This window comes from Dermacentor variabilis, chromosome 6, assembly GCF_050947875.1.
Source record: "Dermacentor variabilis isolate Ectoservices chromosome 6, ASM5094787v1, whole genome shotgun sequence".
Classification (NCBI taxonomy): Eukaryota; Metazoa; Arthropoda; class Arachnida; order Ixodida; family Ixodidae; genus Dermacentor; species Dermacentor variabilis.
This window is the reverse complement of record NC_134573.1, coordinates 162,692,189-162,836,367: the sequence shown is the minus strand read 5'-3', so window position 1 is coordinate 162,836,367 and position 144,179 is coordinate 162,692,189.

Here is a 144,179-nt window from a genome sequence, read left to right as displayed (position 1 = left end):
CCATTTCATTTCAACCCAATCTTGAAAGTCTTAAAAGAACACCCTCTTTGTCTGTCCCTCTCTGGCTTGAGAATCGGGCGTCTTGACGGCAGAATTTACATGGCCCATTGTCCCTTCTGTTCCGAGCTGACGCTTTTGGCCTGCGATGTAAAAAAACGATCACGGTGCATTGTGGTTACGGCGTTCCAAGGACTGCGCCAGATCAAGCTTCTTTTGCATATTGAGGCACGTAGAAGAACATATTAAATCAGTGCTAAGGAAAAAAAAATTGTAGAATTTTACGTGCCAAAACCATGGTGAGATCGTGAGGCTCACCGTGCTGGGGTGCTAGGGATTAATTTTGACCATCTGAGGTTTAACGAGCACCCAAATGAAAGTACAGACGCGTTTTCGCATTTCATTTCCATGGACATGGAGCCGCCGTAGTCGGGATTTGAACCAGCAAGCTCGTATCACAGCAGCGCGGCGCCTTAGCCGCTGACCTAGTAGCGCGGGTGATATTTGATCAGTTTAGACTGACTGAATATGGTTCCGAAACTTTACATTTCTTTGGAGAGAAGGCTCGAATGTTATCCCACAAATTTGAACTTAATTGTGGTCACATGTTTTCTGCGTTGTTCTGTTATTTATTTTTGTCTTTCTTGCGAGCACCTCGTGTCCGAAGTATGTTTTAAGTAAATAAACAATAAAATACAGTGGATGATGATGTTGAATATGATGACGATGATGAAGGGGAGTATAATTATGGTGGCCGCTACGCACGGATACCTCCAAAGACATGCCAACAAGAACACGCGAAATTCTGCAAGCGTGCTTCTAATCACAACTTTACGGAACTGACCAAGACGGCGGATGTCGGACTTGCGCCGCAAATAAGGTGTTGACCTGCGTACGGGTGACATAATTTCAGCCGCCTTGTGTCCCCACATCGTCCAATCTTTCAAAAAGAGCGTCTCACCTTTAACTGTTTCACTAACAGGAACGCAGCCAGCTTGGTAAGGACAGGTTAGGCGTGTGGGAAAGCTTGCTTAGGTAATTTTGCACACAATCTATTGCTCCGCCAGAGTGCCACTTATCGAGTGCGATAGGATCGGAAGACATGGCGAATGTATGGCGAAAGTATGGCGAATGAATTCACAGCATGTCTCATACACCTGGTAGCATGAGACATGCTGTAACACAAAGCCATCCGAAAACTCAGGGGAAGAGCAACGGCGACGACTTAATTTAACTGGGATGCAACAGGCTGCGTGCCATCCAATTTCTTATCATCGTGCTGTGTCTCCAACAGGCCTCATCATACTTCCTGCTTCCTATCTTCAATTGCGCGCCCAAAGCGCCTCCTGCTCGTAATCAGTGTGACGTTACGCATTTGTTATCATCTCCGCGTATACAGGGTGTCCCGGCTGTCATGCGCCAAGTTTAAAGGACGGATTATTCTACGCAAATAACAAAAGTGCATGGTGTTCAGAGTTTTGTTGAGAAACTGCCAGTAATTTTAGTCCCTGACACCTAATTCGTTAACTAACCCTGTGATGCCCAAACACCGTTGATTAACCGCTTCGCGAAAGGCTCGCTACACATAGATTCCAAGATGTGCGCCGGATCGGCATAATTTTTCAGAGCGCAGCTACTGGGCGCCCGTTTCGGCGTTGAGTGCCAGCGTGCCTCGGCGCGTAACCGAGCGAACGAGCACAGCGAAAGAGGAAAGAGTGAATGCGGAGCGCGGCTGGGGATGAAAGGCGGTGATAGAGAAGAATGCGCAAAGAGGAAAGTATGGCGAATGAATTCAAAGAAAAACGTAGTGCCGCGCAAGACGGGCTCTGCGGCGACGACCGCTACGAGATGGCGCCAGAGTAGCGCGCCGTCGTCTGTTAGTGGGCCCCTCACCAGGTCTGGCCATATTGAGCTGACAAGGGCAGAGCATACGATGTGAGCTAACGATCGTGTTTGCAAAGAATTACATCACTACGAGCCGGCGGAAAGGTCTGAAATTTCAATCCTTGCGCCGTTTTCCCTCTCCCTCGCGGCGACCGCGCTCCAAGCCGGAAGGTGACGTAGTCGTCTTCCTGCGCCTACGTAGCCGTGCGCAGTGTGACGTCACTCGTGGTGACGCGTGACTTCGAGAATTATTCAAGGCAACATCTGTTATTTGTATGATCTGTAGCTTGAATTGACGAATTGAAGTTTAGAGAAATAATAAAATACACAAACGGAATTTTTGCGTGTTTTTTTTTTTGTTTACTTCGCGCCGACGAATAAGAGATATAGTTCCGCTTCGTCTGCTTGTTCCCACGGTCATGCAGTCACATGCGCAGGTACCGAAACTATGCCATTTTCTACTGTGTTCCAGCGTGTGATCATGCTCTGCGATTCGCTTGTTCTGCCTCAGTACTCGTGTAGCACTGGATTATACCGCTAGTCACGTGTCCTTGTGCACAGCGCGCAAAATCGTGCGCTGCGCAAAATGAGATATCATAACAGCTCGCGCGCAACGCCGTCAGCGGAAGTGCGCAGCGCCGCAAAAATAAATAAATAAATAAATAACAGAAAAGTGAGGCGAAAAAAAGTGAAGGCGGGGCCCGTGGCGTATGCGTCACGCTATCCTCGAGGTCCGCTAAGGGAGAACGCAGGGAAGCAATATCGCTTGCGGAGGCTAGGCGGGGCGAGTGGAGAGTGTGTCTCGTTATGCAGTGGCGCTCACTTTTTGAAACCACGGGTTCGCAGCACTGAAATATTTCTACCTCGGCTATTATTGAGCCGATTTGAAAACTTTTTGCGGCAGAACGCTCTCTAGAGGACACGTAACATCTTCCAGCGTATAACCAAAATTTGCTGTGAGGCCTGGTGAGGGGCCCTTTAAGCGGTGACATAGGGCGAGCGGGCGAGCGCGTTCAACCGATACCATATATGAAAACAAAGCGCTGCATGAGCGGAGGTCTTTCTGCGGCGGCTGCTGTGAATCGCATCCACGCATCACCAAAGCGCTGCATGAGCGGAGGTCTATCTGCGGCGGCTGCTGTGAATCCCATCCACGCATCACCGAAGCGCTGCCTGTAGCGATAATCCCTATTGGCGAGGTAGTCGCGCCGCTCTTCGTTCCGTTTGCAATGTGCCGCACGAGACGATTGTCTGCCAGCCAATATATCGCGAAATCAAAGCACGTCTATAGCTGCGCTCGAATTTCCCACTAGGGAGCATCGTAAGCGTCGGTGAATTTTTTGTGTGCATGTTTCGAATTTTCCTCATACACCTATAGTTAAAGCTTCCACAAGCCTTTAGATAATTCGGCCTCAAAACGCAGTGCCCTTAGTTGGGCGACGGCCGGCTCGATGAGTAGAATTTAATTCTTAATATAATATCGCACCCACGACCATTGGAGACGCTGCTCTTGTACGCCTAGAATGTCTCCCCGTCGAAGAGGGTAAAGTCGATAAGGAAAGAAGGCGCAAAGAAAATGTATTTAACCTCTGCAAGCGTCTAGACGCAATCATGAACTAGTTTGGCAATCCCGTAAGGTAAAGAACAAAAACGAAAAAGAGAAGAAAGAAAGAAACCGTTGAAAATTAAAAAAAGCTATTCGCGTTCCTTATTCTTCTAAATTGATTGGTCACCTTATTCTGGAGGAAGTCTTTTTTTCACGTAGAATTAAACGTTCCGAAGCGCAGAATCAGAGCCCATTCAACGGGGCACTAAGCTGCTTCGAAGCTTTAGAAGAAAGATCAGTTTCGCTTAAATGGGCACTTTAATTGGCTTTTACGACGACATCGGGCTTCATTTTCTTTTTCTTAGCTTAAACGATAGAGGACATAAAAGACAAGTACATCAAAGATAGCATGCAGCTATCTTTTTTTTTAGCTTTGTCCCGGCTGTATGAGCAGTCGGCCGTTGTTTAACCATTTTATTTTGCATTTGTATTTTGAATCTTCCAGCCTACCCTTTAATGAATTTTTTTCTTTTTGTATTCTTTTGAAAGTACTGAATGACTGAAACTTTATTATTTTTTTGTTGGTGGAGAATATAGGAAACAAAAAATGACTTAAAGGTGACTGCACATACGAGGTTTAGTTTGTCAAAGAACTTAAAAGTGGTAATTAAAGTGTCAGATAAGATGTCTGTATTTGTGAAATATTTCAGAAAGAGGGAAAAGATAGGGAATACAGAGGTTAAACAGTAGCAAATTTGCAGTTTGCTACCCTGTATATGAATGGAGGAAAAGAGATTTAGAAGAAAGGGTGGAGGACAGAGAAATGAAAAAAGAAACATATAATACGAACTATAAGCGCTCATAGACCCTGGTCGATAGCGAAAAAATAAAAAATAAAGAATAAAGGAGACACTGAATAACGCTTTCACGGTCTTCTGATAAGATTGTTAGCCATGTTGAAGAACTTATCTCTTCCCACTGAGGCCAGTCATCCAATTTCTTTTAACACAGCGATGAGTGGAAATGTTAAAGATAGTTTATCAGCTAGCGATGCTCCTCTAAGACCTGAGAGACACACGAACAAATTTCGTCTTTCTGAAATTCCATTCACACCTGTATCTTGAGTATTGCGCTTTGTGGCCTAAAAAGAAAAGTGAGTCAGATGCCCAGAAATGGCCGTTATGGCATCAGCAGTGAACTGTTTACAGATCTTATCATTGATCCCGTATGCGGGAAATCAGGGGACGAGCTTGGAGTTAAGTGCCATTTAGTATCAGCACTCCCACATGTAAGGCAACTAACAATGCATGCAAAATATAAACGGTTACGTTTTCCTGATAATGTGGACTTTGATTCGTGCGTTATCGTCGAAAATATTCGCGGAAAAAAAAAGTTCACTGCGCCGCTCCCCCTCTTCTCCTCTCCCACCAAGCATCTGTTGACCGGACGTTTCGCCACTAAGCAAGTCCTCTTGCAAGCAGTAACCTTCCGGCGCCGTTATCTGTTACGGACTTCAGAAACATTGCGCCATACGAATAAAGTACCGTACGTCGCCAGTGCCCGACGAAGTCATCGTCCCCTTCGGGCTTCTTTTTCTTTCTTGGTCTGGACTAACTCTTAACAGTAATAAAACATCTATCTGCAGTTCGCCTTTTCTAGAAACATATAACAAGTCTTTCCACAAACTGAAGAGGGCATGCGGGACCGGTGTAGAGAACTTCTGTCTTCGCGCGAAAATCATTACGATGCTGTAAGGGTAAGGATGGGCCGCTCTTGTCCCGTTGATGATTAGTTTCGAATTGCCTTCTTGATCTTGGATACGCATCGATCCGAACCAGTAAAGCTCGAGAAAAAATTGTTGCTTCATCTCAGGATCCTTGAATCCTAGTGCAATTTTCCTATGCACTTTTTTTTTTTTTCGGATAGTGAACGGAGGAGATGTGAGGGGAGCCGTTCGTGCGAGCCAGCGACGAAGGGTGACGAAGGCTTCATTTCTTCAGTACGTTACAATGCGCAGCTGGAGCCACCAGTTAAGCGCCAGGCTCCCTTCTGAATTCGTACAGTTGAGAAACCTTATATAAATCATGGTCTTTTCATGTACTAACAAAGATGACACGTATTTAACTCTTCATAATCGAGAAGGTCCCCATCAGTCATGGTAGCAATAAACGTAAGAACAACATGAACGCTATCAGAAAGGTTATTGAATCCTTAACGAGTACGGGCCTTGGCTATCGGCTTCGTTTACGCCCTCTTCTCATTCCTCGTTCTCTCGTTATCGTCATGCTGTGGATTCTAATTGCTGTGTTTGGGAGACGATAGCTGCAGTGTCGAAAAAAAACAGATCGGTGTCTACTTGCGAGATACAATTCAAGCACCTATTGTAATTTTAGGTTACACATCTAGCAAATTTCTCAAGACTTGCTGCTGGACAAGTGAGTGCGTGGTGTAGAGCAAAATTAAAAAGGTGCGAGAAAAGTACTGACAATACTGAAAAACACAAGCACCGATGGTGTTCAGTCTCTTCAGTACCTTCTCTCTCTCTCTCTCTCTCTCTCTGTGTGCGTATGCATGCGTGCTCTTAATTTTGCTAGCAACTTTTCTTTTTCCCCATTAGACTTGACGTTCCTGGCACCAATTAATTCGCTACGCAAATATATATGCGTATCGCGTAAACTATAGCAGAATAGTTATCGGAACTAATTCTTTCTACTTATATAAAAATTGGAGAATTTCAAGTTCCCTCTTCGAAGACTTACATTCGCCGGCTGTTTTGACAAGAACGTTTTATAGATTTGTGTAGTTGTCGCTGAATGGGGGGCCGTTTCAGACCTAATCGTTCGGATACAACTCAAACACATTTTGAATAAGAAGGTATATCGTTTACCTTCTGCTTTCTGTCTTCTCTTTATCACTACGCAGGCCCTTGCAAACTTAATCCCGCATGGGACAAAACATCCTGTTCTTTTTCGATATCCTGTGGCGGCTTCTTTCCACATAATACTTTTCTTGATCCCTCCTGTTCTTATCTACTGAAAGCCAAATGGTTATTTTTTTCCTCGGTGCTCTCCAACGAGAACAACAAATACACTCTTCCGATTTCTTGAACTTGTCTGGGGTGGATCCCTAAATACACTTATTTTTGTTTGCAGACTCCCATTAATTTGCTAATCTTTACTTCTTTTGTCTTGGGCTTCCAGTGTTCTTGAAAGAACTGCGACAAATGTGTCTCTAATCTCGTGTCCTTGCGTGCCGTGGTATCGCGGGCTGCACGTAGGAGATGGCTGCCTCCTGGAGAGCCAAGCGGCATGGATGGAAGGAAAGGAGAAGGGTGGTATTTACGACACCCACGCCCGCACGGGAAGGGCTGTCACTGGTTTCCTGGCTTATCGGGCAAGGATGTGCACGGCTCCTAAGTCAGGATGCAGGATTAACTTGTCAACTTCTTTCATCTGTTTGGCCAAATGCTGGCGGCCGTAAGAATCCTATCTTTCTCCATATCTCCCGTGTTGACAGCTCTGGTTCACTCACGGACAAAAAATTTTCCGGCTTCCTTAGCCCTTCTGGGCACTGACAGACTTATTCAATCAATCGATCGATTGATCGATTTATTGCTTTATTTATTGATTTATTTAATTATTGCTTTCTTTCTTGATTTTTTGGTTTATTTATTTATTTATTTATTTATTTATTTATTTATTCATTCATTATTACCGATTTTTACTTACTTATTTACAGATCTTTACTTACATACTTATTTACTGATTGATTGATTGATTGATTGATTGATTGATTGATTGATTGATTGATTGATTGATTGATTGATTGATTGATTGATTGATTGATTGATTGAAGCTTTGCGAAGTAGTACTTGGTCTATGACGACACCATAACAGGTCATTCCGGAATAAATAGGACTGCCTAGAATCCTCTAACGCGAAAATCGGAAGTTCACGAGCATTCTTGCATTCTACTGCGATAGGAATGCCTACCGCAAGGGCCTAAAAAAGGGAACTCGCTCTTGCTGGGCTTCATCAAAAGAAAAGAAGAAGAAAGGACAGACCGGTTTGTTTTCTGCGCCATTCTTATCATTTGAAAAAAAAAAAAGCACACCAGAGTTTTTTCGCAATCGTAAGAACGAAAGTATCGTTTGCCTCACTCAGTCCAAGCCTGCCAATTCGCTCGCTTTCCTGGCGTCTGTTAGAAATCTGTCAATACACGACGGCGACACGTGTTCGCCTCGTCAGCACATTGACGGCCGTCTGAACACCATTAAGGAATCGCTGAGGAGGCGTGGCCGACCCCGCGCTGCGCGGCCCCTACACGCACTCCCGCCTCAGGAGTCAATCGATTCTCTGTAGGCCAGAAAGGCCCCGCGCCTTCGGCCGAAGGAGCTCCGCAGAATAGCAACGCTGGCCCCGCTAACAGAGTTCGCCGTCCCGACAATGCCAACGTCTGTCTGGGTATATTTTTTTTCCCGTGAAAGTTGGCCGTTGATTGCTGGTACGTGGCGAGAAGCAGTGGCCCGTTGGCGTGTGGCGAGAATAATAATTTCAGGGCGGCCAAAAGCTCGGCCGGAATTTTTTGGCTATCCTCTGGCTACTATGGGACCATGTGGCCACAGTGGCTTGGCATATGATGCGTAATCAGGAGGGCAAATTAGCTTAAGTCTTTATCTTGTTATAGAACGAGGGAGATCATTAACGAAATGCAAGGCGTTCTGCCGGCGTGTATGTGGCTATGCTATTCTGCATAAGGAAAGAGATAGGGGAGGCTCTAGGAGGAGCGGAGTGGGAAAAAGAAAAAAGAAGGTAAGTGCAATAAAATGTGTGACTGGGGAAAATCAGTTCTGCAGAAATCCGCATGGTGGAGCAAGGTTCAGGAAAGAGAATGTTTTCATCGACCTGACGAAGCTGCACAAAACTACTGCATAAAGCAGCTATTTCACACATTGTATGATTATCGAATATGCCGGTAAGACAAAGGGCATGGCGCTGATGCAGATATGCTGGAGGTTTTTAATGAAATAGATGTCTTGAAGTAATGAGAAAACAATACTTCTAGCTGCAGGTTATATTGAAGGAGAAGGTATACCAGGTGGTATACCTTCAACTTATTGGTTTAGCATTGCTAATACGTAGCCGTGAAATTACGCGCTGTCAGGCGAGAAAGTGCGATTTCACGATAGCACTACTGAAGCGAGCGTTTCTTCATGATCATCATCTTCATGACCACCGGCTACACACACACACACACACACACACACATTTATATAACGAGGGTTGTGGACCAAGCTTCCCAAGAAATGTATTCTTTTCTCCCTCTCACGTTTGCTTTTCCTTTAGTAGGGTCAGAGTTGCTCTTCAGGGTAGGTCTAACGTTGGCAGCTTGCTCTGGTAAGGATCAGAGCGCTGTAGGTTATTATGTAGGCCTGTTTTTCATCGTCCTCGATTATCCGCTTTCCCTGAGAACTTACAGGTGCCCCTCGTCAGTACCTCAGAAAACCATCGCTGACGCCGAGACACAGACGCCCTTTATGAGAAGCCATTTGGGGCTGTCTGACAGGATCGTTGCCCTAATATTTATATTCTGCCGCAGGTAAGTATTGATAATATATACGATAACCTCATCGCTGATATACTCATGAGCAAAACAGAGCTTGAGATGCGTGCCGGTTTTGAACGTCTGAGTAACATATCTCTAAGTGGATTATTGCGTGCTTTTTTTTTAATTATGGGGTTTTACGTGCCAAAACCACTTTCTGATTATGAGGCACGCCGTAGTGGAGGACTCCGGTAATTTCGACCATCTGGGGTTCTTTAACGTGCACCTAAATCTAAGTACACGGGTGTTTTCGCATTTCGCCCCCATCGGAATGCAGCCGCCATTATTAAATGTAGCGAAAACGTACTCCGCTACGCGTTTAACTGCGACTTCTGTAATTTACATGCTCATAATTACCGATATACACCGCAGTATAACTTTCTACGGCACGTTTCTAAGGCAACACCGCATTCACTACAAGCGCTTTTGTCCCGATTGAAGCATCGAACTCATGGCCGAGTGGTATAGCGTCTCCGTCTCACAATCCGGAGACCCTGGTTCGATTCCCACCCCGCCCATCTTGCAAGTTGTTTTTATTTATGAATTGCCTTCCGCCACTTTTCGTTCACGGCCAACGCCGCCGACAACGACTTTTCTGCGACACGCGCTCCTTAACGCTGTTGCGTTAAAATGCGTCGCTCTACAATTTATCCGTGATGCATCTGGGCTAACTCTCGCATGCACCACAATAATTTGTGCGCTTGTGTACATAAATGGCGCAGACCTTCACCGGCAGTGGATTAGCTCTGGATGCGAGCTAAAATAATAAATCGAACAAGCAAACTATACTTTCAAACCGAGATATATGACACTATCAGATAAGAGAACAGCTCTGCTAGGCGGCTTCCGATGTCGGCTCACTACTACACAGGACCGGTAAGCGGTTGGCGCTGAAACCAGACACGCAATGTGCCACTCCTTTTCATTCGCAGATGAGTGCACTCGCTTGGTGCTGTGAACCGAAAGGCTTTTTCCAGCAGCCAGAGCTAGGCAGGCAACGCGGTCCGGGACTTTGCGAAAATGGTGAACTCGCTGGCGCGCGTAGGAGACAGCGAGAAATGAGTTGGCCTAGAAAATTAGCCTTACAGACAGAGCAACGTCGCGCTGCCAGTGCCGCGGTCTCGTATGGCCTGCGTTACGCGTTCTGCTGCAATTACCAGCTCGCATTTCCTGGAATCGCAACAGGAGCCGTCGTTGCCGGGTTCTGCTGGGAACCAGAAAGGCGGAACGCGGCTGCGCGCGCATGCGTAGAGCACGCGCTTCGCACAGTCCTGGCTACGCATAAGCGTTCGCGCCGTGCGTTCCCGAACAAAATTAATTAGAAAATAGGGGGGGTGGCTCAAATCATCCCTGTACTCTAAAAGTGGTTCCTGCACGGCGCTAAATGCCCCGGCAAACGACGAGTTGAATCGCCGTTACATTAATTGCCGGCTCAATTTTCTACCACGTAATGACCTCGTTAGGAACGGTCTATTTCTAATCATTGCAATCTGCACCGGCTCTACTTATGCAACAGTGCCGTCATTTTTCTTTCAATGGCGCTTCCGCAGCTGTGCAATGGCAGTTTTTGTAAAACCAGAAAGAAAAGAAGAGCTATCAGGAAACTGCGGTAAAACGAAGAATGAGTGGCGAGCATTTCTCTAGGCAGGTGCAGGGTTTTTTGAAGGGTTGATATCTCTGCAATCATTCCTGTCACATATATGAACGCCAGGTAATTCGTGATGTTGTAGTAAACAACTGGTTGGGTTACGGTCGAGGATTGAATGGCGATATGGTTGACATTATATATATATATATATATATATATATATATATATATATATATATATATATATATATATATAAATTTATTTGTTGCTATATGTAAAAGCTGCCGCCTGTGCGTGGTGAAATTATCTCACACTATACCTACAAATAGTTCAAGTCAGTATACTTCCGGCGGTATACTTCACTGCCGAAAAACGTTCTATGGCAAAGCAGCCGGAAAGCACACATTATTGGAAAAAACACATCATACCGTCGAACAGCACTGCCTTCATCTCTGTGTACATCGCCTTGAACTCATTACTGCTGTACATTAGCACTCGTCCATTTACGCCTCTATTGAACGCACCTGAATAGTAAGTAGTTCGTTACACACTTCTCGTACAAATGTTGCGCGTTATTTTGTAGCTACACCATTTGCAAATGGTTCAATCATTTCGATTTTAAGTGGGCAAGTAAACGAGACGGGAACCACGACATGTGTATTAATAAACTCGTAAACTAAATTTGCTTTCACATTTGTACTTCGCGGCATGTGACAGGTCATGCTTTTATAGATCGGATTTAACGTCACTATGTCATACAAAGGCGACATGAGAGACGCCGCGGCTGAAGACGCCGATATAGTTTCGGTCAACTGAGGTTTTTTTTTTTTTTAACGCGGTGCCCAAAACACAATGGACGAGGGTGTTTGCAGCCCTCCTTCGTAGTAACAACCGGGAATCAAAACTGCGACATCGTGCTCAGCAGCAGAACGCCATAACAAGTGAGGCACCATGGATTATGACCGTCCATACATCCTGGCAGCGCATAGTTTTCGACGGAGCCAGAGGTAAAAAGGCATAAACGAGTGGTTTCACGTCCAGAGTGGCCAATAAGAGACCTCGCAAGTCGCCGCGATTTCTGCTCGTCATCAGGCCGCGCTGGCTCCCGCTTCGCTGGAGGAGATACGGCCGGGTATTTGCTGACTTAGCACCCAACATCCTTGTGGATGCGCGCGCATCAGGGGAGGGGGGCTATTCTGTAAGAGTCCACCTAGTGGACTGTCCATTTCGGCTACTACTGATTGGATGCAGCTATACCAGAGAGGAGGAGATGAGTGGCCCTAGCCAATCAGAAGCGGCAGAAATGAGCAGTCCACTAGGTGGACTCTTATAGAATACCCCCCCCCCCCCCAACATTTCGAATCGTGCAAAGCAGCCTTGCTTTATTCTTCCCTTTCGCTAAGGCAACATTATCATAAGCTCAGAGAGATAGAAATTATAATAAATGGCATTCTGCTTGACCATTTGAGCAATGACCCTCGTCTCTGCGGTGATTATCATGTAAAGTATTGGAAAATTAGGGAAGTGGTGGTGTTTTGCAGGTGCAAAGCGTGCTGTGTAGGATTCGCATAAAGGTGGAGTCTCCATAATGTGGTTTACTTAAGAGACCGCTCCCAATTTGTCAACTTTCCTGCAAAGACGGTTGTGAAAGCCAGGTGCTCGGCTAGACAGCCTCTGTTGCATTGATTGTATGGTTCACTTTGTCTGCTGAAAAATTCAGTTTTGCAGGTTTTGCCGTCTTGGGCTGTGACAGCAATTATTTTCTTTGTAATTTTACAAGGAAGACAGCCCTACACGCCTTCGTCATTTGAAGTAGTTTGCCCATTTAGCGATATTATTCGAAGCATAAAGAAAGCGAGAAACCTATTAAAACACATGTTGGGCTAATCTTACCCATGGAATGCAAAGCAAACCTGTATTAGTTCCGTTATGTCATATTTTCTGATTCCGGCTTTACGAAGAATTGTTTCTGCTTAAAAAGCGAAATCGGGTATGAACGCTGCAAACTGACCAAGCAGTTACTTTGCTTGCATTAACAGTGTGTTCGCACTTCTGTGTGGAGCGCTCGAGTGCTGCGCTGCAGAGGAAAGATTATAATACAGAAGCTGATATAGTTTCAAGGTACTGAGCTGAACACTCCATAGCCCCCGCCTTGGTGTCGCTCTCACTGCTCGCAAGCATTGTCTCTCAAACCAGCAAGCAACGCACAGATATCGATTTCTGTGCCTCAAAGAGCACCGATTCACTGCTCTAGACACAGAAATGTGAGCGACTGTACATGTCAAAAATAGATCGCAACACCCTGGCAAACAGCACCTCCACAGACATAAACTCCTATAGTCAACATTTTCAATGCAGGTCTAAGGGTCACAGTTCTTAGCGGAGCCTCGGTACATAATAATCGTGATGCATTGATGACAGCTTAATATGCCCCGTTATAGAAACCATGTACCGGCGCCAGGCTGCGGCAGCATCCCGTCAACATAACGCCCTAGCCGGACCAGCATAGCCTAAGCCAGATAGCCACGAGAATAATCCCAAATTTCCATGAATGGGCCATATCACAGCTAGTGGCATATTACTGACGCAGCACCCCCGAGGATTATGTCTAACGTCAGCGTGGTAAAAATGAAATATTGTTGTGGTTATTGGAGGGGTCGCGTAAAATCCCTTCGACGTTTGGAATAAGGGGATACGATGAGTCAGGCAGGAATGAATGTCTGTTGATAGTTGTGAGGAATATTTACCGGAAATTTGGGGCTGATTGGTGCGCCAAAGATTCACTGGTAATCTCTTGGAACGCTTCAGTAAATTGATCCAGCGCTCGTATACTTAGAAGTCGGGTAAGCTCAGCACGCGTCGTGGAAGCTCTAATACTGGTGTTCTTAATAGAGGGGTCATGTTTACACCTGTGATACCTTGCCTTGCCTTGATTATGTCTGTAAGAAGCTGCCACAATTCCAGGACAATCTTGTTGCACTGGATTGATTGCTTGTGCAGGGTACTAACATAACCAGGTTTCTTTTCCTTCCACGCTTATCAGCCCATCCGGTCTCACCGGGTGGGCTGATACCATTGCCACCATCCACTCAACCCACATGATTCTGCGCTAAACCTAACAGTCGTCAATTCATACCGCAGATGTAAATACAATATATTAACGTTTCAAGACACAGTGGTGTGCTGATTCAAAGCAAGGGCTCTGTGAGGCATCTCATTAAGTATACGTCGCATGCGCAACTGGAGCTGCGTACGTCACCCTTCTGTCAGCTGAGAATGTATGCGTAGTGCAAATGAAGCGCTGTTCAGAAACTTCTTTTATATGGAACCGCCTCATCGCATTTTGGAACGGACTGCAGCTGATGTTGGTTGCGTTCCTGTCTTTATTAATACAGTTAAAGTAGACCGCTTTACCCAAGAAGCAGCTGAAGTGTGCAGTACAAGAATTCGGGACAACGCGTACGTCAGTCTACGGTAGCTTCATGTTAAAGTATTTGCATATTTTTATAATCTGTGGCAAGCTTTCTCCGAAGCACGCCGTCTACCCTGCGCATGTGTGAATCCTGCCTCTTGTCTCTGTTTTGCTCCTTTCACTTTTGCTTTGTAGGTGGAAATAACTGCGCTATAGAGTGTACTTTTCAGTGTTGTGTGTTTATTTCATTTGCGCTGTTTTATACCCTTTAGTGCGCAGTTTGGTCTCATTAAAGTTGGACGCATTAAAATATTACAATGTTGCCTTTTTTCAATGCGACGTTACAATTGCGGTTATAATTCAATTGCTATAGTGACCGAACATTTTTTTTGTGCCTAACTCAGTGACATAGGTCGAACTGAATAAGGCAATAAAATTTGTCAATGTCAGAGTGATCTATTCAACGGACGCGCGTGCTAGCGAACGGAAGTTCGCCAGCACAAGCTAGTGCTAGTTCACGCGCTAGAGCACGTCATTGTTAATTTTGTAGCGGATCGGGGGCCGCATTCACAAAGCCACCTATTCATCAGTGTTCTTTGCCGCTGGCTTACCGCCTTTGCTAATAGTGGCCAGCACCAGGACTGGTTCGAATATTTTCTTAGGAATAATGCTAGTGGAAAAGCCATTTTTGTGAATACGGGCCCAGTGTACGCCTTTAAGTAGCTAACTGTCTTGTGTTACAACGCTCTCATTGCAAGCAAGTAGAGAAGTTCAAGGCGGCCGTATATACCTCTAGGTAATGCCAATGACCAGAACATAAATTAAAGAGAAGACGAAGGAGACTAGGGGAAGATCAATATAGGAGAGACTAATCACTTGCGCACTCATGATGCGTGTAAGAGAAAAAAAAAAGGAACAGGGGTGCTATGCAGGATGCGCCGAGTTTGGCGAAACTCGGGATCTTCACGAGCTCTGGCGACACCCCAAGATGAAAGCACAAATGGTACCGAGACACAGTTTATCTTTCGACAAGCCTCCAGTTTCATTGGTTTATCTAGATTCACTCTGGGTGGCTATCATTCCTTGGGCGTTGCCTTCTGGGCAGTCGACAAACTGGGGCTCACGTGATCATACCGTCGGTGCATGGTCGCGCCTTCTTTCACTTGTTTGTCGTTCCACCGAGTGCATTACACGCACAAGCGAGTTATAAAACAAATGCATTTATTACAATATTATAGTTAGTTTGACGTGGTTTAAAAGCATTTTAAAGCTTACAAGATGTATACTGAATGTGTATTCGACTAATTTGTAATTTAGTACGCTTCGCATTATACCACGAGGGAACGCTGTTGTGGCGTCATCACATACATTCATCGGGCGAGCATGGCGGCTAAACATCGAAGAGGCCCAGTGTAAACAAACTCGTACAACGAGCTTGCAGTGCGCGACGTAGTGATCAGGCTCGACAATGACCACTATTTCTTGGATAGTTCTGTTCTTCCGTGAGCAATCTTTCCGTGCACCCCGAAAGACTGCGAATAGCTTAGGCGATTTTACAGATCGCAACGCGTACCTACTGTTCACGGCACAATCCTGAACAAACAACTTATCCGGTGCTGCTTCTGTGAGTGCGCTGAGTTCCTCCACTCTGCGTGACTGCGAGCGTCACGAATATTGCATAGTGTGTGCAAAAGGAAGGCAGCCGATATAGCTACGATGCGACAAGGAGGTGGTCCCGACGATGCATCTCGCAACCAACACAGTGACGGAGGCATCGACAAACTGCGGATAAGTATATTTCTACTGTTTCATATTTAGCATAATAATAGTGCACGGATTAAGTCACTTTCGTAGTAACGAACTAAATGTCCAGCAGTTTAAAAAAGGCATTGAGAGCATAAGAGTGTTTGTGCTTTTACATGTACGTGGGCCCGCGAAAATATGGAAAAGATAAAGGTAACCTTCACTAACTTAGTGATATAACAGAAATTCATCAGTGACATTCAGCCCGCAGAATCTATGGAAGAGTATTATATCCAGGTAAAATATCAATAGCAGGTACTGATATAAAGCAGGAAACTTATACAAAAATTTCATGGGTTGAACAGCACATGGGAGGCATTCCCGCATCGTGATCGCCACGTTACCGATATCCTTGAAAAATGTTTAGAATCGTTGCATTCTACCGGTTATGCAATATGGGACATAAACCTGGAGGTTAACAAAGAAACTTGAGAAGTCGAGGACTGTGCAGAAAGCGAAGTAACAAAAATTGTTGGAGATAGCATTAAGGCAGGAAGACAGTGGCGTAGTAAACCATGGCAACTGATATGCTAGTTGAGATTAAGAAAAAAAAATGGAATCGGTGGGCATGCCATGCACGTCTTCAATCACTTGTTGCCAACTTATAACAGGTGATTACATAAGCGTGACAGAATGGATGTCAAGGAGAGACACCTGCAGCCGAGGATGGTAGAAAATTACGTAACGGGACAAAAATATGATGTTTGTATGCATAGGATGCAATCAGCTCGCATACGACGGGATTGTAGGGAGCGCCATTGATTTTGCAGCGAAAAAAAATAGGTTTTGTGGTGCTGACAGTAGAGACTCGTGAAGGTTCGAGGACACCTCAGCTGTTGGCACACTAATAAACATTACAATTGGCTCTGAAAAAAACAACCCGTTATGAAAAATAAAGCAATGTTGTCCCGACAAATTGTTTTATTATGCATACACTAAAGGCCTCCACAGTTAAGGGCAGTTAGTACCCATAGTGCAATGAGCATTTTTATTTGTAAATAATAATTTATATGCGGTTGATTCATTCCAACAATCCACTTTTTTTGCAGCAAAACATTCTGTTGCTGGAGGCACTCAACCGCCTGGTGGCAGTAGGCGAGCGCCAGGCACGTGCTCTGCTGTCCAGAGGGCTGCTCTGCAACAGTAGGATCAGTGCACTCACTGCTTTCCAGTCGAGCCCCCAGAACACACCTTATAAAGGAGCTTTCAGTTTATTATTTTGTTTATTATTCAAGAACATGAATAAAATTATTGCAGTAAACATTGTGCTGTGCATATTGGGACACTTGTAACATGCACTTGATGTCTCTTCAAAATGGGCAAACACGTAAAAACCTGGACCGTGTAAATGAAAAAGGCACTAATGCAGCATATATGTCATTGTGCTGTTTGTTCTTTCTATGTGCAAGAATACAGTGGGTGTTGATTAGCCACAAGATGAACGGTGTGTGTATTTCGCAATGAAACGACAGGAAACGGCATGACCTTAATAATGCTATCACCTATAGACTGTGCACATGCATGCAACACTCCCAGATTTAAACATGCCATTACATGCATGTTCGATACCACATATTCTTTAACAATGTCATATATTTGCATGTACTAATTTTCACACAGCTTAAGCCCATGCATAGCTCACTTGTGATGTATCCATTTCATAGGCCAAATAATTGTACACTTTGTCCTTTTGTGTTGTATGAAAAGCGGCATCCTCTAGTCGGATACAAATTCACAAGAGAGGAGAGGCCCCACCCAGATAACCAAAGCGCAGCAGCCGATTGCCTCCACGTCTAAAGAAATAGTCCCTCTCCAATGAGCGGGTATTAGTGCGTCCAGTGGCACAACGTCAGTGTAGTGTGTGTGCCCATTGGTGCAGGCTTGTGTTCACCTGCCGTTGAAGTGCAGATTCTGCGGCCTCCTAAAGTTGTATCCGACTATAGAATCACGTAATGCCTTGCACTGGTTGCACAGACTTTAGAAACTTGATAGCACACAATGATCAGGAACAGAAATCTATAAAGGCACCCAAGTAAAGCTGGCTGGCCACACTTCCATTATGAGGGGCTGTAAACAGTTCTCGCCAAATATTCCCATGACATCCTTGAAAAAGAGGTGGTGTTTGGCACTTTAGAATCAAAAAACAGATTACAGTGAATGTTGTGTACCTCATTAAAACAAACTGAGCTTGGTTATCTGCACAGCATGTAATGAAAGCATGTGCTTCACATAGGAAACAAAGTGCTCTGTCCAGTACAATTGTCGAGTTCGCTGTAGCACCTATTATGTCATAGTGTCAACATACAAATTTTCAAAGGCCATTCATTTCACCATTATTTTTGTATGTTGGTTCTATCAATTACATGAGCAGGTGGATTTGAAAGCAAAGCTTTGTTTGCAAACCTTCAGACTTCCATAATTGTGTGGCAAGGCACTGGCATGGTGTCGAATAGCTCACACTTCCTCGGTCCTGCACCAAAGAGGCCCAATGCTCTATTTGAAGTTGGATCGCGCAACAATTTGACGGCACACAAAGAAGAGGAACACACACAGCAGAGCGTTCTGCTGTGTGTATTTCTCTTCTTTGTGTCCCGTCGAATTGTGGTACAATTCAGCTTCAAGCTTCTATACCGATACAATGAGTCTTCAACCTCACCAATGATCTAGTTATTAAGCCACAATGGCGCACATCTTTGATATCTGCCAACACGAATTAAGTCTCCAACAAATCACCACAAGCATAAAATTTTTCTGCACAGGTGTATGCACGTGCCATATTCTGTACCACTAAACTCGCAAGAATCAAAGGGGCAAGCATTAACCAGCCTTACTGCTGCCGTTACCATCATCATCATGACACCAATAGAAAGACAGTGCTGCGTTTCGGTAAAGGGAGTGCCGGAGGGAAAGGCGTGATAGCGAGGCTTGAGGCTTACAATAAAAATAGCATTTACAAGACATGTTCAATGCCAAAATATGCTGCATATCGCTCATCCTACTTTGGCATTGCGGCAAGCTTTTACACGTTTGAGCATGTCACAGTTTGTGTAATCATTGCTATAAAGCTGTACAAAAGGTCTATTCGCTCTGCAATCTTTATTTTTATCATGGTGGGTTAAAGACCCACTTTTCATTGGCATCTGCACCACATTTCGCCCGATATGTAATTTTGCCTTTGTGGTTCACGACATCTTCACGCACACTGAGTTCTGCAGAGCATTGGATCTGCATTGTTCTACTGCTGAAGAATTAGAGCCCCATTATGAGACGAAAATATATAGGATTTGTCCATACAGAATAACGCTGACCCCCCCCCCCCAAAAAAAAAAGAAAATACACTGAACCACTGGCACATGCACCAACAGTGAACACAGCAAACACTGTGAAGTATTTTTTTCATGCAAGCCAGCACACCAAGATTCTCAATGCATTTTCATTTTGCCGTAAATGCATAGGCACAACAGGCTTGGCGCGACATCCACATCTCGCACTGCAACGAATTGTGCAATGCCTTGCTGTTTCATAGTGCGGCCGATACATGACGCATGACCAAAATTCAGAATTATGCATACTAAGTAATTTGTGCTACGTACTAAGTAATCTCATAAAAAACCCCAAGTTCTGTGTGAGATTAGCATTCACAGGGTACTTCACACAATTTGTGATATCCATTTATCTATTTATACTTCATTAACCTCCTTCCCCAAAAAGTGTGCCATATGGAAGGCACCCTGATAGACAAGTAGAACAATCGGTAAAGTGTCAGCAACCAGCGAAAAAGTCAGTATCATAGGCTGCCGCATGTGTGACGTCGGTAACAAAATTTAAATCGGCTACACAGAAGTGACAAATTTGGCAATATGGTGCGTCTAGACATTGCTTCAATGCTAATCACAGTAACGCTGACATTGAAGGCACCTTAATTCCTACGTACGTTCCGTCGACATACCCGACTACGTTCGTAATGTTTCCGCGAAGTAAGAAGCGTTCTTTTATAAATGCCCGCTCAGCCGCAGTCTTCGGGAAAGCCAGCCACCGCTTCAGCACTGCCGCATCAATAAGCGCATCAGACATCGCTGACACAGAGGCTCACAGTAGTTTGATGACGTCCAATGTAACGCTCGGCGCCGACGCTTCCCTGAAAACTCCCAGTCCCGTAAAATCGGAGGGCGCAGAGGACTTGCTCTTCAACGGTGAGCGAATGAAGCCCGCCACGCTGTCTCCACAGACGAGGGTCTTCGCCTAGCTCGTCACACAGCCAGCACACTGATGTCTTCGACAGGCCAAAATGACGCTGAAACTGCACGGCGGTCATGCACGCGAACGGGTCCAGACGGTCATACTGACGCTTGCTGCCGCTGGCTGCAATAACACAGGCTGCTGCCGCCGCCGCCATGTTCCCGAGTTGAACTCGGAGGGGGTTTCGCGATGTACGAGTTTAGCACGAGTTCGCCTGTCAATCAAAGCCAGAGGTCACGCCCCGCGCGAGGCACGTAACTCTTGTGCGCGCACCCACCACGGTTGGGCCACGCCCAACTTATCTTTCGGCAACAGCGACGCGGTGCCGAGCTGAGAGGCATCAACAATATTCACCACCGACATAAAACACGCACAACACACTGTCATCGGTGATGTACTGCGCACTACTATCAAACACAAAGCGTTGACTGTCGCTGGCTCATGCATATATCTTCTCGGGCTGAGAGGGCCCCACAGCACGGTTTCATTGCCTGCATTGTGGCGACGTAGCGCACAGTAACCAATTATCGGCACGTCACTGTAGCTGCTTGCAAGGCGTCGATGTGCCGAGGGTGACGACGATGCTGAGGAGTGCGAATCGCAGCAGACGTTTGAGATGGCTGCTCTGTCATCGGTGATGTATCGGAGCCACAACGTCGTAAACACGATCAGCGTCCGAGAATCGCTCGCTCTTCTAGACCCAGTGCAATGGCATTTCTTCATCACAAGCACTGCGCACTCAACAGTTCCAACACCTTCCTCAGTTCGAAGTCTCATTTCATAACCGCACACAAGAGCCCTCACCTGCCAAAATGCGATTGCTGCGGTGTCGTTACGATATCCTTCTGCGATCGCTGCTGGCTCCAGCATAAGTAATCCGCAAGCACCTTGGTGCGCACAAAACACTCAACTACTGCGTACGTACATGCGCTCAGAGGCACTTTCACTGGGCAAGCGATGACAAGCGATGAATTGTGTCGATGGGAAGCATGCACTTCTTCGCAATGCATCGCCGAGGCTTCGCGCACAAAGATAAACTGGTACATTTTCACTAAACTGCGTCACTACGGGCACTACGGACCGCCATTTTGCATTGACAGCCGTTGCTCCCGCATTTATGACTAGTATATCGTTTTTAGTTGCTAAAGTGGAGGCCTTAAGGCGCCTGCGATGAACAGCCGTACAACGGCGCTGCGTTTCTATTCCCCTAATAGAGAAAGAGCGGTGATCACTGACATTATTGAGAATAGCACTGTAGCGCCCCTAGGCGACTTCTCACCGTATGAACTGCCTCGTGCGTGCGACCCGCTTCAATGTATCCGCTTCTAAGCTTTCGCCTCACTGTCGCCACTCGCGGCAAGAAGTACAAAATTTAATAATTTGCTCGACCTCCGTTTGTCATCACAAATTTCTAGCATTCAAAACGAAAAACAGACACTTAAAGAAATAAAAATGTTCGTTAATTTATTTGTTGTATTTTAACGTATTCGTTTGAGCGAAAGCGTAGGTGCAAGAATGCGCCGCATGTACCCTGTTCGCATTCGATCGAGGATAGAAAGATATCGCCGAAAGAGGAGCCACGCCCTTGAGGCGCCCGGGAAAGGCGTGGCAAGCGGCTCACGGCAAGTGTGCAGACAGACAGCGGCACAGTCACAGTATTGCTAAGTTGCGATAATCCGTTGATAACAATACGCGGCGCTGGCGCGCTTCGTTGTGCAGCCTTCTGCGCTTGAAACGTGGAAGCAGCGTGCCGCGCAGGGTGCGCTCATGTTGTCATACGCGGCTTTTTGTCTACATAATTTCTTGCCTGTAGCTTTTGCGCGTTCCGCGCTATCTCCGTTCACTGACTGCCGTCGAGCAAACTCGGGTAAAACTCGGGTGAACGAGAAACTCGGCGCATCCTGCATAGCACCCCAGGCCTCTATAAGGGAAGCTCGCTCACACCAGCAAAAAAAGCAGTCCAGCAAGCATGCAACCGAGCAAATGAGAACGTTCGGGTACGCTCATGTATGCACGAAGCCGCTGAGCGGCGCCTTAATTAGCAAAGATAGTGAGGCCTTTGTTTAACCGTCACGGAAGACGAGCTTCCCAGCGCCCTCACGTATAGTGAACGCCAAGCAAAGGCCTACAGGCCAAGATATGTGGCTCGGGGCGGTGGCTGTTCTCGTGGCGCGTTCGTATTCGGTATAGGGGCGGGCCGGCCATGGCCGGGGGGGAGGGGGGGAAGGGGGCGTGGTGTGCCATTTCAATAATCGCGTTACGGCGCGCAGCGCTTCAGATGCACGCCTTGTCCCGGACCCCACAATGGGAAAGCCACCCGAAGCCGGGCATAACGAAAGGAACGCCTGCAATGTTCAGCGCGCAGCGCCCAACTAATTGAGGCCCGCGGGCTGCGAACTTCGTTCGCGAGAAGGCGGTGCAAGAAACAGCAGCTGGGATTTCGGGGCCCCGTCGCCTCATCTATGAAAGCCAGGGCGCGTCGATCCTGGCAACCTTTTCTTTTTTCAGCTTCGGGCTGTCATTGTGATCTATTACTAATGCTAAGGTTCGTTACATTATCCCGTGCTGTTTTAAGAAGCTGCGCCCGATATTTAAGAATGAAACGTCGACAAGTTTGAAGTATAATGCTACACCGTTGACAAGTACACCGTTGACAAAAAAATAAAGATGAAGTCACAGAAAAGAAAGACGAGAAATCCCATCAGCTGCTGTCTAGAAATGCGCGAGCTAACGCTGCTGCCAAGGACTCTGTGAAGTTGCGAATTTTTGCTGCTATTTGAAAACTAAATCTCAGCCGGCAAGAAGGGCTCCGACGCGTGGCTTATTACGTGATTAGTAACAGAAAATCCACAGACTCACCATTCTAAAGAAGTGCTGCTCCGAAGGGAGCGAAGGCAAGATGAATTTTCCCGCATCAATGGAACGCGAAGACTTCATTCCCAATGACCAAGGCACCACGCATTGGACAAATGGCATTGCGGCTTTCTAACCTTCTTAAGCTGTTGTCGACGTCCGCTGCTTGGACTACGACGGAAATGAAATGATACACTGAACAGAACAGACACGTGCCAGTTTCAAGGTATTTTTGAAATTGATAAGCCTACCAGGGCCACGGTACCGTTGCAACACAATTAATTCGCACCATATCGCATAGTCATGCGCAGCAAGCGGAGTTTTACTACCCTGCTGAATGTGAAAACTACTGCCTCGAGATTTACACTGGCTATAGGGCAACATGAGCTCGTAACGTTTCCAAAAAGATATTAGCTCCGCTCACTGGGCTACGTAGGCTGGGGCTGCACTCAGTATGGCAACAAGGAGGGCATTGTGCCTACAGCTGCATGAGTAACTTTCGTGTAGCTCGAGGAAATGTACGAAAAAAATGTTTTTGCAGGAAAACACCCGACGAATTAGTGGAACGCATGCGCATATTGAGTATAGGCGTGCACTCCACGGGCAAGCAGGATTCTTTCTTCTGTCCCATGAATGATATCGCCTATATATATTTTCTTGCGCATTGACTGTTATTAAGAAATAGAATAGGTGACATTTAAAAAGCCCCGAATTTCACCAGACGAATTCACGCAACAGCAATGCGTCTTTTTGCATCTGTCTTCAAAGGCTTTCCTTTCGCGCAAGAAGTGCATATCGCAGAATTTCAGCCAAAAGTAATCACACACACAAGACCGAACTGAACAGTCGCTCTTTGTAGAAGCGAGAATTGTAATCACTATGCGACTTGCCTAGGCACATGACAACGGCTTCAGTTTGCATGAGTACAAAGGATTTCTCGAGGCGAACGTCCTTTAGAACAGCAGTCAGAATTCTGAATGCGCGTCAGGCTCTGGCTTTCAAAAGCGCGCTTTCTTTCTCATTTAAATTCACTGCTGCCGACGCGTTACACCTCAAGACTGCGACCTATATACTGGTGCTTTTCTTCAAAATCTCGCGCGTTAGTTGAGTTTGCGGTCTTGTTATTCTCTAGGCACTGCGCTCGATTCCAACATATTCTCTAACCGGCATTTTAAAATCTGAAAAACCATTCAGAAGTTTCGTTCACGCATTTTGTTCTTGCCGCTTCGCATTGGATTTGGTCTTGGTACTGCGGTCTCGGCAAGTTGTAAAAGGTGCTTTGATGTTGCCGAAATACGTTTTTTTTTTTTTTTTGCTGCACCATTCTCAAGCTATACATTTGTTAAGAGCAATTCGCCCGCTTTGTTCGCTTCATGAGTTCATGATTTTGATAACGTCAGTTTGCGTTTGTGTGTCGTGCATATGCGTGCTACGCTGTCTTCACTTCATACGTAGATGGTTCTGCTGTCCTCACTCAGCCGCCAACTTCGTCTTCGTAACGTCTGAGAGCATTTCACCGAAAATGATGGCTGGGTAAGATACTAACTTCCAGTTTTGCGTCGTCTTAATACCTTGCCGCTGTTTCCTAGTTTCGAAACCTTTCGAAGTAAGTCTTAGAGACACAAGTCTCGCCTTTCTGTAGAAAGAATACGAAAAGGGGGCTAACTTAAAGGCAGTGAAGGGGATGCATTAAAATAAGGAAATATTACTGCGGTGTACATAACAAGATATCATAAAGTTACTTGGCGTTGGGTTTTTCTTCCACCTCTTGCCCTCGAACATCCAAATCAAATCACGGGGTTGGACGTCCCAAAGCCGCAGTGGGGCTGCTCTTTAATTTCAAACGTTTAACTATCGGCAACATTACTGGCAGCTTAAAATAAAGATGACAAATTTGCACTCTTTGGAATTTACATCAAATCACCTCAGCATAACTTGTGTGTACAGCATATGCACTAATGGTTGCCGGTCAAAAACAGAGAAGTTGTTTATGAGTTATAAGACATCATCACGTTAGGTCGTCATGCATACAAACAGATCGTAGTTTTTTGTCTTTTCTTTATTCAGTTTGTGGGCGCCACGCACACAGCGCAAGCCAAAACGACGTCATCTCAAACTTGAGCTCTGCGGCCACTTCACAATCAGCATTTGAGCAGTCATACCTTCTTCAGCCACGAATTATGATGAACTGACGATAAGTGTGCTAAAGTTGCGGAATGTTGTTCCACGCCACTGCAGTCTAGATTGGAAGACAGTCAAACGTGGTAGAATTACAAGTTATCCGTCTTCTCGCGAGTCTTTGCAATTACAGAGTAATCAAATATCGTCTTATTCGCCAGTCAGACAAGCTGCACATATTCTACATAGAGACTTAATCAGGCGCTCAATCCACCCGAAGTTAACTGCTGTCTAGAGGCACACCGGCAAAGGAAGCACGAATAAATTAAATCAGGTTCTGGACTTTTACTTGCCGAAAGCCACGATCTGAATATGAGGCAGGCCGTAGGGGGGGGGGGGGGGGGGCGTACTCCGGATTAATTTTGGGCTGCTGGGGTTCTTTAACGCGCACCCACATATAAGTAAACCAGCGCTTTTTTCTTTGCATTTCGTCTTCGTAGAGATGTAGCCACCACTGCAGGGCGCAATTCAGTGGCGCAACGCCAAAGCCACTGGGTCACCGCAGCGGCTGTACGTCGAGCATTTCACCAAACATAGCAGTGCCTTCAGCAAGAAGGGATCATGCGTATATAGGAAATACTCAGCGCCATGAACTGAAATGGAGTCACGTTGAACGTGCAGGGTATTGAAATTTATCGGAAACCGAATTTCCGTGGTTTTAATGCGATTATCATTGTTAGGATACTTAACGCACATTCCTGTATCTGTGCCGGTATATAAACGTCTCCTTTCGTGCCATCTTGGATCACTGGGCGTGGGTCACTGGCAATATATATATTTGTGTGTGTGTGTGTGTGTGTGTGTGTGTATGTGTGTGTGTGTGTGTGTGTGTGTGTGTGTGTGTGTGTGTGTGCGTGCGCGCGTGTGCGTGTGTGTGTGCGTGCGTGTGTGTGCGCGTGTGTGTGCGTGTGTGTGCGCGTGTGTGTGCGCGTGTGTGTGTGCGTGTGTGTGCGCGTGTGTGTGCGCGTGCGTGTGCGTGCGCGTGTGTGTGTGCGTGTGTGTGCGCGTGTGTGTGCGCGTGTGCGTGTGCGTGCGCGTGCGCGTGTGCGTGTGCGTGTGCGTGCGCGTGCGTGCGCGTGCGTGCGCGTGCGTGCGCGTGCGTGTGCGTGTGTGCGTGTGTACGTGTGTGCGTGTGTGCGTGTGTGTGTGTGTGTGTGTACGAGAAGAAAGGGGGTTAACCGAGGGGCCCGATTTTTATTAGTCATATCATAAGAAGCCAACGAACACTGACACTAAGGACAACATAGGGGAAATTATTTGTGCTTAATAAATGAAATAATGAAACGATAAATTAATGGAAATTAAAGTGGATGAAAAAACAACTTGCTGCAAGTGGGAACCAAACCCACAACCTTCGCATTTCGCGTGCGATGCTCTACCAATTGAGCTACCGCGGCGCTGTTTCCCCATCCACTTTCTTGCGTATTTATGTGTCCTAGTAGAACCCTGGGAGCGTTAGCCAGCGCCACCACTCACAGACCTTGGCGGCGGACGTGGAACGTCCTTTATCCCGCACGCGTCACGATAACGTGATATTTTTTTGGGTGAAGGCAACTGGTCAATAAACCCACATATGCTACTTGAGGGCATCAATGTAGCCGGATTCGAGACCCTCGATATGTGCAGCTTGTCTGACTATTCAATTGGTAGAGCATCGCACGCGAAATGCGAAGGTTGTGGGTTCGGTTCCCACCTGCGGCAAGTTGTTTTTTCATCCACTTTAATTTCCATTAATTTATCGTTTCATTATTTCATTTGTTAAGCACAAGTAATTTCCCCTATGTTGTCCTTGGTGTCAGTGTTTGTTGGCTTCTTATGATATGACTATATATATATATATATATATATATATATATATACATAAATATACGAGGATCTCGTGTCGCAGGCGTTACATTGTGCAGGATGAAAAGCGGAAGCTCGCGAGAGGGGCGAAGTAGCAGTAGACGCCTCACACTCGGCGCGATTCGGTAATGACAATACCGTGTGTCACTACATTGCTGCAATGCTAATCGCACTAACGTCGACAGTCATCCTGACATGGTTCATACCGGATTTTTTTCCCTTACTACCCCTGTACAGAACTGGCAAAACAAGTCGCGTGCGCAAATTTTTACACCATGGGTGGACGGAATATGCGCCTCCTGCCTGCATTTCATTTCGGCGTACGAATTTTTGTTCACCTTTGCTTCAAGACCTCGCCGGTTTTTATGCAGTGAAGAAAACGTTGTTTCGTATGCTTGAACAGATCTAAGCTCGCAACGCCTGTGCCGCTTTCCTATCTTTTCGTTCTGATTCCATGTTTATTCACGCTAATTTCACATTTGTCAACGAATCACTTTTCAATGTTCCGGCGCAACGACGTTGGTTTTGCCGTCGCAGAAGAGCGTCTCGTTTATAAACTAGATCACAAGAATACAGCAGGCCCTTAGCGGCATTAGTTGACCGACAAAAAAGTGATAGCGCCTGAAGGAATTGAAATTTTCGTTTTTCGCTTCCTTTTCGATCCATGCGTCCCACTTGCGGTTTCACATCTTAAAATGTCGAAATCCTGTTTTCCTTTTCATGTCCGCCGGGTGCACTGACCGGAGTTATTGGAAGCACGCAGAATCAGCAGGCAACGCTAAGGGCACGAATTATCTGAAACCAAAATAGAGCAATTGTCAAATGCCATGAAAAACGCCTCACCCTTGTTCATAGGACCTCTTTCGAAAGTGCTAAAGATGCATTCTGGACTGTATTTTCAATGCTTTTATTTATGTATACTTAGGAGGCCTCGAGGGTAAATGCTAAGTCCGTTCAAGACCGCGATTTGTGAGAGATGTGCAAAGAGAAACGAGATCTTAACCGAGCAAAGCGCCCAGCAGTGCTTGTTTTGACGTTGTTCTCTGAGAACATGGCTCGTACCCACCATGTGCATTGGCCATACCTGAAGTAAGGAAAAGTGACCCAACAAAAGACAAAGAGGGTTACAAAGCAAACAATAAAAAGAAAACATTAGGCAACCCAACTCTTCGAAAAAATTTTGAAGGGCTTAGTCATAAAAAGTGGAAAAAAAATAAAGTACACCGCGGTTGGCACTCTAACTACATGATCGTCCGGACTCTTCAACGAACTAGTACATAGCAGTAATAATAAACCCCTGACTTGTGCCTAATTCACAGGCACCAAACGACGATATGTTTGAAGTTTATAGTGTTAAGCCCGGATTACCAGTCGGAAGCACATAGACACATTTCGGGGACGGAAGAGAAGTGGCGGCAGGATAAAAAGAAATGGTCTATGTTTCGGGTTGGTTACAAAAAGAGCAAAGCTTGGTTATAGATAAACCAGATCTATAAAGGTAAAAGTTTAGGCGGTGAACTCTACAACGGAAATTTGATAATGTCAGCTCGCATTATAGTGAAAGGTATTTGCCCGGGTTCTACGAGAACTTTAGGTGTCCAAAATCATCAAGGCAAATTAGGGATGATTCCTTACAATTAAGGAAGAAAAGTTGTCAGAATCTGACTACTCTCATAAAAGAAAAGTTAGGAAAAATAGTTAAAACTAAACGAGTTAGTGACGACGATGCGAGCGAGTCAGGGGACTAGTTTAGAAAGATTTCACTACGTCCGAGGGCCAAGACGAAGTGAACTTCAGACACACTATCCGGCACAAGTGTCGCAAATATGCTCAGCAAGTGCGACCTCTTATTAGAAGTTAAATACGTACACACGGAAGGCGCATCAGTATAACAATCGTTACCTCAAGTTTCGTAGGACCTAATTTTCTCATGGCCAGAATAATTGCCAAAGATTCTGCTTTAGTAGAATGGATAATGATCTCTTTCTTTGTACGATCAAAGAAGAAGTCACGGTAGATAACGCGGTCTGTGATAAATGCTTAGAGCAGACTGCTTTGTGCTTTTCTATCTTTATATCTTTATATGAAACAATGTGTTTCCGCTGCACCAATATCACTGCTAAGGTTGTCATGTGGCCACAAATAAATGTATGAGTTACTGTTTACCCTCGAGAAATGCCGCTGCTTCTGTAAAAGGTGTTCGTACAGAGAAACTGCCATCTTTGACGTGCGGAATGAGGCCGGGTAAGCTGGCCTGCATATCTTTGTTGGTCTATAACCTACGTTTACTCGGGAATGGATTGTTCTGAGGAAGATTTATGTCGTGGGCTCATATCTAAATACATGAGAATGGAGAAATAGTTTTTCTCAGCCGCCACCGCATCAAGTTTGATGAGTTTTGTTATATTAAGAAAGTTAAAAGTTAGTAGCTGTTAGGCCATGAATATTTTTATAATTAAAGCTTTGAAAATTGCAAGAATAGAGACTACTGATCTATCAAGTTGACCACTGCATAACGCAGCAATTAAAAAGGCTTTCACAATTCCATAAGCTGCACTAAATAATTTCAAGAGGACAACACAGATTTTTTTATGCACCACTCTGAAATGCAATACTAATTTCTGAGTAGAACTTTTACAAAGCCGTCGTAAATATTTTAACAAGTTAGCATATGTTATAAATTCACAAATCAAAGTTGTCATCTTTCAAATCTCAGTTTACAGAAATGCGATATCTCCTTTTGGTTATGAGCTACGGATTCTTAAACTTCGTGCTTCAGATTTCTTTAAATTTAAAGCTTTTCCGGAATTACTGTAAAGAAGGTTCCAGGCCATAAATAAAAGTTCTGCTTACTTTACAGTCACTGGAATTTACCTTTATTTCCCAAACAGAGCAAACTTTATTCCCATCGCTCCAGCGGTTGTCTCGTAAATGGATCTCTGCGTTTTCCGTGTACTTAAATAGAAAAAAAAAATCAGTGTTCTCCGCGAGCTAAAGCTTCCTCCTAGACAAACCTCGTGGTGATCCGTGCGCAGTACCAAACACTCTTCTCACTAGTGTTCTCAACTTACCGGCGTCGACACTTCTCATTCCAACCAAGGCTTCTCCAAAATGCTCCACTCACTCCAGGTATACTAGGCTGTCCCGCTCTCGCGATGTACGCTTCGGTTCTGTTTACTGCGGCCTTTATCCCTACTTTCTTTTTCTCTCCTGTGTTTCGATCCACCCGCGCAATACATCCAAGATAAGGAGAAAAAATAAAGGTGGGTGCGGGCGGACGCTCGAAGGCAAAAGGCTGCTTGCCTTTTTATCCTGCCGCTCTGTCTGAGAGAACGTCCAAGCCGCACTACTCCCTGCTCTATCCCCACCCCAGTCCCCGCTCCCCCACCCCTGTCTCTGTGCCCATATCACGACCGGCGTGGACCGCACGCGTCTCCCGGGGCATTTCCAATATCTGCGCTGGCGCGGGCGGTCCGGGTGATCCGCCCGCTATAGGCGTCCGCCCCGCTGATGGGTCTAGAGCAAGGCGCCTGTGCCCGGTAGGAAAAGAAAGAAGCAAAGTGAATAAGGAAAGCTGGGAAGGGGAGAGAGTACGGGGCTTTCGCAGAGGTGCGGGTTTCCCTCTTGTTTCGGAACAAAGGAATATAGAGGCGATAGGTTTCGACCCTTGGTGCCAACCGAGCCTTTGACGCGTCGTTTACCCGCGGTCAGAATTCCACTGGGCCTTCGCTGATCCGGAAGAGACAAGCGTCCTCTTTGATTGTGGATGTCATTCGGCGGTCCGCTCGAGCTGGCCATGCGTGACGCTCGCCACACAGCGCTCGTCAGCGCTCGTACTACCAGGGTCCTTCAATACTTTTCATCATGAAAAGTATTGAAGGACCTTGGTATTACTCTATACTACACGAAGAGGCGCAGTATGCCTTCCAAACCGCTTCCCCCTTCTAGTCTGTAGTATACTTGCCTACTCTTCACGTTTCATGCAGGCTGCGACTTTCCCTGCTTACTAGACCTGCTTTTGAAATATGAGGAACTATATTGCTCTATAGCCCATTGAAGTCTAGTTTTATCTAATACATTTTCGACACGTGTCCGCACTTTTGCATCTAAGTGTGCCTTGGCAGAGAGAGAGAGAGAGAGAAATGATGCATAGAAAGGCAGGGAGGTTAACCAGAGGTAGTTCCGCTTGGCTACCCTGCACGGGGGGAAGGGTTGAAGGGGACAAAAAGACAAAGGCAGTGGAAGGAGGAAACAGAGAGATGGAAAGAGACACGAGCACAAACAACCTTCGTACACTATGGAGCGGTAGGGGACGGTGTTCTTAAAGTCTACCGTGAAGCCCCGTAGACCGCAGAAACCTTAGCAACGCTAGTATAGCCAGATGTTCAGGGGATGTTCTTTGGGAGCACTGACCAAAAGCTTTTGCTTCTGATAGTGAAAGATTGTCCAATTGGTCCAGCTCTTTGCACATCACTTCTCTCTGGGCACTATATCTCCAGCAGACACAAATGATGTGTGCGAGCGTCTCGTCGCTGCTGCTTGTGTCGCACGTGGGGCTGTTGGCCATTCCAATAAGGAAAGCATATGAGTTTGTAAATGCAACGCCTAGCCATAGACGCTACAGCATGGTCTGTTCACGTCGTGTTAACGCGGGTGGTAGATACATCCGTAAACGACACTTGGTGATAACGTTCGAATCCCACAGGGGCAACGTACATTCATGGGACATCAATCGCAGCCCAGTCGCTGCGTCTGTTCGCGAAAGCGGAACCAAGACCGAATAAAAGAAAGTGGCACTGTGAAGCTGAAAGGTGGCTTCCTTGCAGTGCAGACACAAGAATTGTTTTAGAACGTTGTACTAGCACACGCCGGAGAGAGAGAGAGAGAGAGAGAGAGAGAGAGAAAGGAAGGAAGAAATTCATGGAGGTTAAACAGTCTGCGCCTCGTTTTATTATACGAAAATTTCATTAGTTATGCGTGATCCAAATTATTGCGCATCACCATCACGCCACTCGTATCGACGAACTGCGCAAAGAAGCAAACAAACAAAGAGCTTAATGACAGCTTCGTGGTGTGCTAGCCTCACTAGGCAGCGTGCTTCGAATTTTATTATTGCACAAAAATGAGGTTACAAATGTCTGCTCTCGTGAGCATTATTCGTGGGCATCATTCCATTTTAGTAGAGACAAAAGCGATACGCCACGACGGTAAGGCCGCTATCTTTTACTTCCCCGAGCGGCAGTGAATTTCGTTTCGCCGTGCCTGCTGCTCAGATGTCTTTTTTATCGTATGGTTTTATCTCTGAAGGGGGAAGGCATTCGAAGACATTAAGCAGACCTTTTCCTGCTTTGAATCCCGCCACCAGACGTCTCTATACTCTCGCGCGAAGTCATTCTGCGGCACTATAGCCCTAACTTTGAGGTTGCGCGTGTTTTGTTTTTACTCCACCGCATCTGCTTTTTGATAAATGGGTGGTAATATTTCGGAACCGGATGTCTTATTGGAGGCTTGGGAGTACCTCATTTCTGATCTCCCGTATTGATATTCTATATCTCCATGTATTCTTTGGACATGATTGTTGCACCCTGATTTTTATTTTAGCCTTCCTTTTATTCCTTGCTTGAGACGTGGGAAACAGAAAGAAAAGCTCGCAATGGGCTTGAAGAGTGCAGCTATTCATCTTAGATTGCAAAAAGGAACTAAAAAAATAAACATGTGCAGAAACCATAGAGTATGGTTGTCAATGTAGGCGAACACTCGAACGCATCTAGAACAACATTCATTTTAGTAAATGAATGATGGGCTTCAAGGCTTATATTTCTCGCATGCTTCTAAGCCAGAGAGCCAGGGATCGCATCCCGGCCTCGGCGGCCGCATTTCGCTTGGGAGGGGGGGGGGGGGGGTGCAAAATACAAGAACGCCCGTGTCCCCGGCAGTGGGGTGACGTTACAGTCAAAATCAATCCGGACTCCCCTACTATACCGTGTGCCTCATACTCAAATCGTGGTTTTGGCAGTTAGAACCCCGGAATTCAATTCAAATCGCGCTGTGCGGATATTTAGGCAGCGTTTTGTTGTTTCAATGCGTAATTCCGTAAATGAAAACAGCTAGTAACTAACACTTCTGTTAGTACAGGTGGCTATACATACAAGCCCGTTCGTATGCAGCGGCGCGAACGGTAGCGTGGAGGGTGACCTGTGAATAACCTTGAGACGCCCCAATGCTCTGGCGCTAACAGCGCGTGCATCTCCAAATGCTACAATAAGTGTTATCCAATGTCCGACGTCTGCATGACGTATTTCCGGCTCTGGAAATCGATTTCGCCGCATCCAACGAGCAGCAGCTTGTTAAGATCCGCATTTTGAATCCAGAGGGCGTCACCCTATGGCACGCGGATTTGTACAATCATCTTGTACGTGTTCGAAAAGCCGATGTACGGTTTCGCCTCAGGCGATTGGCCCAGATTGGCCTAAACCGCGATATCGGTGCGGCCTGGACAATCGCGTGAGGCGAAACCGAACGTTGGCTTTGCCCGCGCTGACCTCGATCACATTATCTGGCAAAACTCCAAAGCCTCACCCGCCAACACCTACCACACTAACACTACACGCATCATAACTACGGCCGAGCAGTGGGAGACTTTGCTGCTCAACTTGGACCTAGAGGAGCAGCTCTGGGCCGTCCGGCTGGCCGAAGACGCCGCCAGAAAGCAAGGACTGGCCACCTTCTTAGGAAGGGGGGGACAGGGGATTAGTCTCCCAATCCCTGCCACCCTGGACCCCATCAAGGACGCAATAAGGGTTCATCTCTCTCGAATGCGTGCGAGATGTATATAAGAGATATATATATAAGGCAACGTTTGGTGTCCAAAGCGCCCCTCAACTTGGTCGAGCGAGACCACGTGCCCTTTCGCAACACCTTTGTATTGGCGTGGAAAGTCCAACCAACACCGACCGCCAGCCACCGTCTACGAAAATGGGCAAAATAGCCAAAGATGGCTATTTGCCTTAAATATATCCTGATATGTGATACTATACGGGAACGTGGTTACTTCATACTCTACTCATGTAACATTTATTTTCTGTGATATTTAGTAAAAATTTATCTGTAAGCCGTCTTCACGGTTAAATACATTTGAATAATCATTTGCCAGTAGCATACAATGTTCTATGCAACTCGTAAGTTAGGATATATCACTTCTACGTCACTTTTCTCATCTCTTACATTAGCGAACCATATGTATAAATCCGTAGAACACAGCTTCTAAATCTACTTCCGTTCGAGACTATAAACATTGTGTGCTGTGTGTGGGCGTTAATTGGCACTTAGTTCATCTGCTTTGCGGTGAAAACATGTCTCTGCTAAACCAGTAAACATTTTGCAAGAAGTAAATGTCTGAACAGTGTAACAAACTAACCGTAAGATCATCTTTCACGCGCATGAGTAAAAAAAAAGCGACCTGCATTTTCAACGAAGTCAGCATCATATAGTGAATTGTACGCACGGTAGTGTATTGTTATGTCAGCCTGAATGAAACGGCGACGCACCGAGTTGTTGTTGTTGTTGTTGTTGTTGTTGTTGTTGTTGTTGTTGTTGTTGTTGTTGTTGTTGTTGTTGTTGTTGTTGTTGTTGTTGTTGTTGTTCACGGAAACATACAAGCACACAAAGGAAACAGGGAGGGAGCAAGCTGACAACTGCCACCGAGAGGGGAACAACGCCTGCCTACTCTTTCGGGAGGAGGGAATCAAAAGAGGAGAAGAGAAGAAGAAGACAGGAAACAAAGAAATAGGAAAGAAAATAGGAAATAAACAAATGACAGAGACACGGGCAAAAGAAAGTAGGAACACGGAAAAAAATGTCTATAAATAGGGGGCCAAATCAGTTTTCTGCAGGAAACATAGCAAGGATCTATGGGCCTGGTCGCGTTCAGCCGCATCCCTTCTCGGAAACAGGCAATCGTAAAGGGTCGTACACTTTAGAGTCCAATCAGTCCATATCCCTTAATTAGCAGTGCACGTGAGGCGCACGGGACAAGGCGCCGAACTAACAACTTAAAATTCGACGTACTGACAAGAAAAATAAACGTAGAAACCATCACTGTATTAAAATTTCATTCGATAGTTGAGCGCCTTGACCCGGCGTGGTTCTTTTTGTGTAGGTCTCCATCTCCTTTGCGCTGCCGTCGTAATAAACTTATGCCACCTCGCCCAAGTTTACACGTTACTGCACAGGATGTCTCTCGCGCATGGTGCTCCTGCCTATCCTTTCGCTGGGCACTCACATCAGTAAGGATATAGCGGCGGTTTCTGAGTCGGTCCAAATGAACGCAGAAAATATCGTTCAACTCGCGCAGACGCCGGCAAAAGCGAGGAAAAGAAATGACTCACTAACGGGCTCGCCATATGTCGCACACTGGCCTCTCCCTTATCCATTTTCATGTCACGTTAAGTATCACGTCCATTTGCCTCACTTATGAGTTGCGCGGCGTTGGCACATGCTTCTTTGCGAACGGGGTACACTTTCCTTATGTATGCTTTCGGGCGTCCAGAAGATTAACAGCTGCTGCATGCGACCGCTGCTTCCGTTAACGCTGAGTCAGGTAGTCTGGGTTCGCCTATCAGGATTGCAACGTTTTTCTGTGATGTGTTCATGCGTAGTTTTTTGTTTCTTTTAGCGTGTACGTTCGTGCGTGCTTGCATGATTGATAAAAGTGTAATCCTAGTTATAACGTTTTAAACTTTAGAACGTCGGCAAGCGTGATTATTTCATATAAATGCCGAGTTGCAGCCCAGACAAGCTCTGCATAGATTACAGAGAGCCACGAATTTTTGCTGCTTTAATACAAGTGTTTCAGCTGTGACTGCTTTCTACGAGCGTCGGCTCAGATCATTAAAAATAGAGAGCATCGATATAGAAAGCTGAATGAGACAAAACACGGGCTTAATTATGCATTTTCAATTCGCACAGGTGTGGCTTTATTAGGGTACAAACTTTGTATTCCCACCTGCATGCTCATAACATTTGTTGCACTTATATTTTTCTCGCCACGGATTACTTGGACGACAATTTGGCACTATATTCGTCGCGGGCGGTTACTACAATGCATTTAAGCTTTGCGGTATAACTGCCTCATTAATTTTTTTTTCTTCCGCTCTTTGATTTCGTCTCGTTTATTTGATGATAGTGGGAATGTTGGCAACCGTCGACGTTGGCTTTTCCGCAACATTTGAACGGCTAACGAGTATACAAAAATGAAATGGAGAGATGAGGAAAAAAAAACGCATATGCACACACATGCACGCAATGACGGGCACTTACGCCAGCGTGCTTGACTCGATGAGCAATGTAGTGAGCGGGACAAAATATTTGGTAGCATGTGTGCGTAAGTGTTGAGGCGGAGAAAACAAGCAATTGAGGAAAACTCCTGCGCTCGGGATCCAAGTAGTCGGCAGCAGCTAAGGCCCTAGCTTCCAAACGTAAAGGTGGATTTAAGGAGAACGGAAGGAATGCCGCAGAGAGTAAAAACAAAATTACCATGCAGCAATGCAGGACGCACAATATTCGAACTGTAGTACGTCCGGGTCACTCATGTGCACCATTATCACTAGCCAAATTACCTGAGCGTCAGAAACATCTTCCAGGGCACTCTAATTACACCTGGATGGCTCCATATACACACCATCTTCCGAGGTTTCCGCGTGCTCTGTGTCGCAAGTGTACTCTCACATTTCTTGATGTTGTTGGTCTCCCTGATTTTACGACGTACCCGTTACATTGTCATCGATCTTACTTAGAAAATATCGCCTGTTCTTAACGCAAGGGTTTTACTTAAACGTAAACATCGTATAGGCTATACCTATACGAAGCTGTATATCTGTAGCCTTTACCTTCAGTCTTCAGATCCGTACTTACTGGAGTATTAGGTGACAAACTAAGTTAATCTCATTTCAGCTGCAGCGCGTAAGTTGTGCGGCTTTTCGCGCATCCTCCATATACACACATACACGTATATGACAAAACAAACAGTATTGATGACTGCTAGACGTGTGTATGGAGCTGTTCATTCACAAAAACACGGTTCCTCCCTTGAAAGAACAGCCATGTCGAATTTTCACTGAGCTCCATCTTTGCCGTTGAAGCCCTTTCCGGTGGTACCACTTTGTCAACTGGCCGCTCGATAAAAACATGCTTAAAGGCACTGTGGGTTTCGAGCCTCGCTGAATTCAACTTTTTGTCTCAATTGCGCACATCAACCTGGTGGTTTAATTGCTTCACCTTGTTTCAGACGCAAATCAGATATTGTTGCTTCCCGTAAGCCAACCACTTGCATTTGCAGAAACTTCGGATGATCACCTTCTATGCCACTTGCGTGACGGACCACTCTCATAGAAAAAGATCTCGAGATCTTGCCCTAAGCACTCTTGCATGAACAAAGCTACAGAAGCCGCATAGGTGGTGTCCAAATCTGTGCTCCAGCGACAGCTATTTCTGGGTAACGGAAGCTTATTTCGAAGGCCATTTTTTTACCTACTACATAAGTCGGAAGCAATTGCGGAGCCTTTAGCGCACGTTATAGACGCCATGTTTTGACATCCGGGCCCCTATTCGCGCTTCTCGAATGTGACTGGACTGCAGACCACCTGTGGCTGTCAGCAAACGTTCCTCTGCTAGTGTGTACACACTCTCTCACTACTATTTGTATTGTCTTTTCTTTTAGGCAAATAGCATTCTTTGGTTTTCTTCGCCAGTTTTCGTAGTTGGTGGTCAGACGCCTATGCAAAGGGCGCGTGCCCTCGGGCAACCAAGTATATATAGGATTAATAATGATTTAGTGCGAACGTAAGTCTCACAAACTTGTGTGTTCGAGCTATGACACTTGCAAAGGTAAAACAAGTATTTCATAAAATTTTATTAAACATCCAGGGCCGTTGCGGAGTTTGTTCCGAGTGTATAAGAGGCGTCCTGCACCACTACAGATGCACTGATTAACGGCTTCTTTTTGTACGGAATTACGCAATAAAACGACAAACGCTACCTAAATGTAACCTCGGCAACAAATATACGCCTTAAAGCGTATCATTACTTTAGTGAAGAGAATAGTTTTCTAAAGTGTTCGGCTATTCCATTACATTGATGGTCATCGACGATGGTTTCCACACAATTGTTTCCCTTATCTATATTTTCCAGCTTTCTTTTTTGATCTCCAAGTGTAGGGATAGCCGCGGCTTTGGTTGACCTCCCTGTCTTGCCTTGTGCTACATCTTCCTTTCTCTGGTCTTGGACATATGCGTATGTGATTATTCACTGCAGCGAAGTTCGAACCAAGCACTGCTGGCATCTCAGGTTGCGCTAGCTAGCAAGCTTCGCCAAAGACTATTTCGCAAGTAGAACTCGACCGCCCGTCTGGGCTGATGCAACTTCACCTCTATATCTCATGATCCAGCTTGAACTATGCGCTATGACGGAGCATCAAGCAATACGTTTCAACTCCATCAAGCCGCGAATGTAGCCGCATACATCTTAAGGTTTCCCATGCGCCATCTTCACGAATATTGACCCCGCATTTCGGCTTCGCTTGCCGATGGGCTTTTTTCTCAACACGAAAACGAAAAAAAAGAAGTGCGCGGACGAACGAGAAATTTATGCGCTCTTCAACAAGAACAATCTGTTCTCAGGGGCCTTCGACGCAGCATCTTTGCGTAAACAGAACGGCGGGTAATTTCCCTCGAGGTCTAAAAAGATTTCGAAGACAAATGGTTGGAACAGCACCATGCGTTGCAGGGCTGCGCTCTCGAAAACGAGTTTGCGTAGTGGAGGCCAGAGTGACTGGCACACCAAGGAAATACACATTTCAAAAGTTTAATTCTTAACTATACGTCTACGTCAAGCGTTTCAAAATTTCACGCAGTAACTTCGGGCATCTTAAGACATGCTTGTTTGCGAATTACGCCACACTCCTTAGCTACATGTTTCAGATGAAAAGTTTAAGGGGCCCTGTATTTCACTCTGTAGGGCTGTTAAACCTTTAGATTGCCGTCGTCGGTGAGTATAACTAATAAACACGAGCGAGCGGCGACCCATGTGGCAAAATTGCACTGTCATTGCTCGTATAAGCTTGAACCGAGTGCTGGTTGCTAACAGATTTAAGTGGCACCGAAACAGAGCAGGGAGCTTTGCATGGAAAGATTTGCTTGTCTATCTTTCTGTTTCAAACTGGACGCGTCACACTCGTTACAAGCTACTCGTGAAAAGAAAAAGATATTTGCAAGCGACACATGTTTATCTGCCTACTCCAATATGATTGGAATGCACCGGCGGGGTTCGAAAGCTTCTGTAATGCCGTATTTCAGCACCACACATTCACATTTTGATCCTACGGTAGTCGATCTCTCGTACCAGCGTATCTTACAGCCAACGCTGCAATAGATTGGGGTTCTGTTCTTGTGCTGTTGGAGAAGGAAATTTGACGAGAATGTTGTCACCGGTTTGACCACAGGTAAATGCCACCCCTGGCACGCTTTTGACTGGAGTCCTACTCTTCTACTCTGCGAATATTTGACGTCCATCTTCTTCACAAAAAGTATGGAGAACTGCAGTGCCAACATAACAGCCACAAAACCACGTCAGTTATCCGGAGAGAAAGAGATAACTCTTTAATGGATGGATGGATGGAGTAACTTTATAGAAAGGTCCTGCGAGCTACGGGGCGCAAGGTCCCATAGAGCGGGCTACTCCCACGTTGGGACCGGGAGTTGTAACTCCCTGGCCGCATCGTGGGCTCGCTGGACGGCCCAGAGCTGCTCCGCCAGGTTCGTGCTGCGTAATGCGTCTTGTAGCCTGGCGGAGTCTTGATCCTTGTTTGCGTGGGTCCGACCACACGGCCAGAGCAAGTGATGTACGTCTAGTGTTCTATGGCAATTTTCGCAATATGATGTTTTGTAAATGTCAGGCATGTAGTGGTGTAGTCTCTTTAATGATTCCTAGAGAAATCTCGCTAGCGGCATGCCTAGCATGCTACTAGAGATGTAAATGATTAGATAGGGTCCGTGTATTTAAGTATGCATAATTCGACACTGTCAACGCTTCACATTTCATTTTGTGCACTTAAAAAGAATCAACTTTATTTTGACTGAGGCAGAAAATATGAGCAAGCAAATTGACTTTGTACGCATGTTCGCATTCGTGCAGCCTCCCACCCGGAGCCTAGTAACGACAGAAGCTTGACAACAGAAGATTTCGTTTGTGCAGAAGCAAATATAGATTAGAAGCAGCACGAAACATTTTGTTTATGGTTTGGCTAGTGTTAGACGTGGTCGTCACAAATTTCACACGCAGATGGACAATATGCGTATAAACTGCCCAATCAGAGCACGGAGGCTCCGCAATCTAACGTGCTCTAAACAGCTGTTGAGGAGCATTTAGCTCTCAGTTCATGACGCCTACAGGCATTCATTGGATTCCAGGGCTTTTTATTTTTTGGCTATTCTTGTCAGTTACGATATCCCTCGGCCGTATCTCGCTTTATGTAAAGGGACTCACCCTCCAGGATGAAGGCAAACGAGAGCAACCCGGGAAGAAGCAAAAGCATGAAGAGGAAAAAAAACAAAAAAGAAGGGGGGGGGGGGACGAGAGTCAGTAAATGTAAAACATGCAGCGTGGTAAACAACACAGCTAATCTCGCGCGCTGCGCTCACACTACTATATTCAGAGTCATAACTTCTCTAGCGAGTCATCATTCGCGTTGGCTAACATGAGCTTGAATATAGACCTTAGTTGCGACAGTCGTGCACAGTACGTCTTTTGCGAGTGCATTACAGGCAGGGTCTAATGAAAAAAAAAAAGGCGGAACAGCAACACCGAATAAGTAACGAAAAGTAGACAGTAATCAGAGTACAAGCTAGAAATGTAAAAGTGCTTATCAAAACATGTTTACCTTTACAGCAGAGACAAAAGTAAGTATGGTCAGGCACTATGCCAGTACGCACGCACGCACGCACGCACGCACACACACACGCACACACACACACACACACACACACACACACACACACACACACACACACACACACACACACACACACACACACACACACACACACATGCACGAATGCACACCGGGAGACATACGCGCGCATGCACCGAAAGCAGTTACGCCGCAGCATTCGAGATAGAGCGGAAATGTGGTAGCAGCCGCGGCCATGACTGATAACGGCGCGTCGTTTCTTGACGACGGCCGTTAGCGTGAGGTCGTAAACAGGTGCGGCTAACTTTTTCCGCCGAAAGAAAACAGCGATGGAGGCAGCCACCGATGTGCCAGTTTGCGCGTCGTGTTGGAAAGAAAGGGCGGGAAATCGCCTCAGGTAACACTGTTGCCACGGCGACAACGTGATAACTTCTGGCCCCTCTTTATTGTATCGCAGAGACTGTAGATGCGGGCGCATAGAAGAAAGCGAAACAGAACTACGGCCAGACTTTTTTGTTATTATTTCAATCTCTAGTAAGCGCTATACTCGCGTTGACTTGTCGATATCAACGAAATAGCGACTGAGAGCTGCTTTCGACTGAAAAATATATCGCACATTTTTTACCAAAGCCTGTCATGCTTCCGCATAATGTGAGGCTTCCTGCGTTTTCTTTTCTCCTTTTTTTAAGTTTTCTTTAGTTACAACCTATATTCTGGGTGGACGGATGCTATGAGCATCCCCTTTGAAACGCTGAGGTGGGTTGCGCCACCGAGCTCTTTTTGTTATTTTCGCTAATGTCCTGCCTATGGTTCTTTTTTTTTTACGTAAGACTAGGAATTCTCAGCATCAAACTTTCTGTACCATTATTGGGAACTTCGTTTTTGCACCCCTCCGTTGTTTGCGGTCTCTATGCTGTTCTGCCACCAAACTTCCGATCACGTTTTACTAATCTCTGCTGCGCACATGTTTACCCCTCCTATCCCATAACCCAAGGGCTTCAAGGAGACCAGTGGACCCTAAAGGGACAACTGGGTAAATATCTTCACATTCTAGTAATACGTGTTTCATTGTTTCCCTAGACTTACCTCAGCAAGTACATGCTTCGTCTTCCTTGGTGTACCTCGCTTTATAGCTAGGCGTTCTTAGGCATTCTGATCTCGCTTCTAAAAGTAAAGAGCTTCCTTTGAGTTATCATAAATTGTTTCTTTCCTGATATCATGTTTACTTCCTAGGTAAACACGAAATCATAACTGGTTTCTTTTTCATTGCAGCCACCCAGAAGACTGTGTCTGCTTCTCCGACTTTGCGTTTGGCGTTCTTTGTTGTTATGTTGCTTGCTATACCGGTCGCATACTTGCTATTAAGCTTTCAAGTTCTCTTCCTTGTCAGTTAATAGTTTGTTGTGAAAATGCTTGAACACTCCGCAACCCCTATTACTTGCCTTCATATTTCTCTGTCGTTCTTCAAAATCAGTTTCACTCTGACATTCCCTCACCTCAAACTTCTCCAACCCATACCACCCTGTACGGCTTCATTAGTAATCCCATTAGTCCCAGCAAGAGGTATTACCATCAGCTTTAGGACTGACCACCCAACGACATCTACATCTGCGGAACTAGGTGCTCTTCGCGCCGCACTTTGTTTCGTCAATCGGGAACCACCTCGACAATGGTCAATTTTCAGTGACTCAAAGGCAGCCCTACAATCTGTGCTATCAGCTCTGCGTCGCGGGCCGTTCGAACAGCTCGTGCTCGATATTAGATGCCTATTCCATACATCACATGAGAAAGGACATCACGTGACGTTTCAGCGGCTGCCAAGTCACTGCGGCGTCATAGGAAATGAAGACGCCGATAAAGCCGCTCGGACAGCTCTTGAAGACACACAGGAAGAGGCCATACCACTTTCACGGTCCGACGCAGCCAGCAGACTTCAAGTGCTTGCACGGGAGATCACGCTCTCTCTCTATGGTGCACACCAAGCAGCCAGACCAACCGGAGCAATCGTCAACACGACCTGCCCTCCTTGATGCATCTCTGTATGCCAACCGGACTCCGCCGAAGTGAGGCCACCCTGCTTTATCGCTTATGGTTAGGGGTGGCCTTCACGAAATCTTACTCGTTTCGCATTGGAATGGCCGACAACTCTCTCTGCAATGCCTGTCTTTGCGAGGAGACGCTGGAACACATTCTGTGCGACTGTCCTGAATATAATGTTCAGAGACAGTCTATGGCGTCCGTTCTAGCGCACCTGGACAATAGACCATCGTCAGTTGCAACCATTTTCACATATCGCCGAGAGAAGACATCGCAGCTGAAGGCGACGAAGGGACTACTTCGGTTTATGAAGGAGACGGGCTTGGACAAGCGGCTGTGACAGTGATGTCACGTACCACGCAAGAGTGACAGACTGTAACCAACAATGTGTGTGCCGGGTTATGTGCTCTCTATCTCTTCTCCCCATCTTTCATCCCCCCCATCCCGTTCCCATGTGTAGGGTAGCAAACCGGTTAGGCTAAACTGGTTAACCTCCCTGCCTTACTTCTCCACTTTTTCCTTCCTTCCCATGAGCGCCCAATGCGAGTCGACGAGGGCGCCCTCTGCTGCTGTTGCCTTCGCCGGATCGAGCTTGAAGCTTGAAAGTCGCATCTTTCAACAAATGACGCGAGATGAAAGTGCTTTGTCCGTTATCTCATTTGTTTAGTTCTCCTATAAAGCTGCTACAATTTTCTATATATGCTCGCGTATATCCACGTCTTGGGACAGGTGCGGTTCGCATAAAAAAGAAATTTGGTTTTCTACAGGATTACGTTATCCAAACCTGCAGAGCTCATAGCTAGCGATGTGATTGAAATGTGCCAATAAACTACAAAACTCTATTGTTGCACTGAAGGATGTCAGTGAATTTGAGCATGCTGTGGATGCGTATTCGCATGTATTTGCCGCCTAATTTTGATGAGCCTATCGATCTGCGTTATTTGATATAAATTGTACATGAATTGACGTACGTGATTGGTTTGTCCTCTTTGACATGACCCTCAAAGGAGGGCTGACACTATTAACAAAATAAATACACAAGCTAAAGAAATGACATCCGTTGTAACCTCGTTCTTTTTATTAGGGAGGAAGACAGGCCACCTGTACAGTGCTCCCACAATAGAATGTTGTGCTGCAGATGACGATGCAAATACAACCAGTGTTTCTTTTATTTATTTTTCAACACTCCTGATTTTACTCCTACGCTCAAAGCGTCGTCGACGCGTATATGTGTACAGCGAATGCAATATATGTTCTGTTCCTATTTTATATTCAACTCTCCTGGTTTTCAAGGTCTTCCTTTCGGCTGCCTCTTTTCTTGCTAACACATTTGCATGTATGAAAATTTATTTAAATTAATTCAATTACGGGATTTCACGTGCCGAGGCCACGACAAGACTAGGAGGCCGGCCGGAGAGGAGGCACGCCGGGTTTAATGTTCCCCGATAGGGATTCGCTGACGTGCACCTACACTTAAGTACACGAGCGTTCTTGCATTTAGCTCTGATCGAAATGTATAGCCACCACTGCCAGGATCGCACCCACGATATCGAGCTCAGTATTGTAACGCCGTAGCCACTAAGTTACCACGGCAACCGCGGTGGTTGCATACTGGCTGTGGTGTTGGGCTGCTAGGCACGGGATCCAGGGATCGAATTCCGGCCACGGCGGGCGCATTTTGGTGGGAAGAGAAATGCCAAAAACACCCGTGCACTTAGATTTAGTTGCACGTTAAAGAAGCCCAGGTGGTCCAAATTTCCGGAGTCTCTCACTACGGCGTGCCTCATAATCAGATCGGCGTTTTGGCACGTAAAACACCGTAATTTAATTTGACCTACCACGGCGGTTCATGTAGGCGAATGTACTCCGAGAATATGAGTGCATCTAAGTAAAAATCTTTTGTTTTTATGTGTGTTCTCTCAAAAGCGCCTCCCCATAGCTTTCCCGTAATAGTAACCACGTCATGTATTATTTTTGGCTAAACTTGTCTAGACAATACGCATTGAGCATTTGCCAGAAAAATATGGGTTGCTGCTTCCTTCCCCTTAATTGTGGTGCCCCTGATGGCATAAACTGTTAAAAAGCGTGCTTTGTAACGATATCAAGAACACATCATTTGATTCATTCTATTTACTTTGTTATTTTCTTATCTGTGCGTCACACAGACGGGGAAGAATTACGGGAAATAATTTCCACATCCCTCACCGCGTCCGTTGAGTACATACTATTTGCAGGGAACGGCACGGCACAGCGCAAAACGATTCGAGGGCTTAAACACTTCCGAGCGGAAATGAGTCAGATCCCCACTTTAACGCCGGCAATACCACAGAACAAGGTAAGCGCGATGTGGAAGGAGCCATTTTAGCGCTCTTCCTTTTATTGTTACGCTCATCTTTCTTTCTCAGGGCCCCTCGAAATCTTACCGGAAGCCATTTCCGGCTTCCCTGGAAAGCTTTGCGCCTTCTGTAAGAGGGAAAAAGAAAGTGTAGCTATGTACACTGCTGCGGATTAAATGGAAAGGGCGGATTTGCTACTCGTACTTGTTGGAATTTATACTGTTTCGCGTTGCTTCCGGCGCAATTGAACAACAGATAAGATTGTTATCTGTCCGGGCAGTTGCACGTTGTCATGGTCGTATGGTTGCGCAATTCGTGTCGAGCAGTTCATATATGGCAATGAAAAAAAGAAAGCAGCAGCTTTGACGCCATGCCGGCTGAAAAGACAGATAAATTTTGCCGTACTCCTACAATTTGTTCTCTATCAGCACTCTGTAGAAGATAAAATTATTTTGTCGGTTACGTAAACTGCAGGATCAAGTGAAAAGGGTAGATTTTCTTTTCGTATTGGTTAGAATCTATGGTCTTAGGATTGGTGGCAGCATAAGCTAAAAAAAAAAAATGTCGGTACCTTATCTTTCCGGGCTGTTGTGCGTTGTCATGTCCGTAGGTATGCAATTCCTGTCGCGTAATTCAGGTAGGGCAAAAAAAAAAATAATTGCCGCCTTCATTTAATAGCTGAAGACATGGGGGAAATGTTCGCTAGAGGAACGGATGTCTTTACAGCTCTATAATGGCGAAGTAAATGCCAGACGCTCGACTAGGGAATCGTCTCTCGGTGCGTGATCGCGTAAGCAGCTCGCATTCTGAACGTTCGCGGAGTATATAGGCGGCGTTCAGTTTGCGCTCCCGCCACGCCGTGCTGACGACCGCTGGCGAAAACGCGGAGCCAGCCAGTCACGACAGCGCAAGCTAACGTTCGGAAAGCCGAGATGCTTGCCCGATCTCGCACCTAACTCTCATCACAGAATACATATATATATATATATATATATATATATATATATATATATATATATATATATATATATATATATATATATATATATATATATATTATACTGACAACATTTAGACGAATCTGTGGCTCAGGTTGAAATATGTTTTGGCCAGCACAACAGTGGCCGCGCCGTTTGCTATTCAGTGGCTTCTTGTCAACTGAGAGATGCCAACTCGTGCTCCAAGTCTTGTTACGTTTCGCCTACGACGCGCGGTTTAGCCGGCGCGACTGCAACAAAGCGGCAGACATTTTGGCCCGCTCGGCGTCGCCGCTACGCTCCCCGCCAAGCGCGTCCAGGCATGTTCCGATGCCACGTGTCTTCATGTGCGTGTGTGTGTGTATGTGCCATTGTGCCCGACCGGAGGCGCTACGAGAGTAGAAGTCACCTTCTCCTCCCAGCCATTGTGCCCGACCAGAGGCGCTACGAGAGTAGAAGTCTCCTTCTCCTCCCAGCCATTGTGCCCGACCGAAGGCGCTACGAGAGTAGGAGTTACCTTCTCCTCCCAGTCTTTGTGCCCGACCGGCGGCGCTACGACAGTATGCGTCACCTTATCTCATTGTACAATCACGTGCTCGTCTATTGAGGGGTTCCTTCTTGCCCTCAACTGCGAGAGTATAAAAACAGCTGCCCCCGGACGCCAAAAGGAGGGCTCCGATTTCTTCTGTTGAGTAAAGTGCACTCCCGTCTCTCTACTTCGGTCAACCTGACCGCCAACTCTTTGCGATGTTAAAATAAACAAGTTGTTTTGTTGTTACCAGTCGACTCATGCTTTGCCGGGACCTTCGGATGCTTCCAGTTGTACCCCAGGCCGCCAGGCCAACGCTACCCTTGGGGCTTGCGACCCAGGTGCAACCACGGGCGTCAGCGCCGAGTTCCCAACAGGTCGTACCATCGGTGCGACCACAACAACCGTTGCCATCGGTGGGATTCAAACAGTCTACAGACTCGAAATAAACAGGCTGGCACGCACCAAACTAATATTTATTTTCCGTCGTATTCTTAGGATCATTAGAATCATCTGCAAGTGCACAAACTTACAAGCCTAAAATGTCTTTATTTGACGTGGAAGAAGTGACGACATTAAAAAAAAAAAAAACATAATGGCGACGTCAACAGCGACAATTCGCGGCATTTCACGCCTAAAGCCTCCACATAGCAGTTGTAAAACAGCGTATTGCGGAAGGTTCCTTGGTAATTTTGACGCTCAGGCCTTCTCGAAGGTGCACTTAAGCCATGCGTGAACGGACGTTCTTTTATTCATCCTGTATCGAATCGTAGTGACCACGGCAGGGTATCTTACCCGCAACCTTGCGCTCAGCTGCAGAACGCCATTGGCACTGAACTACCGCGTGGCAGGTTTCGTTATAGAGATAGCCGATATCATAGCATTTATACTTACACAAGATATTACCTGTTGCGGGCCTCGTGTCGCCGTTCTTAATTCCTGCCTTCAAAAACTGATCGAGCTTGTTAGCCTATGCGCGTGGACTAGAAATGCGGTATGCAATAAGCCACTCGCTCTACTTATACGTATTTTCTCTGATGTGATCAAAACCTTTTGAACGTAAAGCGTACGTGGTGATAGACCACTGCTACACGTCACAACACGAATATGTGACCACGGGGATACGCCGAAGGAATTATCATTACAAGGAGGTGCATAGTTGTAGGGAAGGCCTAAAACCTACGGTCGTTACTCTATACTTCTTTCTTGGAGTGAGTGTCTGTTCAGATTTCGGCTAAGATAAAGTGAGTTGACGGAGCTTACCGGCTAAAACACAGCGAACAACTAAAACTGCTATTCCTGTTCTTTTCTCTATATTTTTTTTTTACTTCAGTAGCTCTCAGGAGTTTGCCGCCAAGTATGGCTCAGTGAGCCCGACGCACTTGCTGGCTCTTTGATGAGTCTGGCCTTTGTCAAAAACAAGTGGGCCGACCGCCGAGCTCGTTGCCCTAATTGAATTCCTCGCACTTTTTTCACTTCTAGACATGTGATCTATGCTGTAGGCCGCCGTGCATTTGGCATTCGTTTGCTTTTATTTGCCTCTTGACTTCCCCGCCATTTCCATCGCATAAAGAAAGCTGATGTTAAGATAGGCGACGTACGTAGTTAGACAGGCTCGCCTCTTTTCTGAAAATAATCGTGGGCTTTTTTATCTACGCAGAATAGCGGAGCACGAAAAAATCTGCTCGTCTTGGAACCAGCTACTTGCCCGATCTCTGTTCGTGTGCTGCGAGTTCAACAAGCTGTTTCAATTCGAAAGCATTATATGACCCATCAGACAGAAAATCCGGCGGAATCAAGCGTTTGTGGGAAAAATATGGCCGATGGCGTAAACAGTACAAAGACGTGAAAAAAATGCTCGGATTGAGGGCAAATTTCTCACGGAGATTCCTCGAAACGAAGTAAACGAGTGGCTGTGAATAGAAAATTTGGCACATCTGGGTCTGGGTGAGAGTCGTACTAGGATGCTTCCCCGACTTCACGGCGGCTCCGCAGTTGTAGTTGACTAATGGTGTACCTAGTGTGTGCGTCATTGCACACGTCACATTGTAGTCATATGGCTGCGATGTTAGAGTGGATTAAGGTTGGTACAAATTATAACAAGGTAGATTAAGGTGGAGCGAGGGGATTAAGGTGGATTAAGTAAGGCTTGTGCAAATTAGAGCGAGGTGCATTAAATTGGAATAAGTTATATCAAAGTGAACTAAGGTGGATTAAGGTTGGTAAAAATTACATCTAGGTGGATTAAGGTAGAGTTGTGAAGGGCACGTGACAATGTGTACATATATATGACGTCACGTATCATGTAGGTAGCGAATTAATTAGAGACGGTTTTTTAATCATACTAAAACTTTCTCCAGACGACGACCTTGCAGAAGTGGCTCTCGATATTTTGTCGGTCTTTGCCAGTTGCTGAAGCCAGTGGAACTTCACTCACGAGCCTCTGCGTAATGGGCCAATCCAATTTTTAGATTTAAAGTTATATTTTTCGTCCGCTCACCACGCTTGCTGGGCCTCAGAGCCCAGGTCCAAGAAAGCATTGCTGGTTTTCGATTCATTTCATTCAAAGCTTATAAAGTAGGGTATAGCCTCATCATGTTTTAGATCAGCGTTTTTAAAATCATGTCACCACAAACAGCTTTCTAGTTTTCAACTTCAATTGGGACGTTTGGAAAAGGCTGGTTTTCCAAGCTCTCTCTTGCTTTCAGTTGTCGAATCATTGCTTCTCAAGCTTCGGAAAAGGCAAAGAACCATCAGTTTCTAATGAACAGGCTAGTAGGAAGAATGTTAGAATACTTCCCTACGTACATAAAGTTTCCCATAATCTTAAAAAGAATTCTAGTAAATATGGGGTTGATGTTATCCTTTCAACACCTCATAAACTTTCGAAGTTGTGCAGCATGGTGGAAAGGGGAACCACAATCTCGACCTCCTGCGAAATGAAGCATACAAATTCCCATGTGCCCTGCGCGACAGGTGTCATATAGTATAATATTTCGCTAAAGTTCGGCAGATACTACATTGGGCAAAGAGTTAGGTGCATTAACATTCGCTTGCGTGATTCCCTGGGGGCTGCTGGAGGGTCGAACTTGGCTATTCATTGCCGTAGTTGCGTGGTCTGCTCTCTTTTGTTTTCGAAGACTGAGATTATCGGCAGAAAAATTGGCCAACTGTAAAGAGAGATTGTAGAGGCAGTGGTCACGCGACGCTTTAAGGATGGTGATTGCGTTACCTCGCCATCAGTTGTGGTATCTCAGAAAGAACTTTTGTTTTGTTTTTCCATGTGATACACACGTGTTCGGTGCCCCAATAGTCAGCACGTTTCTCTTACTTAGTATTCGTTACTTTAGTATTTTTTTTTGTTTTTTACGCTGCTTTTGGGGTGCACGCGTGTGTCTGATTTATATAAGCTTGGCGTTCGTTTCATTAAATCATCCCTTGCCAGCACCGCTTCGTGTGGTCCGTTTCTTCAAACCTCGTGTTTTGCTTGCGGTAACTTCCCAAAATCGGTTAGAAGTACAGGGTCTTGTCGGCGTTGTCACCTCTTATTGACCTCGCGTTCCCGTAATGCGGCACGCTCGCGGCGGACACGGTGTGTGCATCCGCTTCACGCTTTCAAACTACGGGGCTTTGTCGACGTTGTCGCTTAGCTCCTGTTCGCGCAGCGCCACGCCTGCGGCCTTGAGCTGCAGCGTGCCTCACACACGCAACAGAACATTTGTTCGTGACATCCTTGCTGCGACCACTTATATTCTTTCGTCCGTTCTTCCTTTCTTGATGCGCGGCGCTCACGCGACACTGGCGGGCCTGCGCCCGTTGTAAAGACTCTCGCTTCCACGCCCGTGACATTGCTTCCTTCCGGCCAGAGGGAACTACGCGAGTGTCACCTTCCTCGACGCCATTACAAGGCTCCTCACGCTCCCCTTGGATGAGCTCGCTTCCTTCGCTCCATTTATTCGCCAATCTGTTCAGCCGTATAGGTTTTTTTTTTCTTTTTTGCGCGTGCATTGCTTTCGTAACGTCTTATGGTATGAAAGTGTCAAGACATGCTACGCGACATGGTAGAGTTCTGTGGTTCTTTTCTTTTTAGTTAATTTTAGAAAAAAAAATAGACCGTTTTCATCATGTTCAGAGCATGCGCACAGCGTCCCTGCCGGCGCCATGATAATGGTAGTCCTCGTTTGCTTTCCCGCAGCACTCGGGTTCAAGACAATATTGCTGGGCGATGTTGAGGAGAATGCCATTGTGAAGTTTCTCAGTGAAGTTTAGTTTGAAATTTATAGGTGCGTTTCCTGAAATTGACTCCAATTGTGGAACGCTATGCTGCGCAAAACAGTCACGAGCTAGGTATTGAGATACTCTGCAGCGTCATGCCTACTCGTAACGTAACCTCTCATTGTAGAATCATGCTCCAGAACTCGGAAATGAAAACCAAAAAAAATTCGGAGAATTCAGCAAAGTGGGTTGGAACCAAAAATCATACAGCTCTGAAGCTGCTGCTCTACCACTACTATAAAACATGCACCATTGCATTGGCGCCAAAAAAAAGAAAATTTGCCCAGTTGCTTTGCCCTCCAAGTAATAATGGTTTTAACGGGTCACAGTAAACATAGCATTTGAATTTTAAACAGAAATGTGCAGTCATTTATGCACAGTCAGCGTATTTGCAGTGTTCGTTGTCCGGGCAGCGACACTTAATACAACTGAGAATACATGGCTGCCTTCAATGGCAGAAGTATAACTGCATAGTGATTGTATCACAAACCTCTGTACGATCGCGGCGCTCCCTTAACCCTGACTACATATTCTTGTCATTTTCATCCTAAGCACATGCTCTTGAATGGTTTAGTTTCTGTCTCCCATCTTACAAAGTTTGACAGAGTGACGTCTACTATCGTAGATCACAGTGAGCCGTATTTGATCAACGACCCCCCCCCCTCCTTTTTTTTTTTAGTCAGCACTTATATTTTCTCACACGAGCATATCATTCGCCAATAATTCATGGTTATATTAAACCGGCGTTATCCTTTCTCTCCATACAGTGCGTGGGGTCCACTTCGAAACATTGGCGCATTACCCATACGTCAAATAAATGTTATCCGTTTCCTCAGGAGCACGGGGTCAGCAAATCGCGTACGTCCCTTTTTTTGTACGGATGGATCTCACCTGCACTTAGCTTCTATTTCACACGGTTATACGGCACTGCTCAAACAACGTTAACCTCTTCGTTTCTTGACGATTGTAGCACCGAACCTTTCGGACCACTGGGGCGAGGTGTTCGTGACTCGTTGCGAGTACGGACGATGATGCCTGCAGAAGGTGTCTACGAAGACGCTCTCCCCATTCACTTTACGCGCTCACCGCATAACTAAATAAATACGCTGCTCCCTTTGCAGGAATCGAGTTATAGCTAGCGCATCAAAAGCTCTAGCGTGTTTTATAGTTCCATCTCGTTTACTCTCTCTCTGCTCTACTTTTTCCAATTTAGAGACACATTTCACCTCGTCGCTTTTTTAGTTTTGCTCCGCCTATATGCTTTCACCTTCGTACTAAGCAATCTTTCTTCCGACCTCGACAGTTTCGCGAATTGGCATCTGACCTCGTCCCATTTATCTTTCCGATGTGTCCCCGATGTGCGACCCGCCGCCATAGTAGCTCGCATCTCGAGCTTATAGTGCCGGTCGTCGAAGAGCACTTCCGGCGGAGGACCAATTTCCGGTGTCCTGTTTCTTCTCAGTCAATCTAGTTATTAGAGCGTCTGCTCCCATTCCCTACACACTTCGAGTGATCACTCAAGTCGTAAGAAACTGAACATGTAAGCGGATAGTCGACGTAGTCGAGTGTGTATGGAAGTTTCTCTTTTGTCACCCCCGCAAAAGTAACGGTCAGGAGTAACAGGTACGCGACTTTGTGTATGTCGTACGCTGGAAAGTTTCAAACGCAACTCTTATGAATCTGTAAACTATATATATTAGAGAGTTTTAGTTTAAGGGACGCAAGCGGCTTGCGTACGCAGGAACTAGGGGCGACGGTACTGCGCATGCGCAGAACCAAACGTAGGGGTCTGCGCATGCGCAGTAGCGTGGCCCCTAGCTCTTGCGTACGCAAGCCGCTTGCGTCCCCTAAACTAAAACTCTCTATTACCATGGTGCGAGCAGAAAACGAAGGTTCCGTACCATGGGCCCCCATGGGCCCCCATGGTACGAAGCGTACCATGGGGGCCCATTGAGCGAAAACGCCGGCGTCTATCGTCTGTACCATCGAAACGGCAGGTGAATTCCCATTGGTTGCGATGCCACGTCACGAACGCGTCTCGACGGAGTAGAGCGGGCGAAAGGGAACACCTGCAAAGGTAGCGCGCCAGGTGTTGCCTAAGGCGAAAGGGCTTCTCCGCGACGCCACGTCACCCTTGCTCTCGCTCTCGGAAGCCGGCGCGCGGTCCGTATCACTCTCTCTCACCCCCACTAGGCTTAGCTGCTGCGCACGCCTGCCGGCTTTGGTGACCGCTGCTGCTTCCTCGGTCTCTCGTCACGCAGGACGTCGGTAGCATGCGGCGTTGGCACCGCAGGCTGCTGCAGTTGCTGCTTGCTATCTCTGGCAGCACGTACCGCAATGGTACATTGCTCAAAGCGGAAAGCTCGAGGGACCGCTCAGCGACGTTCAATAGGAAATTAATGCTTTCACATTCCCAAATCATAAGAAGCACTTAGGTGTCCTCGAACATTTTTCAAATGATATCAGAATGGTCAATTTTACTGCTGCTTTCTTTCCCACATTTTCACTGCGTGCACAATGGACATCCGATAACACTACCTGCTGTTCTACAAAAGGAGTGAAACAGGGTCATGAACACTCAGCGAAGCAATGGGGGTCATGTAGATTAAGCGTTTTTTTTACAATCTTAATAGTAAACTTGTTCTTCATTGTATTACATAATCGAAAAAGAAAATAACAAAAGGAATCCGATTGAAAGCATTCTGTTTTTTCTATTATCGCTGTTTCTCTCATTTCACATTGTTCGGTCCATTCTAGGAATACATACGACTCCGTTTTCATCCTGTTGATAGCCGATTCCCAAAAACCAGTTCCTACAGACCCAGCTTTGCATTGGAGAAAAAATACGCAACACCGGCACACCATATACTTAATTCAATAAAGTCTTAGGATGGTGGTGCAAGTTATCACTAGTGATCGAAGGCTGAAGCTAACAAAAAAGGAAATGCCCCAAAGTTGTGCGGTTAATTCGTTGCCTTGGTTTCCCTAGAAGTCACTTCGAGAAAGGACGCCAATTACGGCTACCGTCTCTTCTACTATCCGAAAATGGGCCAAGAACGCCTGCGCCTTTGCCGTGCTGAGTCAACCGAAAAAAAGGGGCGGAATGGCCTCTCGCGCACGCGTACGCCAGGGCAAAGTGGTCCTCTCGGAACCTGGCTTCGAAACAAGGCCTAGGGAACTACTGCTCAATCGAAGTGGGCGTATACATATATATATATAAAAAAAAACAGACTGCCGGCGGTGCTTTGCATCTTTCCTATGCAGCCCTCACGAGAAGTTACCCCGTGCACCCCTACAGCAGCCGCCTTCTTCGTTTCCCGATCTCGGCATTGAACGTCTCCCTTAATGAAATGCTCGATCCCTCCTTTTAATTGCAACATTAATTGGCCACGGGTAACGAGCGCGCAGAGGGCGATCTATTGCCGAGCGGGGATTTCCGGGCTCCCTCCGGTAGAGCGCTGCTTGCGCGGTAGCTGTAGAGACTGAAAAGATGCCCATAGACGCTGAGTTCGATTAGCTGGATCAATGTAGAAAATCACCTGATGCATTCCTTTCCTGGATTTTGGCTTGGGGGGTATTAAGTCGACCTAAGGGAGAGAAATAGGGACGGGTCTTCCCTGTGTTTTCTTTCACTCCCCCGTTCTCCGAGATGCGTTAATCAATACCGGAAATAAGCTGGCTCCCCTAGGAAGAGGGTTCGAGCAAATGTGGGTCACTGTGCTAAGGGCCGTGGCTATCGCATTCCGATGGCGCGCTGAACAAGCAAAGGACGCTGGTATGCAACGATTAACGAGCGCGTTAAAGGTTTTCAAGAAATCGAAATTAGCTTTGAGTCCTCCGCTATATGCGGCGTCTTTTAGACCTTCGCGTTGCTCTTGAATGTTCAATCAAACCAGTCTCAAAACCTCAAAACATGACAGCCAACTCATCGAAAAAGCACCATGTTGACATGTGCCTCAAAAAAGCACATGTCAACATGGTGTTCTTTTTTTTCAATTAATTGGTTTTCGCACCAGCCTTAATTGTTGTGTATATGTTCTGAATCACCACACTATCATAGCGTTAGAGTGCCATGGTTGCAGCGGAAAAAGATATATGACGATATTATTATTATTATTATTATTATTATTATTATTATTATTATTATTATTATTATTATTATTATTATTATTATTATTATTATTATTATTATTATTATTATTATCATTGTATTGGCCCGCCACAAAGTATCCCCCCGACCATACACTGTTCGGTCAGGGCCGGGCTACCTTCCCGGGACCTTCGCTCATAATGGGCGCAGCTCGGCCTGTCGACCTACCGAGCCACATTCCAGGGCCGGGTCGCTAGCCAGAGCTATACGTCCTGTACCCATTTACGTTGGGTCATCGTCGGACCGAAGTCCTATCATCAAGCGTGACGGCCCATCCTACTACTGTCACCTCGTTGGTCGTGTTGTGGGCAACCCACGTACTCGAGTTGGTGGGGGCGATAACTCCCCGAATGCCCCCCGTGAAAGGCACCTCTGCCGGGCGCCGAAGCCTCCTCGAGCTTGGTGATTCCCTTGTACACCAGACCTCTGACTTGGAAGCCATCTCTCCACAAATTTATATAGCGGATGGGTTGACCGCCGGCCCTTTCCCAAAAGGGCCTCCCGTGTCAGTGACTGGAGGCCTGAGTCCTGACAACAGGAAACTCCCGATTGTCACCGTACGGTAATAGTCCCAAACCCGAAGGCTTAATAATAATAATAATAATAATAATAATAATAATAATAATAATAATAATAATAATAATAATAATAATAATAATAATAATAATTATAATAATAATAATAATAATAATAATAATAATTATTATTATTATTATTATTATTATTATTATTATTATTATTATTATTATTATTATTATTATTATTATTATTATTATTATTATTATTATTATTATTATTATTTTCAGTTTCCGTCCTAACAAGCCCACTGGATATTATGGAATTTCTTTACACACCATCAGAAGGAATTTCAATGCGCTGTAAATATCCTGCATATACTGAATGATTTTTTGGAAGGTGACGGAATTTCAGAATGCTTAAAAACTGCAGTTGTTGTACCACTACACAAGTCAGGGAAGAAAGATAGCATTGAAAACTATCGGCAAAGTTCTATATTGCCGATTATTGCTGAGGTCATAGAAAAATTTCTTTTCCCCGCTATGTCTTCCTTTCTTAACAAATTTTCTATCCTGACCAATCGACAGTTTGGCTTTGTTTCAGGGCGTGGTACTGGGGCACTGCTTGAGGAATTTTCAGATGAACTGTTCTCGGCATTCGATCAGAATTTTTGACATGTGCGCTATTTTTAGATGTAGCGAAAGCGTTTGACACCCTGAATCATCAAATCTTGTTAAGTAAACTGCATCTTTGGGGATTTCGTGGGCCTTTTTGTAAAGTTCTCAAAAATTACTTGAGCAACATATTTCAAGTGGTCTCTACGGATGATAAGGGTGTTTTTAGTTCTAAGCTGTCAGTGAAAGCTGGAGTTCCTCAGGGGTCCATTTTATCGCCATTATTGTTTAATATCTTTGTTAACGACTTCCCTTTGGCAATTTCGAAATGTTCAGTATTCCAGTATGCTGACGACACTGTATTATTGGCGAAACACCTTTCTTATAAAACGTCCACTGAAATGTTGCAAAATGACGTGTATAAGGCAAGGCTTTGGTTCTCTAATAATTGAAATGTTGTTGATGCCCAAAAAACACAACTTGCTTGTTTTCGCTCGCCACTCAAGACTACTGTTATTAACATGCCTCTCTACTTGCATGAGTCGGACTGTGTTCATTGTAAATGTGCGCCTATTCCATACGTGGATTGTGTGAAATATCTAGGAATCTATTTCGATAGTAATTTATCGTGGCAACATCACTTATCACTTATTTGTTCTAAGCTGAGGTCTACAGCTTGGCTGTTGTTTAATATCAAAAGTATTGCACCCTTGTCTGTAGAAAAGATTAAGCACATGCACTTGCTTGCCGTGCCGGTCAGAACCGAACCGACGCCCATTACCATTCCGGGGAGCATAAAGATCACTTACTTACTCGCAACGACATCACTAAATCTTACTACTTGGGGCTTAGGCAATTCCCACTGCCACACGTACAATTGAACAGGGCTCAGGCAGTCACGTTACATTTACTCCAAACCAGGACGTACCTCCACTCCATATTTCATAAATAAAATTCACCCCGAAAGAGAAAATTGCAAACAATGTAACGTGTGCGATGGCATCATTGACATCAGACACATGCTGGCGGGCTGTCCCGCGACTCTCGCCGACGCCGAAGAAAAATGGCTTTACTGGCACAAGATGATATCAAGCTCTTCTTATCAAGATCAACTACGGGCTGTCCAGAGGGTCCACGATGACGCCATAAGGCTCGGCCTGGCGGTGCCGACGTGGACACGGCCCGCCTCGGTCTGAAAAGACCGGGCTTCAGGACTCTAATAAAGTTTCGTGACTCGATGAATGAATAAAATGAACGAACGAATGAATGAATGAATGAATGAATGAATGAATGAATGAATGAATGAATGAATGAATGAATGAATGAATGCACTAGGTTACAGTGTCTTGAGATACGGCATTACAGTCTTTGGCTTTTGTTCGGATCGCTGGAGATGCATGGTAGACCGGATTATAAAAAACATTCTTAAAAATGTTGCATACAATTTGCCAATAGTAACATCTGCAAATATCTTCCGTGAACTTGGTCTACCGAATTCCTACCGAATAATAATAATAATAATAATAATAATAATAATAATAATAATAATAATAATAATAATAATAATAATAATAATAATAATAATAATAATAATAATAATAATAATAATAATAATAATAATAATAATAATAATAATAACCTATCAATCAACTGTTTGTTATGGTGTCCAGGAACAGCTACGGAGCGTTCGTGCTGGCTCACTTAAAAAGTAATCCGCAACACACAATCTACAGAAAAGACCAACGTGGTAGACATAACAATGTAAGGTCAACACACTAATAGGTAAAAGGAAAACGAGGAAGCCGGCGTAGTGTAATAGTTCTAATGGTGATAATATCATCGCCTACAGAATTTGGTCTGGGCTTGTTTCTTTGCGTTCTTGCGTTCTTTCGGTTTAATATTCCAGGATTAATCGTCCACACACGGCGTCAGGAATTACTCACTTACTATGATTTCATCTCTTTCGCTTATTTCCTTTTATTTTCTGATCAGAGTGGGAACATCTATGTTGCGAATACACAAGGAAAATTGGACAGCCGCTCTGTTTCCACAATTTAGAAACAGGGACCGTCCTTCACATATTTCACTTCACTTTACTACCCTAAAGATCCCGTTACAGAATAATACATAAGGGGTGGTTATTATACATTAAATACATGTAGTTACAAGCACATACATTCAGGGGATAACAAAATATCGGTAATGGTTTCAGAAAATGTGTTTGGGCATGTGATGGCTCCGATGTCATGGGGAAGGTCGTCTTAGGCTTTTGCTGCACGTGCAAAAAAGTATGCTTGGAATGTACTGCTCAGCATGCGAATCCACTGATATCATCATGCGTGACAATTTTTAAAATCTGTTGCAGGTTGACAATTGTGTGTAAACAACGCGTCTTCAATCTAAAATCTTGCAATCTTTACATTGTTCGCGACTGGACTGTTTGCTTGTTTTTGTCATATTCAGTTTTGTAGACGATTCCCTAGCCTGTATACGTGTCGACCAGCACGTTTTCTATACTTGCCAACGCTTTTCCCGGTCATTACAGTTACGCAGCTGGAAACTGTACAAGCCGCCGCCGGTGGTTAAAGCCTCGATTATGCGTGTCTTGCCCATTATGAGAATTCTCGTGCCTCGGGGGACCCATAAAGTCGCGGGGCGCGGAACAGCGATCCTCGACCAACGAGCACACGACCGTTAATCCTCATTTGCATTCGCGGCCACGAAAAGACAGATCGCGCTCTGGACCCGGCAGCTGTGTTTGGAAAGCGGCGTGCTTCCCACAAAAGTGGTTGCAGCGTTGCCGGCGGCGTTGATTGTTACAGTGGCCCGTGTCTCTGATCGCCGACAGCACTGCGCTGCTTTAGCGTTTGAGCTCGTAGGGGTGAACAAAGTTTACTAGTCGACCAAAGTTTAGCATAAGCATCAAAGCGTCTGTACCATTCGTACGAGTTTCAGGTTTAAGCGCGGCCGGTTTCTAAGTTTGGGAAAGTGCAACTGCTGTGTGTCGTCAGCCGCATCATCATCATCATCATCATCATCATCATCATCATCATCATCATCATCATCATCGACGTCGTCGTCGTCGTCGGGGTCGTCATCGTCTTCTTCTTCTTCTTCTTCTTCTTCTTCTTCTTCTTCTTCTTCTTCTTCTTCTTCTTCTTCTTCTTCATCATCATCATCATCATCATCATCATCATCATCATCATCATCACCACCACCACTACCACACTGTTGCATGTCCGGGGGTCTACAATCTCTATGACTCCTGTACTTCGTCAGTTAGTTCTAAGATATGCCTGAATTTGCATTATTATATGAAACCTCCTTATTCTAAGCCGTCCTCTACTGTGTCTGCTTTCACTTGGCTCCCAGAGTGTCCACATTCTTTACGGCGTCCCCGCCATATGTTGTAATATCGACTGTAATTTCATCTTCCCATTCCGCATTTCGACCCTGGACACATCTTACAAATAACTTCTAAATTCTTCTCATGTTACCCACGGGGCTTCCATTTAACTACATTTTAATCCTACTAATACTGCACAGCACCCCGAACATTCACATAGCCATGGTAACGGGGGTCATATGGAAGTCTACAAATCAGTGTAGACACAAGGGCCGGTATACAAATCTCGTGGTTTCATTCACTCCATTCAATTCACCTGCCGTCGCAAAGCTTAATAGATATGTGGATTTATTTGCGCTCCTGAGGTCAAGGTCGCGGGATCGATCCCGGTGGCGGCGACCGCATTTCGACGGCTGCAGAATCAAAAACGCTTGTGTATTATATTTATGTGAACATTAAATAACTTCAGGTGGTCGAAATTAATCCGGATCCCCCCACTACAGCGTGCCTCATAATCATATCGCGATTCTGGCACGTAAACCTCGTCTTTCTTATCACGCACCGCTCCCGATCAGTCGTTCATAATGATAACGTATCAGCGGAATGCTAGCTCGTACTATTCTTGAAGCGTGGAAACGAAAAGAATCCGAATAGAATCACCAAATTATCCCGGCCTGTCTGCTGTCTTTACCACTGAAATTACTGATTGCACTGCCCTCTGATATTTGAAATCAGGCATCCCGTTACGTCCAACGCAACCACCTTCTTGAAAATTTTACGCTTTTCCCGCTCTTTACTGCTTCCTTAACTTCTACAATGTTAAAATTTGACGATTCGTTGACGCTCGTCGGGCTAGGATTAGTACATGGACCTAAATAATAAGATAGTGGACGGGAAGCCAACCGCCACCATTCATCGACTGGTAGAGCATCGCAACGTGTAACTTGGAGGTTTCCGTTTCGGTTGCCAGTGGCGACATGCGGTCTTCTCTATCACTTTTATATCCGCCCTTCTTATCAATGAAACGTTGTAACATAGAAACACTGCTAATTTCCTAAATGCCTTCCTTGGCTGCATTGTTGTTGGCTTAATCTAAATATGTGGGTGTAACATTATCTATCTATCTATCTATCTATCTATCTATCTATCTATCTATCTATCTATCTATCTATCTATCTATCTATCTATCTATCTATCTATCTATCTATCTATCTATCTATCTATCTATCTATCTATCTATCTATCTATCTAGAGAGAGAGAGAGGCACTGTGGAAAGCTGGCGTCGCCCTCTCTACCTTTCTACAAATAAAATTCCTCCTTGATCCTTGCCCTTGCTGCATGCATGAGTGGCTACATTAGACGGAGGTCCTTGAGAATGCCTGCAACGAACTGGAAAGAAATATAACTTACCATAACTACACATTGCAAGTAGTGTCGCCAGTCGCGTTATCCTCCCCATCTTTTCATATTGCTCTTTGTCTATCTCGGTTTTTCAGAGCACTGTTCCCCCGAAATACAAAAGTGCGCTTTATGTACCGATCAGCTGAGTCACCAGGAAGTCAATGGATTTATTGTTTATAAGAGACTCCTCGGCTTTTTCTCACTAGTCTGCAATCGCCTTACGGAAAATTTGTAGGCCGCGAAGCACATATCGCCGAGGCAAGCGGAATTCCAGGTCTCCACTAAAAAGGCGCCGCCACACACACATCCTAGGGAAGTGCGGCGACGCTGAAAATATTGCTAGCGCTGGACAAATCCCGGGAGCATCGTTAAGCCTTTGAAACTCCTGCCGCCGTGGAGACGCATGGTCGAGAACACGCTGACAGTGCACGGGAACACTGAGTGAGATCATCGCGCTTTTTTTTATCTCTCTCTCTCTTCTTTGTTATTCAGGAACATGTCGGATGAACGATGAAAGAAATGTGTTCGCCAAGAATGTCGCGCAATGAATCTCTAAGAATCATTGGCACAAGAACATTTCTTTATATCTTAAAGAAACACTCGAACCAAGGTTCATATACTATTTAACGGTGGATATCCTCCGCGGTAGGTCGATCAGGGACTATATATGGGGTTGCGCTTCTGAGGTTACGGGTTCGAACCCGGCCATGGCGGTCACATTACGATGTGGGTGGAATGCAAGAGTGCTCGTTAGAAGAGCTATCAGTAGATAGCTCTTCTAACTTTCCCGCATCGGGATTTTCTTCTCCGGTATCTGGTGCCTTTAACGTTACAGACTCAAGTTTATTCAGTTCGGGCGTGCTCTGAATATCAGCTTGCTGCGCCTCTGACCCTTTTTCGTTGTTTGATAACGTCGGCCCCGCAACTACCGCCTTTGCAGCGAGCTCCCGAACCTTCGATCTGGTTAAGGCCTGAACACTAGCTTCACCAAACAAAAGCCCCTTCTCGCGCAGGAGGTGATCGGACCTGTTTGAAAATAGGTACGGGTACTGGGGTGGCAGCATAGATGACACTGCCGCCTCCGTCTCAAGCGCTCCGAAAGGTCCTTCAATAAGCACCTTTGCTACTGGCAGACACACGCTATGAGCTTCCACGGCTTGCTTGATCCACGCGCACTCGCCCGTGAACATATGGGGTTCTACATAAGACGGGTGAACTACATCCATTGTAGCTGCGGAATCGCGAAGCACTCGGCACTCTTTCCCGTTCACGAGGAGGTCTCGCATGTAAGGCTCGAGAAGCTTCATGTTCTCGTCAGTGCTGCCTAATGAAAAAAACACAACTTTTGGTGTTGTTTCCGGACACTGCGCCGAAAAGTGACCCGGCTTCTGGCACGTATAACACACGCGCGCTCGCCTCATCTCGAACCGCTTTCTGCGTTTGGCTGCCGCCGTCTCTTTACGTTTGGTCGGACTGCTTTCACTCGCATCCTCACTACGCGTGTCCCCCTTTAATCTCATGGGCGTGAATTTCGGCCTCTCAAACTTCGAGCCAAATTCACCCTTTTGACCGTCCTTAGCTCCGCGAGCCCGACGCGTCACAAACTCCTCGGCTAGCTCAGCGGCTTTAGCCACCGTACAAACGTCTGGCCTATCCAAGACCCAGTATCGCACGTTCTCCGGTAACCGACTATAAAACTGTTCTAGCCCGAAGCACTGCAGAACTTTATCGTGGTCACCAAACGCTTTCTCTTCTTTGAGCCACTCCTGCATGTTTGACATAAGCCTATACGCAAACTCTGTATATGACTCACTTTTGCCTTTCTCATTTTCCCGAAACTTCCGACGGAACGCCTCCGCAGACAGCCGGTACTTTTTTAGCAGACTCGATTTTACTTTGTCGAAATCCTCTGCCTCCTCTCTATCCAAGCGAGCGACTACGTCGGCCGCCTCGCCGGGTAACAAAGTGAGCAAGCGCTGTGGCCACGTTTCCCGAGAGAACCCCTGCTTCTCGCACGTTCGCTCAAAGTTAACCAGGAACAAACCAATGTCCTCTCCAAGCTTAAACGGCCGCATCAGGTCAGTCATTTTGAACAATACGCGTTCTCCTGCACCGTGTGCCTGACTTCCATTACGAGCGCGTTCCATCTCTATCTCGAGACGCTTCATTTCCAACGCGTGTTGACGGTCGCGCTCTTATTTTTTCTCTTGTTGCTCTCGCTCTTTCTGTTCTTTACGTTCACGCTCTTCTTTTTCTTTCTGTTCTTTAAGTTCGCGCTCTTCTTTTTCTTTTTGCTCTTTAAGTTCGCGCTCCTGTCTTTTTGCAGTCTCCCTCTCTTCAATGGTCTCAAGGCATTCCGACAGCTCGTCATCCTCAGCCTCTAACTCAAGAATAGCCTTTAGCAGTTCTGGTTTTCTGAGTTTGTCTGAGACATCCAGACCCAACTCTCTTGCAAGCTCCAACAATTTCGGTTTGCGCAACGACTTCAAATCCATGGCTGCTCTGAATGCTGCTTTCTCTACTGCTTACTATTGTCTTGCCACAAACTAACCCGGCAGCAACGACAACCACAATTACCAGCTCTGTTTCTGACACTAACAAAAGCCTGGCAAAGCTCAGAAGAAGAAAGTCCCGCACTCACCAAACCTCGCAGGCAGGAATTCCGCGCAGTCGTTCCGCTGCAGGCAACCAGTCGTCACACAGGGCTCGTTGCACTGCTCCCGGATCGTCGTTGAGCTGCTCAGCATACAGTCAACTGCATCTCTTCGCTGCTGGCATCCGTTGTCGCGATCTCACCGCTGGCAGACAGTTGTTTGAAGTCGGAGGCGATCTCACCGCTGCCAACCAGATGTTTGGGATCCCACCGAGGGCCTCGGTTGTTGGGAACTCGGCGCTGACGCCCGTGGTTGTACCTGGGTCGCAAGCCCCAAGGGTAGCGTTGGCCTGGCGGCCTGGGATACAACTGGAAGCATCCGAAGGTCCCGGCAAAGCATGAGTCGACTGGTAACAACAAAACAACTTGTTTATTTTAACATTGCAAAGAGTTGGCGGTCAGGTTGACCGAAGTAGAGAGACGGGAGAGCACTTTACTCAACAGAAGAAATCGGAGCCCTCCTTTTGGCGTCCGGGGGCAGCTGTTTTTATACTCTCGCAGTTGAGGGCAAGAAGGAACCCCTCAATAGACGAGCACGTGAATGTACAATGGGCTAATGGTGACGCACACTGTCGTAGCGCTGCCGGTCGGGCACAATGACTGGAATGAGAGGGTGATCCCTGCTTTCGCATCGCCTGGTTCGGGCACAATGACTGGAATGAGAGGGTGATCCCTGCTTTCGCATCGCCTGGTTCGGGCACAATGGCACATACACTCACACACGCACATGAAGACACGTGGCATCGGAACATGCCTGGAAACGCCTGGAAACACCTGGCGGGGAGCGTTGCGGCGACGGCGAACGGGCCAAAATGTCTGCCGCCCCGCCGCAGTCGCGCCGGCAAAACCGCGTGTCGCAGGCGAAACGCAACAGGGTGTTGGATTGCTTTTAGCTTCTAACGCAAGGCTATTGGCTAAACAAGATCAAAGAGAAGAGAAGAAACAAGTTGAGGCCCTGCACACTGTCTTGAGTGCTACTTTAGCGTAATCTTGTCGTGGACTTTGTTGAAGGCAACGCGATGAGACAAGCTTCGCTTTAGACCAGCGAAACCGACTAAATGAAGGCGTCGCGCTGACTATTCTACCTATGACAGTATTACGGGAAGACAGCATGAAGGAAATGAAGTACCTAGTAATGATTATTCAACGGGGCATGACCACTGGCACAGCAGATGACATATGCACGGGGCTCTGTTTGTTGTCTTGGTTTGAACATGGCATATGCATACACGTCACCAGCAAGAAAAAAAAATACAGGCCAACAAACTTCAGTCGTCTAACCATGCGGTTATCTGCGGCACAAACCGCATAGGTTACGCGACATGCTTTCTGAAATTCCACGAATTGTTGCTCGTATGGCAGAAACGCAATTGGTGACGATTAGCAAAACCAGACCAAGGCGAAAGCAGGAGCCAACGTTTCGACAAGTGGACTTGCCTTCTCCAAGGCAACATGTTGATATATATATATATATATATATATATATATATATATATATATATATATATATATATATATATATATATATATATGTATATATATATCGCCTTGAATGAGACAAGTCCACTTGTCGAAACGTTGTTGCCCCCTTCCCACTGTTTCCCCCGGAAAGGCAATTTGTAGCTCATGGATAACTTGCAGAAAGTATTTTTGTTAATAGCCAGTGCAGCGTCTTCCCATACAAATATTTCGGGACGCAAAAATTTATGGTAGAATATGAAATCAAGCCTTATGTCCACACACTACGAGACTTTAAAAAACGGTGAACAACTTAATCCGCGCCAAAGTCGGTGGTTCCATTTCGGGTGAGCTTGGTCAGGGCTAGCCATCGACCATGGTCGTGCCACAACAGAAAGAGATTAGTTATCAAAGTTCTACGGGATTTGTTTCGTAAATAGGGACTCAATAAATTCCTTGCCAACATTAGCTTACGTGAATTTTAACTTTATTCTTTGTTACCTTGACCTGCTAGTGCTTGCGTTGCCTTATAGATTTCTAACCTGCCTTTCTTTTTCTCCTTGATCTGTAAACTTGCTCTGTTGGTATTTTGCTATTTTGTTATAGATTCGTGACAGTGTTTTGTATTTTCAATTTTATTTTCTGATTTTTCATTGCTTTCCTAGATAAGATTTGGGGATAGCGGGCCTTTTATGCGACCAAACATCCCATATTTCCCATGTTATAAGGGAAAACAGAAATACCATCTGCAAGAGCATCCTTGTGAGTGTTATCCCTCTAGCGCTTTTGATTTCAGGTTATTGCAAAAGAGCGCTGGACACGGCGCGCGATGTCCTAGGTTCCTAGAGACACCGCTCCGTTGAAGCCGTTAACGTACACCCGCAGTTTACGGAAATTGCCTTTCTGGGTCGTAAAACGGAGGAGCCGGCCGCTGCAGTGGCCGTCAATGGCTTTTACGTCTGCCCGTTCAAATGCTCGATGGCCTTTTGCCTCTCTTACCGTAAGATATCCGGCTTGCTTTTGAATTATGCGTGTTCATACGGTTTTATTTCTGCTCAAGATGTTCTATTACTGTGCAGATGAAATGTCACAGTTCGTTGTTTTAGATTACATCCGCTGCCTCAAGTGTCACGTCCTCTTCTTTGTTAAAGTAAGGGTTGCCTCATTTTTATCACCTCGGTTTAATTTTTATCGAAGAAGAATTGTGCGTAGGCATATGAAGAAAGAAAGAAGGTGGTCGGAGCGTATACGTCTATAGGACTGCAACCAATATGCGAATGCACTATCCGATACTCAATCCTAATACAGAACACAAGTGCACATTCAAAAAAAAATTTTTTTTGGAGAAGAAGATGAGGAGCAATCCTCACCAATAAAGTGGAGGCCCTGCAGCCTCAGAAAAGGTCTTAGGTACATGGTCAGTGAGCGCATTACCAAAAAACGACGTGTTCATCGTCGTGTATTGAGACGGATATTTTTTGAGCATGAGCACTGGGCGTATCAGGCTGCGTGACGTGACTTAGTGTGTCTTCATGCAACTCCATTACTTCTTGATTCTGCGTTTATCAATCTGACTTCGGGTCTTTATGCGACTTTCCTTAATGAGAAATCTCTCCCCTTCGCTGAACCCTGCTTGTAGGTCCATGAGTTATCGCGGTTGTTCTTAAAGTTCATTCCCTCTCTCATACACTTGCGTTTCATCAAAGCTGTGTCCGCATGTGCACTCTCATAAGGGAGTGAAATTGATTTTATTGTGTCTTATGTCTTTGTTTGCCCCGCGCGTTCATCTTGTGTGATGTGGAGCTGCAGAACTAGCTATATACGCAAGAGAAAATGTTACATTAAGCAACGCACGCAAAGCAGGAGCCAGCTGTTACAAGGCCTGCCACCGATAAAAATAAATTTAAGTTCACCGAGCCCGTATCACGTCATTCAACTTCACGCACTCGTAAAAAAAAGAACTAGAAAGGAACAAACGAACAACACAGTGGGGGACATGAGCAAATGTTGGGGGGGGGGGGAGGGGGTAAAGTATGGGGCTAAAAGGCAGAAAGGGAAGCCAGGAAAAGCAACCCTGCTTTCTTAGGCCAGGACGACACCTTAAAGAAAAAAGAAAGAAAACAAAGCGGTCGTAAGGAAGCTAAAATACGCTGTGTAGGTGAAGCCCAACGGAGTGTCACATTCCTGACAACCGCCGTTTCATTTCGGCACGGTCCATTCGATTCTGGCTCCCCTTTAATATGCGCCGCTTTTCCACATCACTCGTGGAGAAACTGTAAAGGAAAGGAATCCACTTCCCGTTGTTTCTTTTTCAAATTTTATTTTATCATGTTCAAGTCGGGGCGTACTTTTTCGGAGAAAGGAGTTGAGTTCTGCTTTAAGAATAACTCTTGGCTTTCCGTGCCACATGCCTGGTTTTTCGGCCCTTCAGATCATGCACAAAGGGATCGTGCCTCCAGACGGGGGAACCTCACTTTTCCTTCTTCCCGTCCAATGTGGCGTAAGCAATTAAAGAAAAAGAAAAAAACAAGAAAGGATGCTGATGAGCAAATTTCGATTTCTGCTTGGTGTATTCTCCATTTTTCTTTTTGTTTTAATGAGGGCGGGCGTAGGGGGCAGGAGGAGGAGGCGCCGAATTATTTCGAGAGGGCAGCGCTCGAAGTCAAGGCAAGCAATGTATTTTTGCCAGTGCGAAAGGCTACACTAAATATAAATTCGGCAGTGGCACTTAAGACTGCTTACGTGTGGGAAGGCGAAATCGTTATAGTCCGTTTGGTGAAATCTTTCTTTTCGCCCGTTTCTTGTCCGCGCAAGTTCTCGCCTGCTTCCCCCCTAAGTGCGCCTCGGCAACGCCAAATCAAAACTCGCAAAGCGTGTCAACTCACTCGCTTGCTAGTACATAACTCGAAGGATCTCTCAGTGACGTTCAATTGGACAGTAATGCTTTTTCATTTTATATAGTAATTTTATGCACTCATGACGTGGCGCCACCTCGCTCCCATTGGCTGCGCCGTCACGTGCCAAATGACGCCCACACTACGCCACGCCTTTCTACGTGACGTGTGCAATGAAGCACGCACCGGGCACACCTTTGTCAGCCAGAAGCGTGAAGCCGCCATGGCGTCGGGGTAGTGTGCTCTTTTCGCAACCCGGTGGCCCGGGTACGATTCCCACCCGGAACCGAAATTGACCAAATTTTCTTTTCGAAGCCATCGATTTTCTTTGTTTACAGGAACGTACCTGAGAAATTTGGCGTCAGTTCTAGCATTTTTGATGAGCTTTTACTGTTTGCGACGTCAGCCATTTTGGCGCTATTACTCGGTGGCCACGCCGACTACGCCGAATTTTCGCGTGATGGGGCATAATTGCTTTCGGATTAAGATGTCTACAAAGGTTGCGGTAACCTTCAAGTTAAAAAGTGTGTGTGAATGTACTACGGGTTACATTAGGGACCCTTTGTACGTTATCGTTCACATTGTCTTTACAAAATTAACTATGAAAAATACATTCATTCTTTATAGGATGTCAGACGCTTGCGGGGCTGTATCAAAGTGGTTCAATCATATCCTTGCCGCCAGCCTTCGAGAAAAATTAACTGCAATTTTATTTGTTTATTTTTGTTTCTTTACCGCAGTGGTGGTGAAATGGTAGAGCATCCACCTCGTATGTGGGAGATGCTATGTTCGAATCCTGGTGCCACCGGAAACCTACCGTTCGTTTTTTTTTTGTTTTTTTTCGAATGGGTAGAGATGTAGCACGAGATGGTGCTCGTTTGTTTCTATGGGCTCCCATCTCGAAAGGGTGCCCTACAGTGATTTGCAAAGGTCTCTGGACGCCTCTTCGCCCACACAGCTTTGGAAGATAACAGAGCATTCTCCGCTGCTGTTGGAGGCGTGTGAGTGCTTTTACCGAGTGCCTAACGGTAAAATAAATACAAGCACACTACCAGCCAGATACCCGGCAACTACGGGATTTCCAAATGCGTGGAAGGACACCCACCTGTTGGGAAGTTGGTCCTTTTTTTTTTTGCCGTCCTTTGTCTCGTTTCGAGCTGTTTTTCAAGAATTTCTAATTTGATACTGTGACGTCGTGGTGACGTTGTCACAGACGACGAAACATTGGAGTACCGTTGGAATATGAATGCGTTTGGAGTACCGCGAAACGAGACGAAAATCCAGTAAGGAGCGTCAAAATGTCAACCCACCACGCGATGTTGCATCTTCACCTGCGTTCATGTGGAGAGAAGCCATTTTTACCAAATAAAGAGATGCTGCTTCTGACATCTCACAGTGGCAATCTAAAAACTAAAAAAAAATGTATTTTTCCCGTTTGTAACGTACCATTCGGTAATGATAAGCGACTTTAAAAGCGATTTTCTCCATGAACTGTGTTCAGGTCTCGGGATTCGGGTGGGTATAACCTCTAGTTTACAGGCGCAAAAAACATGAAAATGCACGTCTTTATAAACATTGGTGTACTAAAAGTGTATGCGTTAGGCTAGGGTAGGTAATACTAGAGAGGCCATTTGTCTAGGTCGATCTGAGTACTTTTTCTAGAATGTTTTCCGCCGTAAAGCCGAGTAATACAGCCCTCTAGATAATGTTAATTCATACGCTGCACACAACATTTGACGGGTTGCTTTAGCGACGCAGGCACACAGTTCCCATCGTCATTAGCGGATTTCAGTTAACTTCAGAACGGAAGCCTCTCCAATATAGCTACCATTGCATCTTTCCCTGCGTCACTATCCGAAAGAAGAGAGTTGCTGTTAATATTGCGTTAAAACCGTTTTCTGACCTGTATGTGGGAGCGGGGACTCTCGTCAGGCATGCACACTTAATCCTCGCTTCCCATTGAAGTTACCCGCCGCGGTGACTTAGTGGCTATGGTGTTGCACTGCTAAGCACGAGGTCGCGGGATCAAATCCAGGCCGCGGTGGCCGCATTTCACTGAAAGCTAAATGAAAAAAAAAAGCCTGTCCTGCGCATCGAGCGCAAGCTAAACATCCCCTGGTGGGCGAAATTAATCTGGAGTCCCCAACTACGGCGTGGCTCATAATCAAATTGTGGTTTCGGCTAGTAAACCTCAGAATTCATTCATTCATCCCCTTGAACTTTCAAGAGGAAAAAAATATGCTCAGTCAAAACCACGAAACTGCGCAGCTTAGAAAGCCCATGAAGTAGACGGGAAAAGACTGCCGTGCTAGTTGGTTCATGGTGAACTATAGCAGCACACAAGAACGGAGCAAAGGAGACACACCCGTAACCTACGAAACGAACAGTCAAAATGAATAACTTATAACACGACCGTCATACATACCATTCCGTTTTAAACACAGATTTAAAGTTCGTGTAGCGTCTTCTCGAACAAAGTTGTGCCAGGATTCCTTTGGTCCCAAAACAAGTCTGGATTGGTAATATTGCTGCACATGTATGCCGTTGTGTTTTTCTTATGCCACTCCTTTCTGTAATGCTTTCGGGACTGGATAGTAGTACGTTAATAAATAATTAAATACAGCGCTGCATGTATGTGTGCGTCTCTTTCTGCCTCGTTGTGTGCCGCATGTTTTTGCTCACGAAGAAAGCATGTACCCGTGCGTACCTGTTACTGCAATCTGGCGTCACTGATATTAATGATATTAAATTCAGACATCATATCGGCGACATTGTACAGTGTTTACAGCACAACAGCAAGTTCAAAAGATTTTAGTTTCAAAGCTGCAAACTAGTGCTTTGTAGATAGCAGACTTTCTTATTGCGCTAACAGGTGGTGCTATATATTCCAGCACTCTTAAGCTTGCGGCAAGTGTAAATCGGTCAAAGAGAAATGTCGCAGTAAGGTAAGAACTGCACTAACGTTTACAATGACTAATTGATGGTCTCACTCTATCACAGCATGCATTACAACGGGCCGGAAGGTTTACGATCAGCTTCCATTTTTTGTATTTCACAAAGCGGACGACCGTTGGACGCCGGACTTGCCTGCAAAGTATAGGAAATGCCTTCGTCGTAAACACGCCGGCAACCGGTGCGCACGAAAACTGTGGCTAAAAAAATAAAGATAAAGGAAACGCATGGCATGTATAAAACATTCAGCACTGTCTTCCCCTGAGAAGGGTTGCAATCACACGGCTATGTGAGCACTGTTATTGCGTTTCGAGGGAGAGCGAGGGCACGAAGACCCGTGAGTGAAATTCAAAGCCTCGAGCTGCACTTTCAGGCGGGAGATCGTCTTCGCCGCTGTCTTGGCTGTCACCTCCGGCAACGTGCGGGTCACGTGGTTCAGGCAGCTTTTGTTCTTCTTGCAACGCGGTCCGCAGTTCGGGCTGCTCTTTCACGCCATTGCGAAAATGCAGTTGTTCTATTTTCGGTGCATTGTCACAGCTCAGTGGACCGCCTGTGACTGTCGTTCTACGTATATTCGGCAGTATTTGCTTTGCATCCTCCTGCTGTGCCCCGCGCACATTCCCCATTGTGGTTTCGACAGAAACGAGACCTCCTTGTCATTGCAGGGAAGTTCATCAACGACCTCCCTTTTCGCTTCGTCACGCATTGCCACACGTGGAATGCATGTTAAACTTGCTCGAATCTCATCGACCGTGCACCACGCTATAATATGGGCATGCATTTTAGCTCGTTTTTAACACGTGCTTACTGCCATGAGTCGCCATGCGTGACCATTCCAAATGCACGTAGCTGTAACTAGCCTTCATCACCCGACCATGGCTGTCTAGGTAGTGTAGAGTTTACTAAGTTCACCGCACACAGCATTCCTAATAAATATTCCCTGAAAGCTGCATTCATTGCTGCTGTTGTCTTTCGGGAGCATAAGCTTTCTTGGCACCGGGTGTATTTATTTCATTTTTTTTTTCTTTTGTGCGCACCTCGATGATTCGGGTTAACTATCGGCGGTTACCGCTAGTTCCCGCCTTGTTGCGGGAGTTGCTGAAAGTCTCATGCTAGCACCGTTCTTAATTGTAAGAAATAATAACGATATAAAAATCGTTTTCAGAGTGATTAGGAGAAAGCAGCAATGACGATCTTTGATAGAAGCGTACTATTTCATCCTCCGTATTCCTGAATTTCCGTTGTACAAGTATATGCATATACATACTCCCGCGCACAGCATGCCTGCTTGCACCACATAAAACATAAAGAAAGCAGAAGGACAAATGAGTGTGTTAGGAACAGTTTAAACCAAGATTTTTCTTTCTTTTTTTTCAAATTCAACCTGTCTCTCAGAAAGGAAGACTTCATGTCCTCGCGTGAGCAACAAGGGTTCGACAACATCAACCAACGCCTGCAAATCTGAGGAACCAGGCGTCAAATGCGGCACTGGAATTGAATCCGTGTTTTTTCGTATGGTTGTTTTGGACGCGACACAGCCCTCCACGGAAAGAAAAATAAGTTATTATATACTGTTATATTACACATGCTCACTGTTGTATGGGATGATTCTTTATAACCGAACGAATAGGTTCGAAACAAGTAAGGTGAGATTATCACCAAGAGAAACCAAGCACACCCTGAGTGCTCATGGCTTTAAATAGCCAGTACATTCATTGCACAAGGGACTGCATAGAAAGAAAGAATCTAGAGAGATCACATTTCTCGAATGCCAGGAACAAGAAAGAATCGTACCCAACCACGTAAGGCTTCGTGCGCTGCCGTCACATGGTCCACACACTCAGACAGGCAGGATATATAGTGACTCTTACGCGACATTTACAAAAAAGGGTAAACGTCTAGAAAATGATCCAAAAGACAAAGTATGTGTAAGAAACAGTCATCAGCAACGCTTTTTTTTTCTCTTCGTGTTATCCTTTTTCCCAACCAACCTTGTGTTTGCCATCATGCCACATTATCATCGATTCCTTTCCTTTGTGTTAAATTGGAAATTTGAGCCGTACGTTGTACACTGACAAGTTACTTTGTACTTTTTATTACCCCCCTTACTCAATGCCCTGTCAAGGGGCCTGTAATGTATGTTCACTAAATATTAGGTCGGTTGAAAATCGGAATGCCAAACCGCCATGCAAAACTCGAACATATTAGTAAGTGATTTACTCTGATGACATTGGAAATACTAGCAACTGTTTGTCACCGCCTTCTGAAAAACTCAAACGACTTGCAATGAGTTGCAAGACAAGCGTGACGTCTTGCTTACAGCTTTCTTTGATTTATTCACCCTGAAAGGGAAAATAAAAAATGTCCTCTATGCCGCAAACAGAAAAAAATAATTTCGACCACCTGGGGTTCTTTATCGCGCACCTTAATCTAGGTACGGGGTGTCTTCGCATTTCGCCGCCATCGAAATACTGCCGCCGTGGCCGGGATTCAATCCCGCGACCTCATGCTCAACAGCCCAACACCATACCCACTGAGCAACCACGGCGGTTGTATATATATATATATATATATATATATATACATATATATATATATATATATATATATATATATATATATATATATATATATATATATATATATATATATATATATATATATATATATATATATATATATATATATATATGTATGTGTGTGTGTGTGTGTTTGTGTGTGTGTGTGTGTGCGTGCGTGTAAAGAACAAGAACAAATGTATGCGCTATCGTTTACAGCAAATAAAATTCAGAGGTAGTGAAAAAAAATCATTTGCTAACCTAAGCTCAAGTGCGTTAAGCATGCGGCTTTGGAAAAATTATGACGCCTAACCATGAGTCGTTGTCCGGCGAACGAAGTCTCAACCACTCTTATCTCTCGGGCAAAAGGACCGCACCTTAATATGCAGCGAACGCAGGTGCAGTTTCGCATTTCCACGGCTGCTATATCGCACTGGGAATTTCGAATGTGTTTCGGGCTCTTTTACTCAGAGCACCGCAAGCATTCCGCAGTGAATGGGTCGTCGACATGGCGTTTTCTTGTCGCCTGTACGTCAGATGCGAGTCTGTATGCCATCTTTCGTTTCGTTCTCAAGGACCGTTCCTTTCTTATTGCTGTTATTTTTGTTGCTGCGGTTGTGGCAAGGGCGCGTGAAATTCTTCCATCATGTAGTATGACTATGCTTAGGTAGTAGCGAGGCGGCTCTGTCAGTTCCCGGCGTAAACATTTTCGTTGTGAAATATTCCTGTAGTGAAATTTCTTCGCTGTTATGCAGTCGTTGTTCAGGCTTCTCGAGTTTTTATGCCGCCCCTATATTCAGGCGAACGAATCCAATTTCTTTGTCCAGCTTGGAGTGTTTCGACGTTCTTCTCTTTCAAGCAGCGTTGTTCTTCCTGGTTTGTTTTCTGATAACGTTACTGCGAAACGGTATTTGATCTTCCGGCGTGTTTGCGTTCCTGTCGGCATTGATTGGTAATACTGTCGAGTTGTTTCCTTATCGCTTTGCTGGATTTTCTCGGAATGTCTTTGGAAAGTCGAAGACATTCTTTGTTAAAGCGACGTGCCTTTTTGGCTGTTTCACTCGTTTTCACGGCGGTCGACAGCGGTTGGTGGTGGTCGTACTTGCACGCCTTCGCCCTCGAGGGCCTTCGCCCTCGAGCATACGGGTTTCCGGGCGTGTTCTTCACCAAACGTCATTATCGTCTTTAATCACTGTGGGCGTATGATGAATAAATCAAGTAATTTATTCCTCTTTCAGAGGCACGTGCTGTCGCCACACCACCTTAACTACCACTAGAGATGTGCTTGTTAAGAGCTCTGTTTTCTACGGGATTACGCAACGAAACAACAAACGCTCCCTCAATATCCTCACTGCGCAAATATACACCTTCAAGCGCACTGTTTCTTTAATAAATCGAAGAGCTTTCTATAAGTGTTCGGCTATTCGCTTACATTCACCGCCGATTATATTTGCACAAGTTGGAAATGCGAAGCATTTCTTAGCGGACATCTGCCACTTTGACGGTATCTATCTATCCGCCTATGTCTTGGTGCTCTCATGGTCGTTTTGTTAACTTCGTATGTACCGAAATTGGCATTGTGTGACAAGAGCATATGACGAACATAAATGACTGGTCATGACATGAATATTATGATATGCGTCTCATGTAGGTCGTGAAACAGCCGCCTACGTCTCGGTGCTCTCATGGTCGTTTCGTTAACTTGGTATGTACAAAAATTGGCTTAGTATGACAAAAGTATACAGGGAACATAAATAATAGCTCATGACAAGAATCCAATGACATGCGTGTCATGTAGGTCATGAAAGAGCCGCCTACGTTTTGGCGCCCTCAGGGTAGTTTCTTTAGCTGGGTAGGCTCCCCGCACACTGCTTCGCATAATATCGATTCCCACAGGGCGTGGGATCTGCAGGCTTTTCTTTTTTTCTCTACGTATTTATTCTTACGACATTCCGCCCTTTTCAATGCGGTGCGTCGAGCCCATGTCGACATGTTTAGAATAGCTTAAGCTAACCTCAATCAGGGCGTACGGAGCTTGTAGCACAGCTCTCGCATTTACCGAGGCTGCAAGAAGCGGAGCTTGTGGCACACGTGGTTACTGAAAGCGTTAAGTGATGTAAAAGTTGTGCTTCCTATCCTGTATACATTCATAATGATGCGAACTTTGCAAAACGTTCTAATCGATCGATGGACGGACATAGATACGGATACAACAACCCATCAAGTGCGAAGGAACCATTTGTGAGAGGCATTTTTTAGTGTTGGTTGGAAAAAATAAATGTGATTGACTCGAAGCTTATAAGGTCTCATGGGTGTTGCTTGCGGGTGAAGCTCTTGTGTAAGAGCTGAGGAATTTCACAGCTCTTTAACTTCGCACTAATGTTTCTAAGCGCCCTAATATCATTCATAAGAAAGCAAGACATCGAATCTGTGTTTCTAGTTCCAGATTATACTAGGATCAGTATTCAAAAATGTATTTCGCTCTAACATATCAGTGCAAGCCCAACGATACAAACGCTATTTCGATAACGTTATACTGTAGATATACAGATGCATCGAAGCTTTCACAAATATTTATTTCACACTAGGTGCAAAAATCCTGTTTAACTAAAGAAGTTTCGGAGGCTGATTTGCCCCCTTTCAATATGTAGAAAGGCGCTGCAAATAGAGACAGAGAAATGTAGAGAAGGATAGAAGAAATAAAGAAAGAAAGGCAGAAAGGTTAACCGGAGAGTAGAAAAAAAATATATCCCGTTGTTGCGATTCGCCTGCGACACGTGGTTTTGCCGGCGCGACTGCGGCGGGGCGGCAGACATTTTGGCCCGATCGTCGTCGCCGCAACACTCATCGCCAGGTGTTTCCAGGCGCGACTGCGGCGGTGCGACCGCCTAGGGATCTCGTTCCAGTCATTGTGCCCGAAACAGGCGATGCCAAAGCAGGGATCTCATTCCAGTTATTGGGCCCGAAACAGGCGATGCCAAAGCAGGGATCTCGTTCCAGTCATTATGCCCGAAACAGGCGATGCCAAAGCAGGGACCATCTTCTCATTACAGTCATTGTGTCCGACCGGCAGCGCCACGACAGGGTGCTACGAGATCGTGCTCGACATGGTGCTACGGCATCGCTACGACAGTGTGCGTCACCATTAGCCCATTGTACATTCACGTGCTCGTCTTTTGAGGGGTTCCTTCTTGCCCTCAACTGCGAGAGTATAAAAACAGCTGCCCCCGGACGCCAAAAGGAGGGCTCCGATTTCTTCTGTTGAGTGAAGTGCTCTCCCGTCTCTCTACTTCGGTCAACCTGACCGCCAACTCTTTGCGATGTTAAAATAAACAAGTTGTTTCGTTGTTACCAGTCGACTCATGCTTTGCCGGGACCTTCAGATGCTTCCAGTTGTACCCCAGGCCGCCAGGCCAACGCTACCCTTGGGGCTTGCGACCCAGGTACAACCACGGGCGTCAGCGCCGAGTTCCCAACAGATCGTACCAGCAGTCCGATCCCAAACATCTGGTGGCAGCGGTGGGATCGCCTACGACTTCAAACAACTGTCTGCCAGCGGCGAGATCGCGACAACGGAGGCCAGCAGCGAAGAGATGCAGTTGACTGTATGCTGAGCAGCTCAACGACGATCCGGGAGCAGTGCAACGAGCCCTGTGTGACGACTGGTTGCCTGCAGCGGAACGACTGCGTGGAATTCCTGCCTGCGAGGTTTGGTGAGTGCGGGACTTTCTTCTTCTGAGCTTTGCCAGGCTTTTGTTAGTGTTAGAAACAGAGCTGGTAATTGTGGTTGTCGTTGCTGCCGGGTTAGTTGCGGCAAGACAATAATAGGCAGTAGAGAAAGCAGCATTCAGAGCAGCCATGGATTTGAAGTCGTTGCGCAAACCGAAATTGTTGGAGCTTGCAAGAGAGTTGGGTCTGGATGTCTCAGACAAACTCAGAAAACCAGAACTGATAAAGGCTATTCTTGAGTTAGAGGCTGAGGATGACGAGCTGTCGGAATGCCTTGAGACTATTGAAGAGAGGGAGACTGCAAAAAGACAGGAGCGCGAACTTAAAGAACAAAAAGAGAAAGAAAAAGAAGAGCGTGACCATCAACACGCTTTGGAAATGAAGCGTCTCGAGATAGAGATGGAACGCGCTCGTAATGGAAGTCAGGCACACGGTGCAGGAGAACGCGTATTGTTCAAAATGACTGACCTAATGCGGCCGTTTAAGCTTGGAGAGGACATTGGTTTGTTCCTGGTTAACTTTGAGCGAACGTGCGAGAAGCAGGGGTTCTCTCGGGAAACGTGGCCACAGCGCTTGCTCACTTTGTTACCCGGCGAGGCGGCCGACGTAGTCGCTCGCTTGGATAGAGAGGAAGCAGAGGATTTCGACAAAGTAAAATCGAGTCTGCTAAAAAAGTACCGGCTGTCTGCGGAGGCGTTCCGTCGGAAGTTTCGGGAAAATGAGAAAGGCAGAAGTGAGTCATATACAGAGTTTGCGTATAGGCTTATGTCGAACATGCAGGAGTGGCTCAAAGAAGAGAAAGCGTTTGGTGACCACGATAAAGTTCTGCAGTGCTTCGGGCTAGAACAGTTTTATAGTCGGTTACCGGAGAACGTGCGATACTGGGTCTTGGATAGGCCAGACGTGAGTACGGTGGCTAGAGCCGCTGAGCTAGCCGAGGAGTTTGTGACGCGTCGAGCTCGCGGAGCTAAGGACGGTCAAAAGGGTGAATTTGGCTCCAAGCCTGAGAGGCCAAGGTTCACGCCCATGAGATTTAAGGGGGACACGCGTAGTGAGGATGCGAGTGAAAGCAATCCGACCAAACGTAAAGAGACGGCGGCAGCCAAACGCAGAAAGCGGTTCGAGATGAGGCGAGCGCGCTTGTGTTATACGTGCCAGAAGCCGGGTCACTTTTCGGCGCAGTGTCCGGAAACAACACCAAAAGTTGTGTTTTTTTCAATAGGCAGCACTGACGAGAACATGAAGCTTCTCGAGCCTTACATGCGAGACCTCCTCGTGAACGGGAAAGAGTGCCGAGTGCTTCGCGATTCCGCAGCTACGATGGATGTAGTTCACCCGTCTTACGTAGAACCCCATATGTTCACGGGCGAGTGCGCATGGATCAAGCAAGCCGTGGAAGCTCATAGCGTGTGTCTGCCAGTAGCAAAGGTGCTTATTGAAGGACCTTTCGGAGCGCTTGAGACAGAGGCGGCAGTGTCATCTATGCTGCCACCCCAGTACCCGTACCTATTTTCAAACAGGTCCGATCACCTCCTGCGCGAGAAGGGGCTTTTGTTTGGTGAAGCTAGTGTTCAGGCCTTAACCAGATCGAAGGTTCGGGAGCTCGCTGCAAAGGCGGTAGTTGCGGGGCCGATGTTATCAAACAACGAAAAAGCGTCAGAGGCGCAGCAAGCTGATATTCCGAGCACGCCCGAACTGAATAAACTTGAGTCTGTAACGTTAAAGGCGCCAGATACTGGAGGGGAAACGCCCGACACGGGAAAGTTAGAAGAGCTAGCTACTGATTTGCTCATCGCGCCTACGTCAGACGGACTTGATAGGTTGCTAAAAGTCAGCCGGTCGGCTTTGATAGCCGAGCAAAAAAAGGATGGCAGCCTGGAAAACGTGCGCTGCAATGTCAAAGAAGGTATCGCCAGGAAAACTGCGCGTTTTGTGGAAAGAGGTGGAGTCCTGTACCGGAAGTATCTAGACCGCCGAGGAGTGGAGTTCGATCAGCTGGTCGTGCCTCAATGCTATCGTCAGGATCTGTTGCGCTTGTCACACGGGGGTTCGTGGTCCGGACACCTAGGAGTTAAGAAAACTAAGGACCGTCTCTTGCAAGAGTACTATTGGCCAGGGTGTTTTCGGGACGCAGACCATTTCGTGAGGACATGTGACACTTGTCAGCGGGTGGGCAAACCAGGGGACAAATCAAGGGCGCCGTTGAAATTGGTACCTATCATTACGGAGCCTTTTAGACGGCTCGTTATTGATACAGTGGGACCTCTGCCGGTAACAGCCACGGGGTACAGACACATTTTGACTGTGATCTGCCCAGCGACAAAGTTCCCTGAAGCAGTGCCGCTTAAAGAACTCAGCTCAGTTGAGATAGTTAATGCACTACTGTCCATATTTGCGCGAGTTGGTTTCCCTGCGGAAATTCAATCAGACCAGGGCACAGTGTTTACTAGCGCTTTGACGACAACTTTTCTCGAAAGGTGTGGGGTAAAGCTGTTACACAGCTCAGTGTACCACCCTCAGTCGAATTCCGTTGAGAAGCTCCACTCCGTCATGAAGCGCGTGTTGAGAGCTTTGTGTTTTGAACATCGAACTGACTGGGAGCTGTGTCTGCCTGGGGTGATGTTTGCTTTAAGGACCGCGCCGCATGCGGCTACGGGGTTTTCGCCAGCTGAACTGGTGTACGGTCGCTCGCTTCGATCTCCGCTTCGCATGCTTCGAGAATCATGGGAAGGTAGGGGCGACGACCCAGTCGTGGTGGAGTACGTGCTTAAGCTCCTCGAACGCTTAAGAAGGGCACAGGAGTTGTCAGGTGAAGCAATGACAAAGGCCCAGCAGAGGGCCAAGGTTTATTATGATCGGACAGCCAGGGCCCGTCGTTTTGAGGTTGGCGATGAGGTCATGATATTGCGCACATCGCTAAACAACAAACTAGACGTGCAGTGGGAGGGCCCCGCACGAATTGTTCAGAAACTGTCGGACGTTAACTACGTGGTAAGTCTGCCAGGAAAGCGGAAAGCACAGCAAGTTTACCACTGTAATCTGCTCAAACCTTATAGACAACGGGAAGCAGTGGTGTGCATGATGATAAACGTTCCTGAAGAGCTTCCAGTCGAGCTTCCGGGACTAGGCTCAGTGACGAACAGGGAAGACACCGGTCAAGTCATTAGTGACCTTATCAGTAAAGCACCGCTGTCGCCCGAGCAGAAAACCGAACTACACCAGCTATTACAAGAGTTTCAAGGTCTGTTCTCTGAGAGGCCTGGTAGGACTTCTGTACTTACTCATGATATAGAACTTACCTCCACAGAGCCAGTACGATCCAAGGCGTATCGGGTGTCACCCCGCCAGAGCGATATTATGGAGGCTGAGGTAAAGAAAATGCTACAGCTCGGTGTTATTGAGGCAGGTGAGAGTGATTATACCTCCCCTTTGATTTTAGTTGAGGTACCGGGCAAGGAACCTCGTCCTTGCGTCGACTACCGCAGGCTTAATTCCATCACTAAGGATCAAATTTATCCGATCCCTAACATCGAGGAGCGCCTTGAGAAAGTTAGTAGCGCTCAGTTTATTTCCACCCTAGATCTTGTCAGGGGTTATTGGCAGGTTCCACTTACAGAAGAGGCTAGTAGGTATGCGGCGTTCATTTCACCAATGGGAACATTCCGTCCTAAAGTGTTGAGTTTTGGTTTGAAGAACGCGCCATACTGTTTTTCAAGTCTCATGGATAAAGTGTTGCGGGGACAGCAAGAATTCGCTTTACCGTATCTAGACGACGTAGCGATATTCTCCGCATCCTGGTCTGAGCATATGGCACACTTGCGGGCAGTGCTAACCCGCCTGCGCGAAGCGGGCTTGACAGTCAAGGCTCCTAAGTGCCAGTTAGCACAGGCCGAGGTTGTCTACCTCGGTCACGTGATTGGTCAGGGTCGTCGCCGCCCCTCTGAAATAAAAGTGGCCGCTGTGCGAGACTTTCCGCAACCGCGCACAAAGACCGATATTCGGTCGTTCTTGGGTGTCGCCGGCTACTATCAGAGGTACATCCCTAGGTACTCTGATATCGCGGCTCCCCTGACGGATGCTCTAAGAAAGACAGAGCCTCAAACAGTCGTCTGGGACGAGACCAAGGAAAGAGCTTTTAGCGCCCTAAAGAGTGCCCTAACAAGCCAGCCTGTGCTACGATCGCCAGACTATACAAAAGGGTTCATTGTTCAGTGCGATGCTAGTGAGCGAGGCATGGGCGTTGTACTGTGCCAACGGGAAAATGGAGAAGTAGAACACCCCGTCCTGTATGCTAGTCGTAAGCTGACCAGTCGTGAGCAGGCGTATAGCGCCACCGAGAAAGAGTGTGCATGTCTCGTGTGGGCCGTTCAGAAATTGTCATGCTATCTAGCCGGCTCGAGGTTTATCATTGAGACGGATCACTGCCCTCTCCAATGGCTGCAGACCATCTCTCCCAAAAATGGCCGCCTCCTGCGCTGGAGCCTCGCTTTACAACAATATTCCTTTGAGGTGCGTTACAAAAAGGGGAGTCTCAACGGTAACGCCGATGGCTTAAGTCGAAGCCCCTAACGTAGGAATCAGCCTCAAAATTGTTTGTTACTGATGTTTTTCTTCCTGAGGCAGGATTTTTTTTTTTAACATATTGCTTTTGTTTAGTGTTTCAAAGTGATGATATGCTTTCTAGTGCAATTTTTCAATTTGTGGACGCGTTCTGAGTGATGCTAGACTACTGTAAGGAACTAGGCAGTGGTATAAAAAGGGGAAAGAGCCTGGCAGGGCTTAGTGAGGGTTGTGCCGTGCTTGCTGACTGAGCGGTTGAGTTTCAGCGTAGTTCTAACGCTTGCCGGGAACGAGAACAAAAATGTGAACTCTCCCGAAGTCACTTTGCAGTGTCCCGTGCGAACCTGAACAAGAGAACGAGGCCTTCTCTGTGCGCTGCGCTCAAGAAACGTCGAGGGACGCCCGACTTCGGTTATGAGCATCATCGAGCGACATCCCTCCGGACAGCGGATGCAGTCCCCTGTCCATCGGGATCTCCTTCCCCCGGCGGGGCGGTCTGTTGCGATTCGCCTGCGACACGTGGTTTTGCCGGCGCGACTGCGGCGGGGCGGCAGACATTTTGGCCCGATCGTCGTCGCCGCAACACTCATCGCCAGGTGTTTCCAGGCGCGACTGCGGCGGTGCGACCGCCTAGGGATCTCGTTCCAGTCATTGTGCCCGAAACAGGCGATGCCAAAGCAGGGATCTCATTCCAGTTATTGGGCCCGAAACAGGCGATGCCAAAGCAGGGATCTCGTTCCAGTCATTATGCCCGAAACAGGCGATGCCAAAGCAGGGACCATCTTCTCATTACAGTCATTGTGTCCGACCGGCAGCGCCACGACAGGGTGCTACGAGATCGTGCTCGACATGGTGCTACGGCATCGCTACGACAGTGTGCGTCACCATTAGCCCATTGTACATTCACGTGCTCGTCTTTTGAGGGGTTCCTTCTTGCCCTCAACTGCGAGAGTATAAAAACAGCTGCCCCCGGACGCCAAAAGGAGGGCTCCGATTTCTTCTGTTGAGTGAAGTGCTCTCCCGTCTCTCTACTTCGGTCAACCTGACCGCCAACTCTTTGCGATGTTAAAATAAACAAGTTGTTTCGTTGTTACCAGTCGACTCATGCTTTGCCGGGACCTTCGGATGCTTGCAGTTGTACCCCAGGCCGCCAGGCCAACGCTACCCTTGGGGCTTGCGACCCAGGTACAACCACGGGCGTCAGCGCCGAGTTCCCAACAGATCGTACCAGCAGTCAGATCCAAACACCGTTTGCTACGCTACACTGAATGGCAGGGCAGGGAGAGGGGTCGGAAGATCACAAGAAAGTATAAGAGAGCTCATGCACACAATTACTACTGTTCACAGCCCATGAGAACACTTAGCAGTCATCAGGGCTTTAGTCAGTTGTGCGGCTTTGTTGTCCTTAAGAATTATAGTTTATTCGTAGCCCACAGCAGCGACGGCTTGTGAAGTCATTGTTCTAAAATAATTTGTTCTTACAATTGTCTACCGTCAATACGAGCTAGCGCCATTGCTATCAATCGTCTCTGTGCACCATATCGAAGACAAACACACAAAACGTGCTCGAAAGTCTTCTCACTATAGCAGGCTTCACAAGCAGCATTTTCACCTATTTCCAATACGGAAGAGAAAAAGCACTGCAAGGAGAAAAAAAAAGTATGTGGAGAGAAAGTCGCCAGCTCTAACTATTAAAGTGTGTGATAGCATTCTTATAACTTCGAGAGATACACAATTTAATATAAATCTAGTGACGTCAGATCCAACGTACATGCTAGAATATTGGTGATGCGAAGCTTTTGTGACATCGGTCGGTTATTTATCTTCTATAAAACAGTTAATCTTCTGCACTTCACTTGACAGCATAGCGATTACTGCGCCCAGCCTTGCACGACAGCAGCGCAGTTTACTGTTGTCCGGGATCGGCCCCCGTATGCCATTAAACGGATAGCTAAAAAGTGGGGAAAGTCGGCCCATAATGCTATCGCATTAATGTACAGCGTTGTTTAACTTATAAAGCTAGTGCGACAGAAGCAAGGACACCTGCATATAGTAGTGCACAATGTAGCCAAATGCCTTTCTCAGTATTTCTCAGAATGAGATGAAGGGCCGTTGCCCTCGGCAAAATTTTTTTCGCCTTCCTTTAAGCGAACGCGGGGACGAATTCCGCACGCGCCGTGAAACGAAAGTTAATGGAATTGGAATTCAAGGCAGCTGACGAAGCAGAACACCCTATCAGTGACATTGACAGGAAGACAAACGGGCCTGCAAAAAAAAAAAAAGTATTCCCTGTAAGGCGTTTTTTTTTTTTTTTTCAGAAGGCATACTCAAGAAAGGAAGTAGGAAACCACAACACAAACAATCCACACCGCATAAAGATGACAAAATGCAGACTAGACAAATGATGCATGCAAATACAGTAAGCAGATGAAAGTATTGCAGTGTACCTAGCAGCGACGTCATATTGGACCTCGAAATCACGTATCACTGTTCGTGAAGGCAGAAAAAAAAAAGAAAAGGAAAAGGAACAACATGGCAGCTTCTATCGAGACTCGAACGGGAGTAAAGAAAACGTGGTATGAAAGATAATAAAGAATGAAAAGCTTATTTTGTTATGGCACCTCGTAAGACATCAAACTAGTGTAATGACGGGAATAAAAAAAAAAAGAAAACAAGGTTATAGCCTAATAATGGAGTGCCAGCTGTGGACAAATCTTTCTTGTTCTTCATGTTGTAAGGAATTTCTTTGTTCTGCTTGTCTAGTGTGTGTCTCACTACAGTGCCTGGCTTTCCCTTACCCAATATTCCCAGGTTAATCTCGTTCTTCGCGTGGTACGTTTCCTGACGATCGAGCAATCTCTGCGCGGTGTTTGTACCTTCTGGTGTTTGTTAAGTAAAAGCGATCCCAGTCAGGCAGAGGTGGCGTTTCGATTGTTCTTCACTTCCTTTCTCTGGTACAACAACGAAGAAAGATCTGAGTGTAACAGACTCGGCTCGTTTGTCTGGTTTTGTCCAAGCTTCATTGTCTCGTTAGGTTAGAGCTTTCCGACGCGTTCACGTGACACGCGTCCTGACTTCCTTTGTCTTAAGGAAACGGAAGTAAACTAGTTCTTCCTAACTAGAGGGCGGGATCACAAGAAAAAAAAGAAAATATGGTTACCAGTCTGAGAAACCAAAATAATCGCAGAATGCTTGAAGTACTGGAAGCAAAGAAGCACAATGTCGCGACAGAAGTTGCCATTTAATGAACCCATTTTCTGCTTAACGGAGACAAGTATTCCACCCTATTTCGATAAGGAACATATGTGAGGGAAGGAAGGAATTCTAGAACAAAGGACAAGTTCATGGTTTCTTTATAATTCTAGCAACAAGTACATCTCAGGATGCTTTATTATCGGTGTTACTGCGTGTTGCAAATCCGATAATGCTCAGGGACGGGGTTTCGAGAAGTTCTTGCCAGTCTTGTTTATTCTTCTTGGGCTTTTAACTAGGTTCAGAGCAGATAAACATATCTATTTAGTTTTCAAAGATATCTATGATGCTTCGGGGCGGTGGGTACTCCACGTTTAGCATGACATGAATAAGTCATATGTGACCAGTTGATACTCCTACCTCTCCTCCCCCTCCTTTTTCTTAAAGCTTCTTTCATTCTTATTTCTCTCTCCGTTTTCCTAACTTATAGCTGGTACACGCTGCTTGCAAGTTGCAACGCGCCAGAGATGCCATTCCTTGCTTGCGTAGGGCCACTACAACGTTTACGACGCTTTTATTCTTTGCCTCTTGTGGGAAAGAAGCATCGTACTTGCCTTTTTGGGGAGAAACCCGCTCTTACAAACTTTTTAACGTACATTAAACAGCATATAACGAAAGAACTTTCATTACACTTTATATGTGAAACTAAGAACTTTACTGTGGCGGTGGACGTAAGTGAATAAATAAAATATTAATCCGTCCTACCCCGCACCACGAGGCTGCGGGGACTGGACTGCGATCACTCATTGGCTACTACTGACTTCCACTAGCTCTGTCGACAGATAACGTGCCTCACACTTCACGCCTGAGCGTTCGCGAACGTCTGGAAGAAGGTAGAGAGACCTGGCTTTTGTGAGCTGCCCAGATGATCGAACAGGTTTCGTCCTGTACAAAGGGAACGCGGCGCTGCAATATATCCGTGCAATAACGGCACATTTCAGTGGACGACAAAGGATTTGTGGAAACATTTTTGTACATTCATTATCTCTGGTGCATCTTTCCGCGTGCCTTTCCATTTCGGGTCACGTGTATTAGCGAAGTCCTCAGAGAGGAGATTCCTTTCATCTTTCAGTTTTCGTTTAAACATGTATCCTTCTTTTGTCTCGCATGGAAATCTTAAGAGTCTTTGGATGTCGATTTGTTGCCACATCTGAAGTATGCACGAGATCATAAAGGAAATTGTGCCAGGTGTACCTCTATCCACGAAACTGATACTGTCACCCTTTACTTTTCGCAATAGAAATGTGCATTTCACTTACATTTATCTCTGCTGCCCACGTGGGGGTGGAAGAACTGTGGAGCATTCTTTTACAGGTATATTAAAAAAAAAACATAAAATTCCTTGGTGTTACGTGCCAAAACCACGATCTGATTGTGAGCCGTACGCCAAAGTAGGGGACTCCGGATTAATTTTCACCACCAGGGGAGGGGTTCTTTAAGTTACACCGAATGCATTGTACGCAGGCCTTTCTGCATTTGGCACCCATCGAAATGCGGTCGCCGAGGCTGGAATTTGATCCCACAACGTTGGGAATAGCAGCGCCACACCATACCCTCTAGACCCAGGTGAGAGATAATAATAATAATATTTGGGGTTTTACGTGCCAAAACCACTTTCTGATTATGAGGCACGCCGTAGTGGAGGACTCCGGAAATTTTGACCACCTGGGGTTCTTTAACGTGCACCTAAATCTAAGCACACGGGTGTTTTCGCATTTCGCCCCCATCGAAATGCGGCCGCCGTGGCCGGGATTCGATCCCGCGACTTTCTTGCTCAGCAGCCCAACACCATAGCCACTGAGCAACCACGGCGGGTCACGGTGAGACAACAGGTATAGTTTCGTCAAGCTTTTAAAGCGCTCAGTGTGCATTTTCCCTGTCTAACCGTAGGCTTGGCTTGGTTACTTTCACAAGACACCTTGAGAAGCCAGGGAACTATTATAATCACGATTTCATTCCTACCACCCCCCCCCACTTTACTTTTTTTCTTTTTGCCGATTTTTTTAGCCCCAACATTCAGACTCTCCCAACCTTCGAGGCAAACGGGTCAGAAAAAGTGTCTATCTCTGGACTGCTACCTCACCTACTAATGCCAGAACAGGTTGGCGGGAAGAAGGGGGAGGGATCATGTATTTTCTTCGATATATGTCTCGACAATCATGAGATGAGACGCACAAGCAAGACCAAGTTTTCCTTCTAAAAAGCGTGTACTTAGATTAACGTGAACTATCAAATAAGTTCGTGTGTTCGAAAACGAAGGTATCCTGAAATAAACTAACCGGACAAATACGTTTTTTTAGCTCAAAGATAAACTGATTTTAGTACGCGTAATTCGAAAGGATACTTACGGAGTGCAACACAAATGAGAAGATGATGCTGAATGTAATTAACTTCACCAAGTTAGTGGAGTGAGCCATCGCTTAGAAGGAGTGTATGCTTTTTTTTCGTTTTTCTTTCGTTTTCGTTTGCTCCTCAGCGTGGAAAAGCTTGAGCTTCATTTCGCAGTGAACTGCACATAATTACAGCAGCACAATGTGGTGCTAAAGATGTGAATTGAAAGGTCGGGAATGATGAACGAGGCAAAGATAGAGGGAAAATATTATAACGAAGGCTGGATTCCCAGAAAAACACGCTCCCCTTGTTTTCTTTTTTTTACGCTTCGCCTGCATGATATCAAAGCATCCTTCTCTCGCTCCTTGATGAGTTAACGCATACGTCTATGACCGCTGTTGCTCGGCGAGATCTGATATCATCGAATCAGACGACTGCTCCCGCAAGCTAGCAGGAACTAATGGCGATTGCAATCCACACTGCTTTCTTTCGCACGCTGTACTACACGTGAGAGCAAACTCTTTTTTTTTCTTGTGCTCGATGACAAAGATTCCAAAGGCATCGGATTGATTGCGAACTTTCAGTAAAATAAATATTTGAGAGCGATAAGACAACTGGAGCTAACTCTCCGGACATTACGGAAAGTCGCAGCAGCAATAAATACATTTACTCACTGTCGCATAGCTTGAATCGTTTCGAAGCGTCGTTGAGCTCAAAAGTTGCATCTGCTCTCGCCTTACGCGGTGAACGCAATGAGGCCGCCGCTGTTAAGAGGGAGAAGCTATCTGTAGACCAACGATGACTCGAAATTGCAATGATTCCCGGCCCGGCCAAGCCCCATGCGCATGCAGTCATTGACATTGCGGCTTTAACTAACTGGTGAACTACTCTTATAGCGTGCCTGAGGCCGAACAATCGCAATAATTTAATATTTTTTTTGTTCTTGATACAAAATTAGCTTTCGGAACCCCGGCTACTATGAACACATCACGAGATGAGCCCGTTCACAGAGATAGGATGCGTTGGCCCGTAGTACAGCCGGATGTCAGCGCTGATATTGCCGATTTCAAGTGATTATTTTTACGTACCACTGCTTCATTTTGTACGCAACTTCTTCCCCATCATTCGGATTTGTTCGTTTTATATAGTTAAATCTTGTTCACTGCGCATCCGACCTGTTGCTTTCTTTGTTAATGTCTTTGTACGACGCTCTCATGTTTAAGCCACCATCGAAGTCAATAGAAATAAGCCACTAAGCAAATAGACATTGTACGACATATAGATGGAATTAAGGATCGTTATCAAATGGGGCACTGACAGCGCATTACCCTTGATTTTTATCAAGTGTGGTCTACTGAGGCATTCTCTCTCCAAGTGCCTTTCGAAAAATGGCATTTTCTAATCAGACTGTTCTTGTTCATATTTTTGAACACTCGCTCTTACCAGCTAGGTTGCAATGGCCAACAGGCCATTACACGCAAATATACAGTGTCGAGAGTACAAACCACGCGGTCTTCTTCCTCATTTCTTCATTCCAGTTCCAGTAGAGACTCGAATGCAGTTTGTCATGATGTCATTTCTTCAACGGCGTTTTCGTCCTTCCGCGCATCTGCAGCGAATAATATCTGCAGACATCTTGCAAGACCCGCCACAGAAAAATTACAAAACCACGTGAACTGGTCGCATCGGTAATTCTGCTGTGCACCCTGCCTCTTAATGAGCCATAACGCCTAACTATATTAAACAAGATGTAGATTCGAAGGAGTGTGTAATCCTCTGATCTTTTAATAAACTCCGATTGGATGACAGCGCTTTTCTTTTTCAATCGCTCCTTTCGGCTGCTGCTGAAATAACAGTTGCAAACTAACAGAACTTGTTAACTACAGGAGTCGTGCCTTCGTATCATTTCTACAGCAAAGAGGACGAATAATCTTTAGTGTAAGAAAAGAAGAAGTTAAACTGGTTAATGTCTAGAAATGTCTTTGTCTAGAAATGCCACTTCAAAATTTAGGATTACCTTTAAGCAGTACTGTTATACTCTCCCTTGGAGCACCAGTTTTGGGATATAACAGCAGGAACATTTGCCTAGCCATTTATAATTTTGTATGTGGCACAAAAAGAATGCCTTGTTCATAGTTTTAGTTTCAACAATTAATTTAATTCTACTTCAGTTTAGAAAATTCAAAAAGCAAAAGCACAAATTCCCAGTTGAAGTCTTACTATTATTATTCATAACTTACTGAACTTTAAGTATATCCTTTTTTTCTTGCTTTCTTCTTTTTATTATTCCTATCAACGCAAGGCTTACTATAGTATTGATCAATATTTTATCTCACGTATTCACAGTCTATTTTGCATCTTGGATTGTTTATTTTCCTTTTTTGTGTTATTTATTTATTAACCAATTTATCTTATTTTATTTATTGAATCATATTACCACCCGATTCGTGGCCTATCCCCCACAGTTGTTTTGTGCCGTTAATTGAGGCTTCATCATCATCATCATCATCATCATCATCATCATCATCATCATCATCATCATCATAATGTTTTCGTCGCAGAAAGAAAAGACGAAAATGGCTGCAGAACTCAAGGAAGGACGGTGCGAGAGCTCTGGCAAGCCACGCTCCACTCCTGCGGGCGTTGACTGTAGTACGGCTGTCGTGTTTGGCGCTGGAACGGCCGTCATCGTGATGTTCTTTATATACGTGAAGCCTCCCGCGCAGCGCATAGACACTACCGACTTCTGCTGCCCGGACGTGCTTCAACGCCTCTTGAGCGCCGCCAACTTTAGCGTCGACCCGTGCTACAATATCTTCAGTCACACCTGCTACGCATTTATCGCGACCCGAGACGACGTATCCGAACCACTCAGTCGTAATACGGGCCCACTTGACGGCTTTCCAGTCACCCAGGCTGGTAAGGCTGTGGCCGCCTATTACCGCGCTTGCGTCATGTCGCCCGAGTATGGCAGTGTCTCTCTGGGAAGATCGTCGGCAGATGCTGTGATCGGCGTTATTAACCCACCCCGAGACTCTGCTCTGACTCCTCAAGCCCTGATCGCGTTGATCATCGACCTCTCGCTTCGATTTGGGCTACCCTCTACAGTTCAGTTCGACATCGGTGCATTGGCCGATCATACTTTGTGCCTGAACATCTCGCTACCTGCACTCGCCAGCTCAGCGGAGAGCTACTTTCCGAGCCTGCTGGAGGCGTTCATGACCGGCGCGCTTGAAGCAGTGAACAAAGCTCTTTCGCTGGCAGTTCAGATGCAAGAAGTTCAGATTTTCCTGAAAGAATTGGAGAAGCTTAAGGCTGGTCCCGCCGAAAGGTACAGCATGAATGTCCTCACGAACGCGACTTCCGTCGTTACTGCAAGCTACTGGAAAAAGATTTTGGCCAGTTTCGACGTCACTGACAACACCATTATATTCAGCTTTCCCAAGCAGTCGTTGGAAAAGGTTTTTGCGAATGTCCTCAGACCGGAGAAGCTCCTACAGGCTCTGGTGTCGACACTTGTGGCTGCATCAGTGAAACTTGCTTCAAGCTTACTTGTGAGGGCGAACACGAGCGTAGCCAAAGCGCGGACATGTCGGCTACGGGCCGAAAATCTCCATCCACTTTTGCTACTGGACAGGATTGAGCACGTTGCCACACCTTCTCAAGACGCTGCCATACGAAGTGCGTACAACATCACTGCTGGCGCTGTACTACGCAAAGCCTTCCGCGGAATGGAAGCCGAAGACTTCAACAAGCTCAGAAAAATGCTCGAACAAATGCGAATAGTTCTGCCGTCTGACCTGATTCCGGGCGACCTCAAAGTTCCAACAATGACATCGGACTATGCTCACGCAGACTTGGTGGCTCGCGCATACCTGACGCGAGTCCAACGGCACTGGACGTCTTCTTTGGCTCTCTCCGGCCAATATGCGAGAGCATTCTCAGAGAATCACGTAATGATAGCGGGCAACGTCATTTTGGTGCCCACCCTGGTCTACACTCTCATCTCGCTCAGTAAATTCACAGAGCCGCTTGTGTGGATGCCGACAGTGGGAGTGTATCTCGCCGATTCCTTGTGGCAGTTTGTGTTTCAAGGCAACTGGAGCGTTTCGAGTAATGCTACATTGCAGGCGTACAGGGAATGCATCCGAAAGAACAGCCGATCGCTGATCGAGTGGCCATCGGAGCTCCTGTGGCTGAGTGTTCAGACAAGCTATGAAGCGAGCACGGGAGCACAGTGGAACGCCTGGGTTGACACAGGCGCCAGCCTCAATCTGACCCGCGGTGAGATCTTCTACATGACCCTTGTGCACTATTTGTTCTGCCAGGCACCGCACAGCAAATCCTTGACCTTTGGCTCGGATGTGGACCTCTTCATGTCCGGCTTCGAGGACTTCTACAGATCGTTTCGCTGCAAAGCTACAGTATCCAAAATAACGGGGGCAGTGTGCTCGTTGCATTAGTAATCGTTGCGGCATTGATGTTTCATATTTTTGCGTTTTAGGTGTCTTCTTATGTTCTTTCTTTATTATCATGGCGCAATGCACAAGTTTAGTCATGAGAAGCGTTTTCATTTCCGCGACCTGGTTGAAATATTTTGATATGGGCAGCTAACGAAATACTGCAATACAAATTGCGCAATGGAACCAAGAATACACAGCTGGACTAAACCGATGAAATTTGCAATAATGTGTTATGTTCGCATGTAATGCAGTATTAATAGCAGTTGTAAGGTCAGACACTAGTGCAGTTACGGAAAATGAGACGTATTTGTTTCATCATTAATTGTCCCTTAAAGGCCCCTGTCGAGGTATTACATAAGGGGGGAGCGTATACTGGGAAGATAATAAAAACAAAGGCCATAAAAATATAACACTGCAACACAGGGACACAAAAAGAAGCAAAGAACGCGATAGTTAAAACGGTGCTTGTCAATATTGGCTTTATGCCACAAGCGCCACACACGTCGGCGATTGGTTAGGGCAGCAGGACGAGTACACAATGGTTACAGGGCACAAAAAACTCAATACAGAAAAAAAGATAAAATTACATATAAACACAAATTGGAGCAAAAAGAAACATGTCAACCCAGATGATTTAACAACATCGCCTTAGACCTTGTCGCGTCGTACTCATTAGTTAGTTAATCGGGCAGCAGGTTCCATTCTTCAATTGCGGTCGGGAAGAAGGACTTGTTAAAAGCATTAGTGGAGCCATGAAGTCGTTGGACGCTATTTGAATTGAATAGGCGGCGCGATGTACGAATGGGAAGAGATATAAGGGAACCACGCAGATAGGGAAAATTGAAATATAACTTCTGGAATAAACACAGGCGATCAACTTTTCGTCTGAGAGCTAAGGAAGTGAGATCAAGTGATAGTTTAATGGAGCTTACGCTGTAATGAAAGTTGTATGTCGACGATATGAAGCGTGCTGCACGGTTCTGGACGGATTCAAGCATGTTAATCAGGTAGGACTGATGAGGAATCCAGATCGCGGATGCATATTCAACTCCGGACGAAAGTTTCATGTGCCAGTTTTCGTATGTTAGCGGGGGAAGTGGGAAGTGATCTTCTGATAAAACCAAGTGTACGTGAAGCGTCGGCCGTGATTTTAGTGATATGATCATCCCAAGTTAAATTGCTATTGATTGTGATGCCAAGGTAGCGATAAGATTCTACCTGCAATATGTCCTCAGAAAATAGAGTAAGGATAAGTTAACTTAGAGCGCTTCCGAGAATTTTGTATAAAACTGCACTTCCTAGTGTTCAGTTCCATCATCCACAATGTGCACCAATCTTCAATAAGGTTCAGACCGTTCTGAAGGGCAGCTTGATCGTCTTTAGTATTTATACGCCGGTAGATAATGCAATCATCTGCGAAAAGGCGGATGGTGGATGAGATGTTGAATGAGATGAGATGTTTCTTTATGAAAGTCATATTTACACGGTGAAATAAACATTTAGAACCCTTTAAATATGTCCTCCAAATTTCAGGTGTCTAAGCATAAAAGATGTCCTTTTCTTTGATCAAAGCGGCTATTTTCCTAGCCGCAAGAGAACTAGGCTCCAGGGATACCGCCGCATAGTATGATATATTTATACAAACCAGTTAAAAATCAACCAACAAAGTAAATTTAGCAACCTCGAGACGCTGGGGCAATTGCCGTTAATATTCCCTTTACTTGTGGAGAGAAAGCGCAGCTTGATATTTATGGGCATTTCGAGTAGGCCTCTAAACGTTCGTTTTTCTCAATCTATCTTTATTGTACAACACCTTTCATTTCACTCGCTGCTATTTCGTTTACACATCATTAACACCGGATGCGCACTCAGTGGACGAGAAACAATTCGCCTTTGAAATATTATGCCCATGTGTAGCTGCCACATTACAAGTAAGCGCAGCGTCGTTTTCTTTGCCGAGTGGTAGTCGAGCTTGTCGCGTTCCCTTCGAATGCTTCTGTGAAATATTATACCATATGGAGACGACGTATTACAAGTTTTGCGTGAATGTTCTGCAATTGGTTCAGCCTCTCTGCCTTTCGCTTAAATGTGAGCTAAACAAAAAAAATGTCTGCCTACGAAATTGTAAACGAACACATTCTGTGTTTTCGTTCGCGTACAAGTTTTTTTCTGAGACAAATAACATTTCTGTTTTTATGCGCATCAGTTCTTTTATTCGCACCGCTGCATATGCAGCAAATTTCCCAATAGCCTTGTTCAAACGACGTTGGCAACGTCATCACCAATTGTTCTGCCGTATGTTTCCCGCAATTCTTAAGCTGTCAATATATTTTTTTTAATGCATGAGCATTTCTATGCCTACCCAACGAGGAAACCCGTCCGTGCCTCCATCTGTCCGTCCGTCACGTAAGACGATCTCTTTCAAGATTGGGCCCGCAGCAGCAAGCGAAGCGACCCTCGTGCTGCCTCGCGCTTCAACGCGAACTAAGCGGCGAGAAAACAGCGCACACGAAGCTATCATCACTCGGCGCACTCTGCGCCCATTACAGATCACTCTCAAATAGGATCCACGCTGCCGCGTCATACGCCGCCGCTGGAGTACGGTACACACGGTGATAGTGGTTCGACGCAGATGGATAAGAGGCTAAAGAGCGATAACAACTCATAATGATCGGAATGTCATCAGCACACGTGGCTCCGTAACCTGCAGGAGTTTGCTTGCCACATCAATTCACCTTGCGCCGTCGCCCGAGCCGCGGTTCGTGTCGCCGTAACGCTGTCGGTTATACTACTCTGGCCAAGTTTCATAACATGTATAGTGACACCGGACTGCGTGGAGATGAGCAAGGGGAACAATGCTTACGAATAGTTAAACAACTACCAGATGAGTTTCTGCGTGAAGCTCTTATCCTTGATGAATATTCAGCGGAGTCGTGCCACGTTAGAACGTGCTGATGCTTACAATCGCTTCTCAGGTTTCTTGCATACCCGCATTCGGAATTATAAGCATTGTCATAAGTTCTTGCATTTCAATGATATTCAAAACTTGCTGCTTGCTGCACGAAACCCACTGCATGGGATATAAATATAAAAATATATCAAATCTGCGAAGGTATGTACTTGCGATTACTGTGATAACTGCGGTTACGCCATATTTAGTGTTCAGTCCACGTTATAACTCGCAGTGCGCTAAGCTACACGCTCTACTGGCTAATGAATCTTGTCACAGTTCAACGGTGCTGTTTGGGCGCTTGCATTATCTCAGTGCTAAGAGAATAAGCATATCACGATAGCGAAGGCCATTTACCCACTAAGTCACTGCTTTTCAGCCAGAAGACAGAACGATATAGCCAAACTCTGCGTTCACAAAAATGCGCAAGGTGACAGTGATACAGGCTGTGTTCGTCAGCCTCGTCGTACGGCATCTTATATCGCCGTCAGCTGTAGTAATCATAGTACGCGTACTGCGCGTAAATAAGTACAGAAAACGCTGTTGCGACCATTATATAAAGAATAAATCATCAGTATCATTAAAACTATTAGTAGACACAAACATCAGGAAAGAATTCGTAGCCTGTCATATAAAAAAGAAACGAATTTAATTTGTCGCCATATATACAGGGACGGAAAGAACAGGAAGATGATGTGTTGTGCGTTTCAGAAGCGCCTCTGTAGGTCGATCCCTCGCTTGCTGTCTATTGCACCGTTTGTCCTACTGGACTGGTCGGGTTTGATGCAGCCTTTGCTTGGCTCAAACTACACCGTAATCCCGAAGTGTTCGGCCCAACGCCATAAACTGTGCGTCGCGCCTCATCGCTCCCTCGTGCGTATATAGAGCCCGCCATTCCGCTTTCCGGTCGCGTGCGTACGGAGACGGGCGGCACTCCCGAGGCATTTGCGGGGAATGCCTGTCGGTAATTATGCCCGAACGAGGAGGAGGCCCGTAGACGGTCACCGCGCGGAACGGAAAGCGCGCCTATAGGCTTAGCACCGAGCCGTGAGTATCTCTCCATCTCTCGCCATCCGACTCTGGCGCCGAACCTGCAGTCGCACTGCGCTTACGCGCCCGTTGCTACACGCCACCTGAAGGGCTTTGCAGAACCGGCGCAGCGTGCCGCGCCGCGTAGCAACCGGGCCGGCCAGGAACCTGCGGAGAGGCAGTAAAGGGCGGCATCGAAACGGCCGCGTCACCGGAGCGGAGGGAACGTTCAAGCCCGGTTCTCTGGTAATTAGGTATACACCTCGCCGATAGGCCCCGCCGGTGATGACATGAGAAATCGTTACCTCGACTTTCCTCAACTTCGAGAGTTTCACGCGCGTATAAGCCGCATGAAGCTACGGCTCCCCAATCTGTCACGTGTTCGACGTCAGTGCTGTTGCACTTGAAGCGGGCCCCGGAGGGTGCCCTAAAGAGCGCGCGTTTTCAACAAAGCCAAAGTTGCGGCGATGTGGGAATTCAGTTCCATGCTAGTAGTTCTAGATGTAGAAGATTTCGTGATTTCTGAACAGGGTTTCGGAAAGCAGGCGGGCAGCGAGTTACGAAAAGACAAATTATGCTTTTTTCAATGAGAGCCTTTGCTTATTAACTACTGACATACCGCGCAACTGCGCTGACCCGATGTGGTCACCGACTATAGAACCAATGCTTCATTTCTTTCAGAAGGCGCTACTATATGCTACACGACGTTTAAGTGCTTTTAGTGTTCTTCAATATAAAATTAGTTTGTGCTTCGATTCTGTAATATCCAAATGTTAAAGGTTTTTTTACCACGTTAAGGGCCCCATGTCGCAGAAAATCTGGCGTCGGCGTCGGCGGCGTCGGCGGCGTCGTCCGTTAGAGAAAAACCATCCCGAACCACTCATCCCGAACCACGCAGGCTTTCCCGCGTGGCGCATAGGCGTTACTGAACTAGTTGAATTTCTCAAAGTAAAATGCGTCAGAAGATTCGTCAAGTACGATTCAATTTTTTTTAATTCCTACACTACAATCCTTCGGGAAAACCTCTTCCTTACAGAGGTTACAAATTTGGTATTCATTCCACTCTGTGAAGCTAGATGACTAGCAAAACTGTATACTTCGTATAATGTACAACACAAAGACAAATAAATATTTGGTGTTGTTTATTATTTCACGCAATTTACTGTCGCTTTCTGGTCACTATGGTAGACGGCTAAGGGTTCGGTTCTTGTCGAAGGTCAAGTCCGAACACGAGCGCCTCCCGGATGTATCGGTGTAGCACCTTAGCCTGAACCGTTCGAGCATAAACGAGAGCAGTCAATCCGCATTTATCATTTTCCTGTGCTGCTTTCTGCTGCACGCCGCTGGAAACGTTTTGGAAGGGTGCCGGCGCCTTCGCCAGTTGATTTGTGTACCTGCGCCCACGTTGAGTGCGCGTCGGTTTTGCATTTCGTGGAGCGTTAGTCATTATTAATGGCTTCTCTGGGGGAGAATGTCGTTCCTGGAAGCCATGAAGCCCTCAATGACTACTGGGTGAGCAGGCCTGAGTGTGCTGTTGCGCGAACAGTGCAGCCTATAAAGGCACGCCGAGGTCTCTTTGCTGACACGGATACCTTGGAGTTTGCTGTCGCTGGTTTCGGCACTTGGAGCTCGCTGTTTGTATTTTTTTTAAACATTATTTAGGTATTTCGCATTTTCAAGAAGTATTCGAGCGCAGCCTTCCGCGCCGGATTTATCAAAGCTGTGCACTTGTTTACACCGACATCCACAGACACCGATCGTCGTCAGCGTCAAACATTCTGGAAAAGGTGCGTCACTGATATGAAATAATATCAAAGCGTAGCACAATTTACATATCTGCGCACACATGCGGCGTTGTTCCACCTGAGACGAGTCAATATGAGCGGCCGAACAACGGCAACTGCCCCATCTACACGCAATCTCCGCAGACAGGTATACGTCCCGGACATGTCCCTGGTGTAGCAACCACACAGCGACACTCGCGCACATAACACACAAATGCGCCGACAGTCCGGGCGACGCAATTTCGCCACGAGTCACAGCACACACACTCACTACGTGGTCGTGGGAGGCGAGACTCTTCGAACTGAACCTGGGAAGCCAACCGGCGACCCTCGACCAGGCCCGACGAGCCTCGATCGCCAGTGGAGCCCTGTCGGAGGGCACCACCAGGGAATAAACCGCGCAACGGTTTCTGCAATAATAAAGTTCCATCCTTTTCCTCCTCCTGCTGTGATCCAGACAACATAATACGGGCTGTTTATTTATTTAGAATTCTGGCTTTTCTTTAAGTCCAATACACTTACAGTTTACCCTTGCCATAAAACATTATTAGAGAAAACTGTGCTCGCATAAATGAAGTGCTCGTTAACGCGGATACCATCACTGACACCGTTAGTATAACAGAGCGAGAAGGTTGTTTAGACTGCTGTACGCCGAATGCACCGTATCTTCTTTCCTGTTTGACGCAGAGGTAAACAGTATATCTCTGGAAGTGAGAAATATGTCGGCATAACATCACGTACAGACCCACCCATCTAGTTAGCGAATGCGACCGGCATCCGGGTAGGGTGACGTATACAGATGTTGGCACAACGTTGTGTCGCCGCTTGCCTCTTATTGTGTACGTGCCGTGCGAAGTGAAGTGAAGTTGATTTCTAATCGCTAAGAACAGAACTCAATTATCAAAGCAGTTTCCTTTGTCCTAACTTCTTACATTTCAGTTCAAGTCCGCCGGTAGCCGGTGGACGAACACGACGGCGCCAGGCTTAACCTTCGCTAAACAAGATCAACATTGGCTCAAACTTCATGCGCACGGCTTGATAGTGTTGAAGCTTATGCTTTTCAACTTCGTACACATGTTTTGACTCACTGTTAGCGCGATTAATTATGTATACAAGCGAAGGAGGCGTCGCTATCGCGATGACAATTCAATGGCCGATCGCGCAGGGTTCGGTCGAAAGATGGTATGTATGCACACTGATTTTTTTCGGTGCTATCGATAAGAAAGCCCGTCGCAGTGCGACAACTCGCGCTGGTCGGTTGCCTCGTTGTCGGCCTGGTGTGATAAAATGCTTTCAGTGACTGAATAGTCGGTCAGTTGTTCACGTGAGCGTATTGTCGGTCTCGTATCGACCTACTGTTTCCGCGCCTTAAACAGGTACGTAAAGTCAGGCACGCGCTGCCACCACCAGCAAATGAGGATCGACGCTGCAAGAAGACTTCATCAGCAACGGGATAAGTTCAAGTGTCGTCCAGGTGTAACGCACTGGGTTTTCGTTAAATTTGCTGACAATCAATGAAAGGCGGCAATTCGACGGGGTTCACGGTGCACTCCGAACCACTCGGACGAAGCCTTGGCCGCTTTCTGTTTTAAAGTGGAGCTGCAGTCTTACGCTACGCACGTTTTCGGCACCGCAACGACGTCGAGCTGCCAGTGGAGTTTCAACGCGGTACGTCGCAGAGTGTCTGCAGCAATGCGCGTCCGAGCGCTTTTTTTTTCTTTTTAGTAGGACTTTCCGGCGCACGGCGACGCGTGCGACCCTTCCAAAACGTTTCGCGACTAATCCGCTCGTGTAGGGCGCAGGCGCCGTCGCGCCATGAAAAATGGCGGATTGCCATCTGGTTGCGACACGTCCACGTTGAAGTCGTCAACGACTAGCACTGGAGTTTCAACGCCATCGGCCGGAATAAGCAGCCATCCAAAGTGGTCGTTCATAAAATCCTTAACATCGACGCTTGGAAGAGGCAGGAGGAACGTACGTGGTGGCAACGACCGCCTCGTCGACAGCCTTCACGGCCCACACGTCGGCACAAAGAGCCACGCTTTCTAGTTTTCTAGTTCTTGGGTGGAAAAGTCGCCGCCCGCGCACGCCAGTTAAAGATTTGGGCGCCTATACATGGCAACTCCACCAGCTCGCGAGTCAACTCGACGGTCGCACGCGACGCCGGTGTAGCCGTCGACTTGATAGTCGATGATGGTTGTTGATGATTATGAGGTCTATGGTTTTCTCTTGTCAATGATTGGATCATACCCCCGTAAGCAATGAGCGGCAACGGAGCCAGTTGGGGAAGGAGACGACGACGACGAACGCGTGAGCAGTGTCAGGAGCGCGTTCGCTCGGTTGCGGCAAACGATCTATAGTTCGCGGGTTCTTCGCGGACGACGGAAATGTTTTAGCCATATACAGCTTCGCTGTAGAACTTTGAGGCGATTAGCGTATAAGGCACTCATCTCTGCTCAACAAATGACTTTGATGTTTTTTTTCGCCTCCTTGTAAAGGCGAATTCAGTAAGACAAGAAAGTGTAATCTGATATGAAATATGTTTCATCTTTGTCTTCCCTATCCTCGGAGCCATTAATAAATACGCGGACTGAAAGCGCTGCTCTGCGAATGCAGCGAAACAACCACCATGCGTACAGTGCCAGAATGCCTGCCAGCCGATAAATAGCGGTTCGCTTTGTGCTCGCTCCTGTGAACAGGAACTGAATTCCACAGTTACGCGAAACGGCAACAGCCTGCCGCTATGCGCCTTCTTCCAGTAAAGCCTAATGCGTTGTGCTCGCCCGAAGGCGCTCATAAATTACGCTGCAGTCATAATGCGCGCGACGTCTGGAACAAACGCGAGCCTCTCGAGAGGGGTTTAACTACACGAGGTTTGGTGGTCGTTGAAGAGTTTCGAAATGGAAGTATCGGTGAGCATGGGTCGAGAGCCGAGTGGCGCGGAGAACAAGCTTCGAGTAATCAATCATGTGACGGCATGTCGCAACCGCTCACACGCGCGGACGTTCATTCACCCTCTGAAATGAGCGGCGGAATCGGTCGTTCTATGGATGAGTGAATGCAGTGGTTCGAAGGCGCGTTTTCTTTTTTTTCCCCTTTTTTTGTTAAGGAAAGAGGAAGAGGCAAGGATTAAATCGGTAGAAAGCCAGAGAAGCTTGCCTCAGTTAAATGGAAAAGGGGACGGCGATGGGAAAGGAGCCATGACGTGATGAGGCATGATGGGGAAGAGAAATACGTGCAGCTTTCTTATTTTTACTTGCTTAAATATATCTTAAAGGCCTCAATGCAAGGCTTTCGGTACCGCAATGAGGAGGGATTGTGGAATGAGGCGTAATCATAATGACGCCAAATGCTGAACAACAAAGAATAAAGGAGGTAACAGCGTCTTTGTGAGGCAGAAACTAGACATTGTAGCTACGTCATTGAAGGCTAAGGAAACACAGATAAACACTAACATTGCTCAAACCTGCCGTTTCCGCATAAAGGAAGTACAATAATATCGCATTGGAAAAAAAGAAACGGAATGTAATATGGCGAATCGGCCGACATAATTCTCATTGTGTCCAGTGTAACTCTTGCCAGAATATCAGCATATCCAAGTGCCACGTAGCTGAACAGAACCAAGGGCGCTATAACGTAAAATTATTCCAAACTTTTCTATTCCAATTCTGCAATGAGCCCACCGCGATTGGTCAAAAACCTTTTTGGACCACCCCCACTTCACCTGTCTGTCACGCGACGTCACAAAAACCGCGATAGCTCTCCATCTGATATGACTTGTACACACTGATTATGCATAATTTGACCGAACAAAACAACAATAGTCATTTCTGATTCGATGCATTTTTGCCATTAGCCGTCGGCTATTGGTCAAAAGTTTTCGGGCTGCACCCACTTCACCTGCCTCTCACGCGACGTCACAAAACCGCAAAAACTTACCGCGTCAAAGTGACGTGAACGCGTTAAAAATGCATTAATATGCCGAACAAAACTGAATTTTCTTCTGAATAGCCGCAGGCTGCCCCGTTCCAAAAGGAATAAAAGATGGCTGCCGCCGATCGCTCCGCCGATGGGTTTATTTGCGTGTAAGAAAACCTTTTGCGTTGCCGTGTAACATTTCCGAGAACTTTCGACACGTTTACGACCTCGTTCTGCCAACTCTTCTTTGCTGAGGATACGTTTTAGCGTCATTCTTAAACTTCCGTTGCGTGCCACCGCGGTTGTCGACGAGCCATCGCAAACTAAGTAAGAGAAATCGGACCGATAGCAGACGCCGGCACCACCCTCTTCATCCGGCTATCGATATTCAGTGCAGTGGCTCGGCCCCATCGAATCTCTCTCCACTTGAGCATGCTCCTCGCCTCTTGTGAGCCAAATAGATAAGACAAGCTGCTCAGTGCAGGTCATATTATTCGTTTTTCAAGCAAACAAAAACAACCCTGCGGGAGACCGCCGGATGCTTGCGTCGGCGGTTACGCAAATTTGACGTCAGGAGATTGGAATAAAAAAACATATTGGAATAGTTTTACGTTATACGACCCCAAGGTAATGTTGTTTGCCGTCGCGTGGAGCAAGTAAATATATATATTTTTATTTTGCCTAATTAAATAATTAGTCTTATTTATTAATCAACTTCCCAAATAATGCATTCTGAGCAAAAGCGTCACTTCTTAAAGGCCTTAAAGGACATTCTTGAAGGTTCCCCGACCCAGCTTTCTGTTGCTCAACAAATCCTACACAACATTGTTTTTTTTCTAAGCCTGTAAAAAAGCCCGTGCAATAGAGAAAAATGCCCCGCGAATATTTGGCATAGAATATTTGCGAATTTAATGAATTCATAATATATAATTATGTATTTAGGCGAAATAGAAAAAAAATATCTTGACTTGCTCCAAGCTACGGCAAACAACATTACCTTCGTTTTGTCCATATACGGGGCACCTGAATACGTTTAAATTTTGGCAGAAGTTATATATATATATATATATATATATATATATATATATATATATATATATATATATATATATATATATATATATATATATATATATATATATATGTGGGACACCCATTACATATAGACAAGCAAGCAATGCTGCAACATTAGTAATTCAGTGAGCCCGGTCCAACGTCATGTACAAGGCTTCCACGGTATCTGCAGCGGGTGAACTGCATGTCTTTTAAGCAGCTTTTCAAATTTACAAAACACGGCGATGGCAGTACTCAACATGAGTGCGAAAGAGAAGGATAATACGGCTCGGAATGTCGGAACGGTATAGAGCCTATGTCAGACATCGCGAACGTATGTATTAAATAAGATCCCAGATGAAAGGGTGTGATAGTGGACCTAAATAATTCCGTTTCATGCTTGGGAAGTCTGCTAGAGATCTTATCATCGGCGGAAGAAAAATAGAGGTGAATTACAGAGAGTCCCAGAAGCAGGTGTTTTTTATTTTATTTTTTGTATATCTTTAATTTTTTTTTTGGGTGGACCGTCTGGTTTGCGAACAATTAATGACCACGACTGGAACTGATTTCATGAGACTGGTAGCACTGCGACCATGTGGACTTGATAATTCATTCACTGACTCACTGATTCGTTCCCTTACGTCACGCACAGAAAAAAAATTCCTTTCTGATTGAGGACCATTAGCGAAGAGTCCGCGATGTTTGCTACTTCTTAACGTAGCGAACGTATATCGTGACAATATGAGACAGAAACAATTTTGGCGACTATCTTTATTTCTGAACAAAACAGGCTTGTGCCACAGAAGTTGCGCCTACTGACTGTCAATGGAACAGTGAAAGTTGTTACAAAAAGGTCTGCAAGTATATGACAATAAAATGTGTGTTACTCAAGGGAGAATGGTACATTTCGAAAGCATAGATCAGAAGTCAGGCAACTATTTTCGCAGCAGGGAAACGTGACGCAGCGCCATCACCGACCACATCTCCTAAATCAAGGAGGATGTAAAAAAGAAGTTTATCTAAAACCACTGACGCCAAACGCTCTTGGGCGACATCCCGTGCGTCTCAAAGGGTTGGTTATCGCTCGACGACAAACGTCCCCCTCCCAGTACGAAAGTGTCAGAGAACCAAGACAAGGCTATCCGAAAGAAAGAGCGAAAGAAATCAATTCGGTTAATCAAAAGGAATGGTGCGCTTGAAGACATATACTTGTTTAGTGAGGATATTTTGGCAGGGTTTGTTGCGTAATTACGCAGCTACCAAGAGGCACATATGCAGGGGTAGCACAAATGGCTATACGTATACACCTGTTCGCTACATGCACGTTGTCCTGTGCTGAGCGATCTCGCACGATGACTTAGTTTCCTTGAAACACAAGTCTGCGGGAGACCTCGAGAAAAAAAACTGCTTCTGCAATAAAAATAAATAGCCTCCTAGAATAGCACATCGATTGCGCCGATTGATTTGTGCTGTCTTTACGAACGCTGCCGGTCAATTATGGAAGTACGACCTCCTTCGTCTTCATCTGTAAGCCTCTCCTCTGACAGCAGGCCGTCCCCGGAGGAACTTCGCAAAAAATATCTCCTCGCTGGCCAGTCGGTATTTGTTCTGGAGCGCCCACGGCGAGCCAGACGCGTCACCATTGAGCTCGGTCTATAGCTACAGATGGTCCCTGGGGCTCGCCGTGGATAATCGACAAGCCTCTCGAAGTAATGGCCCACCCCGTATATCTTTGGGTGTAAAGCCTCGCATTCGCGGATTTCGCACGACTTCGATGGATAGACATTATCTTCAGCAGTGCACAAAGCACGCGTTCGGGGATTATGCGCGCACATTGGACAATGAAGTGGCTGCGGCCGCTATCTGGAGGGGATGAGCGCTACAAGACAGGGAAGTTTCATATTTGAAACAGCGTAAACTGGACGAAAGACACAGATAGCGTAAACGTTGTCCAGCTCACCCAACTGTCGAATTTGCTACAAGACAGCGACACAAGGGTTACAGTGCAGCCGAAACCCTAAGCCTCGGAGTGGCATAATTGAGAAGAATCGCTTGGCACCATGGGTAGGAATACGACGCGTCAGACTTATAAAAAAGACATGACTATACACCACTGTCGAGAACAATTTACTCTTTGATCTACGATAACAGAAACTTGCTGTTGATACGATGTTATCTTGAAACGAAACCACTTTACTAATCTGCACAATTTCTATACGTTTAAAGGTTGACACGTCAAAAGAATAGTGTGCGAATAAGTATGAGGTGCTTTTTATGTTTGATAAATGGGACCACAAATTTTAACTAACGGGGTAGTATATACGACTCAGATGGACGTTCTGGTTGCGCGTCCAAGACGCAATCGAAAGGGCGAGCTCCAAGGAGTGGGCATATGAAAAGCATGAATACAAGAACAGGCGATTTGATTAAAATAATTGTGACTAAATTAATATAGACGCCATTTAATCTCGATATATAAGCTGCAAAACTTTGTTATTTTGGACGTGCACATATTCATTTCATTGTGCAAGGTGCTCTTTTATGAATAAAGTCATCAGTTATAAGACCTTAGTGCATGACTGTTCTTAATATACGATACGATTTTGTCCACGGGGATTAGGTTTAGAATTTGAGAATGTCAGAATTTTATGATTAATGCCATAGCGTGGCACTCAAGCTTGTGTGTGCGACAACTCTAGGTTTTGCAAACATTGTCGGGACAGTGCGCTGGCAGCTAGGACAGGGTAACAACGCCACTTTAATAATTTGAAGGGGCGTTGTTTAAGGCACCTTTACGGCAAACCATTTGAAGAATTAAACCAGGTGTGGTGTTGTTATATGTCATATGCTCGCACACGAGTTCCTTCTTAGCCATTCCTAACACGCAGCGAAGTGTTTTTTAGCGCCTTCGTTCTTGGAATACCAACGTAGACTGCGTTTCTCAGGTAGGTAGCGAGCTCGCGCATGTGATAGATAATAGCCAACAATTTTTCGCAGTAAAGTTTGAATTAACCACACCAACTGGTGTGGCTTTCTAACGCGCAGTTAAGACAAATGTCATCTCAACGCGTTCGGAACACGAAAGTAATGTATCTTCTCCGAGGCAAGTGTGCAATAAGTAATTCATTACTTACAAATGGCGGCAGTTTGTTCGTTTCGCAAACACGACAAAGCGTGCCCTCTTGGTATACCGGTGTCGCACGGACACTTTCGGTCGCCACCGAGCCCGATCCAAATCGAAACTGTCGATCGCGACTGGCTTTCTCCCGCAGCTTGCGGAAAGGACCCAATCGCGACCGAGACCTTCGATCCGGAAGGGGTTCGATCGAGTTCGAATGTGCGCCTTGTGACACCCGTATAACTTTCCGAAGCCCTCCTATCATTAATTGATGATGCTGTCAAAAAAAGTGCCAGACCGACATGAATTGAACACGTTCCCACGTGAATTATCAACTTGTATATCTATTTTTTCTGTCTGTATAAATGTTGCAAGCACTCGGGAACTTCATTGTGCAAATGTTTGCCGCACTTGAACGATGATACAAAGTCGGGAAACGAGCTGATCAGTGCGTTTGCTTCCTTGACGAAATTCGCCGACTCTTTCGAGGGTGGACCATTGCAGTAGTTGTGCTGCACGTACATAGCGTAAAAAAGCTGACTGAACGTCAGGTTTCTCGAGCCGTCGACGCGGGTGTGCCAGTCGTCCTCGCGAGTTGCTTCTACAACAGTCTCCAGACTGAGCCATTGCGAGATTGAGAGAGCTGCGTGGGTCGAAGATATCGCCTTGACCTTATCCTTGATGCAGTCACTATAGACGCGCAGCAGTGTCTTGGTTCCGCGACTCCAGTTTCCAGTTAGAACAGCTTCCCAAATCGCGTTTGCCATTCGCACTCCGATGGTGGGCATCAAGAGCAACTCTTCCGTCGTGTTCATGGCCGCCAGTGACGCGTAGACGCTGCTTGGTATGACCAGTGTCTCCGCCGTAGAACGAATGGTTGCGCTGTTCAGTTCGCCCGTAAAGTCGCGGGTCACACCTACGATGGTTGCCTGGTGGCGCCGTACCTCGAGCATGTACGCACGAGCGCTCAGGTAAGCGCGTGCGAAGTCTTCCGTCAGTGCGGGAACGGGCAGCTCGGCGGGCGCAATGTCTGAAGGAAACAGCAGGTGCATCCGGACTAGTTTCCTCGTCAAGTTGTCTCGGTCGCTCTTTGCCATTGTGAAGCTCACTATGCGCAGCACTCTCCTTAAGACGTGCCAGTAGACGCCTTCTATAGCACTGTTCAGTTCTTGCGGGTGGGAACGGCCGGCAACTCTCATCACCCAGAGTGGCCGCAGGTCTTTCGCGGCAGACTCGCAGAACGCCTTCGTATTCGGTTCGTCCTTGTGATCAGTCGCGGTGATCCTCGATGCGAGGTGGATCGAGGCTCCCAGCAGAGCGAGTGTAACGCTGTTTGGCTCAGCTCCAGACTCGATCCACTCGCTGATGTGTTTCCTGAGCATGTGGAGTGGTGCACCGACTACAGTGTAGATCTTGTCTGAGGGAAAAAAGCTATCGGTAATGTTCTTCCATAGAGCCGGAGTAATAATGCTCTGCAATGCATGTTGGAGGTCTTGTAAAGTGCTTGTTTCCACCTGATACGCGTTTGCTCGCTCCAGAGCATTAAAGAACACGCCAGCAGCCTCAAGTGGTACGTTCGTTGAAAGTGCCTCGTTAATGGTGGAAAGTGCGTCGGCCTTCACAGCTTGAAATGTGTCCGGAGTCTGTATCAGTGAAACAGTGGCGACTGACAGAAACGTGATGCTCAAGTAGGCAGAAATGTCTGAACCTGCCGTCCCGACACGTATGTTCAGCAACGAGGGCAAGTCGTACTTAAGTGACAGTTCGAACACTAATCGAACCAAACAATCGGCTGGCATGAAGGCTTTGGCTTTGGCGACGTCCAAGATGGCCCTGGCAGCCATGTAGCCGCAGGGTTCTTTAGCATAGGAGTGTTCGAAACACCTCTTGTAGTAAGCTGCGATGGACTTGCCTGCTGCTGTGACGGGGTTCCCGGTAATGGGATCTTCGAGCGACTCTACCGTAGAAGACTGGACTATGCCACCTCTGTGAAGGACCCCCAACCCTCGACCGGCACAGGCGTAGTCGAGAACATTCTCGCAAGGGTCGCGGCGGAAGTCGACCTCCTCGTAGACCCTCTCCAGAACGTGCGGGCAGCAGAATGTGGGCGAACTCTTCTCGGGGCGCCTGTTGACGGGCAGCACTTTGCCGAATAAGAAGACGAGGAACACGATGATTAGCATTGTACCTGTGAGGCTGATTGCACCATAGAGAAGCACCCAGGGTGCTCGACGGTGCGTGTTGAAGGAACTCGTTCGGAACACTTGCACGGTGCTGCTCATGGCGTGTTTGCTTTTCAATGCCTAAAGCTCCACGATGGCTCAGGGGCCTCGAAAGATGCTGATGCTGATTCCCTTTCAACATGGCACAGAGGTCACGAGGCTTTCTCGCGCTCTTGCTCTTTAAACAATGGCGCTTTCCCACTACAGGGGATCGACCAAGACTCTGGCGTTTAAAAAAAAAGGAGCGGTATTACAAATTCAAACAGGAAGGAAGAGATTGTAATGTGTAAATTGTACAAATAAGATTGATACGTGGATTGATTTTAGCGGGACTGATATTTTTTATAAAAGAGGTGTGAGTGTTCTTGTTCCCGAATAATTGAGCTGGATTCCGATGGGGGATGAATCTGAGATCAAGCAGTTTTAAGATTACTTTTGAATACGTAACATCCTAACGAACTTGAAACGGTGTATCAAATGTGGGTGCACTCTTGGTACAGGGTACCGCGTGCATTAAAGGGCAATGACAACGTTCATACCAACGAAGCTGACGCATTGCGAATGCCATCAGATGACAATACGTAGGAAAACCTAACCTTAGAATCTGTACCACAAGATTAAGATTCATAGCATAAGATATCGCTTTGTAAAGATAGACCAGCTTTTGCAACAGCGTCTGTTGTCTTCAGCTCAATTTCTTTCCTTTACTCACACCGAGTTTCAGTACATTTTAACGCGATAGCGTTAAGGGCCCGGTGTCGCAGAAAATCCGGCGTCAGCGTCGGCATCCAGCGCCGGAGGTCGCTTTGGCGAAAATAATACTAACCAAATTCCGAACCACGCATACCGAACCACTCATCGACCACCAAAGTTGCTCATTCCGAGGAATAACCTCTTCCCGAAGTCATTTGGAGAATGGCAGCCCACAAACAAATGTAATAAAGAAAACACTGACAGCGCATATCCTATATGTTAACTCTTCTCAGAATGAAATATTAAAAGTGCGAAGCAATAACAAGTGATTAACCCTTGCAAGTGGCCGCCTTTCTACCAGGAAGCTTGCTTTTATGCACAGCTTTCACTGCCAGCGTTTCCAGGTAAGCCTTAAGGTTACATAAGCTGCAGTTGCCGGGAAGGTCGAAATGCAGTAAGAGGTATTTGAATGCTATGGCGTTCCACTCTTAAAGGCGAAACATAAACGTCCTCAAAATTTTTCGTAGCTCTAATAGGCAAATAATAATAATAAAGCTGGTAACGTTCATTGGGGCACAAAGTGAAACAAAACACTTTGCATTCGTATGCAAGGCTGTGTCATTGGCACCTGCAAGATGGTCGCACAATTCAGGCGCCACCTTTCATGTGCATCCCTCTCCGGACGTTGACCTCAACCACAGAGGTAGATTATTCATCGCTCACAAAAATAGTATATCCTACGAAGACCTCCTTTTTCATCTTGTTGTGGTCGCGCCGGTGGCACGAGTTGTTGGGAACTCGGCGCTGACGCCCGTGGTTGCACCTGGGTCGCAAGCCCCAAGGGTAGCGTTGGCCTGGCGGCCTGGGGTACAACTGGAAGCATCCGAAGGTCCCGGCAAAGCATGAGTCGACTGGTAACAACAAAACAACTTGTTTATTCTAACATCGCAAAGAGTTGGCGGTCAGGTTGACCGAAGTAGAGAGACGGGAGTGCACTTTACTCAACAGAAGAAATCGGAGCCCTCCTTTTGCGTCCGGGGGCAGCTGCTTTTATACTCTCGCAGTTGAGGGCAAGAAGGAACCCCTCAATAGACGAGCACGTGACTGTACCGCTCGGGCACAATGGGATAAGGTGACGCATACTGTCGTGTCGCCGCCGGTCGGGCACAATGGGGAGGAGCAGGTGGCTCACACTGTCGTGTCGCCTCCGGTCGGGCACTATGGGGAGGAGAAGGTGACGCATACTGTCGTGTCGCCGCCGGTCGGGCACAATGGGGAGGAGAAGGTGACTCCTACTATCGTGTCGCCGCCGGTCGGGCACAATGGGGAGGAGAAGGTGACTCACACTGTCGTATCGCCGCCGGTCGGGCACAATGGGGAGGAGAAGGTGACTCCTACTGTCGCGTCGCCGCCGGTCGGGCACCATATGCACATACACTCACACACGCACATGAAGACACGTGGCATCGGAACATGCCTGGACGCGCTTGGCGGGGAGGCGTAGCGGCCACGCCGAACGGGCCAAAATGTCTGCCGCTTTGTTGCAGTCGCGCCGGCTAAACCGCGCGTCGTAGGCGAAACGTAACAGACCGCCCCGCCGGGGGAAGGAGATCCCGATGGACAGGGGACTACATCCGCTGTCCGGAGGGATGTCGCTCGATGATGCTCATAACCGAAGTCGGGCGTCCCTCGACGTTTCTTGAGCGCAGCGCACAGAGAAGGCCTCGTTCTCTCGTTCAGGTTCGCACGGGACACTGCAAAGTGACTTCGGGAGAGTTCACATTTTTGTTCTCGTTCCCGGCAAGCGTTAGAACTACGCTGAAACTCAACCGCTCAGTCAGCAAGCACGGCACAACCCTCACTAAGCCCTGCCAGGCTCTTTCCCCTTTTATACCACTGCCTAGTTCTTTACAGTAGTCTAGCATCACTCAGAACGCGTCCACAAAATGGAAAATTGCACTAGAAAGCATATCATCACTTTGAAACACTAAACAAAAGCAATATGTTAAAAAATCCTGCCTCAGGAAGAAAAACATCAGAAACAAACAATTTTGAGGCTGATTCCTACGTTAGGGGCTTCGACTTAAGCCATCGGCGTTACCGTTGAGACTCCCCTTTTTGTAACGCACCTCAAAGGAATATTGTTGCAAAGCGAGGCTCCAGCGCAGGAGGCGGCCATTTTTGGGAGAGATGGTCTGCAGCCATTGGAGAGGGCAGTGATCCGTCTCAATGATAAACCTCGAGCCGGCTAGATAGCATGACAATTTCTGAACGGCCCACACGAGACATGCACACTCTTTCTCGGTGGCGCTATACGCCTGCTCACGACTGGTCAGCTTACGACTAGCATACAGGACGGGGTGTTCCACTTCTCCATTTTCCCGTTGGCACAGTACAACGCCCATGCCTCGCTCACTAGCATCGCACTGAACAACGAACCCTTTTGTATAGTCTGGCGATCGTAGCACAGGCTGGCTTGTTAGGGCACTCTTTAGGGCGCTAAAAGCTCTTTCCTTTGTCTCGTCCCAGACGACTGTTTGCGGCTCTGTCTTTCTTAGAGCATCCGTCAGGGGAGCCGCGATATCAGAGTACCTGGGGATGTACCTCTGATAGTAGCCGGCGACACCTAAGAACGACCGAATATCGGTCTTCGTGCGCGGTTGCGGGAAGTCTCGCACAGCGGCCACCTTTATTTCAGAGGGGCGGCGACGACCCTGACCAATCACGTGACCGAGGTAGACAACCTCGGCCTGTGCTAACTGGCACTTAGGAGCCTTGACTGTCAAGCCCGCTTCGCGCAGGCGGGTTAGCACTGCCCGCAAGTGTGCCATATGCTCAGACCAGGATGCGGAGAATATCGCTACGTCGTCTAGATACGGTAAAGCGAATTCTTGCTGTCCCCGCAACACTTTATCCATGAGGCTTGAAAAACAGTATGGCGCGTTCTTCAAACCAAAACTCAACACTTTAGGACGGAATGTTCCCATTGGTGAAATGAACGCCGCATACCTACTAGCCTCTTCTGTAAGTGGAACCTGCCAATAACCCCTGACAAGATCTAGGGTGGAAATAAACTGAGCGCTACTAACTTTCTCAAGGCGCTCCTCGATGTTAGGGATCGGATAAATTTGATCCTTAGTGATGGAATTAAGCCTGCGGTAGTCGACGCAAGGACGAGGTTCCTTGCCCGGTACCTCAACTAAAATCAAAGGGGAGGTATAATCACTCTCTACTGCCTCAATAACACCGAGCTGTAGCATTTTCTTTACCTCAGTCTCCATAATATCGTTCTGGCGGGGTGACACCCGATACGCCTTGGATCGTACTGGCTCTGGGGAGGTAAGTTCTATATCATGAGTAAGTACAGAAGTCCTACCAGGCCTCTCAGAGAACAGACCTTGAAACTCTTGTAAGAGCTGGTGTAGTTCGGTTTTCTGCTCACGCGACAGCGATGCTCCACTGACTAAGTCACTAATGACTTGACCGGTGTCTTCCCTGTTCGTCACTGAGCCTAGTCCCGGAAGCTCGACCGGAAGCTCTTCAGGAACGTTTACCATCATGCACACCACTGCTTCCCGTTGTTTATAGGGTTTGAGCAGATTACAGTGGTAAACTTGCTGTGCTTTCCGCTTTCCTGGCAGACTCACCACGTAGTTAACGTCCGACAGTTTCTGAACAATTCGTGCTGGGCCCTCCCACGGCACGTCTAGTTTGTTGTTTAGCGATGTGCGCAATATCATGACCTCATCGCCCACCTCAAAACGACGGGCCCTGGCGGTCCGATCATAATAAACCTTGGCCCTCTGCTGGGCCTTTGTCATTGCTTCACCTGACAACTCCTGTGCCCTTCTTAAGCGTTCGAGGAGCTTAAGCACGTACTCCACCACGACTGGGTCGTCGCCCCTGCCTTCCCACGAATCTCGAAGCATGCGAAGCGGAGACCGAAGCGAGCGACCGTACACCAGCTCAGCTGGCGAAAACCCCGTAGCCGCATGCGGCGCGGTCCTTAATGCAAACATCACCCCAGGCAGACACAGCTCCCAGTCAGTTTGATGTTCAAAACACAATGCTCTCAACACGCGCTTCATGACGGAGTGGAGCTTCTCAACGGAATTCGACTGTGGGTGGTACACTGAGCTGTGTAACAGCTTTACCCCACACCTTTCGAGAAAAGTTGTCGTCAAAGCGCTAGTAAACACTGTGCCCTGATCTGATTGGATTTCCGCAGGGAAACCAACTCGCGCAAATATGGACAGTAGTGCATTGACTATCTCAACTGAGCTGAGTTCTTTAAGCGGCACTGCTTCAGGGAACTTTGTCGCTGGGCAGATCACAGTCAAAAGGTGTCTGTACCCCGTGGCTGTTACCGGCAGAGGTCCCACTATATCAATAACGAGCCGTCTAAAAGGCTCCGTAATGATAGGTACCAACTTCAACGGCGCCCTCGATTTGTCCCCTGGTTTGCCCACCCGCTGACAGGTGTCACATGTCCTCACGAAATGGTCTGCGTCCCGAAAACACCCTGGCCAATAGTACTCTTGCAAGAGACGGTCCTTAGTTTTCTTAACTCCTAGGTGTCCGGACCACGAACCCCCATGCGACAAGCGCAACAGATCCTGACGATAGCATTGAGGAACGATCAGCTGATCGAACTCCACTCCCCTGCGGTCTAGATACTTCCGGTACAGGAGTCCACCTCTTTCCACAAAACGCGCATTTTTCCTGGCGATACCTTCCTTGACATTGCAGCGCACGTTTTCTAGGCTGCCATCCTTCTTTTGCTCGGCTATCAAAGCCGACCGGCTGACTTTTAGCAACCTATTAAGTCCGTCTGACGTAGGCGCGATGAGCAAATCTGCAGATAGCTCTTCTAACTTTCCCGCATAGGGATTTTCCTCTCCGGTATCTGGCGCCTTCAACGCTACAGGCTCAATTTTATTCAGTTCGGGCGTGCTCTGAATATCGGCTTGCTGCGCCTCTGACCCTTTTTCATTGTTTGATAACGTCGGCCCCGCAACTACCGCCTTTGCAGCGAGCTCCCGAACCTTCGATCTGGTTAAGGCCTGAACGCTAGCCTCACCAAACAAAAGCCCCTTCTCGCGCAGGAGGTGATCGGACCTGTTTGAAAATAGGTACGGGTATTGGGGGGGCAGCATAGATGACACTGCCGCCTCCGTCTCAAGCGCTCCGAAAGGTCCTTCAATAAGCACTTTTGCTACCGGCAGACACACGCTATGAGCTTCCACGGCTTGCTTGATCCATGCGCACTCGCCCGTGAACATATGGGGTTCTACGTAAGAGGGGTGAACTACATCCATCGTAGCTGCGGAATCGCGAAGCACTCGGCACTCTTTCCCGTTCACGAGGAGGTCTCGCATGTAAGGCTCGAGAAGCTTCATGTTCTCGTCAGTGCTGCATATTGACAAAAACACAACTTTTGTTTTTGTTTCCGGACACTGCGCCGAAAAGTGACCCGGCTTCTGGCACGTATAACACACGCGCGCTTGCCTCATCTCGAACCGCTTTCTGCGTTCGGCTTCGGCTGCCGCCGTCTCCTTACGTTCTGTCGGACTGCTTTCACTCGCATCCGCACTACGTGTGTTCCCCTTTGCTCTCATGGGTGTGAACTTCGGCCTCTCAAACTTCGAGCCAAATTCACCCTTTTGACCGTCCTTAGCTCCGCGAGCCCGACGCGTCACAAACTCCTCGGCTAGCTCAGCGGCTTTAGCCACCGTACAAACGTCTGGCCTATCCAAGACCCAGTACCGCACGTTCTCCGGTAACCGACTATAAAACTGTTCTAGCCCGAAACACTGCAGAACTTTCTCGTGGTCACCAAACGCTTTCTCTTCTTTGAGCCACTCCTGCATGTTTGACATAAGCCTGTACGCAAACTCTGTATATGACTCACTTTTGCCTTTCTCATTTTCCCGAAACTTCCGACGGAACGCCTCCGCTGACAGCCTGTACTTTTTTAGCAGACTCGATTTCACTTTGTCGAAATCCTCTGCCTCCTCTCTATCCAAGCGAGCGACTACGTCGGCCGCCTCGCCGGGTAACAAAGTGAGCAAGCGCTGTGGCCACGTTTCCCGAGAGAACCCCTGCTTCTCGCACGTTCGCTCAAAGTTAACCAGGAACAAACCAATGTCCTCTCCAAGCTTAAACGGCCGCATCAGGTCAGTCATTTTGAACAATACGCGTTCTCCTGCACCGTGTGCCTGACTTCCATTACGAGCGCGTTCCATCTCTACCTCAAGACGCTTCATTTCCAAAGCGTGTTGACGGTCACGCTCTTGTTGCTCTCGCTCTTTCTGTTCTTTACATTCACGCTCTTCTTTTTCTTTCTGTTCTTTACGTTCACGCTCTTCTTTTTCTTTCTGTTCTTTAAGTTCGCGCTCCTGTCTTTTTGCAGTCTCCCTCTCCTCAATGGTCTCAAGGCATTCCGACAGCTCGTCATCTTCAGCTTCTAACTCCAGAATAGCCTTTAGCAGTTCAGGTTTTCTGAGTTTATCTGAGACATCCAGACCCAACTCTCTTGCAAGCTCCAGCAATTTCGGTTTGCGCAACGACTTCAAATCCATGGCTGCTCTGAATGCTGCTTTCTCTACTGCTTACTATTGTCTTGCCGCAGACTAACCCGGCAGCAACGACAACCACAATTACCAGCTCTGTTTCTAACACTAACAAAAGCCTGGCAAAGCTCAGAAGAAGAAAGTCCCGCACTCACCAAACCTCGCAGCCAAGAGTTCAGCGCAGTCGTTCCGCTGCAGGCAACCAGTCATCACACAGGGCTCGTTGCACTGCTCCCGGATCGTCGTTGAGCTGCTCAGCATACAGTCAACTGCATATCTTCGCTGCTGGCCTCCGTTGTCGTGATCTCACCGCTGGCAGACAGTTGTTGTGGTCGCGCCGGTGGCACGAGTTGTTGGGAACTCGGCGCTGACGCCCGTGGTTGCACCTGGGTCGCAAGCCCCAAGGGCAGCGTTGGCCTGGCGGCCTGGGGTACAACTGGAAGCATCCGAAGGTCCCGGCAAAGCATGAGTCGACTGGTAACAACAAAACAACTTGTTTATTCTAACATCGCAAAGAGTTGGCGGTCAGGTTGACCGAAGTAGAGAGACGGGAGTGCACTTTACTCAACAGAAGAAATCGGAGCCCTCCTTTTGCGTCCGGGGGCAGCTGCTTTTATACTCTCGCAGTTGAGGGCAAGAAGGAACCCCTCAATAGACGAGCACGTGACTGTACCGCTCGGGAACAATGGGATAAGGTGACGCATACTGTCGTGTCGCCGCCGGTCGGGCACAATGGGGAGGAGCAGGTGGCTCACACTGTCGTGTCGCCTCCGGTCGGGCACAATGGGGAGGAGAAGGTGACGCATACTGTCGTGTCGCCGCCGGTCGGGCACAATGGGGAGGAGAAGGTGACTCCTACTGTTGTGTCGCCGCCGGTCGGGCACAATGGGGAGGAGAAGGTGACTCACACTGTCGTATCGCCGCCGGTCGGGCACAATGGGGAGGAGAAGGTGACTCCTACTGTCGTGTCGCCGCCGGTCGGGCACCATATGCACATACACTCACACACGCACATGAAGACACGTGGCATCGGAACATGCCTGGACGCGCTTGGCGGGGAGGCGTAGCGGCGACGCCGAACGGGCCAAAATGTCTGCCGCTTTGTTGCAGTCGCGCCGGCTAAACCGCGCGTCGTAGGCGAAACGTAACAATCTTAGCTGTGCAGAACAGGCGTTTCGCGATGATGATGATAATCTTAAAGGGTCTAATCTCTTATTGTGAAGCTTGCCTCATTTTCTGACACTTTATAAATCTCGTAAAATAGTTTGGTGTGCATTTTTGTTTCCTTATTTGTCGGCTCAATACGTATTACTCTAATTGAAGGAAGACGTACTGGACCATGTCACCTCAGATACTGGACCTTAAAGGGGTGGAGACATCAAAATTTTCGTTCATGCGTTTGTTGATTCAAACGTTGCGTCATGCTTTAGTGAGCACTATACACACAGCGGGACTCAAATATATCCGATAAATAATTTAATAATAGCATTATTATACCGAGCGATTTCGGTTTCGGTTTCTGGGCGCCGGGGGATGCTATGACGTCACAGAGGAGGAAACGCAACATGGCTTGGTCACGTGGGTCACAAAAAATAGTGACGTAAAACGATGCTGCGTCGTCTGCTCGCGCGTACGCGTGCTCTCCCAGCAAAGGTAAACAACTGGCGATTCGAAGTGCATGTCGCGATTATTATAATTATTGCAAAGAGCGACAACAACGGTAAGAAAATATTGCGGCGTGTGACAGTCGGTGATTCATTCTGAAGCGCCGTAAGCTTTAGCTTTGAAGTGAACCGGAAAAGGCCTAGCGACGACATCGGCGGCGCCGAGCGATCAGAGGCGGTGAGGCTGCCGTCGGTGCCAGAGTGACCACTCCTCGTTCGCTGATTGGCCGCTTCGCCGTACGGCTGCCGCACAAGTGGGTCCCGGGCCCGTCCTATCTACGGCAAGGAAATCTCGCCGTTCGCGAGCAAAACCGCCGTCGCACGGGGGCCCGTGATCGGCAAACGGCGTGCGGCGAGACTCCGTGCCGGTAACGTGGACGGGCCCTCACATTGAGAAAGGCCAAGCGAACGAGAGACCGCTCCGAGCTGCCGAACTATGCGACTATGCGAGGGCAGAAGCGGACAAGACGAACGCCGCATATCCTGGTCCCTTTCGGAGTCGGCCGGCTATAGTGTTACACGCAGTTTGCCGTTCGCGGGCCGCCGTGCGGCATTCGTGTTGTCCACTTCTCTCCTCTTGTGTCCGTGTCTGCACGCCTTACCCCTTCTTTGCATTAAGAAAGGATTTCTATACGCCTGTAGCTCGGTCATCATCATCATCATCATCATCATCATCATCATCAGCCTAGTTACGCCCACTGCAGGGCAAAGACCTCTCCCATACTTCCCCAACTACCCCGGTCATGTACTAATTGTGGCCATGTTGTCCCTGCAAACGTCTTAATGTCATCCGCCCACCTACTTTCTGCCGCCCCCTGCTACGCATCCCTTCCCTTGGAATCCAGTCCGTAACCCTTAGTGACCATCGGTTATCTTCCCTCCTCATTACATGTCCGGCCCATGCCCATTTCTTTTTCTTGATTTCAACTAAGATGTCGTTTACCCGCGTTTGTTGCCTCACCCAATCTGCTCTTTTCTTATCCCTTAACGTCACACCCATCATTCTTCTTTCCATAGTTCGTTGCGTCGTCCTCAATTTCAGCAGAACCCTTTTCGTAAGCCTCCAGGTTTCTGCCCCATACGTGAGTACTGGTAACACACAGCTGTTATACACTTTCCTTTTGAGGGATAGTGGCAACCTGCTGTTCATGATTTGAGAATGCCAGCCAAACGCACCCCAGCCCATTCTTATTCTTCTGGTTATTTCCGTCTCATGATCCGGATCCGTGGTCACTACCTGCCCTAAGTCGATGTATTCCCTTACCCCTTCCAGTGCTTCGCTACCTATCGTAAACTGCTGTTCTCTTCCGAGCCTGTTAAACAATACTTTAGTTTTCTGCAGATTAATTTTCAGACCCACCCTTCTGCTTTGCCTCTCCAGGTCAGTGAGCATACATTGCAATTGGTCTCCTGAGTTACTAAGCAAGGCAATATCATCAGCGAATCGCAAGTTGCTAAGGTATTCTCCATCAACTTTTATCCCCAATTCTTCCCACTCCAGGCCTCTGAATACCTCCTGTAAACATGCTGTGAATAGCATTGGAGATATCGTATCTCCCTGTCTGACGCCTTTCTTTATAGGGATTTTGTTGCTTTCTTTGTGGAGGACTACGGTGGCTGTGGAGCAGCTATAGATATCTTCCAGTATCTTTACATATGGCTCATCTACACCCTGATTCCGTAATGCCTCCATGACTGCTGAGGTTTCGACTGAATCAAACGCTTTCTCGTAATCAATGAAAGCTATATATAAGGGTTGGTTATATTCTGCACATTTCTCTATCACTTGATTGATAGTGTGAATATGGTCTATTGTTGAGTAGCCTTTACGGAATCCTGCCTGGTCCTTTGGTTGACAGAAGTCTAAGGTGTTCCTGATTCTATTTGCGATTACCTTAGTAAATACTTTGTAGGCAACGGACAGCAAGCTGATCGGTCTATAATTTTTCAAGTCTTTGGCGTCCCCTTTCTGATGGATTAGGATTATCTTAGCGTTCTTCCAAGATTCCGGTACGCTCGAGGTTATGAGGCATTGCGTATACAGGGTGGCCAGTTTCTCTAGAACAATCTGACCACCATCCTTCAACAAATCTGCTGTTACCTGATCCTCCCCAGCTGCCTTCCCCCTTTGCATAGCTCCTAAGGCTTTCTTTACTTCTTCTGGCGTTACCTGTGGGATTTCGAATTCCTCTAGGCTATTCTCTCTTCCACTATCGTCGTGGGTGCCACTGGTACTGTATAAATCTCTATAGAACTCCTCAGCCACTTGAACTATCTCATCCATATTAGTAACGATATTGCCGGCTTTGTCTTTTAACGCACACATCTGATTCTTGCCTATTCCTAGTTTCTTCTTCACTGTTTTTAGGCTTCCTCCGTTCCTGAGAGCCTGTTCAATTCTATCCATATTATAGTTCCTGATGTCCGCTGTCTTACGCTTGTTGATTAACTTAGAAAGTTCTGCCAGTTCTATTCTAGCTGTAGGGTTAGAGGCTTTCATACATTGGCGTTTCTTGATCAGATCTTTCGTCTCCTGCGATAGCTTACTCGGCGTTACCACCGACTTCTATTGCGCACTCCTTAATGGCGCCCATGAGATAGTCGTTCATTGCTTCAACACTAAGGTCCTCTTCCTGAGTTAAAGCCGAATACCTGTTCTGTAGCTTGATCCGGAATTCCTCTAGTTTCCCTCTTACCGCTAACTCATTGATTGGCTTCTTGTGTACCAGTTTCTTCCGTTCCCTCCTCAAGTCTAGGCTAATTCGAGTTCTTACCATCCTATGGTCACTGCAGCGTACCTTGCCGAGCACGTCTACATCTCGTATGATGCCAGGGTTCGCGCAGAGTATGAAGTCGATTTCATTTCTAGTCTCACCATTCGGGCTCCTCCACGTCCACTTTCGACTAACCCGCTTGCGGAAAAAGGTGTTAATTATCCGCATATTATTCTGTTCTGCAAACTCTACTAATAATTCTCCTCTGCTATTCCTAGAGCCTATGCCATATTCCCCCACTGACTTGTCTCCAGCCTGCTTCTTGCCTACCCTGGCATTGAAGTCGCCCATCAGTATAGTGTATTTTGTTTTGACTTTACCCATCGCCGATTCCACGTCTTCATAAAAGCTTTCGACTTCCTGGTCATCATGACTGCATATAGGGGCATAAACTTGTACCACCTTCAATTTGTACCTCTTATTAAGTTTCACAACAAGACCTGCCACCCTCTCGTTAATGCTATAGAATTCCTGTATGTTACCAGCTATTTCCTTATTAATCAGGAATCCGACTCCTAGTTCTCGTCTCTCCGCTAAGCCCCGGTAACACAGTACATGCCCGCTTTTTAGCACTGTATATGCTTCTTTTGTCCTCCTAACCTCACTGAGCCCTATTATATCCCATTTACTACCCTCTAATTCCTCCAATAACACTGCTAGACTCGCCTCACTAGATAGCGTTCTAACGTTAAACGTTGCCAGGTTCAGATTCCAATGGCGGCCTGTCCGGAGCCAGGTATTCTTAGCACCCTCTGCAGCGTCACAGATCTGACCGCCGCCGTGGTCAGTTGCTTCGCGGCTGCTGGGGACTGAGGGCCGTGGTTTGATTGTTGTATTCATATAGGAGGTTGTGGCCAAGTACTGCACCAGGGTGGCCAATCCTGCTCTGGTGAGAGAGTGCGTTACCGGTTCTGGTCACCGGGATCAGCTCGGTCATAGTGGAGGCTATATGCTCGGTCGCTCGGCTCAGCAGGCTCCGTAATCGGCATTTCATCGCTACTCATCATACGTCACGTATTTTTGCTGGCGTGCTATGACGTCAATATTCTCGTTCCTCCTCTGTGACGTCATAACTGCCGCGCTAGCGATGGGTCTCGACCACGAGAAGGAGTTTTTAATGACTTTTTGGAGCAGAATTAAAATTATTTTGAAATGTTTGCAGCGTCCGATACCTCGTTCTGGGTGTCCTTGGATACGGAAGCAGCCTACAACATGATTTTTATAGCCTAAAAATTTGGTGTCCCAACCCCTTTAAAGGAGCATTTGACAACGTAGCTCATGAGGCCATGCTAACAAACTTCTCCCTATCAAATTGCGGCCAATGAATCTACAGTTACATTCTAGCGTTCTTAGTGGACCGCATGGTGTGGATACCCTGAAAATAGAAAAAATCCCGAATAGAGGCACTCCTCAGGGGTGAGTCTTATCACCTTTTCTCTTCAACGTCGCCATGAAGAACCTCTCAGAGCATCTATAAAGATCCCACACGTTAGTCAGGCATATGGGGGCGACATTAGGACATTTGGACATTTGACATTAGTACAAGAGGACATTAGGACATTTGGACAACTCGAGGGTTGGATGGAGAACTGCAGGGCGCACTATAAGCGGCGGCAGACGCTGTCACCGAATACGCCGAAGAGTGCAGCTTGGAACGCTCCTCAGAAAAATCTGAGCTCCTCGTTCTCAAAAGAAAAACACATGCCCAGAATCCAAACACTCCGCATATTAGGTGTTCAAATGCAAGAGGATGGTCGTAACAACCACACTATAAGCGCACCAAAACACACTACCTACCGCGTTGCTCGCATGATCACTAGAGTCGCATTCGCAGACTTGGCATGAATGAATAAGACCTACTACGCTTGACTCAGGCCCTAACCATCAGTTGAGTCATGTACGCCCTGCCTTATCTTAACCTAACATCAACAGAAAACGCCCAAATAAACTTATTACTGCAGAAAACATACAAATAAGCTCTCAGCCTTCCTCCAGGCACGGGAACAGCGAAACTTCTATCCCTGTTCATCCACAACAACTTAGCCGACCTAACTGAAGCACACCGACTTGCGCAAATCACACGCCTCAACCTCACTAGAACAGGCAGCACAATTCTTCGAAGATTGCAATGCCCCTTGGCGACATCCAGCAGTCAACAAGCACTCCTCAAGCCCACTACATAGGCAAATAACGATGGCCGCTATTCCGCGTAACATGCACCCGGAATATCACTTTGGTCGGAGAAAAGCAGGAGACAAACGAATAGAAAGAGGATACGGCACTCTCGCTCCACTGCTCGCTGGACAGATGCGCCCAAGTAAGCGAATGGAGTGGGCGTGGTAATCAGCGTTGCAGCACACATATACTTGAAGAATGGATATCCGCCTCCATTCGTACTCACAAAGTCGCCGCAGCAGAGGAGGCAGCCCTCGCCATCGTGGCATCGAGGCAGTATACGAGGAAATATATATTCTAACAGATCGTCAATCACTCTGTAGATCCTACGCGAACGACCATCTGCACAACGTAGCATGCGATATCCTCAACCACCTCACCGATATACCACGCACCACGTTAATCTGGACACCGGGACACGAAGCCGTCAGCGGAAACCTTCGTGCACACTCGATAGCCCGAGGTCACCGCAACCGGACACTGCGAGAGATGCCTTAAGACCCGATTCCTCAAGCACTGCATACTTGCTATGAAATACTGCAGCACTTCCCCCCTTTCGAGAAGAACGATGCCGCCACCACACCCCTCCCTCACCAGAGCTGCGCCACGGCCTGGAGGCAATTCCAAACCGCCTATTCTCACCCCACGCTCCTCCACGCGATGCACCCCGCCCTTTATGAGCTCATTTCTAATTTCCCTTCAGAGCGAGCTACCCTACAACATATCAAATAGGCCCGCCAAAAATTCCCTAATAACTCCCCCAACCAAAATGTAACGCACGAGCAGTGGGAGATGGTGCGGACGAGTTCGGCATGGGAGGATCAGCTAAAGCTCACCGCCGGAGCCAAACTGCTGCCACCACCGCTGGGGCCCCTGGGCTGAAGGCTCCACCCAACACGGGGATCCAGCCTTCTCCTCTCCGTGCCCCACCAAAATAAAGTTCTCTCTCTCGCTCGCTCACTCTCTAGTAGACTAATGCGATCTTAATAGGTGACATCGGGTGGCACACTTATATTTACAAAATGAAAGAGCGAAAGATGCCAACATGGATCGAGAACAAGTATTTCCCATAGAACTTCGATAAAAGATCGGATACCGTGAATATACATAGTTTCTTTGTGAAACAAATTATTTTATGCATAATCACAAACTCTCGCCCGCGCAAGAATGGATGTTGTTTAAAACATGCATTGCTGTCGGCGTAGTGCTTTGCAAGCACCATAATATAAAATTTTGGTCAAGGAGACATTGTGCCATAGCGAAATGTAGTAGCTAGAAACGTTCTGCTCCCTACCCTCCAACCTGCCAGCCATGTATACTAAATGAGCTTCCAAATACGCACATTTGGTTCAACGTTCTTGCTCTCTTCATATTATGAGGAAAAGCACAGAAAATGCCGAAATACCGCATGTGTAAATGCGACTATCTCGATGTAGGACGCAATAAACTCGCGACGGGACGCAGCTTTTCATATGCAAGCCACTGATTTCGAATTCGCACAAGCGTACCACGCACTCTTGGTGTTCCAAGTCCAGCGGGCCAGTTCCACCAACTATTTTGCAACCGTGTCAGTGGGACGCTGTGTAGTGTTCGGTGCAAGGGCGACCGCCGCTAGTCGAGAAACGGACAACCAGCACCGAGCCCGGGAAGGCAATTTCCCTTTGTTTTTTGTAAAACGCCTTTGTCGTGTGTTTCCTGACTAATCATACACGAACAAAAATAAAAAGAAATGACAGCAGTGGCGAGCGTGGCAATCTCATCTGAAGATGAAGGCGTGAACAAAAGGGAAGCACTGCAGACATAATAACGTGAACTCTAAAACACCAGTGTAGAAAGTAAACCAACTTAGTACTCAGTTATCTCAATAACCGAAGACATTAGGACAACGTTACGCGTTATCACAAACAGAGCGAAATCAAGAATGAACTAGGTTTGCTTTCAGAATGTACCATTGCAGTGACTTTGCGTTATTACACTGGATAACAGTATACTGGAAGCGAGTTTCCTTAGCGCGTTGTTTGCATCTGAAATACGGAACTCAGAAAAAATCCCGCCGCCTGACTATCCGCATTCCCTTTGATCAGTCGTATGTTTTCCCGCGTATTTTTGCCGTACATTGTTGGACCTGCCAACATCGCTTCGGTTTGCATCGGATATTTTCCATTACTCAGACAGAAACTATCCACTGTAGCTAGTCTGAACCTAATGCACTATTCCTCTGAGTTCCCATACTCCCCGGATAGAAGAGGTATTTCCATCCATATATTTTCTCTGGCTCAGCCGTAGGTCTCCAGCACGTCAAAGGCGCAGAAATAAAACAGATTGCGGCAAGGTATGAAGAACGAACCTTCTCTCTTTTAGAATAAGAAGTATTCAAATAACGTCACGTGGAAGTCTTAATATTGCCCTATCCATAGCGCCTACGGTTCTGCTGGAGATATGATGATCAATATTGCGTGCCGGTTTCAGCGTGCTCGCTGCACAAAACTATGGCGGCTACGTCTAACGTCAGTACGTGCTCTCCGTCAATATACGCCCTTACTTAAATCCGCGCTCACGAGGAAATCGGTGACACGTGCGTGCTGACACTCCTATTTTATCGAGAATCCACATTAGTACTGCAGAACAATCCACAAAAAAATTTGTTTCGGTAAGGAATCCCAGTAGTTCTTCATGTCTGTCTTCAAAGCGACTATGAAAGCGGTGACGATAGCAACTTTCATCAGGCAACTCAGCCATAACGCAAATAAGGAGGAGTGGCCAAAGTACGCTGCCTTGTGGAATCCCTTACACAACTTCGCGCTCCTGGATTCTTCCATCAGCTTCGTGTATAACAATTCTGTGGTCCCTCAACAACGCCACAATCCACCTGAGGGGACTGCAGATCCATCTGATGTCCCCCCGACAATTGTAACTTCGGAACCTCCCAATGTGTACTTATACCCATCTTGTATTTCATTTCGTCAAAAATATTTATTTATTTATTTATTTATTTATTTAATTATTTATTTTGCTACTTATACCTAACTGAAGCAATCCGCGGACATTAGCGGATTCTGGTTGGAATAAGTGCTTTTTACTTCAGTGCCAGTGTAAGAACTGCGATACGTAGGTTACTAAGAAAAAAAATTCTGCGAAGAAAGAACCAATCGTGGTCAAGCGTACGTATACGCTGAGAGGCCAAGCGAGCCGTTGCCTTAGGGAGCAAGCTCCCTCCGCGCTTTGGTTACTGCTCTAGGCAGTCCTGTAGCGCGTTGCAGAAACTGCAAATGTGAATCGAAATTTTGCAATATACCTCAGTTTTCCTCACAACTGATAATCACCTAAGTAGAAAGGGGCAGGAAGCTTACTACGTGTTCTCACGTAGTAATTCACGTGTGTTAGCGAGCCTTCCACCTCCATTACAAAACAGCAGCTTGATTTCATAAGGAAACTTGACCCGTTTGCCGGACGCGTACTCCATAATCACTCCTCATCTACTTGATTTCGATTCTCTGTTTTTCATTTTTAGCAGCTGCACGTCCGCGTGTAAGTTTCATTTAAAGAATTAATGTAGGTTGGTAGTTCGCGTACTGCGTTATCGTCTGGCCTTTTCTTAGCGCAATGTTCGCTCTGACATGGCAAACCGCCAAGTTACTCTACAAGCTTTATTAATTTATCAGTGTGATTGTAGAATAATAAGCGACTGGTGTACAATACGTCATAATGAATACAGTCAGAATGACTAGGCCAGAAGCAGCGCTCGGTTTCACGATGTCGCGAAACTCACAACAATCACCGCGTGGCGTTGTTTCGCCTTTTTGAACCAAATAAATTCATTACAGCGAGCAGCGCTATACTAAAGCGTGGGCAGCGAGCCTGATAATTTTACATTCGCTAAATTATTGCATAGCGGACTTCATTCACTTGAGGATTCCATAGACAGCAAACACGCAGCCTGCCCGAACGAGAGAGGGCAAAAATAAGAATTGGGACCACTTAGTCTACTTGATTCATTCATGTTCTTCATGTTGTGCTCCTTGTGTTGTCCCAACTGACACAACTAAAACAGCAGAATAGTGTACACGCACCTTGCGCTGAAGATTTCCGCAGTTGGCAGCTGCGCTAGTTGGCAGCACAGTCAGTAACAGCGCCTAGCGAGCGGTGGAAATAGAATGGGAAGGACGCGATGCTCATTCTCCGCAACGCATCCTACCGCTTATCACGAAGCAAGAGTGCGTGTCCGTGTTCTGAACATGACAAAGTGCGCACGCTCCAGTTCAATAAGCATGTTTGCGACCCAGATCGGAATCCCTAACGTTTTTAAGTTTGAGCTCGCCAAAACTGGGCGCGTGGAGCAGGGCGTCGATGAAGCGCGGGGTCGTCGCGCTTTGGAATATCGTTTGAGTTTCTTCGCATCCCTAGTGGCCGGTTTAGGAGGCGCTGGCATAATAAACGAAAGCGTCGTCGCGCCCCCTTGTTGGTGCACAGATGTTCATGAGCTATTTTTGTGCATAGTACCTATGGCTGAAAAAAAAAAAAAGGTGAACAGAGCGCAAGCACGCATTCGTACGAGTTTGTTCAAGATTCCTGCAAGTGGGACGACCTCAACACAGCCGGCGACTTTTCAGAGACCTCCTGATAAGCGCCAAGTTGAAATACATGAATTTGTTCTTCACGCGCTGGAAAGCTTAGTTATCATGAGTAAGCTTAAACACATTTGCCGCCGCTGTGTAAAAAGAATGGTACGGACAAATCGGGCTCACTATTATAAGGAGAGCAAAACATAACCGGTGCCCTCCAATGCCGAGCTTATGCAGTGTTCTCGCAAGATACGCGATTGCTAGCCAAATTCATGTGCGCCATGCGTTTGCTCACAGATTCTGATACAGCTAAACGAAGCGAAAGGTAAATGAAGCCAAGAAATGTATAGGGGGAATTAACTGTGTTAATAAGTGAAATGTCTCATTAAATATGAATTAGCCATCAATTTGCGATAAGCGTCGTATTCTTAGCAAAGAGAGACGGAAATGAAACTTAAATAAAAGACAACTTGCTGTCGATTGGATCTGAATCAGTATTCTCCGCCATGACGCTTGCGATGTTCTACCAGTTGAGCTACGGCGTTAGTTGTCCAACAGTCAGTCACTCAGTCACTCCGAACACCGCCTGTTATTGTCCAACCATTGCCGATCTCCGCTGTAGAAAAAAAACTGCCGTACTATAACTCAAAACGGCACGAAAAACTCTCACGAAAGATTAAGTAAAAATGTAAGGAAGAAAGTACAGAACCTTTTTTTATTCCTTCGGTGATGTCATTTGTCTATGACAGCGGCAGAAGTCGCAAAAAAATCGCTTCGCAGGCAGTCGACTTCGCACAGATGCAAGAAAACCCGACCTTAGCGGCTGACGACTTCACGTCTTTCTTCCAGGCTCGTCCCTCTTTTTTACACAGCCGACGTCGCTCTCGGCAGCCCGAATGGCCCAACCCTGTCCATCTCGCCAATAATAACGCAATGTCTCGCAGATGGTAACGATATAAATTTGTTTCTCCATTCGCAGTGCTTTGCCTATCATGAAGTCATCCGACTCTAGCGGAACAAATGACCCTGGCGATAATTTTATCTGTCCTTTTGCGGTGGGAGCAGCCAAATGGAAAGAAGGGAGTGCAATTTTCACCGATTTGCTTTTTTTTTTTTACTACTCGGAGTGCTTTCTCTTACTCATCGGCATTGACAGCGACCATTCTGCGGCTGGGGACTCATAAAACTCCGGCCATGCTTGGTGCTCGAACCACCAAACGCAGTTTTTTTTTCGTGTAATCATAACTCTAGAGCGTTGCAACAATACCATAGACTGAAAGGAAAACGAAGTGTACATTTCAACAGGGTTCATAACATACATCCGGTTCCCAAGAAAGGTGCCGGCACTAGCGAAAATCGAGCAAGCCAAAACAACTCGCGTTGTTCTCGTTCCATCAAGTTGAAATTATATGCATGCTCTGCTCTTTACCATTTCTGCCCTCCCATGCTCCAAACATTCGTTTTGCAACTGAGTCACAAACCGCAAAACAGCATTTTTTTTTTACTTAGTTTACTTGCTCTTAATGAATGTTGACTTCTTTCGCACAGGTGCCCCAGACAAACTAAGTCGGAAGCGACGTATCCGCACGCATCGCTCTGCGAGACGGCCACTCTGAATGCACAGTTCTAGGGTTGCAATCTTCCACGCCTTGCGCTCACGCCTCTGGCTGACGCGTGATAAGGCTGCTGTACACTTGCAATGCTTATATATCACTCGGAGTACGTAATGCCACTTGGGATTACCGAAACGAGACGAAGGAAACCGTGACCAGCCTTGGCATTTGCGAAAATATAGCGCGATAATGTCTTGCCTAATCCTCTGGTCCTCCATATGCAGCAAAAACTACGGGCATACGCCAAGTAATATTGCTTTGCGCAACCTGAATTGATTACAGGCGAGTCTGCCGCGGGACTCCGGATAAGGTTTCTTTCCTGAGTGTGTTTGTATTACGGGGACAAATTTCGCAGCGGTGGACTTCGTTCTCGCAGGTGATGTAGAAGCACTACGCTCGTTTCGTTTAGTGCCATGTCACACTTGTCGTTTGCAGAAATTGCCCGGAAAGTAGGGCTGGCTGTTCTTTAAGGCGTTTTTTTTTTCAGTTTTATGACAGAACTAAAATTGGAAGTGTTAGTCTTCGCCCACCCTTTCTGAAATACTAATGCTCCGACTAGACCGTGCGATGTGTAGAATGATGACGAATACTATCTATTCTTTGTGCTTTCCGACGTTTACAACGAGAATTTTATTAAGATGTTCACTGAGTTGTCTGAAGTACAAAGTATGCGGCTTTTATTGAAGGTTATGCTGACCAGGTGGCATTCCGGCTAAATGTGGAAGCCCTGATATTCTCATACGCAGACAAATGTCATGATGACCAAGTAGTAGCGGTGTGTCAAATAGAGAAGCAATTTAAGAGGCAAAACCGAGGAGGCTCTCATTAGTTTTATGTAGTAGGAGACGGGGATAAACATTTTAATATGAAAAAAAATATTACAGAAGAAGCTATGCCTATAGGACACACGAGGACGCATTAAGAAACGCCGCGACATGTCGTGCAGTGTGGTATTCATAAGAAGCGCGGAAGTGTGCCTAAAACTGTCGTCATCGTTTTGTCGTCGTCATTGTCGTCGTTGTTCTCCGCGGCGCATGAACCAATCTTGCTGCATGATAGTTGGAACACCCTGTATATGCTGGTGGGTTCCAAGATGCTTCTGCATTTCGCATTCTTACACCATAATAGCGTACCACAATTTTTTATTGCACTGCTGGCTATATTGTTGAGCTTTAAGCAGCTTCCTCGAAGGATGTACTGTGCATAATATATTACACTAATGCTCTTTAAGAAAGCTTTGGATACAGCAAAAATAAATAAATACGGTAACCAGTTCTCCATACAGCATTGGTTCACCCTAAACGGAATGCTTGCCTTATCGATATCTGCTGTAGCAGCAATAGGAATCATGGCACTCATCAAAATTTTCAGTACTCATCAACAATACATGGAACGCAAACGAATCGTCCCTGTTTAAACGTTAGATGTACGTTTTATCTTTCCAGTAAAGCATATCAATCCACAAACCACAGTAGTCTCGGTCTGTGTTACATTAGAAACGTTCGGCTGGAAGCATGATGATTCTGACACCGTTTCGCGTAGTTAAGCTATGTCGCAGCACTCGCATAAAGTCAAGTACGTTCGATCGGTGCGATGGCTCTTAATATATGACGTCCTGAATAGGTAGCCTAAGCGCTATATATGTTCTTATTATTGTGCGTGGGTTAGTGATTGCATTAAAAGCAACGTTGATGCAGCGAAAGTTACGTAATAATGAGCCACCTGCCTCTTTGACGGATAGCTGCACGCTATCGTGCGAAGTTAGCCTCAGCGCGATGATGAGTTGCCGCTGTGTGCGCCTTTGCAAGAACACGCCATTAATCATCCATGTAACTGGTGCTTCACGAAGCATCTTTGTTATTACTCCTTTCTATTAATACTTTAATCTTCTTCTGTTTTGCTTTTACATTGCTTTTCTATTTTGCACCACCCGGAGTAGACACCGCGTATGTATAGAGCACTGCATTTTCTGCCAGGAGAACAGAAATGCATTAGAAACTCATTTTTTGTGAGTGTCACTGAAAAATATGTCGTCACTTGTTGGATCCGAAAAAAGAAACGCTGCGCAGAATAATAGCGTGTGTTCCTTTTTTTCTTCCCTACCATATATATATATATATATATATATATATATATAATCATAAGAAGCCAACAAACAAAGGCACTAAGCCCAACACAGGGCATATTACTTGTACTTTCTAATTGAAATGAAGAGATTATCAAATATTGGAATTGAAAGTGCATGAAAAAATTGGCAGTGGCTTAGCTCGGCTATGTCAGGATATACGTAGCGAAAGATAACATGTTTAGCCTTGGTTAATCTTGATTGCAAGTTCAGGTTAGTCTGGTTGTCTAGCTATGTTGCGACGTTTAGCCAGTCGTTCGGCGCGCTGTTCGTCTGTTTCCTGGGTGATTCGTTTCCTCTTCATCTCGTTCCGATGTCGATTCCAGGCCTCCTCCTGCTTATCAGAATTGTCGCTTTCCATACTGCCGCCTCAGCTGTGGTTGCGGTGCACGCGAGCTCTCCTTTTCAATCCTCCGACATGTCATTAGGCATGCGACGCAGCTGGCGAAGCGAGCAGAGGCGAGCGCAACGACGAGGAACGCGCTGTGACGTCATACCAAACGGCGCACGCGGAAAGGCGCGGCGCTGCGCAGCGGCGGAACACCTGTGGCTCGGTGCTACTAGTGGCGCATGCGCAGTAGTGACTAGGGAACGAGAGAGAGAGAGAAATATCCGCGGCAAGGCGCGCGTTGTGACGTCATGTACCTCCTCGGAGCACTGCCACGGCGGAATCGCAAGTTCGCGGCCAGTAAAGCTTTCGCTTTAAAAACTTGCTGCAGGTCGGGAACGATCCCACGTCTTCGCATTAAGCGTGCGATGCTCTGCCAATTAAGCTACCGCGGCGCCGCCTTCTTTCTGAGGTATTTACGTTTTACTACTAGAACTAACCCTGAAAGTGTCTATATATATATATATATATATATATATATATATATATATATATTGAATAACTGGAGGAGCTCATACAGCGCTCACTAATGGCCACGTCCTCTGCTACACAGAACTTCAAGATTAGAGACAATACGGGGTAGGATTTCCTAATCCATAAGCACATATCCGGCATCATTGACGCATTCTACAGCATTAATGAGATGGTAGGAGTATTCGTAATAAAGCTGAATAGGAGGTATAGAATAAAGGCAGTACAAGCCTACGCTCCAACCTCCAGTCCCGGTAATGAAGACATAGAAGAGTTTTATGAAGATGTTGAATTAGTGATGAGAAAAGTTTAAACACAGTATACTGTAGTCATGGGCGACTTCACTGCAGAAGAGGGGGAAAAGCAAGCTGGTGAACAAGCAATTGGAAACTACGGCATCGATTCTAAGAACACTAATGGAGAGATGCTGGTAGAATTCGCGGAAATGAATAAGCTCCGAATAATGAATACATTCTTCAGGAAGCGTAGCAACAGGATGTGGACCTGGAAAAGCCTTAATGGAGAAACAAGAAATGAAATAGATGTCATACTTTCTGCCGATCCCAGCATAGTGCAGGATGAAGAAGGGTTAGCCAGGGTAAAGTGCAATGATATAGCTTAGTGAGGTCTAGGATTTCTTTCAATATGAAGTGAGAAAAAGTAAAATTAATCAAGAAGAAACAGGCCAACCTAGACGCAGCAAAGGTAAAAGCACACCAATTGCACACCAAGCAAACAGATAGGCAGCTTTAGAACAGAGATATGAAGATGACATAAAGGTAACGAAAGAAGCCTCTACTAGGCGGCTGGCTTCAAAAGCAGTAATTGAAGTATGAGGTAAGGCGTGAAGGCAACTAGTGGGTAAGTTTCCACAATTAACAAAAGTCCTAATAATGAAACGACAAAGCATGAAAGTGTTCAACTTAAGAGATCAGATAGAATGCGCGAAACTGTCAAAACTGATCAACAAGGAGAAAGTAAAGGATATTCGAAATTACAACGTGAGAAAGACTGAGGAAACTATAAAAAATGAACGCAGCATCATGAAATCAGTCAGAAGGAAACTTGGCATTGGAAAATCCGAGATGTATGCAGTCAACGATAAGCAGGGTAATATCGTCAGCTATTTATAGGATAAAGTAAAAGCAGCGGAAGTGTTCTATACTGACCTTTACAGTACCCGTAGCAGCCATGCTACCTTCATTCAAAGTAGTAGTGAATAGGATACAGAGGCTCCTTCTATAATTAACGACGAAGTGAAGGGCCTTGCAAGCTATGACCAGGGGAAAAGCGGAAGGAGAAGATGGAATAACAGTCCATTTAATCAAAGATGGGGGAGATATCATGCTTAAAGAGCTTGCAACCCATTATACACATTGTCTCATGACTTCAAGTGTTCCAGAGATATGGAAGAATGCCAACACAATACTAATCCACAAGAAGGGAGACATTAAAGATTGGAAAAATCATAGACCAATTGACTTACTTTCAGCATTGTATAAGATATTCACCAAGATAATTTGGGATAAAATAAGTGCAACACCTGACTTCAACCTCTCTATGCGGCTTTCAAAGATTGTGAAAAGGAATTTGATTCAGTAAAGATAGCAGCAGTCATGGAGTCATTGCGTAATCAAGGATTACAGGAGGCATACGTGAATATTTTGAGAAATATATACAAAGATTCCACAGCTACCTGGGTTCGCCACAAGTAAAGTATAAAGATACCTATAAAGAAAGGGGCCAGGCAAGGAGACGCAATCTCTTTAATGCTATTCACTGCATGCTTGAAACGAATATTCTAACTATTAAACTGGGAAGGCTTAGGAGTGAGGATCAACGGCGAATACCTCAGTAACCTTCGGTTCGCAGATGACATTGTCCTGTTCAGCAACACTGGGAACGAATCACAACAAATTATTGAGGGCATTCAAAGAGAGTTTCGTTTTAGAAAGTTTATTTTTCGCGTGAGAAAGTGCATGCATAAAATCATAAAGCTGTGTTTGTTCTAAATGTGCAGACGCATGTTTTAGGGAAAAATGTGGTTGGGAAGTATTTACAGAGATAGAGAGAGAGGACGAGGAAACAAAGGAAGAAGGCATAGATGTTAACGAGAAAGGCGTCTGGTTGGCTAACGCACACTGAGGGACCGGAAAAGGATGTATGGAAATGCTAGGAGGTTCACCAAATTTGTGGCACCGCAAACCTGCTCGATGGAACAGATCGGACATTTGTTGCGTGGTGCCAATGGCAGCAGGAGCAGCCGTTCGAGCTGTTTCAGAAAACTCTATGTCAAATGCCTTTCACGTTTGTAACATTCCTTTGCAAAAGCATCAAGGCACGCTTCAAAAGTTTCTCCTTTGAAGCGTGCCAGCTTCTGTACTTCGTGGCTCTTTTTCTGCATTTATAGTGCCAAGTGGTAGCTTGAAACGGCAATGAAAATGGAGTAGGTGCGCCGACAAAGCTGCGGTGTTACACTGGGATCTACACATTGCAATTTGAAACGCGGCCTCCGAGTTCAGAAACCCTTTATAACCCCGGTCGACGCACGAACATGGATCTTTCTATTCGTAAAACCACAAATCTGTCTTGCGTTTGTTTTTTCTTGTGTTTTAACCGTTTATTCGGGCTCAGTTATACTGCAAGTACCACCAACAACACCATCACCAGAAGCTGTGCAATTACAACTGCACTGGATCAGCTAAACCCTGCCTGCGACTGCGAAGAGGTGTTTTTTTTCTTTCCGCACACTAATACCGCAGACACGCTGACCTTTGAAGAAAAGATAGGATAAAGAACAAAGAAGCCTTGGGCGATACGAGTTGGTGGCGGTAGATTGCATTGAGACCTTACATTGAAACAGAATTGCGTCGAAACAGAAGCGAACAAAAATAAAACGGTGAGACGAGTGTCAAACGACCGTCCTGCTCTCGCGGTTATGAAGAAAGGAGCGCGCGACTCGGTCGAGGGAAGAGACAGATCGGACACCCGAGCGGAATAATTCAATTCCGCTCAGCCCCTTGTCAGAGCCCATCGTTTATATTGCGGAATACGTATGTGGGAAAGCGGTGCGACAGCCCCGGATGAAGAAAAATTATGTTTGCTCAACTTCGGTCCAGGTTCCCATTCTCCCTTCTCTCTCTTCTTTCCTACTTCCTTACCCTTCGCACGCCTAAGGTGCGCCGAAGCGCCGTAGGTTTGCAGGGCCGGCCGAGGAGGGTGCCGAATATTATGAAAGTCGACCGTCGTCTCAGCATTAATAATTCATGAACTCAAAGTATTTCACTGTGTGCGAATGCGCGTGTGTCCGTTCATGCAGAAACAAAATAAATGAAAACTTATCGGTGAGAATTTTGTTTCGCGGGAATTCAATTAAAGAATAGTAGTCCGTGCCGTTTCGCACACGGCCGAGGATGTTGCAGCGCAAAAATATATTTAGGGGAGACGAAATATTATGTCTTGAGGAGCGCTGAAAGGTTCACGGTAAACTTTAAGAAATTACGCAGTCGATAAATATATATATTTGTCAGACTCGGAAGGAGTGCAATTGCTTAGCGGAATTTCGCCGTACAGGTATACAATTTGCTGACTCTGAAGTAGCGAATTATTTTTCTTATACAAACAGGAACGCAGTATTGAAGCTCACACTAGCAACGCTTTCGGTCATAGCTTTATTTTTTAAATCTTGCAACTCTTTTTATGAGAAAGACAAAAAAAGAACCCGCTTATACCAGCAAGACAGTTATCTGCAGTGTTCATAGACATAAGAATAAAAGAGATGAAGTTAAGCCTGGACGCAAATGCGCAAGTCTAAAGCACGGTGGAAGAACTTAGCTCAGTGTATTACATGGATTTGCTACGCGGTTAGTCTGCATACCGCATACAGTTGGGAAAGATTTGCTCTGAGCACGTTTTCTCCAAAAAAAGTTACTACGTTTGGAGATTTGCTAAGGCTGCTCTAGCAATTACGGAGAGCCTAAATTACCCCGAATACTGACTACAGGCTAGAGGCCTGGAACAAAATAACGTGTTGTTATAATGGTTTAAGTTGCGTTAGCAAGATACAATTGGTAAAGCGCGCGCAAATTCTTCCTTTCGTTTGTGGTTCTTGGAAAACATACAGTATACGTTCTTTGAAACTGGCCAGAATGGAAAGTGTATGGTTAGGCTGCAAAAAACACTATGTTTATGCCGACAATATCCGGGAGTATACCTGATGTTTCTACGATGACTTTGAGTAATATTTAAATATAGCCGTTCTGAAATGAAAGGAAGGCATGTTCGGAGTCATGCCGTCACGGATGACGACACCGGAGTGGAGGGTGATACGCGGTAATTGGTCGCTAATTAGCCAAGATCCACTAATTACCATTTAAACGTTTAATTTCAGCGGGCTCACCTTGATCGGGAAATTGAAGCGAGCTCTCCGTACAAAGCCATTTCAACTTTCGGATGCGGAAAAAAAATGCGCTTATCCGCAGAACTGGGGCGCGGCGGTTTCGGCTACCAGAGCGTGCAAAACCGAAACTGGGATGCTGCAGCTAGCGCAAAGCCATGCCCGTCGAGGCGTCGTCCTGCTCACGTCACCTTAGTTGCGCGCTGCCAGGGCGCCGCGACAGCGAAGAGCACGATACCGCAGCGCGCTGGGCAGCCAGCACGCTGCGGCTTCGTGCTTGTGCTTTGTGCTTGTACTTCGTGTGACGTGAGCAGAACGTCTTCCATTAACCATCTCCTTCCTCGGTGCACCGGTGCTAAGGTGCTCCTCGGAAATGCCTGGCCATGTTTTCTGCGGGGGCTAGCAACGACAGTCGAAGAATTGGAAACCGCTTTATGTGGAAGCTAAAGCTTACACCTAGAAGAAGTACGCGCGTTTCCTGCCGTTTCTAAGTGATTGACGTACGCGCTTTGGATGCCTGTATAGCGCACAGATGGCACATGCTTGGATAAGAGTTAATAACTCCTTTTCGTGATAAACCGTTTGTTGCGTTTGTATTGTTTTCTCACTACAAGCGCTAATCGGAAAGAGTACTTAATTTGGATGTAGTGCGCTCGGAGGCTTGTGAAGAGATACCTATACAGCGATGCGCGATGCATTGCGTAAACGGGCCACGTGATCAGGACTAAATCTTGTACATTTCTAGCCGGCTCTGAAGAGTAAACTGACGCACGCGTTTTGCATAAACCTGTGCAGATTTTTTTTTTTTTACAGTTCGAGGGTGATGACTACATAGCCCCGCATTCTCAGAGAAGTTTGTGCGTAAAAGTGATCCGCAAGAACAGGCGATGACAAAATATGATTGCAGATATTTTATTAACGATGGCTGGTTGGCTAACAGAAAAACGGTTTCTGCGAAAGAGTTAGGTTCTTCAGTGTTATCTATTGCGTGCGGTGCTGCACAAACAACTGCATGCCTGAATAAGTCAGTAAAACGACGTCGAAGGGAGAAAGTTCATAGCGTTCGTGTCAAACTACAGCTTGTGCATTCTCATTGCAGCCAACACAAATTTGGCCTCGAAGAGACCATGTAGCCACAATTAGTTGCAGTGCTCGGATATTAGACACAGACTTGGTCTTGGGAATCTGCGTTTGCTATGCGTTAGTATGTTTGATGCACCGCTAGCGACGCGATAGATACAGACAAAATACCGAAAGGAAATGTGCTTGCGTATCTCAATCCTTTCTTTCGCGGTGCATACGTTGCACCCAATAGAATCATGTATAGAAGTGCTCGGATCTATCGTACAAGAAAGAACGTCGACAGGCGCGAAGAGAAGCCAAACTGCACGAGACATTTATTCATCATGCATTCCGAAAGTTGAGACTGTTTTGCATTTCTGACTTTTGTACCACGGTACTCTCGGCGTCAGATGACGCATGCCCCCAAGCAATTCCAAGCACTGCGGCATCGCTATAGGAATGGACCATAAGAAGCGTTGGTGACGAAACGACCGTTGGTCCATGAGTGGCATAGGCCGAATGTGCGGGTGTAAGGCACGCTGTCGTAAGTGCGGCGAACGTTCCCAGAGGGGGTTAAGGTTTGTGGCGCGCACGGTCTTGCTGTTTCTTTACTTGCGCAACACAGTAACGTATAGGCGAAGTTACTTGCAAAAGCCTGGAAGTGAGCGGCAAGAGGTGAAGGCGCTGCCGCGGACGTGCACAGGGCACTCTACGTGGCCTCGGGCCATGGGACACCATTGGCGTAACGCAATTACCTAGCAACGCCACCGTGTGCAGGCTAACGCGCGCCGTTTACCGGAGGGAGCTCAACGTTAGTTCCCGTTCTCGGCCCCTTGCGCAATAACCCTCTTTCTTGCGGCAACTGTTTGCTCTCCTAAGAACAAGAGCTCCTTGCTCTTCTTTTCCTCTCTTGCAACTTACCCGACCCTTCTATGCCCTTCCCCTCTTCTCTTCCCCCCATTCCAGTGTAGGGTAGCAAACCGTATTTTCTGTAACGGTTGACCTCCCTGCTTTGCTCCTTCCGTCCATCTGGGCATCCGTCCAATTTGCTCTAGTTGATACTAGAGAACGCTTGGTCACGTTGCTGCGGGGGTGACGCTTGCAATACCCGTTCATTTTGAGTCAGCTTAACCGTGTTAGACACTATCGACGTCTACGTGTTCGTTTTTAGCTGTGTTGGCCGTGGCGAGTTTACACGTGTCTCCAATGGCTCCCATTTATTATCCACATATAAGTCGTCCTACTCGCCCCACAGCGCCTTACTTTCTCCCTCCCCCTCCCGCGTCGTTCGGCTAACTTCTGATGTTGATTCCTTTGCTTCCGCTTTCTAATTCCTACGAATGACGGTATAAAATTGAAATAATAACCAACATTTTCGGTCTCTCTTCTTACCTTAGTAGGAATGTCAATTTCACATTATGCGCTAACTTTGTGAGCTGGAAAAAAAGGAAGGAGAAGTTATTATCATAACAATAGAAAGAAAAGGTAGGGATATCGTTGGTGAAGCACCAATTACGTGGATGATTAATGGCACCCGCCAGCAGAGGCGCAAACAATGACCGCTCATCGTGGGGGTAAGGCCGACATCGAGCGATAGAGAGCAGCAATCTGTCAAGATGGCTGGCTTGAAGCTCTTATATTTCTTTCTGCGTCTACTTCGGCTTGCGAAAAAAGGAGAACATTACACCTATAAGCAGATATTCTTTTAATGCTTCCTTGTCAGCAATAGCTCGTATCCAGAGCCCTTAAGTTACGAAAACTTTCCTTATAGACGTCAAGGAGAGGCAGATCGATCTTCTGTAAATAATGCAATAACGCCTCAGCGTTTGCAACAAGAAACTTCTGGCCTTATTAGTTTGTTTGCGTTAGCAGGGAAAAATAAAACGCAATAATAAAGGATCACTTCAACGTTAAAGCGCCTATTTTCTTCCTTTTTGTCAATGTTTAAGCTATCACAGACCAATTTTTGATAAGGTGTCCAGTATCACTTTCTTTATCATACAATAACCGATATTTTATTATTGACTTAAATGGCCCCTTTACCATGTCTCCGCTCTCTCTGAACAATTGATTATTTCATGATGTAAACGAAGTAAACATTTTTTTCCGAACAATATGAATTTTTCAGCTAATTCATAAACATCGGTTATGCCGTCTATTTGTTTTTCCTCTTTGATCGGCCGGCAGAAGGAACGTACATAACATTAAAACTGAAATGAATGAGGGGCTTCTCGAATAACTTACCCCCCCCCCCTCCCCCCCCCCCCACCCCCCAGTGTAGCGTAGCAAACCGGGTGCTCCTCTGGTTGACCTCCTTGCCTTTCCTGTCCTTGCTCTCTCTCTCTCTCTCTCTCTCGTAACTTTGTCATAATGTTTAGATGTAAACTATTAGTTTGAGAAATCTACAACATTGGAAAATATAAGGCGCACATTCTAGAATCCAACATCGTGATATTAGGCTATTTTTCTCATTCGACAGAGATAAATCATATAAGCTAGATTACTATTTTAGTCTAGCTTAACGGTGACGACTTGCTCCCCCCTTGCTCAACCTGGAACAAGCTGTTCATTAGGTTTTTGCAATATGCTTTCCGAAGCCTATTTGTTGATAAAGCAACTTTGACTTGAAGGTTGTTTAATGGTACTTTTACGATCTTTGGTGTATCTGCCGCACATAACATGGAGTAGACAGCGTTAACACGGAGTTTTACAGAGTATAATTATAAATTGGTATTCTACAACCACTCAATGAAGTGCAGGGCAACTTTTCGCAACCCACAGCGCCGAACTTTCACAGTCTGGTCAACGTTAAGCTTACGAAAACTCTTATCAAGCTTTCAACATTACCTCACTATATAAGCGGCTGAACAAACGGTCCAACCAGAATGTGGCTGCTTGGAAAAAACGCCACACTCGATGTAATCAAGCACTATTCACCTCATTTCCTTGTTCATTTCCTTTCTCAGTATGCAAACAAGTTCTCTCACGTAATTTTTTTTTTGCTTTCGGAGCAACTCTTTGCCTACACGATAAGATGTGTGTTTGTCCTTCCACTGAATCTGTTTGACTACCTTCTTAAGCTTCGTTCAAGTTTGCGCCGGGTTACCGCAACGTCGAAGCAAACGTGGTCTACGATTTCATGGAGGATGAAAAAAAAAGTAGGAAAAATGTGACATTTGTCGTCTAAATTAGATTTATAAACAGCCTCTGTGCAAAGCAAGCAAACGCTACCTGGTGGACGCTTACAAAGTCCAAATTCTACGCGCAAGCCACCACTAAGCTTGTCCTATAAGGACACGGGTGCATGAAACCTGTAGAACGGTTGTTCGCCTTCTCTTTACTAAAAACAGCAAAGGTCCCAATAAAAGTTTTCATTTGTGCGGCCGGTTGCAAGAAAGTTAAGGCCATGTGTTGCTGAATCATGTCCGCTCCTGTACGTTGCAGTTGCGGTCGCCGGTGTGTTCGTTGCAAGCATGACGGGAGTGTGACCTTGCAACACGCAAGTGCCCACGAACACTGCACAAACCTGCAATATCTGGCAGTACCTGCCAAGTAAGCAGTAATCTTTGTATTTTTGGGACGCACTCTACTAATACATAGATTACTTCTTTACATAAAAGAAAAAAGAAAGCTTAGGGCAAATGCAAACGATTTCTCACGATTGGTTATTCTTCTAAGAATTCGTAACAACTTAATTTCTTTTCATTTTTTTTTACATTACACGCTTGTGCAACTCACGGTTTCCTATTGAAAGTCCATAGTTGACTGTGTTCTATAAGACCAATCAGAAAAGCATTACAGTTCACATAAGTTTTATGTCGCACTAGCGCCTTTTATTACAAGACTACAATATCGCGGGGTACCGTTACACCTCCACTCAAGGCGACAACCCATTCGAGGTCTGACCCTGCCGCTGTAGGTCAGCGGTGTGGAGTTTCGCGACTGAGGATGAGGTCACGCGTTCGATCCAGGCGACAGCGGCAGCACTTCAATAGGGGCGGAATGTGACAATGCTCCGGTGCTGTGCACGTTAAAGAACCCCAGGCAGGCAAAATTTATATATATATATATATATATATATATATATATATATATATATATATATATATATATATATATATATATATATATATATAATTTCTTACTTTTGGGTGTTGTAAATTAGTTATTCACGTTTATTTTACCTGGTGCTTTGCCGCAACATCATTCTTGTTTCCTAGTTTTTTGGTTTTCTTCTTCTTCCATAGGCATGCTGGGAAGTATCCGTTAAGATATAACCCCGCTTTTAACCATAAGCAGCAGCACCACAGTCTGGCGGCCCGGCGATACGACATGTCAATCGTATTGGGACTAAAGTCTTCTGCAAAGTCAGATGTTAGACAGACACTGCGACAGACACCTGATTTTTTCAGCGAAAGTGCAGGTATCTGCGTTGCGTATGCGGAGCAAGAGTACCCACGAGAGCAGAAATTTTTATTGGATCAAATTTAAGACGACGCATGCGACGACATCGACGGCAGCAGAACTCGCAGCGCTCTTTACCGCCCTTCATTATATCGGTGATGAACCGCCACACAAGTGGACGATCTGCAGCGATTGAAAGGCGGCACTCTACTGTCACCTTTACGACGCGGACCGCACAAACAGCTAGTATTTCAGATTACCGAGAGGATGTGCCATATAAGTGATGCTGGCCATGAAATAACTTTCCAATAGCTTCCAAGTCACTGCGGGATTATACGCAATGAACGGGCCGATCAAGCTGCCAGTTCAGCCCATACTGACAACCACCACCTACCGAAATCACTTTCTAGATCTGACGTAGCACGAAAGCTCTGCCTGCTTGCTCGCCACTGCACCACGTCGCAATGGAATGAGCCACATTTCAGGAATTCCTGAGTAGGCTCCTTTGATCCAACATTAAGTCTTCGAGTCTCATCAAAACTTCACCCTTGGAGACGCCGCGCTTTTGTATCGACTGTGGTTCGGCGTTGCTATTACCAAAGCCTATGCGTTCCGCATAAGGATGGCCGACAACGCAACATGTGACCACTGCGGCCATCAAGAATCAATTGGCCATATTTTGTACGACTTCCCACAGTACAGTCCTGAGAGGGAATTCCTTCGCCATGAACTCGACTAGCTGGACGACCGACCACAATCGGAAGAAAGAATTCTACACCATCGACAGGACTTAACGTCACAGAAGATGGCCGTGCAAGCGCTACTGAGCTTCTCGCGATTTACCGGCCTTTGTGAACGTCTCTAACTGGAATGTCCTTCATGTGTGTGTCTGTGTGTGCATTTTTTGTTTAACCCTTTCCTCTCTGTCCTCTCTCTAACCCCTATCTCCCAACCCCAGTGTAGGGTAGCAAACGGGAGACTAATATCTGGTTAAAGGGACTGACAACAGCCATAATGTGTTGTGAGACGTTGATGGAAATGAAATGACCATGCGTTATAGTGATAAGAATCCAGCACGCTATTCGGGATTTAAATAGGAAATTGAATTTTAAATTGGCAAAGAAAGTCAGAAAAACCAGTAAGGGCCGAGGCCTGGCGGTGAAATCTTGATACTTCGAAATGTAGTCAAGAGATTACTGTACGCAAGTGGACTGTCATTAAGTACAGTGCAATTATTGCCTAAAGTGGCAGTTAGTATGCTATTAGACACTTCGCTTTACTCTATGTGTATTACGAAGTAAAGAAAGTCCACGCTAAAGAGCGGCGCTAGCGTCGTCCCACATGCATGGCGGCGCACATACTGTTGTACGCGCGCGAGTATAGCGCGAGTTTGAAATGATCTCCTATGATCTCCCCGTGACACAAGATGCCATCGACGAGTTGTGCCGTAAATGGGTACGCTTTTTGCCTTCGTGTCGGCGCCTCTGTCACACTGTCCCGACGCCGAGCTCTCACCGACCATGGGCAGATTGTCGGCGTCGGTACAGTGTCGGTACAGAGGCGCCGACACGGTGGAAAAAATGCTGTCGCCGACAGTCGGCAGACCGAAATCGATGTCGGGTCAGCTTAATGTGAGTGAGCCTTTACCAATCGGTATTCTCCAGGCGCGCTGCTTGTGGCGGGGACGGTGGCCTATCTTGCAAGTCGGATTCGTCGCTTCCGCTGCTGCTTTCGTCCATCGAAGCATGACGTTCGGGTGCTACTTCGTGGGGATCTAAATTCTGAGCATAACATAAATTTAGGATCAAATGAACATAAAGCAAAGCGTCCCACAGTTCGTGCTCTAGCAGCGATACCTTCCCGACGCCTCAATTAGCTTGTGTATAACAGTAATCATTGTGCCATATGAATGTCAGTGCTGATGCTCATAATCATGAAGTCCTCTGCGTGTTCATTACGCTGTGACGGTCTCAACAAAGGCGTTCATTTAACGCGCTATTCTTGCTAATCTTTATTGAAGCTTAAAGGCAGGCAGGAGATAACAAGCGTTTAGCGTGAACATATCCCATGAAAGCAGTGCAGACAGACAAAATTTATACCTCTCGTTATGCAAAGCTCTGCAACCGTACTGTATGCTTTAAAGCTCTATGTCGGATAAAACTAAAAAAAGAAAAAGAAAAGAACCGCTTGCCAATCGTCTTCATTACTGCCATTTTTCCCTCTTTTTATTTATTTCTCGGAAAAGAACGAAAAACAGGTTGTCAATATCGCCATCTTCATTGTAACCTATTCCCTCTCTCTCTCTTCTTCTTGGCGCCCACTAATTTCCATGCTGTAATTAAATGCAACCGACGTACGATCTCGGCCACTAATTCTCTACTTCCCGAAGGACCCCGCCTAAATATCAAAACAGCTTGTGCGCCCTTATGCACATTACAAGGGCTGCTACCTTTAAATAATAGCGCTGCGTATAGGGCCGAAGCGATTGTTCCATTGCACATTAACTTTCAATGCGCACGCTCCTGTAACATATAGAAACCACACCCACACAAACGGTTGGTGGTATTGGAGAAGAGCTGTGACTGCGGCACCCACGTGAAGGCAGTGCAGGACTCGCGGGAGACCGTGGTGACAGCATCGTTAAAACGCTGCTCTTGGATTCCTGTCAACGTCACCACGAATATTCCCTAACGATGGCAAATTGCCCTTCCACCCTCCCCCTCCCCCCCTCTTCCGTGATTAGAGGCAGCCATACCGTGCCGAGCTTTCATTATGCACGCCGTGACCTCACGCTGAATCGTTCCTTGCTATTCCCGCTAATTACGTATACGTAGCAGAGCGTTCGCTCTTCCCGAAAAATCATTTTCCCGGAGTGACTCATTGTTTGCTATGCATTTATGTGTGTTTGGCTCCAAGTATAGTCACGCACGAATCCTTTCTCTTACACTTTGAGCTGCGTTCAATGAACAGCGATTACCACGTCATTTCTGGTACAACAATTATGTTAGAATGTTCCGCTTTCGAGAGCCGTGTAACAGGCCTAGCCAGAGTTGCAATGCATATTATTTTTTCCCCGGTATCTTATCGACACAGGATAGAAGTAAACGCACTTGCCCATAATGGTCTGCGGGGACGCACAGAGGCAAATAAAGCCTCAGAATTTTACCCATTTAGTGCCGCAATTTACCGCTTAGTAAATATAAAACCCGAATAATTAGTGCAAATAATTAGCATATTTACGTTTTATTTCTTGGCCGGACG